Source organism: Bactrocera tryoni, chromosome 4, assembly GCF_016617805.1.
Source record: "Bactrocera tryoni isolate S06 chromosome 4, CSIRO_BtryS06_freeze2, whole genome shotgun sequence".
NCBI classification, from domain to species: domain Eukaryota; kingdom Metazoa; phylum Arthropoda; class Insecta; order Diptera; family Tephritidae; genus Bactrocera; species Bactrocera tryoni.
The window spans coordinates 4,941,398-5,083,061 of record NC_052502.1 but is presented as its reverse complement, the minus strand read 5'-3'; the positions used below and the strand labels follow the sequence as shown (position 1 = coordinate 5,083,061).

Sequence of the window (141,664 nt, the reverse complement as noted above, 5' to 3'; positions counted from 1 at the left end):
GTTTTGCACCTAATACACATTTCACTCAATTTCATATTATATGTTCGTAGACATGTTGATACATGCATATAAATGTAAGTGTGCCGCTCAATTCGCCACCGAATCCGAATTATACGTACATATGTATATAACAGTACTTCGTACTATATGGCTGTTATCCTTCGTGTTGGCTTATGAATTCGCAACCATATTCAAGCAATATGCATACACAAGCCTCTGCTTTCGGTTTTTACATGCACTCACTTAATTTTGATTATGCGTTTTACTTTGTTTTCGCGTTTCACTATTTTTGCGTTTAAGAATTCATACAACTTTCCATAGACTATAATTTTAGCAATATTTACAAGTACATATATTTAGTGTGTTTTTATTGCCATTGGCTTTTGTTGCGTTCGTGAAGCCAAGCCGAATCGTTCAACCATTTCGCTCGATTACCCGCAAACTACTGATTCCACGGCAGCGCATCTCGATTTGGCTCAAAAGCATACAGTCATCACTGCTGCCGTTTTTAATGCTCGTGCTGTTGTTGCTTTTGCTGCGGCTGTCGCTGTTCTGAGTTGGCCACGCACTTGGCCATGACATACACACACATGTTCATATGTAGGCAAGTACATATGAGTATATGCAAGCTTTATAAACGATAATAGTGGGGTTGGTCGTTGCGCGCCAGATGATTACACTTGCTTTCTGTGTTTGTGTGAGCGTGTGTACATATTTAGAGCGCCCATATGCTATCTATGCAAATATTTAAATAATTATCAATGTATATATGGAATTCGTGGGGTCGGGAGTCGAAGTTATCGTTATTAGAATATATAGACAGGTAAATAATGAAATCATCAAAGTATTTTATTATAACTCTTTAATTGGCATTTTTTAGTTTTCAGTTCTATCACTTGCAGTGAAACTGTAGACTCCCACAGAAACACACTGGCCTAATTCGATGTCAATCCCGAATATTTTTTAAATTGGATTTGTATTTAACCATGTATCTACTATATTACCGCTTATTGTAACTTAAAATACTACATATGTATATATTAATTGAATCCTAACACTCCTTTTACAGACGACAATCGTATCTACATTTTTAGGACTGTTTCCAATAGTTATATACAACAACCATACATCATTACTGTTTTAAGAAAACTGTTTAAGTCAAATAAAAATTATTGGATTAGCCTGTAATAAATTATACATTCTTTTCTAATTTTATAACTTTTTGTGAACATCAAAAAGTAACTACAATATGTGTACTTTTATTTATTTTGCATATAAACTTTAAAACATCATTTAAAAACGTCAAGTCTTACCAGAATTCGCTCCGTAATTACTCATTATTTTTAAAGCCGGTATTTGCCAGCACATCATTGTTTTGGATTTTGTGGGAGTTTGTCTCTTGTGCTGCTTTCATATGTATATATTTGTTAAGATTTGTTTACATATTTGACATTTCTTTTTATTCACTGTTTCTTGTTTCTTCTGTCGTGTGTAATTTTTATAATTTGTGTGTCCTCTCCTATTTTATAATTTAACTAAATTTCCTGTTTTATTTAATTGACAAATTTTTGCAACTATTCACGTGGAATACTGCAGAAATGATAAAGTGCCTAGTCCATTTGTTTTTGTTGATTGACATTGGGTGTCTTGTGCTACACGCTGTTGCTAAAACAGAGCAAGTTGCGTCGGATTCTGTAGAGCTGTTATTGGAGCCACAATGTTCACAACTAAAACGACAAGATATCGAGTCTCACCTATCTACGAAAACTCCTTATCGCGTTGTGGCAAACTTGGACGATAAACCCATCACGTATAGTGGTACGATGAATACAATATGGAAACTTAAAGCTACTATAATATAATTAATATTTAATTTCATCATCTTAAATAGAATGTCGACCAACTCGTATTTGGTCAGTGATAAGGCATGGTACGCGCAATCCCAGCAAAGAGCACATTGAGGGAGCAAAATCAAAGCTAGGTCGATTGAAGGAGGAGATTGTAACGAACCCTCAAACTAGGTTATGCCCTGAAGAATTGGCTCGATTACGTCGTTGGCGTTTTGATGTTAACAGCGAAGAAGAGAAATATCTTACCAGTGAAGGGGAGCAAGAGTTGGAGGAATTGGCAGAACGAATGCAAAAACGTTTTCCAAGCCTTTTAGTTGACGAGTATGATCCTAACCTATATTATTTTAAATATACGAAGACGCAGCGCACACTAAAGAGCGCAGAGAGTTTTACCTCTGGCCTTTTTGGAAGAGAAAACATTGCACCGATAGAATACCCAGAGGCTGTACATAAGGACCCAGTTTTAAGGGTGAGTGAATATATTTTCCTACCACCTAATCTTGTTGAATGTGATAAGTTTTATTTTGGAAAGTCTTAAATTCTATACCACATGTTAATTAATAGTAGTATGGAAATATTTCTTCGAGTAGTGTTAGGGTTAAAATTTGTATGCTGTGATAAACAACGGCAACTCTATCGGCTGAACTCAAATGTTATTGACGAAAGGGGCAAGCAAACACAAAAGACGCGAACTGCCAACTAAAGCAGAATAACCAATAAAACTTAATACAAACGTCAAATGCGGTAAGGAATTAAAAGAATGCTGCGTATTTTTCAGTCTAACGTGGTTTTCAATTAAAAGTAAAAAAATTGTGGTAATTAAAAGTTAGAAACGCATTAAAGTCGTTAAGTGCATACAAAATGCGCAAAAGTGATGTGTTATAAAGCGAATGTAACAAAAATTGTGCTTTGTTATTAGTCTCCATCGACAAATTGTATTGCTCTATGTATTGAACAGTTACGGGATATCGGGCTTAGGTGGGTCTGAGATATCCAAAAAGCGGCTTCAAAGTGTTGAGCATTATATACCGATCGACAAAAACTTTTGGACGCAGCTATATTTTTACATAGTGCAGAAGTTTTATAAGCAACTCAAATTTGGAAGTTCAGCCAGCTAATTGGGAAAATAAGTGTCACAGGCAAAGTCGGCCTAAAGTCGGTCAGGGTCATTTATAATCGACCTTTTGACAGACTGTTATTGATATTTGCAGTATATCAAAAGGAGTAAGCTGATCCCGAAATTTTGTATATAAATGGATAGTGTTCGCAATTATGGACGTCTTTCTACCTCAATGGTTAGCAGCAGGAAAACGTCGATGTCTGATAATCCACAAATGTTACCGATTCTGCAACAGTTGACAAATGGCTCCTTTGGTATTATAGTGCCTGACAAACATTGTCCACTCTGTTTTCAAGCTAAACGGCATCAAGAGAGAATAGAGGGCATAAAATGCAAAGCAGTGGCATGGCGCATACGAGAACGTATGAAAACCGCTAGTGTGGTGTTAGTGCTCTGCCTTAACATAGGCGTTGATCCACCGGACGTTGTTAAAATACAACCATGTGCACGCTTGGAGTGTTGGGTTGACCCGTCTTCTGTATCAGCACCAAAAGCTATGGAACTGATAGGTAATAATCTCCAAATGCAATATGAACGATGGCAGCCTCGTGCGCGTTATAAGAAATGTCATGATCCAACATCAGAAGATGTAAAGAAGTTGTGCACTTCATTGCGCCGCAATGCGAAAGGTGAGCGCATACTATTCCATTACAATGGGCATGGCGTGCCAAAGCCCACGGCAAATGGTGAAATTTGGGTGTTCAATAAAACGTTCACACAATACATACCTTTAAGCATATTTGAGTTACAAAGCTGGATGGGTGCACCATCAATTTACGTATACGATTGTTCAAACGCCGGCATAATTATAAATTCGTTCCAGCAATTTGCAGAACAACATGAAAGAGACTTAGAGAGATCTAGTCAACGCATTGGATCTGGGCAGGCATCTTCTCTGCTGACGCCATTTGTAAGCTATAAAAACTGCATACATTTGGCCGCCTGTTCGGTCAATGAGATATTGCCGATGAATGCCAATCTTCCTGCAGATCTCTTTACTTCCTGCCTAACGACGCCCATCAATATCGCATTAAAATGGTATACAATGCAGGAGAAATTCGAATTAGTACCGCTCATTCAAAGTGAGCAGGTCGATAAAATACCCGGAAAAGTAAATGATCGACGGACAATGATGGGCGAGTTGAATTGGATATTCACCGCAATAACCGACACCATTGCTTGGAACACGCTACCACGCGAACTATTTCAGCGCTTATTTAGGCAAGACTTGCTAGTTGCCAGTCTATTTCGCAACTTTCTACTTGCTGAAAGAATTTTACGTTCACATGATTGCACACCTGTTTCGCATCCAGCATTACCTCCCTGCTTTCGGCATCACATGTGGTCTGCTTGGGATTTAGTTGTCGATTACGCTTTACAGCAATTGCCTGAAATACTGGAGAAAGGTGCACCATATCGTCAATTACCATTTTTCGAACAACAACTAACGGCTTTCCAAGTTTGGCTCGATCGTGAATCCGAATCAAGATCTCCTCCAGAGCAGTTACCCATAGTTTTACAAGTTCTGCTGTCGCAAGTGCACCGTCTACGTGCACTAGAACTACTAGCACGCTTCCTCGACCTGGGTCCATGGGCGGTGAATTTAGCTCTGGGTGTAGGCATCTTCCCTTACGTACTTAAACTACTACAAAGCTCGGCGAAAGAGTTGCGTCCAGTACTGGTATTTATATGGGCCAAAATACTTGCAGTCGACCCAAATTGTCAGGTGGATTTGGTCAAGGAGCATAAATACTTTCTATCAGTACTACAAGATACATCAGTTTCCAAGGAACATCGCACGCTCTCCGCATTTGTGTTGGCTTGCATAGTTAATGACTTCTTGCTGGGCAAAACGAGTGCTTTGCAAGGTTCATTGGTGTCTATTTGTTTGGAACAACTGAACGACGAAAGTTGGCTGCTACGTCAATGGCTGGCCATATGCTTAGGTACGACAATGAAATGTATTTAGTTTTGTTAATGATTTGCTTCTATTCTGATGACTTGGAGTTTCCTTTTGATGTATAAAATTTTACGTCACATACTGTTTAACTAAGCTCATCAAAAGCTGTAGCAAATAAAATATACATACACTTACCAATTTCTCAACCATTTTTTTACTATTACACTCAGGAATGCTTTGGCAGAATTTTGAGAAAGCCCGATGGTCTGGTGTGCGCGACTTGGCGCACGAAAAACTGTATCCGCTACTTAAGGATCCCATACCGGAAGTACGTGCGGCTGCTGTCTTTGCGCTGGGCACTTTCATTAGTTCAGTCACGGATCGAGAGGAGCACGCCAATAATATTGATCGCATAATCGCCATTACTCTCCTGGATACAGTGGGTGAAGATATGTCACCTTTGGTGCGCTTAGAGTTGGCGGCAGCTCTACAATGGATGGTGCTGTTATTTGAGTCGCAGTTCGTCACTGTTTACATGCAAGAGCAAATGAGTAGTTCGAATCCCGCTTTGGCACTAACCACATCCGTGAGCGGTAGTGAGCGCAGCGCCAGCATAAGTCATGGCATGACAAATACACCCAGCCCATCTATTGTACACCACTCGACGCACAGTTTGGAACGCCATGTGTCTATGCGTCGAGGCGCTAGCTCCAGTTCCATATCAAACATGGTCTCCAGTGCCATACCATTTCAGTCGATATTTTTGCGTCTGTGGCAAGGTATTTACAATCTAGGTCATGATCCTTTTCCGGAGGTGGCGGAAACGGCGCAGAAAATCATTGCTTACGTTCGTGACAAGTCGGTTGATTTGATTACCGCCAAAGAAGCTACAAGTGACAAGTGCAATTCAAGTGTCAGTTTGCCACCGAGTCCGTCAACGCGTGGCAATTTTTTGAGTGGAGAGTCACCGCCAGTATGCGGCGGCGGTACACAAGTGGGACACCCAAATATCAGCAACTGGGCAAACAAGTTCCGCAATTCAAAGTTGCTACCTGCCAATGTAATAAACAGTGGCGAACGCAAGATGCGGACGACCTCGATGGGCGATGAAACGGACAGTTGCGCACAACTAAATGGTAGTCGCAGTACGGGCATGTTGGGCGTTGGCAATGCCGTCGGTGGAGTGGCTGGCTTAAGTATCAATGCAGTAGGCGGCAGTGGTAGCGGCGAGGGTTCACGTTCAGCACATAGTAGCACGAGCGAAAACAACTACGAACCGAAATTCGTGCTTAAGCCAATTCTGCAAACTGAGTTCATATCATGGGCCAATTCGTACTTCATGCGACCTGGAAAGAATCGCTATGCCTCCGCAGAAGGTACAGAAGGACAGCAGGTGTTCCCCGCCGACACGAATTCGCCTGAGTTACGCTCTCGCCACTTTCGTTTTCATCGTAACGAGCTGATACGTCGGCAAGCGAAAGAGCAACACATACGCGGAAGCCGCATTGATACCCAAATATGCATGCTGAAGACCCAGCACACGCCTGCCATTGTTAAATTACTGCCATACGAGCCGCAACTAGCTGTAGCCTATAAAGAAAAGGTGCTCGTTTACGATTGGGCTCGGAATTCGGTGCGATCCTATATACCACAGGCGGGCAGCAGTGCGGCGACGCGTAACCATGTGGGTGAATCCGGTGGAGCGTCCTCGTCGCCATCTGCACACTTGCAGCATCATCAGCAGCAATATTTACAACAACAACAGCAAAGCTTAACATCTCGCGTTAGTGCCATTGAATTCTTGAATGCCCAGGACATCGGTTTGATACTGGTCGGTCACGAGGACGGTGTGGTGCGAGTTTGGCAACCCGGCACAGACGATCATCCAGAGTCGCAGCTAATCACTGCCTTCGAGGGCATACCCGCAATGAACGCCGCCTACACTAGTTCCTATGGAAGTGGCGGCAGCGGCAGTGGCAGTGGCTCTGGTTCGTCCTCCCTGAAGCACCGTCGTGATATGATGCGCACGGGCATAGTCACTGCTTGGCAGCAATGTCGACAGCACTTGGTGGTGGGTGGTGGAATTTCGCGTTACCTACGGATTTGGGACGTTGAACGTGAGCTGAAGTACTGTGACATACCGATCGGCAGTGAGACGAGTGTACAAGTGCTGGCACCATTCTCATATAATCTAAACAGCAGCATTGTGGTGGCGGGTTGTGCTGATGGGAGTGTGCGCCTGTTCGATAAACGTCAGTCGCCGCAAGAGTCGCGGATTTGTGTCTTTCGGGAGCACACCGGTGCCATATTATCTGCTTGCATGAAGGAGAATCAACCAATGCTGGTCACCGGTTGTTCACAAGGTCGAATGCGTGTCTTCGATTTGCGGCAAGCAGCTGCAGTGCAGAGCTGGGAGGCGAACGTTGATGTGGCCGTGATTGCTAGTCATCCGTCAGCAGACCTCTTGGCGTGCGGCAGTGCCCAGGGCATTGCGCTGCATCAGGAGAACGGGCGAGCGCTCAACACATTGCGCGGCAATGAGGGCTTTATGGGCACGAAAATAGGCTATCCGACCTGCTTGTCGTTCCACTCGCACAAGGCCGCGCTGGCGGTGGGTTGTGTCGACAACACAGTCGTCGTTTACGAACCTGCTGCAGGTACATGAATCGGGAGAAATGATGATCTGTCAATTTGACAGTGGTTTTGAACAGACTTGTGAAAATAAAAGTTTCATAACAAAATGTTTTATTATGATTATGTTGTACTAGTTTGGTGTATGTATGCATGGATACCTTTCTTAGTTATTTGATTATGTTCCTATTTTTGTTGTTAATTTTTACTCTAATCTCTTTGTTTCCTTGCAGTTTTATAAACTTTGCAGCAAATGGAAAATCGATGTTGATAAAAATCCAAAGACATTTGACAATTCAGAGCGTTTCCTGCACGAACCCGAAATAATTGATGCCGTTAACTACATTCGTCGTCGCACACAAATTCAAAATATTACAGCCGAAGACGCAAAGCTCATGTATACGATATGCGGTTTTGAGACAGCTTGGTATCGGGGTCAAGAACCTTCTGTGTGGTGTAGTCTATTCAATCGGGACACAATTAAAGCTTTCGAATTTTTCGAAGATCTAGAGTATTTTTGGAATGACGGCTATGGTTATGAAATCACCCATCGCATGGCCTGTGCAGCGATTAAAAATATGTTTGAACATATTGAGTGAGTACTCGTAGTAGGAGTAATCTAGTGTAAGGCGAGGGAAAATATTTGAAATTAATTAATAATGCATTATATTTTCTTTATTTCGAATACATTCTCAAAACTTTCGACTCTTTTATTAGTTTGTTATAAACATTTTCTAACTAAATTTGCTAAAAATTCCTTTTGTAGTCACTTAAATAAATTTCTGTCCTCAGAATTTATATTTAAATAATTAATTTTTTGTTCGTTTTAGTCCGAATTCCAACAAATCGAATGCTACATTTTACTTTACTCACTCTGGCACTTTGTTGAAGGTTTTAGCTCATCTTGGTCTCTATAAAGATGCCGAGCCTTTGACATATCGTGATTTTGGGCGTGAACGCGCCTGGCGTACTAGCCTGATCGACGCATTCGCCACGAATTTAGCTTTTGTGCTGTATGAGTAAGTGAATCGAAACATTAAAATTTAATATTTGTCTGACACCCAATGATAATCCGCCCGCTTCTTAGGTGTAATAAAGAAAATGGTCCCATGGTATTAACGTTGCATCAAGAACGTCCGATTCGCTTGCCCGGCTGTCCACAAGATCAAGATCTCTGCAGCTTAAAAACGCTAAAAGAACAATATGAACAACATGTGTCAAGTTGTGATTTTGATGAGCTTTGTCATATTCATCAGCATGACGAGAACTAAGCAGTTTATTATAATGAATATAAAGAAACTCCAATGACAGAGGTTATCTATCTTAATATACCAGTAATTAAATTAAGTTGTTGTCCTTGATTAATCGGCTACGAATTGTGAATTAACTGTTACTTGTGTTGTGTGCTTGGAAACTGTCAAATGTCTTGGATTAACAAATGTGTAAAAACACAAATGAAAAAGGAACTAAAACAGCGACGCAACTAATTTAGCTTATACACATACACATAATAAATTGATAACGACGCTGAAATGCATATACACACAAATAAGTTTACAAACATATTTACATAGTTATATAGGAATGGTTTATATAAAAAAAGTAAGAAACACATGTATAACGAAAGAAAAAAAATTTAATATTAAGCTAACTAATGCATAAATATTTCGGCTCATATGTAAATATACGACGGCTAATGTACACCTACACACGTACATTTATGGAGTGCAATTAAGTTAAATAGTGATTGTAGTGATTATCTTATGCAAGAAAAAACGACAACAGCAGCTTTATTGTAACTTTATGTTTAAGTTACCGCAAAGTGAAACATTTATTTAATTAATATTTGATAATTTGTATATTAAAGTGCGTTATATATTCTTGAACACACAAAGCCACATCGAGTTTTTGTTTTTTTATACATATCACAAGAGTTTTTTCATATAATTTTTTTTATAAAAATTAGCCAGTATGAAGTCGGTTGCGGAAATTTAGCAAAACTAATCGCTACAGTGTTGAATAACAGTGATTTAATATATTTCTTGATAACTGTAATTCATGCTTCTCAAGGTGAGTGCAAGAACTCTCTTAGTTGCAAGTGTGTGGTAACTTAATAAAACAGCAGCCAAATTGAAAATATAACCTCAAAATTGCATACAGTGAAAAGCTTACAATTGGAGTTGTAAATTTTTATATAACAATTAGACATAATTTGCGCAAATAGCATAAAATATGGGACGTGAAATATAACTCTAAATTTAATATTTATGAACAATATATATTAATTGATAAAATGCCTATTGTCAGCCAAAAGTAGTAAGGCGCATTTTCGTTTAAGAGAAATTTGAAATTATATGCGTGAAGTGCGCATTTAAGCAACAATCGCCTGATTTAAAGAAGCAAAATATAATCATAAAAAATGACATAAAATTGCTGTCTAAGCCAACATACTCATAACTTAACGCACACAGAAACCATAAGGACAACAGTTGTGAGTGGACGTTGTGCAAAAGCAATAAAAAAAAAAAATAATTACAAATTTACTTGAAATGCATTGCTGAGGAATCCACTTAACTCGCATTAAATGTTATTGAGTATTTGTTGCGGTCGAGTGAGAGTCAAAATAAAATTTGTTGGTTATAATTTTTTCTTTTACCTATTTTCATCGATCTTACTGTTATTTTTCAGTTAAACTGAAACAAATCGAACAAAAGCATAATATACACAAACCGTTACATTATAAAGAATTAGTTTCCGCCGTCAGAGTTATACAAATATTTTATAACTGTTAACAGACGATTATTGTTTGCAATTCCCTTGTAAATTTGCCTGCCCATCAAACGCCCCTCTAAGCTTACCGCCTAAAGCATAAATAAAGTGTTCAATAATAAACCTGTAATAATTTAAATTCCGTGTAAAGTGCGCCTTTTATTGATTTATAAATACATATACACACATAAATATTAATAAGATAAATATTATTTACTTGTGGTAATTACTTGCAATGTATAAACTACTTAACTAACATTTTTGAAAAATAAATTAAGAAACAAATATGGAAGCAGATGTTTATATTTCTGTTAGATAAAACATGAAAAATGAAGGAAATGAGGTTATGGAGGCTTCTTAAGCACAACTCTAGGCTCGCAACTCATGTGGCCAAGCGCCTAAAATGCTTTATGAAAAATTGATGAAATCTTTAGTCGCATGCTGAGCCACCTCTGATGATGTTTTAGAAGCGGCGTAAGGTAGTGCGAACATATCTACAAACTATGTATGTATGTATACGCAGCCTTGTGGTAGGTTAGTCATTCAGCACTTTTGTCTGGCGCTGTTTTCCACTCGGCTAAGAAATCACAATATCTTTTATTATCAGCTTTCTCGGTTAGTTCCGCCTTTTCCTTTCACAATAAATAAACGTTTGTATTTTGTTATTGTTATTGTTGCTACAGTACAAGTCTCCCACGTGTTGCACGCTCTTTCGTCTCACTAATGCGCAGACGCTTACAAAGAGCAGAGAAAATGTCAAAATTTTCACAATAATAATCCTGAGGGCCCAACATTTTTTCGACCTCAAATTGCTTAGTAGTTATTTAGTTGTTGCCACGAAATGCTGCGCTTCAGAAATAAGTGAAAATCGTAGAGAATTTCTAGAATTAAATACTTAGTACTTATTATGCATATGCAGACCCCCAAATTGGTATTTAGTGGTGGTGAAATTGACGTCGACGAAAGTTTTTTGTTTGTCACATTTCGTTGTGTGCTTTTAGGCGTGTAAAGTGAGAAACTTTCTGCAAACAAGAAGTATGCAAAAGCGAGCAAGCACTTCCGCAAATTATTGTATACAAAGTTTTTCGGTCAATATATCAATTATTAGCACTCCTTAAAAGTGTATACACAAATGCATACATACGTAGGTATGTGAGTAGAAGAATTTCATTGTGTACACAAAATAAAGCAAGAACTATGGCAGTGTGATGCACAAAAACGGCAACAATTATTAAATTTGAATTCGTACAACTTCTACACTAACAATTTCACACACATATGCATAACATTGCTTGCAACATCACCTGACCTGTCGGGTGTGAATAAGGCTTCGAGGAATTGGCAGTGGCAACTAGCAGAAACAAGTAATATAGAGCAATTGTAGTAAACTGAGTGACTAAGTGTGCTTACACTTACTTACATATATACAGTTATGTTTACATAAGTGTGTGTTGTAAGTGTGCGCTCTTCCGCTTCCACTAAGCGTCAAGATGACACTGAAATGAAAAGGATCATGACCCACTTTTGATAAGCGCGAAAGAAAAGGCAAACAAATTGACAGTAAAGATAATAAAAAAACAAAAACAATCAAATGATATTTTGAAGTCTAAAGAATAAGAAAGTGGAAAATTCAAAATCCTGGTAAAGTGGCACAACAGTAGTGAAAAAAATAATTAAAATGTAGATTTCACTAACAGTAAATTAAACTTACACTTGTTAATCTCCCACCAAATGCCAAAAAGCAAAAACAAAAGAAATTATAAATGAAAATATTTTAGCAAATAATTATTTTAATTAATTGAAATTATACGGCAAAACTTACAGAAAGTACAAAACTCACTCGAAAAAACAAAAAAAAAAAACTAAATTAAACCTACACCGTCAGAGTCACCCTTTGGTGGAGCCGTGAATCCTTTTTGATTGTGCAACGAAGCCACTGCAATGCATAGAGTAATTACAGTTTCGAATCCATATTAGTGCAGCTAATTATACATAAGCCAACCGCAATTAAAAGTAACAACAATAACAACATAAAATGCTGTAGTGCAACTGCTCGCTTGTCACGCTAGCACATGGAAAGGCAGCCGATCAAATAAAATTTGTTGCTCCTTCGAGTTGGTTCCGGTGCCGGTTTTAGCACGCAAGTTCGGCTTATTTAAGCACACAAACATCCACTCATATATAAGTGCATATACATACATATATATAGTTATATTTTGGTGGTAAACTTATACGCTTCCGATTATGCTGCCTTGGTGGTGTTGCTTGCTGATTACTGGGCTGGTGCTCTATGCCCTCTTCGAACTTCATTACTTCCTGCGAATGTGCCTTTGTGTGATTCTGGCGCGCTTCGTCAAGCGAAAGTGCCATATTTTGGAGACGACCACAGTTGGCGGTGAGTTTTGCTGAAAAACACCAAATATTTATTGTAAAAATGTCAAGCAAGTTAGGGCTATGTTCGTGGTCAGCCGAATATTGATTATAAAAAGAATTTGGAAAGCCGTTCATTTACTTAATTTGCAAGTATATACCGAAAAGAGGAGCAGAACATAAGATAGTATAGTTATATATTACGACTAGGTGTTGACTAAGTTTTGGTCCGAGATTTTTACACCGGAAAATCTCCTCCACGGGGGTGCAGACTGGGCAATGGAATCGCTGCCATCACCGTTTCGGCTTGGCAACTGGTTTACTTCTTAGATCAGGTCTGGGCGATGAAGGCAGGCGGCGTCTAGCTAAAGCAGAGGTATATATCCATATATAACTTGGTCTTGCTAACGAGACTGGGGGAGTAGAATGTAATTTGGTACCTGGTGGTGGCGCTAAGGGTGCTGGTTCGGCATTGAAGACCAGACCCAGGGCAAAACCCAGCAAGGAGGAGTTGAACGCGAAAGCTATATATAAAGCGGCGGTCAATGTCAATGACAGACTAAACTGCAATACCAACCGGACGAAAGAAGAAAAAGCGAGGTTCGCTTCTGCTGCCGGAAAAAATGTAGGAAGACCGACCTTACTATCATAGTTCTCGTACAAGGATCCACGTACTGCACGATAGTGAGTTTATTCTAAACTTGGTCTAAGACTGGAAGTCGTGAGCTGCTTGAGCCATATGTATGGCCCAAGTGAATGGCGCTCAGAGAACCTTTCTCACTAGCGCGAACTTCTACACATAACTCTATCCCAAAAGGATCGACACACACCACCACTTCGTCGATTTCAAAGCAGCTTTTGACAATAAGAAAGGGAGCAGCCTTTATGCTGCTATGTCTGAATTTGGTATCCTGTGTAACTGGCGTTGAGCAATACCAAAAGGTTAGTCAAGATCGGGAAGGACCTTTCCGAACTGATCGATACCAAACGATGTTTTATACAAGGCGACTCCTTGTCGTGCGACTACTTCAATCTACTCTTCGAGGAAATAATTCGAGCTGTAGAGTTTAATCGAGCAGGTACAATCTTTTATAAAAGTGTACAGCTGCTGGCGTACGCTGTTAGTTTTGCTTTCTCTAGACTGGATAAGGAAGCGAAGCAAATGGGTCTGGTAGTGAACGAGGGCAATACGAAATATCTCCTGTTATCAAACAAACAGCCGTCGCATTCGCGACTTGGCTTCCACGTCACTACTGACAGTCATAACTTCTCGAAGCCGTAGAAAATTTCACCTATCTTGGAATCAGCATTAATTAACACCAAAAACAATGTCCGCCTCGAAATCCAACGCAAAATAACTCTTGCCAGCAGTTGCTATTCCTGACTGAGTAGGCAATTGAGAAGTAAATTCCTCTCTGAACGAACAAAGACCAAACTCTAAGTCAGTCTATTCTTATAAAGATTCTGCGGTAGATTTATGATGATTTATAAATACCGCAGTCGATGGAGCGATGAGCAGTACGAGATGTACAACGGCGGCAAAGTCATGTCGTCCGAAAGGATGAAAACACTCCAGCTCTGAGAGTATTCGATGCGGTACCCACTATGTAGGAAAGACTAGGCAGAGAAAGACCTGGTTACATTTGGAATCTCTCAAGTGGCGCCAAACAGTGAAAAGGAAGAATGACTGATCACGTAAGCGCGGTCTACGCCAATAAAGAATTCAATTGAAAAGTTGAAAATTATTATAAAACCTGTGGACCAGAACTGAAGTTTAAAGAAGTATATTAGTATCATGGAGACCTGAATTGGTCGGAAATCTTCTGATTCTTCGTTTGGAGTACGAAAATTTTGCTTTGAATATATGAGTATAAAGTATTACAAAAGCGTATTATTTAAAAGTTGGAATAATTGAAGATATGCCATAAATCTGACCTCGAACACCCTAGAACTTGTTATAAGATACTTTCATTGTTGCCGTTGAAATTCTTGACTTATTTGCGCTTTAACAGCGGAACAAACATACATATTTAACGATACATTTTTGTTCTCAAAACTAGTGGAATTAGCGTAGAAAACATGGAAATGAAAATGTTCTGATGGAAGCTATGCACTAGGCACATTTGTTGCAAAGTGCCGTTAAAGAATGTATACTAGAAACTTTCGGTATTTCAGCTGCGGTTGCCACATGTGATTGACACGTGCACTTGCGCTTACGTAAGCGCCATTACGAGCATTATTTGCCATTGTCTGCATTCTCAAAGGGGCCTATAGGGAAATTTTAATTTGGAAATATTATGCATGACTGTTACTGGTCTATAATATCTATAAAATTGCAAATAATAAATATTCTAGTGTTTAATATTATATTAGAAAATAACTGAGTATACAGATTAATGACTCTTGTAGTGAGTATCAACAGCCATTATATTTAGTAAATATTTCTAAAAAGCTTTTCAGCAGGGTGAGAATATCACATTCGTATGCGTTTCTTGCATGGCGCTATTCTCTACTCGATTTCCATTTGCGTTTGCTAAGCAATAGGAAAAACATTCTATACTTTCGGAGGTTTCACTTTTCATTTTCTATGTTTGTGTAATAAACGAAAGTGTTCGCCATTTCTCCATCAAAACCATATCTACATTAATCTATGTATGCTTTGTGCGTGTGTGTGTCTGTGTGCCTTGGAGTGAATATTTCTCAGCCACTTCGACGTTGACATTTATTATCGCAATAAGCTTTGGTGGCGAGCAGCGCACCGCGTGAGTCGTAACCCTGCGAATGAGGCATCCTATTACTCATTTAAGTGATTAGTTTAGCCAAGTTCAAGGTAATGCCGTTGAAGGAATGTAAATGTATGAATAAATGTTATTATTGACACCAATCGCGTTGCATTAGTATTCAAGTACAATACATTTGTATGCATGACTGTTACTTTTAAGAGCTAGGAAGGCATAGAAATTGTGCAAAAATGTCTGTAGGGACTTGGTGCTTACACTGCGTATACGTAACTCTTTACTTGCTGAAATGATGATTTGTTCGAGACTACTATGCGTATACGTAATATTAGGGATTCACTTAATATAATAATAGTTGAGAAACCGATCTGAAATCTTGCACATGTGCATTTCTCTCCAAAAATTTGTATTGTCTAAGGCAAAAATGCGATGTCCGAAGAAATTGTTTAGATCCGATCACTATATGTAGCATATTGCTGCCATACAAACTGAACAATCGGAATCAAGTCCTTGTGTGAAAATCTTTTTATTTGATGAGATATCTTTACCAAATTTTGCATATATTAATTTCGGAGACAACGCTATAATATATGAAGAAATTTTTTATATCAGACTACTATAGCATAGGAATGCCTTGGTTGGAAAACTTTTTTATTTGACAAGGTATTCTTATAAAATTTGGCAAATATGACTTTCTAAGACAACGCTACAATATCTGATATTTCACCTTTGGTGCTACCGAAGTTAACATTTTTTATTGTTTTTAATAAAATAACGGGGTTTTCAATAAGGACGCTACAAAAGTAGACAAAGAAGTACGCGTAGTGTCGAGAATATTGGTTCTTAAGCGTTGGGCATCTCTTTGACGTCGTTGTGGCGAATTTTGTGAAAAGATCTTGACCTACATCCTTATAAGATCAAGTTGACGCAAACACTGAAGCCGCTTGATCATCAGAATCGTTGTATGTTCGTGAATTGGACTGGGCAACAACTTGAAAATTTCATCTAAAAATCATCTTCAGCAATGATGCTCATTTCTGGCTTCGTCAATAAGCAAAATATGCGTTATTGGTCAGGCAACAATCCACATCTACTTCGATAGAATTACGGTTTGGGGCGGTTTATGGGCTGTCCGCGTCATTGTGCCGTACTTCTTCCGTGATGATCAAGACTGCCACGTTACTGTGAAGGGGAATCGCTACCGCTCAATGATAACCGATTATTGTTGGCTCGAATTGAATGATATGGACTTGGACAACATGTGGTTTCAACAGGACGGCGCTACAACCCACACAGCGAATGTCATAATCGAGCCAAGTTTGTTGAACGTATTATCTCACGAAATGGCACAGCCAATTGGCTGCCTGGGTCGTGCGATTTGGCACCTTTAGATTATTTCCTCTGGAGCTACGTCAAGTCTATGGTCTATGCCAAGAAGCGACTGATGAACTTCGTACGAATATCGAACCTCAAATTGCAACAATATCGGCTGATTTATGATTGAAAATCGTCGAAAATTGAGTTCCCGTGGTGGACATGCGAAAGAAATCGAGTTTCATATAGTATGGTATCGAATGTACTATTACAGGAATAAAGAGTTTCATTGATATTCCAAACCTTTTTTGTTTTATTTAAAACTCTTGTTATTGAAAACCCCTTTAGAAGAAATTGTGAGAAATAAAATTTAAGATAAAAAAGTTTAACATCTAAATTTTTAAAGTCTATAACTATTTTCGAAACACCGAGCCACTAAAATATTAACTTACGCATTTATTTTCACCATGTATTCGATAATATCTTATTAACAGAAAATAATTTTTAATTTTTACGTAGGTCTCTGCCTCACCAACGACATCGATTGGCTGCTCTATCACATGAACAATGCGCGCTATTTGCGCGAACTGGATTTTGCCCGCGTGGATTTCTACGAGCGCACAGATTTGTACCGCACCATAAAACGGAAGGGTGGCTCAGTTTTTCAGGGGGCAGCCACCATACGTTATCGGCGATTTATCAGACCCTATCACCGTTTTCACATACAATCGCGTGTGAGTACCACCTTAAAAAAAAAATACCCTAAAATTTCTACTTTTTTGTAACGCTGCTCATCCTCTCATTTCCTTTTTGCAGATCATCTACTGGGACGATCAGTCCGTTTACATGGAGCATCGTTTCGTGCGGCCCTCCGATCAATTTGTGCACGCCATTGCAATTTGCCGGCAACGCATTGTCGATTGCTCCGCGGAGGAGGTGATGAATGACCTGCTGGCACCCAAAAGTATGCAACTGCAAGCGTCGCACAACACGGTGAGCTCCACAGTGAGCCTGGACAATAGTGCGGTGACCACAACAAATCTGGATGTGGCTGAGAATGGGCAGACGCGCGTCAAGTTGAAACCCGATGTGCCGCCAGAGATACAGAAGTGGATTGAGTACAATGATTTGTCAAGCAAAAATTTACGCTCGAATTGCTGATAGTTGCGGTTGAACGAAATACCGAGCTCTTTGCTTATGATTATGAATGTCTAAATACTCGAGTAAAACCCCATACATACATATGTACATAGATGCATATGTAACTGCACTTATTATATAGCAAGAATATGCCTAGATGAAAGAATTATTTATTTTTTGAGCTCATTAAGAAAAATATTTAATTAAGTTTTAGTTAATTATTTTTTTATAGCCGAATTATATGTGAAGCGCTAAAGCGATGTAGCTGTGTATGCCAATCTCTAATATAATCTACCTTTACTACTTGTATGTGTAAATGTATGCAAAAAAATACAAGTAAATTTGTAGAACATAATGCGGAGCGTTTTATTTTGAAAGATAAAAATGGGTCCTTATTTACTTACTAAGGTTATAAATATGTGAGTTTGTTTGTTACGCTTTCATGTTGAAATCCCTTAACCTATCTACATCTACAATTTTTTTTCACATACTCATAATAGTAGGTATTAAAAAGAACATGGGACAGTCCGATTTCGCAAATTTTCGCATTGTAACATAAGAGTATGAAAATAATGCAACGTGCATTGTCGAAATCGCTCGGTCAAGTCCCAAGATATGGATTTCACCAAAAAGTGGGTGGTACCACACCCATCGTCCAATTTTTACATCGGCTCCCATAAAACCAACTCATACCATCTCAGAGGCAAAATGTATTGTCTCTGGTTAGTTATTGATTTATCGCGTTTTTAGAAGTTTTGTTGCATGGTGAGTGAGCGGGGTTATCTTCCGATTAAATCCATTTTCACACTGTCGATAGAAGTTCTAAAAATATTTATGTGTGGCGAATTTGGTTATTGTAGCTTTATTTGTTTACAGGTGATCCTTGCAACTGCGATCGCCTGTATCAAATAACAGTTTTGTATCTAAAAACAGTGCTTAGTTATGGCACTTTATATGTTTTCGGCTGATAGTGATTTGTGGGCGTGGCAGTGGTCCGATTATGCCCATCTGCGAACTCGTAATTCTTTTGTTTCATGAAGATATATCAATTTTTACTCAAGTTACAGCTTGCTGGGACGGACGGACAGACAGACAGTCAACCGGATTTCAACTTATATACAAGTATAACCCTATATCTATCTCGCTTAGTTTTAGGCGATACGTACAATCGCTAGGTGAACAAAACTATTATCATCTATCTTATCTGTAGCAACTGGTTGCAAGAGTATAAAAATATATCTTAGGCAATCTTTAATTTTAGCAAATACAAGCTTAGTGCTGTCTAGGTGAACATTGGCAAAAGAAAAAGCATCTTAAGACAAAACTCGTACATAGACAAATCCTCATCTAAATATATACTCTACTCATTTCATGGCACATAGTTCATATGTAACTGATTGAATATCGATTGAGCGCCTGCTTTCCTACAATTCCGTGGGTTTCTCCAGATTCTGACTAGGACATTTCGTATATTACAGACATTTTTGAACAGAAATAGTTCAACCTGCAACTGTTGAGTATATCTCTGAAACATGGAGACGCTTATTAAAACTTTTGTCGTCCTTTGGAGGCAGGTCAATACTGGTACGTTTTCCAATTTATAAGCTTATGACAGATAAAATAGTTGTAATATTATCTTATATTTTTAGCAACCTAACGGTGTAGAGAATCACTCACTCACTACATTTCTTCAGTTAGATCGAAGCCTACTTTTATATTTTAAGTATCTGCAATACTGATAGTAGGGTAGTCATCAACGTAGAGAATGGTAAAAAGTGCTCTTTCTCGCCATTCATACTCATCAAAAAGTTGAAGGGCTGATGAAGAAACCGGTTGCATCAAAAATGCTACAACAAAATAATCTTTACTAGCTCGTATTGTATGAGAGAAGACGAGTAAACCACATACATACATACTTGTACATATGGCAGCCGGCGGTTGGGCACACAGCTGATGAGCACACTCACTACATGCTCTCTGGACTTTTACTTTTCTTTTAGACTTACTTGGTGCTATATAGTGCTGTTGTTATAGACTTTCAGCGATTCACTTAGTTTTGGCGTGTTGTGGCAAGCGGACGTGTGAAGAAGCAAACAACGAACCATAAAAATCAGGTAATTCAGTATTCATGAGTTTAGAGACTGGCAGGTATAGGTGTTTATGTCTTTTTTTCAACGCGAACTAGACGTGTGTTGCAATCCATTCATTCGAGCTTTTTGAATTGAATTCGTATAAATTTCGAATATTAATTTAAATTTGGGGCATATGTCAAATCGATTAATTAAGTATTGCTGCAATCGGCATGTTTATGCAAACAGCTGAGTTGGGAGTTCAGACAGGTGATTACAACAAAGAGCAAGCATGTTGAGAGTAAAGTGCGGCGGAATATACACAATATTTTGGTTGTATTTTCCGCTGATTTTATTAAAAATAAACACAATTTTTATTTTTTCAAGTTACTATGTGAAAAGTAAGCAATTTTTTTGCGTTTCATAAGAGTTGTGACCACCATTTAAGGCGTGCATTATTTACGGTTATCTGTTGTTATGTATTGCGACATACTCCAACTGTTGTGTGCACACATAACACATCTATGTTTGTAGTTGTGTGTGTTCGCTTGCTCATAATTGCTGCATCCATTTTATCTCTCTTCAGCGAGATGTCTTTCCTAGTTATACTGCTCATACTCTACATCATCTGGGATGTTAACTACTTCATTCGCTGCGTTTTCACTGTGCTGGCCGGGCGCCTGTTCCAGAGTAAACGCAAGGTCACTGATACCACAACCATCTATGGTAAGTTCAAGTACACATATTTTTATTTCATATTCAATATTTTTCAAACTTGCAAAAATAGGCCTCTGCACCTCACAGGATGTGGACATCTTCATACGGCACATGAACAACGCGCGCTATCTGCGCGAGCTGGACTTTGCACGTTTCCACTTCTATGCGCTGACCGGGCTCTATGAGCAAGTGCGCGAGCGCAAAGGTGGCGCCGTCCAAGGCGCTTCGAGTGTGCGCTATCGCCGCACCATACCCATTTTCCATCCGTACAAGATTCAAACAAAGCTGATTTGGTGGGATGAGAAGGCTATTTACTTGGAGCAATCATTTGTCACGCTCTCGGATGGTTTTGTGCGCGCTGTGGCGTTATCCAAGCAGTGCATCACCAATTGCGACGTCACCGAAATAATGAAGACCTTCCCTGAAGCGGCAACACGTCCGGAAATGCCGGCGGAGCTGAAACTGTGGTTGGACTCGATTGAGCTGTCGAGTCAGAAGCTGCGCAAGGATAAATGAGCGTGAGGCGGAGAGTGTGCTCTCTTTCTTAGTTTTTTAAACTCACTATTTGGGTGTTTAGGCTTATTTTTGTACCTTTTTTAACGATCCATTACTTACAATATGGACAGTGATATCGAAATAAAGTTTTTAATTATAAAAACAATTTCCCTTATATTTTTAATGGCATGCAAAGTTCAGAGTCGGAGCTTATAAAGCTTTTAAGTTCCAAAATTTGTTAAGTACGGCTGAATTAACAAACACCTTTGACTTCGAGCAATTATGAGGAAATGTGCATGCGTCTTTACGGGTATTTACCATATATTATGTATGCGCATGCATTTTATACTATAAGTGTTTGTACAAATATGTAATTGGCGATATGTAAATAGCCCATTAATGCTTCAATTATTCTGTAATGAGGGACGAATATTCAAAAGGGCATTGCAAATGCAAGCACACACGACTATTACAAAGATCAGGAACTATTTGTAAATGGAAAGAACTAAAAATATGTGCTAAAGGACGTTTTAATTATAGAACATACATTTTTTGATAAATCTGCCGCTTATTCAATACTTGCTTGTTGTCTATTATAGCCTGGTATCTTTTATGAGAACTTGCATCTATATCTTCCGCTGCGTAAAACTCGGTAAATCTGCAACAGAGACGTTTGATATGATGAAGTAGGCATACCCAGATGTTGCTTTAGCAAGAAGTGGTGTGTTTCGGTGGTACCAAGCCTTTTTGGAGGGCCGGGAAGAAGTCCCTGTTGAAGACCGTGCTGGAAGGCCTGCGACTTCGTCAAACACCGACAATGTGATGCGTGTAGGCAAAGTTTTGAACTAAGACCGTCGACTAAGTATTCGTTTCATTGACCAGATGTTAAATTTATCAGCCCGGCTCACACCGCCTTTCTTGTGAACAGCTACCTAACTAAGGCCGGCATCCCAACGCTTCCGCAGCCCAGATGTAGCCCCCCCGGACTGTTTTTGTTTCCTTGTCTGAAAAGGCCGATGAAAGGCAAGCATTTTGAGACGATAGAGTGGATCCAAGCAGCATGCACCTCGGCTCTTAAGGCTATTCCGAAGAATGCCTTCCGTGACGCCTTCAAGGCTTGGAAATCACGATGTCAGCACTGCATCGACGCAGAAGGAACTTATTCTGAAATTTTTTAAGAATTGTAACGATTGATTAAATACATTGTTTAAAATCGACTCAGTCAAAGTAATAGACTTTCTACTTTTTGGTGAAATCCCATATCTCGGGACAACCGATTTGACAAAATTTAGTACTTTACATTCTTCTCATGTTCTTATGTCAGGGTACCAAAATAGACGAAATCGGACAACAACCAGGCCCACTTTTCATATAGCAAAATTTTAAGTTCCATTTGATTCGTTCAGTTTCCAGTACACAAATCAAAAAAAAAAAAATAATAATATAACGGGATAAAACATTACACGAACAATGTTTTTAGTGTTTGTCACTTTATGACCAAAAATTGTTTAAGTCCAAAGAAAACTGTTCAAACACCTAGATACCGAAAATTTGGACCCCGGTAGCTATAGTTGACTTTTGATCGAAAATTTCGGTCAATGTGTGATATATATAACTGAAATTAAGGGACCTTCTCTTATAATGGTATATCTGTATGTCAAGAAGGATCCGGTCCAATACTTCCCTTTGCCCACATATACTTAACATAAAGATTTTCGAACTTCCGGGTGACTTTGTACCGCATATATCGGCCAATATGTAAGTTAATCCAATGAAAATAAGAGAGCATGTTTTACTCATAACAGTGTATCTTTGTGCTTAAAATAGATAAATTTGAGCAAAAACTTGGCCTAGCCCCTATATAACTAATATCAGGATTTTCGAACATCTGGCTGACTTTACTCTATATGATTGGTTTTACACCTTAAAGTATTTCCCTGGCTTTGATTTCTTGTTGTAAGAGTATAAAATGTTCGATCCCGAACTTAGCCCTTCCTTACTTGTTGATAATAATTTTGATTTTTGAAGCTACTGTGAAGTGTAAAATTTTCCACTAAAAAGAAAAGTTGTCAACTTTTTGTCAAAAATCACAACTTCTGTCTATTTCTTCGACCATTACCTGTACTGGTTATAAGCATAAAATATATTTTTTTTTAGAAATATTTTAAGCAGAAAAATCTTTCTCAGCACCTTTGGACACTTTTTTGGAATTCCAATATTGTCAGTTATTAAGTTCTGTGAAATTATTTGGAGGAATTTAGTTTGTTTGCGCAGAAATTAGTTGTCTAATGCACTCTTAATATGGAAGAGTGGTCCATTTAATAAGAGTGTCTCCAACGGATCTGTAACTGATAGAGACCTTAAGAGATATATTATATTTCTTTCCTTTGTTTGGATTATTAACAATGTTTTGATTATTAGTTATCAGGCTTAAGCAGACTTACCAGTTTAAAATATTGCAAGGGATTTTTTCTTCTGAGACCTTAAAGATTTAAGTGATAAATTGTTACACTCTCACTGAAAAGAAAATTTCTTAGCAGTTGCTGGAAAGTCATGTTGTTGAAGCTATACTTTTATGCTACAGAAAAAATATTGTTTACTTAAAGCAAGTTCGATGGTTTGATCAAACATGTCTGATAAACACCAAAAACAACAAAACAACTAACGTTTAAAATGTTCGCTCCAGCAATTTTAGCGCGCTAACATTTGGGGCTTGATTTGGATGCGAGTCATCAACGCCAACGTCAACACTGTCAATCAAGCAGCAAAAGAAAAAGCAACAACTAAGCGGTACAAAAACAAATAACACGCTACAGACAACAATGCGAGCGCTCTGCCAATGCAAGTACCCACAATGTCAGCGTTATCAGAGGCAAAAGAGAGCAGCAAGCAAAACTGAAGTAACGCAGCAGTCGCAGTGGCGACTATAACAACAGCGCCAGCAGCAGTGATGCGCGTCCCCCTTTGGCGGTCTCACGGTGGGCATAATGCACACCTAGGCGTATAGCGGCTGCGGCGAGTGGAGTATCTCGCAAAACGAGTATCTATTTATCTGGTCGACCGTGCACGCTGGCCGCAGTTGACTTTTGACGCTATCAAAGAACATTTAATATATTCAGTTGTTGTTGAGCGCTCGAAGCGTATAGAACGGTTCGCGTGAAGCTGGAATATTTTGGCGGCGAGAGGCGCTAATTCTTAGATAATTGTGTGGATATATAAAAATCGGCAATTTATTGTTGTTTTACAGTGTTCGATCGCAGTGTTAATTGGCGAGTGTTGTAGGCGTGAGAGTTGGAGGAGTGATAAAGTGAACCGAGAGGTAGGGGAGTTTAAGCTAAGATTAAAGTTGTTTGTTGTTTTTGTATAAAAAATAATACTTTCAATAACATTCTTTGAATAAAATGAATTTTATGTGAATGTAGATCATATTAATATTAAAATTATTCTGTTAAGCAGAAATTCAGAAGAAAAAAAAAAACAAAAATTAGAACTATGAGCAATTTTCTACAGCTTTTGAAAAATATTTTGGTCTTAAATAAATAAGAACGGCATTTTTTAAACTGTTGCATAAGCCTGGCCTAGATCCCCCTCCTCCAAAATTAAATATGCGCCATAATTTTATGTAAAAAATGAAGGAACCCGTGTGTTTTAAGCCTAGTTCGAATGGATAAAAGACTTCATGCGAAACTTTCTATGACGAGAATACGCTCGAAGGTTTGCTTTAGCAACGGAAAGCATTGTTGGTCAGAACATGAATTAAACATGGGTCCTGCGTGCTAGTAATGATATTTAGAACAAGCTTTTTATGACAAAATAATTTTGAAAGGAATTTGGAATTCTTTTATCCCATAAAACCAAATAAAACAATTTAATGTTTTTATTGTTTGTTGCGCGCATTAAGAAGCTCAATGTGAACCCTGAAGCCTCAAATTCGTCAATGTAGTAAGGCCTTTGCTCCTCTGAGGACTTGTAATGCTCCGTTTGTGGATAGAAAAATTATTTTTATTTTTCATTTGCGTCATGCAAACATTACTAATCAGTTCTAATTTAGAAAAAATTAAAACAATTTTTTATTAGTTGTCTTTTCCTAGAATATTTTATTAAATATTGCATTTGACATCAGCACACACACGCACACATTCACACATGCAATAACCTTTTTTCTGCACAGCTTTTGTTTTTCTAAATTAACGGATGCACTAAAGCGGATGCATCCCATCACTGTGTGCTGCATGCTGCCGTTGTGGTTATTGTTGTTGTTCTGCTAATGTTTGTTGTTTATCTATAAATATTAGCTTACCGCAGTGGCAAATGTTCATGTCGCCGCATCTCACTTAAATCACTCACATGTGCAGCTAATGCAGTTATTCCACACACTTAATAACACTTAAAAAACAGCAACAAAAGCAAACAAATAAATAAATACGAGTATATAAATATTTTCCAGCCCGTGTGTTAAGCATACGCCCCGCTGTGCTCCCCACCGCACGCGTGCCTCCGTGCAATATCCATTACGAATCTTTGCATGCATGTGTGTGTGTGTTTGTGTGAATTGTCTTCGCTGATAAAAAATGAGCGAATCAGTACAAATGCCAAGATGCAATCAATTTATTAAGCGATGAGCGAACAGCCAAAGTGCAGTCACATCTTTTTTCCATGTCAAAGAAGCCATGCAAGTCGTTTGCTTTTAGTTTTGCTGCCTTTTTTGAGTTTTTCTCTCACATAGACGCTTTGTCAAATCGGCAACAGGTGCGGTTGATGGAGGAGACGCAATAAATAAGCGAAGTTATGTCTTAATAAAGGCGGTTCAAATTTAATCAACAACATTCAAGTAGAAAAAGGAAAAAATGTTGTCGATCTCATCAATTATCGAAAAAGAGGTCAGGAATTCTATTTTTAAAATACACTCTGCTGAAAATGTTTAAAATATTTGTAGAGTTCCCATCACCAAAAACAACTATTTGCATTTTCCTCTATAAATAAATGTGAAATTCCATCAACTTTCACCTTCTCAGCGTATTTTGGCATTTGCCGAATTTTGTATTTTCCTTGTTGTTGTTGGCGATCGATAAATTGCAAACAAGTCTGGTTCAATGCAAGCGTTTATTGCCGCCAAACCAGTTGCAGTGCGACACTGCTTTTCCGAAAGCAACAAAATACTTTGTATCGTACAAACAAAAGGCAAAAACAAAGCAAGAAAATTCAAAATAAAAGTAAAATGAAAAGAAAATTGCAATGCATTGGAAAGAGCGTAAGAGAGTTGAAAGAAAGTTGCTTACTAGAATTTGCGTAAGTCCACCATTGAGTACAGTTAATGAGGCCACTGCTTCTAGATCTAGAGAACACAGTCGGCACTATGAATGTCTATTAATAATATTAAAGTCAAAAGCGACTTTTGTAAAAAAAAATAATAAAATGTTATTTTTACTTTTTTTATTTCACGACATTTTTGGGAATGGTAATACAAAAGTTCTTTCTAGATTTTCCTTACTAATCTGCCAACTTTCAAATTTGCACTGATTTGAAGTTTAACATAATTTGTTGCTAGTCGTATTAGCTATTTTATTTAAAAGAATTTGTTTACCAAACACTTTCAATCTTATGTTCGAAATGATCTGGAATGTAACGATATAGGAAAGTAAGTTATTTAAAGAGATGACTTTCAAGATAACATATAAACTCAAAAGTTTACCTTGTCAGTAAAGAAATATGGTTGTAATATAACTTGTAGGAGTTACAAAGATCTTTTACAGTAGCTAAAAATAGAACCTCACAATGGGTAGTCGAAAAAGTCTTTTCGTATTTTGTTGATAGAAGACGTTGCAGTCGTATATCTCCAGTGCTACCAATCACATTGTGACATAACATTTAGTGTTGGAAAGATGAGACTTTAAGCTTAATTTAACAAAAAAAAATTGAATTCAGAGAAGTTGAAAAAAAATTCAGCTTTTCAATAATGAGTAAGTTACCAATGAAATTTGTGAAGTTTACGGAGACGATGCTGTATCAATTCCTGGAGCACAACAATGGTTCGCTCGCTTCCGTTTTGGAAATTTCGATGTGAGAAATGCATTTTGCTCTGGTCGACCTATTGTTGAATAAGTCGAAGAAATTAAGGAAAAGACTGACTAGGACCATCACATAAGCAGCCATGACATCGCTAAGGAACTTAAAATTCATCATCAAACGGTTTTGAACCACTTAAAAAAGGCTGGCTACATAAAGAAGTTCGATGTTTGAGTACCACATGAATTGTCTGTGAAAAATTTAATGGACCGAATTTATATCTGCGATTCTTTGCTGAAACGAAATAGAACCGAACCATTTCTGAAGCGAGTGGTAACAGAAGACGAAAAGTGGATCAAATACGACAAAGCCAGGATTGATGCCTCGAAAAGTTATGCTGAGTGTTTGGTGGGATTGGAAAGGAATCGTCTATCATGAGCTGCTCCAGCCTAGTCGAATGATTGATTTGACGTTTTACTGTCAACAACTGATGAGATTGAAGCAAGTAATCGAAAAGAAACGGGCAGAACTGATCAACAGAAAAGGCTTCGTCTTCCATCAGGTCAACGCTAGACCACACACATCATTCATGACTCGACAAAAACTGGGAGAGCTTGGTTTGGAAGTTTTCATGCATCCACCATCTAACCCTGACCTTGCACCATCGGACTACTATTTGTTTCGGTCAATGCAGAATTCCCTTAATCGAGTAAAATTGGCTTGAAGAGAAGCCTGTGAAAATTATTTGTCGCGGTTTTTCGCCGAGAAATCAGAAAAGTTTTAAAGTGATGGAATAATGTCTCTAGCGGAAAAATGACAAAAAGTGGTCGACCAAAATGGTACATATTTGGTTCATTAAAGTTCATTATAATTATAAAAAATTAATTAGAAATACGAAAAGACTTTTTCGTCTACCGAATATTTTATGGCAATTTAGCCATAATAGCTCTTAATTGAATAACAAACCAACATTAGCTTCTTTTTTTGGTGCTTGATCTAATCTCATTTCGCTTGAGGGCGACTCTGTGCATTGTATCCTAACCTAACTGTCAAGTTGTCTTTTACATCATTTGCCCAGGCCGACTCTATACAGTTGCGCATTTCGTACCCAACAGCTACAAGATATTGGTTGAATGAATAAAAAGGTGGAAACTAAGATCAGTTTTAGAAATCCGATCTAAAGAAAAGTACTTAATTGCAATTTCTACTGGGCGGTGAGATATTATAAGACAATAGCTCGATCAAAAGTGCTGACTTCAGCATTGGATGCTGACTGAACATTCGTTATGCCAAATTGAGCTGCAGCTTTTATCTGAGCACAAATAATATAATACTTAAGCGCAGAAAACTACCATGAAAATGTTATACATGACGTACAGACACGAGAACGCGCCAAAACAAACACTACACTCGACCTTATTTCTACATAATTAGCTAAGAATCAAAAATTTGTTGCATGCAACATTATAATATGATTAACCGCCATATTTGTGGTAGTTTCCAAGCCATTATGGTAAATATGTAGTAAAAACTGAGTACAACAATAATAAATGCAAGAACTGACCAACCAACAAGCGAATGACCTTTCAAGTGCATCAAACAATTATCTCTCTTTGTGTGGCAATAACGCACTTGCGCTTCAAGCCGCCTTATGAGTACGCTCTTCTGCGGTCACTTGAATGCACGCAGCGCAGAGACATTGTACGTAGTGTCGTGCCGCTGAAGACACTTGCATATTTGGACAACAAAAATGTGTTGTTGTCGTTGTTGCATATAACACTGCGGCAGCCACACATGCAGTTGCGCGTCCAAAGCGGCAGCTCCGTACATTGTCTATGATTGTGATAAGTTGACTTGACACTTGCAGTCTGAAACCGGTTGTGCCATTGAAGATGCCACCCGTTGCTCAACGGAGCAAAAGGAACTGGACGAACGGTGTGTGTGCTGTTGTACTTATGCTTAGCGGTCGTGGGCCATAATTGCTCAAAACAGTCGCCGCAAGTGTAAATACTCTCAATAATAATAACAACAACAATTACTTTTTGTTGATAATAAATTCTGCACACAACGATTACAATTAGAGTACGCCTCCAACTGAATGGAATTCCTTAACAGCACTTGTGCATAAAGTTAATTCACTCAGCGTTGAAGAGTTGAAGGATCTTCAACATTTTTGTGTGCGTACGAACTCAACATTATTTACCGTACTTGTTTGCCTTTGACTGAAACTGTGTGTACATTTGACGCTTGACCTATTTACGGCGGGTTACTGAAATTGCATGGAAAAGCGATATCTCCTACCACTATAGTAACTGTTTAACTACCGTTTATTTTTTACATTGCGGGTGAAATAGTTTTCGGCATTTAGCTTTACGAATATAAAAAAAGTAACAATAAGTTATGAATAGAGCTCAAGTTGAAGAATTAAAAAATTGAAATTAAATTTTTGGTATAAACTTCGCTGATCTTGTGAGATAGATAACAGACGGGTTAGAAAGATTCATTTCCACATTGGCCATACATTGACCATTCTTTGGCATTTCGTTTTTGAAGATTATCTCTTTCAAATGTTGGCCCCGGGTACGTCTCCGATAGTCCATTCGTTGAGTTCAACTTTCTATGACGAGTGAGAGCATTTCGACTGGTAATTGGCGAATGACACGCGTGATGTTTTGCTCCAAAGGCTGAACCGAAGCGGCATTGTCCGCATAGACTTTAGTCTTTACATAGCCCACATGAAATAGTCTAAGGGTGTGATATTACCGATCTTGGTGACCAATTGACCACCCCTATCTTCTCACCGAAGAGTTTCTCACTAAATCCATTGATTGATGGAAGTGGCGGCGTCTTGTTGAAACCGAATGTCGCTGAGATCTCAATTTCCATTTCAGGCATAAAATGGTCGGTTATCATGGCGCGATAACGATCGTCATAGACGGTTACGCCGGTATCATTTGAGAAAATATGGACCGATTATTCCCTTCGTTCACAAACCACACCAAACCGTTGTTTTTTCTGGATGAAATGGCAGCTCTTGAAACTCTTCAGGTTGCTCTTTGTCCCAAATGCGGTAGTTTTGCTTGTTTACACACCCATTGAGTCAGGAATGAGCCGCATCGCTGAACAAAATTTGGCTCGAAAACGTCTGATCTTCTTAGAACTTTTCAAGAGCCTATAGAGCGAGGCGATGTCGCTTGAGAAGGTCGAGAGGCTTCAGTTCTTGCTGCACAAACTGTATTTTGTATGCTTTTAATTTAAGATTTCGGCGTAAAATGCGCCAAGTCTTTCCATACGTCAGTCCGAGCTGTTTCGAGCGGCGCCGAATCAACTCTCCACGGTCTTCATGGACACTCGGTTGCTATATTTTCTTCACTGCGTTCTGGACGTGGTCTAGTTGATTGAATGTTATCCAATAAAGAATGATGTGTCTCATGATGTTTGATGGTGTTGCGAATAGTACGCCGATTATATTGACCATAAGTCGAGCGAAAAGCGCGAAACACTTTCTTTACAGAACGTGAATTTTCGTAATAAAGTTTACCAATTTGTTTAGACGTAAGGCTTTCCATAATGAAATGCCAAACAATACTGAACAAAAATAACGTGACAGCTTGACACCACTCACGCGTGATCTGCCAAAAACAAGAAGAAAGTACCTTTACTTCGATCCCCCCGTTATACAAAGGTGTATTTGAAGGTTACGTCAAACTACAAAACATGGAATAAGGGGTAAAAAAATGAAAAATATCGTGGTTGAGGTCACCTAACTTGAATTATTCGATTTACCTCACTGTAAGGATCTCTCTTAGGATGAGTTATTACTTAATGGACCACTAAAAAAATTAAATGCTTTGGTTACCTTCTTGAAAATGTAGGAAAGTATAAGGCATGACCTTATTTGGTATCTGCTATTAGCAAAATTGGTGCAGCACTCAACCTCTCTCAGTAACTAAAATAATCTACACATAGCTGTATACATATATAGATATACAAGTACATCTGCGCATTTCCATTGTTTATGGTGACCGTCAAAGGCAGCCGCATCAGCGCGGACTAAGTCATGGCCACTCAGCGTTGTTTGGAACGAGAAAATAACAGAAAAACACGACTGTTCTAGCTGCTATCTGCTCCCTTCAATGCGAATCGTAGTAGGAAAATGTTGTTGTTTTTCGCCAGCGACACTTCCCCGCCTTGGCTGGGCAAATTGCAATTTACAATGCTTAAAATGCTATTATTCCAAACTGTTATTGAGTTAAATTAGAAAATAAGCGAGTGAGCTCGGCAGCGATCAGCCGCACTGTCGTATGCGCTACGAGGGGCGGGCAACCGCACAAGCGCACAAGCGGCCGGGTGGAAGCGATTCAGCAGCTGGCGACAGTTGGCGACTTTCGCGCAATAATTCCAAACAAACAGACACACATATGTGCGACGCTGTAGAAATGCGATTTTTGTTTCTAAAAATTCACAATTTTCTTTACAATTAAGCGCCGCTGAGTGTGCTTACCAGCACTTATGCCAACATGTGCACACATACATACGTGTATGTGTGTTCAAGCGAGCATATAAATTACACCGTGCAACTGGACGGTTGAATGATCAACTGAATTTTCGACTCAGCGCCGACTATGGTAGAGATTTTTCTTTTGTGACCGACCACCGGCGAGCGAACACAGACAGTCGCTGTTGACCTCTGCTCCGTCTGTTTAATCCGCCGAAAGCCGTTGCAGTGAAGAGTTTGTGCGCACACGCGTCTTCGCTTCGCTTTATCATAATCAGCAGCCATCAGCCGGACAGTTGACTTGTGCTGTGGGCCGGGAGGGGTCTAACTGAGCCATCGCGTTGGACCATTAAATTTAATGCCGCGGATGAAAGTGATTTGCGCTGCTCGTTTACCAAGTGTACTATACTTTACGCGTTTGCTTGCGGCTCGTGCACAGAGCAGACCTCGGTTTGAATTGCATCCACAGTCTATAATTACCTATGTATGTGTGTGTGTTGATTCTGTTATTACTGTGTTGTAATTATTGTTATTTTTGCGTTACTTTGCTCAAGTTCATAAATTAAAGTTAAAGAAAGCAGATTTTGTAATAAGTGTTTGAGAAAAGAGACATTACTTAAATGCCTCATGGAAATATGCATATACTATACAATTATATATATGTACATATGTATGCAGATATGAATATTACGTCTTCTTATAGAAGTTATTTAGTGTTTATAACCGAAGAGAAATCTGAACGAAACAAAGTTTGCTGCATATGAGAAGAACTTAGTTGTCATCAAAGTGCTTTTGTGAACTAATTTTGTTTCTTTGAACACGCAAAAATCCCGTGATTCATTCAACTATAAACAAATGCTTTGAACTATGCATTATATAAACACTCAACTAGCAAAAGCAGTTAATAAATATTATTTCCTGCTTATAAATTAAAAATTTAAAAGTAGTTTTATGTTCTTGAATTTGAAATGCAAACACTTTCTGAAAAGTATTGGTTGTGCTCAAAAACTGGTTCGTTTTGCAAAGCGATTAAATTATTTCCAGAAACCAGAAAGATTTTGTCTGCCATAAGCAATTGCACTTTGTACTTAATTTTTGCTTTTTAAGAATGCTGTTCGCCTGTTGCCGGGTAAGCATCCGCTTTGCATTTTTCAAACGCGTGATAAAAATCCAGATAACCAAGATAAAAATTGTTTTTATTATTGCATGATGATAATAACCCCTATTTGAATTACATCATGCATATGCTGTGTAAGAGGTTGCTATTTTCATGATTGTTTTCCATTTGTTCGAGAAAATTTTCCTTAAAGTCTTCAAAGACAACTGTGTTGCCGTTGAAAGCCTAAATTTAAGCATCATTGAAGAAAACTGTTTTGGCACTTATCTGGTTTTCAATTTACCATTGGTGGTGTTAGTAATTGTCTTTCCTAAATCACATTGAATAAAAGTGTTGACATTTTGAAATGTTGTATTTGTATTTACTACATATTCTCTCTGATTTTTAAAAAAAATTAGATTCATATTGGCACAAATGTTCCTTACATTAACTTTGAATGAATACAAAGGGCTTGAATATTGCCTGTTTACACTCTAAAGTAGACATCAGTGCGACAAAAGTCTTACATCTGACAAAATATGTTGAATATACTGATGAATCTTTCTACGATTTCCAGCATTTCGATTCCAGTGAAAATGTGCACCTATTTCGAACTTGCAAGACAACACTTCAAACATTTGGGTGTCTTACAGTATGAAACTCTGGAAGAGGTGTCGAGAGACGGCTGAATCTATTGAAATTCAGGCCAAGCGCTGGCATCTTAAAGGATAACCACTTCTATTAAACTACGTAAGCCACTCTATAAGGACCATAACTGGTCTATGCGTGGCCCACAAGCCTACCAAATTAACTTAACCTAAACTTCTTCGTTTGTTGTCGATTTTTATTTAACACTGGCTCAACCAGAGTGTGATTTTGCTTGGCATTTATATCTATTTTCTAATCAATGGAGACGATAAACTTAACTTAATGGATATTTCGTTTTGTCACGTCACATTTTATGCTTCATCAGGAATCGAGCGTAATTGTTATAAACCATTCCACCAGAGCTGCTCGAAGTTGGTCCCTTTTGGTGCATTCGGTAATCTCGATTAATTCGAGAAACATTGTCAAAAGTTGTCAAAGTTACCTCCACTAAGGCCTCATCTTACTGGTACTTTAGTTTAGATACGTAAATGAGGATTGCACCGCGAGCTAGGATCTATTGTGCGTTTTCCTAACTCACAACGTCTCAACTAGCCCCAGAAAATTGATAAGTTCCTATAAACTGCTAGGCGCTATTGAGGCGGTGTGATCCCTATTTGGAAACATGCATCCAAGGCCTTGATCCTGCGCCTACAGACTACTGTGCAGTCCATTAGCACTTGTTCTGGTGTTTCAGACTCCAACTCGCAGAACCGGCAATTTGCAAAATAAGCTAGGCCCATGTTAAATATGTGCTTCTTGTGCTTACAGTGGCCAGTGTAGAAGGCGACAAGTAACCTGAATTTTTCCCTTGATTACATATAAAACTTTTATAGTGTGGAGATCAACCGCAATGAAAGGTTCCGGTCCTACCATGGTGGTGGATGCTGCAGAGCGGGCAAGTTCATCAGCCAGTTCATTCCTGGCTATACCTTTGTGACCTGGTACCCAAATAAGGTGCACTTCGTTACGTTCTGACAGACTGTTCAGTCGTTCTATACACTCCTGCACCAACAGCGATTTTATCTCGCATGCAGAGATCGCTTTGAGTGCCGCTTGGCTATCGCTTAGTTATAGTTTATAGCTATGAGAGTAAAATTTGGCAGCAAGTTGCATTCTACTTAATCAATTCACTTGATTGATGAGAATTTAAACTGTTCAACGGTTTTTCACTGGATCAAACATCGTTTATCTGGTAGAAAACTATACAAGTATTCCTGTACCAAGCACGATCTCACATCTGGGTGTAGTGAACTGAAAGCATTCCTGCCGTTGTTGTAATAAATATAATGCCTTCGGCCACTGTCGATATTTTTGTTCTTTTTTGAATGCGTATTGATAATTACTTTGCAAATAAATGAGGCTTAGGCTGACTATATGATACTGAATGAGAAGCCACTTGGATTTAGCAACGGCCTTAGAGATAACTGCTGCTTACTGCATATCTTATAAATATCACAGCGCTGACCTATTCAAAGTGATATGAGAGAGTAGTGATTTGTTAACGCACAGCAAGATAAAATATTATCTCAAATGCGGCTAATCCGCTAGTCTGCGCTGAAATAGTTAGCAGTCACGTAAGTGTAAAATCGCATATTATCAGCCTGAAGCGTTTGATTAGATCATGAGATAGCTAGTTCGCAAATATAAATGGAAATGTAGACATAAGCGTACTATCAGCATAATAGGCGAGCTAAGCTGAGGTAATCGTAAGCACATGAGCTCGCTATCTGCACTAAGCATGCCTCCGACAACACCAACACCGACAGAACGTTTTCGTGTCATACAGATTATGTAATAAAATATATAAAAAATGTATAAATTTAAATTCGCTATCATAGACAGAATGCAGTGCAGACCCCTAGTTTTCGCTGAACGGAAGTAATTTTTTACTATTATCATATTATCTATTGTGGCATACACTCTTAAACATATAGGGCGTAAGTACTCCTCAGTTTTAGGGTGTCATCTACGTAAGCTCTAAATTCTATAAATTCGCACATAAATTTGCATTTGTTTGCATGTAAGTGGCAGCTGCTGCATCGTAGCGGAATCGCAATTATGATTTGTTTATGTTTTATGGGTTAATTTATGGTAAGTTGACCTTATTCTGATTGCCTCAGCTCAGTGACGTGTGTGTGCCGTCAGCGTTAACAGCTGCGAGGAATTTATACTTCTGAGGACAGAATTTATGTAATAGATTTACTTAAAAGCTTTATTTTGTGAATATACGGAGCGAGACATATTATTTAATAGTGAATATGAGCGGATAAGTCTAATTCTTAATTTATTTAAAGCCTTATCTAAAATTGAACACAAACAAATTTTTTTCTCTTCAGCAGTTTATCATACTATAATACTTTACAATAAATTATCATCTGTTACTTTCAGCTATATAAACTGAACAGTTAAAACTACTTATTCAAAATGGGAAATGCAGGATACACATGCATTCGAAGGACGTTCTGTTGGCTAAATATAATTTTATGGGTAAGTTTACTGAAAAATTATGAAATTATCAAAGTTTAGAATCATCTAATTTTATTGTAATGATGAGTGATCTCTAAACGTTTCGGTACTTGGATTTTTTTTTGGGGTTTTTGGGGAAATTGTCAATAAGACGTTACGACATCTAACACGATTGAAAGATGTGCTTTTTCCGCCGTCTCAATTGATTTTTGCGTCAGCTTATTCGCAGAGTACCAATCTTCTCCATATTATTTTTGGCGCCGCAAATTCTCTTTCCTTACGGGTTCCAGTTAGAAAAATTGCGAGTTCATACCCTGTGTGGAGTCTTCCTCAGCGTCTTTTATGCTGGCTTGACTATGTTATTTAGATGCTATATTATATGTGTAGATTTGTATTTAATTGGTTTAATTTTCTTCTCTTCTTGGCTTTCCCTTGTCGAATAAAACTTAAGCACATCAACTTATGATTATGATTCACATCTGTAATATCCAAAACACAGTATAGTTCTTGAATACTATATGCAAAATAATATATACATACATTCAACCCCCACTGATAACAACGATTTCTCCAGTTCTCGAAATACTTTTCATAAGCACTCATCCCTTCGATCAACTAAAAACGGGTTCCACGCGGTGGAAATTTCAATTCGGGTGAATACGGTGGTTCATCGATGGTATTCATTGCGTTTTTGGCGTTAAATTCGATCACAATCGTGGCTTGAAGCAATGGTGCATTACACCGGTCAACAAAAAAAATATTTTTTTTGGGTTTCTTTTCTCATGCTTTGATTCTGATTCTAGACATTGAAAAACACTTAAATATTAATCTTTAGTTCTTTAAGTTTGCTTTTGGCTGATCTACATCTATAAGTATATTTGGGGTTTAAAACGAGAGAACTCATATGAGCATAACAGAAATACAAAAAATATGCACTTTTAGACAGTAATTTCTAGTTATTTTACATTTATATATTATTTTTTATCACACATCTTGAATAAAAACAACTCTTGTATCTAATAAAAAGTTTTCTAATTATAATCTATAGTGAAATTGTAGAAAAAATATAAAAATCAGTCATTTCTGCTTAAAAATCGAAAAATTGCTCTAATTTCTACGAAAGCAAACTTTAACCGGAAAAAAATTTTTTTCCTTATTTTTGTCATAGGAGAAACTAAAATTTAACATTTAGATGTCAGACCCAAAAATCGTGTTGACCTGTGTTATCATCGTGTAAAATCCATGAATTGTTCTTCCATAATTCCGGTCGTTTTCAACGGATGTTCTCACGCAAACGTCTCAATATGGGGAAATATAACTCCTTATTTGCCGTCTGAACCTCTGGAACCACCACACCAAACCGCGAAAATCGAAAATAACAGTAAGCATCACCTTGATTTTTGAGCGACTTTGACGTGGTTTGTTTTTTTGGTTTTAGCTCGTTTTTTTCTTCCATTACGATGATTGTTGAGTTGTTTGCATGTAGAACTCATAAACCCATGTTTCACCGATAGTTGTAATGCTCTCCCTGTATGTGGAATCAGAATTCGCACAACCAAAAGAAACTTGTCTTCGGTACTCTTTTTGAGAAAACTTCAGCTTTAGTATTTCATACACAAAATAAACATTAAAGCCATTCGAAGGGACTCGCGAGAGGTGTTGAGCTCTCTTGCCATCTATCTAACACTTGCTTATCGATTTTCAATCACCTTATCCTTCACTTTTGTAATATTTTGATCAGTTGAAGAGAACGAGGCATGTCTTCAACAATCTCTCGACTGTCTTTGAAGGCCTTGTACCTCTCGTAGGCTTGTGTTTTTGATAAAACTGAATTACCGTAAGCTTTTACCCACATTCGCTGGTTATAAATACAAAATTTGAGAAAAAATCTTTGTTCGATATTTTCATCCATTGCAAAAATTGCAACGCACCACTGAGGTGCAGCGGCTTAAGTAGCTGCTGTACACAGATCGCACTCTTATTTGCCATAGTAATTAAGGACAGTCCTACCAATACCATTTTTTAAATATGATTTACCCGGTAAATTTAATTACACACAATGTATATCTTAAAATTTCTCCCATAATTTAAATTCACTCTATATAGATTATAGTCGTTCGTCAGTCAATCAGACTCTGAATCTGATGTAGTCAGAACATCTATGCTGGTGGTTATTGTTGAAATTATTCCTAACATAATTTTGAAAATATGCCCGGTTGTCAGTCCTTGGCTGAATAAAAATCCAAATATGTTCGGGATACGTAGACCCGTTTGTGGTTGAAACGGTGGTAAGGGAAAGTGGTTTGTTACTTTTTAATCATATGGTTGCCAGGTTTAAAAAGGAGATCAAGAAACGTCCACATAAGCCAACAAAACAACCCATTTTGCTCCCAAATTAGCAGAAATTTTCAAGTTTTTATTACTTTCTAGCATCCCTGCAATAAGAAGGTTATTTTTATTTGCTTAGGTTCTGTGCATTATCAGTCTACCAATTTTACCCTGCTTGGACTATGGCGGTGAAATGTTGAATGAACAAAATATTAAAGTATCTTCTTCCGATCCGAATTCCCCTAAGTAAAAAGTTAAAGGACTCCTTTGCGTACACAGAGTCTACAGAACTTTGGATTTATCACAAGATAACTTTTATACGTTTTGTTCAGATCGACAACCCAATTTTTGAACAGTTCTTAGAAAATAGTAAATATGAGTATTTTAGTAATAATAAATTATTTAATAATCATTGTGGGAAAAATCTTAAGATTTTTGACAACAACAACTGCAAACAATAGTCAATACTAACACTGAGACAAAAGCGAGAAAACTGAATCATGTGTTCAATGCCAACTTAAAAATTCCCATCTATTGAATTATAATTTTTCTGAGTGATGGGAATTGTGCTGACGCTCTACAACAGCGAATTAAATGCCGATTCACTTGATTGCAGCTAGCGAGCTGAGGTGCTATTCACTTTTTGTGCGTGTGTGTGCTTGTGATTTGAGCTGTTGCTGTTCGTCTGCAGCGGAAATTGATGTGTTTTCCGATTTTCAAACTGTGGTATAACACAAAGCATGGCAATAACAACAATAGTGCACCAAATAAGTTAACGAAGCAGAGCGCATATGATAATGTGTTAAGTGTGCTGTGATATGTTATACAATAGTCGCAGAGCCGCCATCAGCATCATCGCTGTGGCATTGTAAAAACTTCGTAGACTGCGCTTTGTGATGCCTGTTGCTGTGAACAATAACTATTTCGGCCTGAGATAGTTGCATTGTTGCAATGACCGCCGTCGACGCATCGCCGCTAATGAGCGCCACACATGCGAAACTGCACTCCAAGCGTTTGTTTTATTTATTTTTGTATCGAATTTATTATTTCATTGCATTATTACTTCACGCAGAGCTTGAACTGCCGAATTTAGCAACAAGGCCGCATTATATCGGGCAGACGTGCCACTACATTGACCTTAACGACTTAAAATTGGACAAAGCTGCTTTGCATTTCAATTGCCTTTCCGCACTAATAAATTAAAATGTATTTTTTTAAGTAAAAATTATTTTTTCGCTTCATTCACCTATTGTTTATGCTTCCTTATCGTTTCAGCTTTGCAGCTGTGCTTTCTTGGGTGTCGGCGTGTGGCTGCGTCTGTCGTACGAGGGCTACGCCACGCTGCTGCCCGATCACCAGGTCTTGAGCGCAGACTCGATTTTCTTAGCGATCGGTGTGATCGGCTTTGTTGTATCATTCTTCGGCTGTTGCGGCGCTTGGGTGCAATCGCGTTGTCTCTTGGTGTTGGTAAGTTGGCGGAAGCGGAAATGTCCGAAATGGTTTCGTTTCAACTGATAAATTTTTGACGCTCTTTTCACAGTACTTCCTGCTGATTGTCATGCTTTTCTTGAGTGAATTCCTAATCGGTGCGATTGCTTTCCTGTTCCGCGGCGGTTTGGGACGCACCTTTGCCAACGAATTGCGTTTCGGTATCGAACGTCATTATAATGCATCTGATCGTGGCAGTTTGATTGCGCCATCTGTCGCCGCGATCTGGGATAGTGTGCAACAATCTGTAAATGTTGCGAATATTGCTTTTGTTAAACTTTGATTATTACACTTTGCTTCTCCAACAGTTCGAATGTTGCGGAGTGTCCTCTTATGAAGATTGGTATGATATTCAGTCGTGGAGCGGCAAACGTTGGGTGCCTGAATCGTGCTGCCGGCCCTCGGAGGCGCGTAGCTTGTTGACGGAGGGATCTGGAGATAGTTTTCTGCGAGTTGATTGTGGAAAGTGAGTATAACGTGTTGAAAAATACAAAAGCAATACTATTTTTATAGTTAATATTTTTTGAATATTAATATTCGAAAAATACATCGATTCGAGGTGATTTGATTTCTGTCAAGTCTTCTCCAAAAATATCTGATCGAAATTGAAATGAGTAGAATTTTTAAAGCTATGTTTAGTTATAATAGATGCTAATGGTAGCGGGTAGTCGAAAAAGATTTTTCGTATTTCTAATCAAACTTCAACTTATTTTTTTTTTGTATTCATAATGAACTTTATTGAACCAAATATCTACCATTTTAGTCGATAACTTTTTGCCATTATTTCTTCAGTGTAAAACTTTTCTGGTTTCTCGGCGAAGAACTGGGACAAGTAATTTTTACAGGCTTTTTTTGAAGCCAACTTTACTCCATTAAGGGAGTTCTGTATTGAACGAAACAAATGGTAGTCCGATGGTGCAAAGTCAGGGCTATATGGTGGATGCATCAAAACTTCTCAGCCAAGCTCTCCCAAGTTTTGCCGAGTCATCAAAGATGTGTGTGGTCTATTGTTGTCCTGATAGAAGTCGTTGATCTGTTGATCAGTTCTGACCGTTTTTTTCGATTGCTTGCTTCAATCTCATGAGCTGTTAATAGTAAAATGTAGAATTAATCGTTCAATCAGGCTGGATTCCTTTCCAATCCCACCAAATACTCAACATACCCTTTCGAGGCGTCAATCTTGGCTTTGGGACCATTTGTTGAACTTCACCACGCTTGGACCATGATCTTTTTTCGCACATTATTGTCGTATTTGAACCACTTTTAGTCTTCTGTTACCATTCGTTTCAGAAATGGTTCGATTTCATTTCGTTTCAGCAAAGAATTGCAGATGTTAATTGGGTTCATTGAATTTTTCACAGAAAATTCATGTGGTACCCAAACATCGAGTTTCTTTTTGTAGCCAGTCTTTTTTAAATGGTTCGAAATCATTTGATGATGAATTTTAAGTTCCTTAGCGGCCCTAGTTAGTATTTTCCATAAATTCATCGACTTTTTCAACGATAGGTCGACCAGAGCGAGGTGCATCTTTCGCAGCGAAAATTCCAGAGCGGAAGCTAGTGAACCATTGTTGTGCTACACGAACTAATGCAGCATCGTCTCTGTAAACTTCACAAACTTCTGACTGCTTGCGTGGTATTCTTTCCTTTTTTATACAAAAATTTCAAAATATAGCGAATTTCTTCATTCTTTTCACTCATTTTTGAACAGCTGTAATTTTTTTTCAACTTCCATTTAGATCCGAAAATCCCGCGCTTTGGTGGAGTAAAGGCTGCGCCCACTCCCTGCAAGCCTGGTTCCAGGGGCAGCTGAATATCGTCGGCGCTGTTGGTTTGGGCATTGCATTCGTTCAACTCTTCGGCTTAATTACATCGATGCTTCTGTTCTGCACCGTTAAACATAAACGTGAAACTGAGACATACAAATCCTATTCGCCATCGATTGATCCGCAGACCCGAACGAGTAGCTGGGAGGACTGAAGCCGACTTTAGCAGCGTGCTAAGAGCAACGATAGTATTCTTATCATATCTTATTGATTAAAGACATTTAATTAAGATATTTATATAACACGAATTTGATGCAATGAAAAACGAATAGCATAAGTAACTAAAATACTTGATAAATGTATTTAGTAGTAAACAAAAAAAAAAACAACAAGATATGTTTAGTCATACAATTTTTGCTAACTTGTATGCAAAGTGTGCCAAAAATATTTGTTAAGTGTCTTACCCTGTTTGGCGTAGGCAATTGTAGGCTATTTATTATAGGATACTCTTTAATGTGCGAGAGCAATACTCAATCTTTCTGGAAAAACAAGTGAACGGGCGACGAAATTTATTTAAATCAACTGCATAAACTGCCAGTTAAGATACGTAATAGATATTTGCAACAAAAGACGAGTATTATTAAAAATCTATGTTTAAACTCTTTATAGCGTTGATCTAGTGGGTTTCAAAAGTAAATTGAATTACTAGATTTATAAGTGTAGAATTGGACTTTAAAGTGCGTTTTAATATTAAGTAATATGCAAAGCACCAATTTGATATAAGTTGTCTTCAATTTGTTAAAACTTGGAAAGTGGCGAATCGAAAAAACAACTGTTATAATCAAATAGGAATAAGAAATAAGGAATATAAATAAGTTATATCAGTTAAATTAGATATCCGTATTCCTTCTTTGTTGTGCTTTCCCTTTAAATTTTTGAGAGGAGCGTAGATCACAATAGTAATGATCGTAGGCAAGCCGATTAGAGTTTGTTTTTAAATTTTATTTTCAAAAATACCATATAATATCCAGAACCTTTTGAACAAATACAAAAAAGATATATAATTTATTTAAGACTATCAGCATACATTTACAGCTCGAAGAAAAAATTACTTGCATTTGCTATAAAAAGTGAACACATTTCATATTGTTTTTCATTTGAATACAATTTTAGAATTATTATCGATTTGATAATAGTAAAACATTCCTATTTGATTTGCTTTGGCATTTTTGTTTCTAAAAATTTTTTATTATTCAAAACAAGTTGCTTAGTATAAATTAAAATTGCTTGTCTTATAGAATTTATCCACCTAAACCAAAAAAAACAACAATTATATGTTAAAACAACTAATAAATTATTTATTGAGAACTAAAAATACAATAAAAATAATACAAACAATCAACAACTAATTCTAACTTAAGTAAAATTTAAACTTTATAATAAAATCGGATATTTTCATAATCCAACAATTTTGCCACCAATAACATCCAGCTGTGCCGTAATGCCTTTCGAAATAGAACGAGCGATATCCTTCGGTTTCTACAAAGATATAGAATTGTTTGAAATTAATGTCAGCCATTGGTTTTTCATTTATTTTGTTGAGTATTAAGAATATACAACTACTTCGGTATTATATAATTGTTCGAAGCGGAGGGGACTATGTGGTGCAAACCTTTCTGAATAGTGCACTTGGTTTATATTTTTGATGGGAAGTGGTTAAACATGGGCAAAATTGAATCACAACCCCAAATTCCTGTTGAATGCGGTTTTGAGTCTCATTAGCTTCTCATGTCTTACAGTAGATAACTAGAGTATAGAAAAGAAGAAGTAACGAAGCATAATACCCTTCACAACTGCATTGTTTATGGTAAAAAAGGGTATACAATGACCTTTATTTTGATAGATAAGTTTGAATGGCTATTATATGCTGTAGTGAACCGATTTTAACCATTTGTTTGAAGATTATAGGGTTGCTTGGAACAACAATTTATGCCGAATTTGGTAACCTTGAGAAATAAAAAAGTTCCCATTCGACGACTTGAGTTTTATCGATCAGTTTGTACTGCAGCTTTATCTTATAGTAAGCGCATATCGACGATTTCGACAAATCTGTAGCTTCTTTTGAAGGTATTACCAACTACGCGGACAATTTAAGGGGTTACTTGGGTTAACGGGTTTCCAAAAATCGATTTTGTTTATTATCTTATTCTATTCTACATTAGCTTTAGAATATTGTCCTAAATCAGAGATACAGGCTTGAGAACTTGAGCGCTCGAGGCTAGCTGGGCAAAACCGTCCTTAAACGCGTTTTTCTCGAAACTGTGTTTTTAAAGTCGAATGACAAGATTTCTCGAGTACTACTCAACCGATCTTCATAAATCTTTACACAGGTCTTTGAGATACCATTCTTAAAGACTTGGACGAAGGATCTTTTTTTCGATTATAACAATTTAAAAAAAATAAATCGTAATGTTTTCACTGAAATTTTATTTTTTTTTTGAAAATATTTCAAAACCAAAAATCTAATTTTCAGTTATTTTCCTTCGTCTAAGTTCTAAGTTAAGGTTTTAACTAAAACACGTATTTTTTCACCTCAGATGATCCTGTACGGGTTTATACTGCCAACGCATATTATATATGTAAATATGTATATATAATTCAGATTGATTTTCTCCCTTTGACATGGAGAGTTGTTATCATCAACATTTTAGACCTATTTAATTATAATTTGTTTGCCTGAACTTTTACCGATATAAGCTCAGATGATATGAGCTTTTACTGCACTTATCAGTTAACTCAATAAATACTCACATATATGCATGAATAATTCAATGAGTCTTCTCGTACGTAGAGAGAATATTTGTGCATGTGTATAAGTTTATAAATATATACTTACTTGTTTCGTTATATTTGAAAATTGTCAAAATAAAAGCTTCACTCACCTGTATTAAAGCGTTGAGCAGATTCGAAAAAGCCTCGTAACCGTTCACAATTGAGCGCGCTATGCCATCAAACATATCACCGTTATTGCCATATTTCTCATGCTCACTAATGGTGTCCACAATAGGTTCCAGCTGCAGAAACCAAAAAAATTGCATGTATTTGTAATGTTACGTATGTATGTATGTATGTTCCCAAGCAGCAATTTAGCATTGACTTTAATAATTGGTTTCTATGCTATGTGTGTTTAAACACATACTCACATTGGTCAAATCGGCCACCTTCTTCTGGGTTTTGTCATATGTGCTAAGTACTTTTGACGGTATGCCTTCTTGTTCCAGATTTACCGACTCGGCAGTCTTTTCTTGCGACGGCAACAAAGAGATCTGTCACGATACAATGTGGAATTCTTAGAAAAGTCGATAAATGGCATGACGGCGCATGTAAGCGCATCAAGTTACCCTAAATCCACCAGAGCTGCTGCTACCGCCTTCCTCGGCTTGTGAATGCACCGTGTACTCCGCCAGCTGCGCTTCGTCGACGCGAAAGTTTGGACTACTGTCGCCAGCCGTCGCCGTGTCTTCTGCGATGGGCGTGTTTTGGACGGAGCCACCATTGACCTCAAACAAAAGCTTGGTATTGTCCACTGCGGTTTGCGCAAGCGCTGCATCATTGCTGTTGGTAATCGGATGCGCTTGTGTGTGCAGCACAAAGAGCAATAAGAAAATCTTCAGCTGTGTCACAATAGGCAACATATTAAGCCCTTCAAAATCAATTTGGCGTATTTAACTGAATTAAATTTATAAAAAAAATGAAGTATTTACTCTCTGCGATAACTGTTGCGATGTTACAGCGCATGCGCATGCGCACGTTCAAGCACGAAAATTCGACTGAGCCGCTGAAGGCAACGGTTTTATTGACTTGGCCCGCGACTTGGACATTGCCACACACAGTAAATATATTTCGGTAAATACATTGTGGTTCACATATGCCTGTGTGTATGTTAGTGACATGGTATTGCAGTTTCGAAAATGTAATGCTTTTTTGCCTTCTTTGTTGTTGTTATTAGGCTATTGTAAAGTTGGCTTTCAGCTGCTCGCTTAAACACGATCACATTACTTTACTATTTGCCCAAACAAACACACACACATATGTATGTATGCATGAAGTCGCTTGAGCGTGCGCTGTGTACCCACTGACCAAGCTTCGAAAAGTTTCGCATCCGTAACAAGCTGGAGTTTCAGGTTGCTGAAAGTAGTTGGAAATGAGGAAGGAAATGCAATGACTTGCAGTCGGCGGACAATTTTGATGGAAGTTTTAAACGAAATTTTAACCGCAGAAATACTGCTCCAGTGGCCCACTGGACTGGTGACTGCCATTATCAAGCAGTTTGACCAAAAGTGGTCATTCATGAGCACTATCTCTGCCTTAAACGAAGGTAAACGAAAACAGGTCATTCATGCGCCATCGTTGCCATTATCAACGTGATTACTTTACCGAGTGTGTGGCTTTTTACACTCATATGTTGGAGTTTATGTATATATACATCTACAGTTGTGATGAAATGCGGAATTCACACATGATTTCTGTTGTCAACAAGTTGCGTATGCTGCAAACTATCGTTACGCTCTCCAAAGCATCTTCTTTCTCTGCATTTCTTCTATGTAAATACGTTTCTGGAGTCTCATTCACTTACCTTATCACTCTTATATTTGTCCGATATATAATACACACCCAAATATATATATTTATGTAAATAAACGCTCACACACAGCTTTATTTTACTATGGAGTTTGCTGCTGTTGTTGTCACTGCATATGGTCATGCAAATTGTGATTGTGTAATCAGCTGGTTTGCCTCGGCGGCATCGTAAGCGTCGGAGCAAAGCGCGAAGCTTGAAGATCATGGCGCTCATGATCACTTACTTCATGACGATCGTGTTAATTGTGAACGTCGTGATCATCATGATGATCGCTTTGCATTTTCTCATGCTGATGAGTGTGTTTGTTTCGAGCATTTTGTTGCATTCATTCATTAGTTGAGCGCTTTTAAATGCTTAATTAAGGGACTGACATTTAATTGTTTTCTATTTAAAGGCAAGTGATGTAATAACATTTAAAATTAAAAACCGTTTCATATAAATCATTATATAATATTTCCACTGAATGCAAATTTTATTTAATGATGGTTATTCTTCAAGTGTCATTCTTGAAATATTTCTATTGCAGTCTTTTTTTTCAAATAACTCACATTTCTTAACAGGATTAGGTGCCTAGGCATGCAAACTGATGGACATTAATTTTTATTGCACTTTCAGACTTTATCTGTTGGTTTGAGTTCGTTAATGAGTGTGTGAGCTTAAAAGAGCACTTTTGTGAAGAAAGCTTGTTTTTGCGAGCTTTATAAATGAATGCTCTCTATTTACTCTATATACAGTGAACACACTTTTAACAGACAGCATCGGTGTGATAGAAACAGTACATTTTGTGAGACATCTCTAAAGTCTGATTAAAAAATATTTTTATGTATCATTTGAAGGGTTTCTTCTGTAAATAGAAAAGTCACACAGTTGCTTCCCAACTGCAAGTTTTTGCAAAGTTCTCTGACTGTGTGTGTTAATGAAAAACTTAAGGATGTACTCGGATAAAACTCGGAAAATGCGCAGAAGAATATTCACAGAACTGATATTTTGGCAAAGAATTATGGTAAAAGTATATGCATCTTCTGTGTACTTGATGATACTGAGCAAATTTCAAAGCTGTAATTAAGCGGGAGTACTTGCTCTGCTAAACCTTACTCTTCTTATACAAAAAAAAAAACAATTGTTGATAAATAAATTGGACAATTCTCTTTGAAGTTGTGAATTAATTCTAGTGATTTTTATTAGTCTTCTTCTTCTTTACTGGCGTAGACACCGCTTAGCCGGTTATAGTCGAGTTAATAACAGCGCGACAGTTGTTTCTCCTCGTTGCTATGTGCTGCCAAGTGGAGATTCCAGGAGAAGCCAGGTCCTTCTCCACCTGGTCTTTCTAACGAAGTGAAGGTCTTTATCTTTCTCTGTTTCCCCCGGTGGGTAATGCGTCGAAAACTCTCAGAGCTGGAGTGTTTTCGTCCGTTCGGAAGATATGACCTAGCCAGCATAGTGGTTGTCTTTTAATTCAGTGAAAATCATTAGACAATGTCGTCGTATATCTCATAAGGCTCATCGTTCCATCGAATGCGGTATTCGTCATGGCCAATCCGCAAAGGACTATAAATCTTTAGCAGAACTTTTCGTTCGAAAACTTGTAACGTCGACTTAATAGATGTTGTCATACATAGCAGGACGGGAATAATAATCACGCAAGTGAGAAAACTCCTCTCATAGCCGTTCTCTTGGGAGTGGTCAGAAACAATTCTTTTACATATGGCTCAAGCAGTTCACGACTTCCGGCCGTAGTATCCTCTGGGCAGCCAAAGAACTTCCGTTTGAAGTCGAGCTAAGTGAAGGCGAACCTCCTAAGGTTTGTGCGCTGGGATTGGGACCCACCACGCCAATGATAAATTACCAACAGCTTCGGAATGTTTATTAGTAAATCCAAAAGAAAGTATAAGGTGATATTTTTTACTTTTCAATAATTTTACATTTCTAATTTTTTATAATTTTCACATTTGTCTCTTTTTTATGAAATAACAGTTTATTCCCTAAAACCCAAAATCAATACCCTGTAGGCCTCATTAAAAACTATGAACTTCAATCAATATTGTATTTTGTTTGAACGAAAAACCCGAAAGCAAAACATAAACACAAAAAACTAGAAATGTTTCGTATACAAAAATTACTGCTCGAGGAATTTCGTGAAATTTACGAGCCTGTCATCGTGGAGAATCCATTCACACAAGTGACCGATAAAGGGCTGGGCATTAGACAATACCACATAGGTGGGTTCGCTCAAACAGTAGCAAATACAATATTTCAAAAGTTTTTTTTTTTTAACTACAAAGGTCTCACGCCTACGAAACTCGTATTCGGTTGCGACGACTTCGATCAGACCGATCTGGACGACGTCGGCTACCACAATATGGATCCGGAGATCGAAACCTTCCAATTGGTCAGTCTGCTGCCGCTGCAATTTCTGCAAGTGAAGTTCTTTCGCAAACAGGGACGCTGCATTATGCGGCTTTGCATTGTGGGCGACGAGGACAAGCCGATGTTCTTTGAGTTCGGCGGACACATGTACAAAAATGTGAGTAGCCTTTTGTGTGGAAGTAACATTATTTGTATGTACGTGTGCATATGCGTGTATCACTTTGCAGTTGTTCTGGAACACGTGGCGTGAGCGTATCGCCACCATACGCCTGGCGCAGCCCATACTCTTTCACATTTCCGGCTGCAGCCCGTTCTCAAGCACCGATGTGCTGCTCGAAGAGGAGGAGGTGCAGGCGCTGGTGCATTCGCCACCGCTTTCGATAGCCAGTAATTGCGTGAACTACAGTCAGCAATGATTATTGAAGAGAGTTCAATATGTGGACACAAAATACGATCATTTGAGTGTATGTATGTATGTATATGGTTTTATTACAAAGTTACAAATGTGATAACAATTGCTTGTGCTTAAGCTGCCTTTTGGAAATATATATTTTATATGTATTAAGGATACGAAATATTTAAATTTATATATTATATATTCTATATTATATACCATATGTACATAGACATATATTTTCTAAGCGAATTTGTGTGGAGCTCTAAGACTTCTTATTTATTTGTGGTTATTTACAGATATACTTCGTAAAATAGTGAAAGAGAAGACATGTACAATCGAAGTTTTGTGCATTTTTCGCATTTTTAAAGTTTGGAAAAGTAAATATTATTTACAATTGCAAGTTTATTTTACAGAAAGTAGCGTACGTCGTTAAAATAATCCTCTACAACTAAACTTAACACTAAGTAAAAGTTTTTCTGTGTACACAAACATTTTATATATATGGCTAGATAACTTAGCAAACAACGGACCGCAATTACTGCTTATATAATACAAATAATTCAAGTAAAATGTGGAACTGCTTAGTTCCCTTTACAGCTTTTATGCCTTCACCATTGAAACCAGAAAATTTCGCGCTTTACATGTGCCTCGAGCTTCAATTTCCGAAAGTGATGGTCTTATCCGAGTTCCTCGTCCCGCCACCTCCGCTGCCGCTATGGCGATTTCCGTTCTTCAGAATGCCATTAGTGCCACCATTTCCGGTACCGTTGCTCAAACGCATGGGTGGTGGCGCGGTGCTGGCCACCTCATTTATGCTCACACCGTGCAGCTTCCTGGCCACATTCTCATAATTCTCGTAACTGCTGCGCAGCGGACAGTTGCTCTGATGCTCCAGCAGCTCCGCCGATTTCTTGAGCTTGGAACGTGTCAAAGTGTGCTGTAGTTCCGTTTGCAGTTGGTCGGCGGTGGCTTCCAACGCAGTGCCGTTACTGCGTCTCGGCGTGCCAACGAAGTCGAATTTAGCCGGCTCACGCCGCTGTTGTGGCTGCTCGTATTCGCCGATTGTTATGGAGCCCGCGCGCAGTGTGCGTCTGTTATTGTTATTATTATTGTTGTTGTTGCTGTTGTCGTTGGATGCATCGCGTCCATTTGTGACTATATTCGTGCTGGCATAGCCGTACGACGGCCGTACACTACTGCTAATTGTTGTTGCTTTCGTACGTATTTCCACGTTGTCGTAATCGGGCACGGGGGTGGCTGGCGGCTTTGGCGGTTGTTCTGTGGGTGCTTTAAGCGTCGTTACGCCATTGTTGTAGCTGTTGCTGGTTTTCTGCGGCAATGGCTGTTGTTGCGCAGTGTACTTGTTGTTATTGTTATTTGTGTTATATTGTACCGGTTGATTTCGCGGCGGTGAGCTGGCAAACTGCGGCGGCTGTGGGGGAGTAGACAAGCGGAAACTCATTAAAATTGCTGATTATTTAAAATTTAAAAGCTGATTAATTAAGTAAATATGCATAAATATGCTATTGGTTGTATGTGTGTCTTGTTTTTAACGTAAAACTCTGTTGTATGGCCATTTATGCTGAACACCTCAAACTAAGCCAAAGAGGCGTGAGTGTCCAACAGGGCGTATGAGTGGTTTTTCTTCGTTTGTATTTTGCATAACATTTTAGCGTTTCAGTGTGTAAGTATGTCTGTGGATTCATTATCGGCGTTCGTGTTCAATGTCTAAATTTTTGTTATTACGAGTAAAAATATATTTTTATACTTTTGTGGAAGCGCTTGAGTAATCAGTTAAGTAAAACTTAAACATTAAAAAAGTGCATATTTAAATAAGTGTTTGTTTGTACTGGTGGGGGAACAGGTGTAATTATAAAAATAAATTGCATTGAAATGGCTTGTAGTTTTGCGCCACTTTGGAAATGTTTACTTTAATAAGTTTCTCTAAGGAAACGCTCCATTATTGCGAAAGTTTTTATAATTATGAGTATAGTTATGTATTTGTTGTAATAATAGAGGCTTTCAAAGCAATTAAGGAACCTCATATTTGCAGATACGTGATGTATTTTTATAGGGAGATAATTTTACGTTTGAAAAATATTTCGAGTTTATTTTCCAAAAATATATGTATATCATCACCTTAAATGCAAAACCACGTATCATCAAAAGCAAAAATCGAAAATCGCTCTTAGATATAATAACCAATATATTGGGTAGTCGAAAAAATCTTTTTCTAACTTCAACTTATTTTTTTTATATTTATACTAATAAATAAATAAACAAATATGTACCATTTTGGTCAACCAATTTTTGCCATTTTTCCGCTAGAGACATTATTACATCAGTGTAAATCGAAATTTCGAAATTTCCAGAACGGAAGCCAGGCTTTCGTGGCTTTCTACCTTTTTGTGTACAAGAATTTCAAAAAATGGCGAATTGCGGCTTTTTTTGAACAGCTGTAATTTTTTTTCAACTTCCTTGAATTTAATTTTTTTTGTTAAATGCAGCTTAAAATCTTATCAAATAAGAAAAGACTTTTCGACTACCCAATATAACAGTTTTATAACCAAAACTCAAATTTTGTTTCAATATTTTTCAATATAACTAAAACTCAATTTTTATGTTACGTTATTTCGCATTTTAGGTGACGATATATAAGAGGGAATCTGGGAATCGAAAAAATATTACGGATATTAAAAGCTCCGCAGGTGTAAAATTTTTGTAATCCATTTAATCGAACGCTGATAACAGCGAACGGGAAATTCCTCAATCGAAAGCATGCCCAACTGGCGTTTATGAAAGTGCGTATTGCTGCTATTTCTACTAGATGTGTTCAAAAAGCATCGCGAATTTTGTGTTTTTTTTTCAAACATTATTTATTTATTCATGAATATCTATTTTGTCCCCTTCAAAGTAATCCCCATGAGATATTATACACTTGTGCCAACGGTTTTTCCAATCTTCGAAGCACTTCAAAAAATCACTTTTTTATCTTCTTCAGCTCCTCCTTCGATGCCGTCTTTATCTCGTCAAGAGAAGCGTAACGTCGTCCTTTCATGGGCCTCTTCAGTTTAGGCAACAAGAAAAAGTCACGGGAGACCAGATCTGGGGAATACGGTGGCTGCGGCATCATAAGTGTGTTGTTTTTGGCCAAAAAGTCGTGCACAAGCAACGATGTGTGAGCAGGGGCGTTATCGTGGTGCAAAAGCCAATTTTTGTTCTTCCACAAATCCGGGCGTTTCTGGCGGATTGCTTCGCGCAAATCGCGCATAACTTGCCAATCGATATGTTTAGGTCCTCAGCAACTTCTCTAACGGTGATTCGACGATTGGCCAATACCATTTTCTCCACTTCATTAATTTTTTCGTCTGTTGTTGAAGTGCTCGGGCGTCCGGCACGCCCTTCGTCGTTCACATCTTCTCGGCCTTCTGAGAACATTTTGTACCACCGATAAACGTTGCTCCGGTCCAAGGTAGCTTCTCCGTATGCCACAGTCAACATTCGGAATACATCCGCGCACTTAATTTCGTTTTTCACACAAAATTTGATACCGGTTCTTTGATCAATTTTTTTGAATAGGTAAAAATCGAAGACGATCCAAAACACGTGCAAGCAAAGCAGCTGTCAACCATCACATGAACATTCAAAATGGCCGAGCTTGTCGGCATAAGTGAGAGACATGGGTACCAACATAACGCCACAAAAAATTCGAAATTCGAATATACGTAAACCGCGAAAATTCAAAATTCGCGATACTTTTTGAACACACCTCGTATATCTCAATCAATTACCCAATACATTACTAATTTTGTGAAATTTATGATATCAGCGGCAATTATACTGAGCTGAATGGTGTTGTTATTTGATGAAGCTCACACTTTTGCCGGAAATAGCACAATCTTTGACGATTTTCATTGTATTTGATGGGTAAACAATTGATAATTCGTGAGATATTACTCGCAAATTACTTGTGCTACAGTCCCAGTATGAAAAATGAGCATATAAATGCACGTACATTGTGTGGATAATGGCACCTTAGCTTATGAAGAAGTGTTACTAAGATCACTTTACATGAAACGACATGTTCTTTGGTACATATTTGCAATGGAAATGGAATTATAATGTTCTAGCAACCAACTGGGGTTATGAACCCGACAGCGGTACTTTAGAGGATATACATCTTTGCGTACGCTATTTGATACTTTTATCTCAGCGCCTTTATTGAACTACCTTCGTTTAAGATTTTGTATATTATAGGTGAACTATTACTACATGGCCTCACTTTAAGCTCATAATTAAGTTCAATATGGCTTACCGGCGGTGGTATCTGAAACTGCGTTCCATTTGCTATAGGACCATTGTCGTTGCGCAGCATGCGACTGGCGCGATGATTGACATCATCCTCCATCATGGTAGTTTTGCGCAGCGCCTCTTGCCGTTCCTGCAGTGGAGAGAATCAAAGTGGTGGTCAATAAAATTAATTTACAAGCTCATGCGATGCAAAATAAGGCGAGAAAGTGTAAAGGCAAGCAATTGTGAAGAGATAAATATTAATAAGCATACATGCTTTAATTACTCGCGCGAACTGTGTGGCCACATATGTTTAGAAATGCATACATATGTACGCCAACACATATTCGCCGCCTACTTTAAGTGGTTGTGCCGTTAGCTTACGTGCCTCGTAGGTGCTGAGTGTGACGAGACTGCGGCCGCCGCGTGCGGGACGCATTGTCGCGTAGAGCGACTTTTCCTCGTCTTGTTGCATGGCGGATACCGTACGCGCTTGATGTGTGCAGTTGTTGACAAAGCGTCAGCTACTAATTAACTGTTATTAAGTATTGCAATAGATATGCGAGAAGCGTTGCCGCTTAATGTTGAATTTGTCGACGCGTCGATCCGCGCGGCAGCAACTGATTGACTAACTAAGTGATTGGCGCACTGATGTTGACTAATTGCAAAAGTTTACACTTTTCTTCACGCTGATTGTGAAAGCACAAAACACAAAAACAAATACGAAAAGACAAGTAATGCTCGCTCGGTATGAGCTTATGACACCAGTGAATTTGTCAATTAATTTTTCACTTATTTAATAACAGCAAGAAACAATAAATTAGAATTTGATTATCGCGCACTTCTTGTTGTTGTTGGTAGTGTTAAACAACTGCTTGCGCTGGAGTGACTAATTACTCTGTTTGGCTTTGATGTTCTGCAGCGAATAGAACATGCGCAATGTTGGCAAGAGCGATGTTGGAAAACAACAAATACAACGGAACTGCAATTCTCAATTTGTCGACTAGATTTTTCGAAATTTTCCTGTATACAGTTTCACTCTTACTACAGCGGGCGATATTTGGTTGCGCGCGCGATAAGATAACGCGCACTGCGATACATACAAATATGGATATGTATGTGAACGCTCTTAGCGCACGAGCAAATAACAACACTAGTCAAATTATGATATACAACTTATATATGTGCTGCACTGCATACGTGCGCGCTTGCCGAGAAAATACCCTATATTTCCATTGTCTATGATTTTGGCCAATATATTCGCTATTCGCTGAAACTGTGCTTTGGCAGCGTCTGTTGCTGTTGTTGCCTCACCGCACGGCCGATTCAAACTGAAGGTGTGCTTGACTGCCAACAAGCGCGTTCGCCTACAACATTCCATCAGCTGGCCACACAGAATGATATCATTGTTTTTACTTAGTATATGAGCACTCGAATGCGCCGCGCCGTACACATGCGGAGTCTAGGCTTCTTCGCAAACAACTCGAGTTTAGCGCGAAGTAAATTTGAAAAAAATCACAGCACAAAGATAAAAACCAAAAAAAAGCGCAAGTACATATGAAAATAAATAAGCGAAATATTTATTTATAAATATTGCTGTGCAACCACAACAAACACCTGTTATATGCCGATGCACACTGACACTCAAACACATGTCAAATAGACGCTGCGCTCTAGGCAATCAGCGCTCGAAGCTTGTTGTTTGTTATTTTGTTTTTATTTGCTTGCTTTTATTTTTATTTTCATATTTATTTTGTGCATACAGCGATAGACCGACAATATAATATTTGTGTATACACGTAGTGGTACAAGAACAATGCGACTGAAAAAATCAGTTAACTGCACACGTCGTTTCGCTTTAGAATAATGCGCCAAAGTTAGTAGCAACTCGCTTGCAATTGTGCTTACAATGGGACGCGGTGCGGCTCGGCTCGGCTGTCGTGACTGTGTACCCCCAAGCCAAAACAACAGCAACTGATGCTCAGCGCTCAGCGTTAGCAGTACATCGTAGACCCTACGCCACTAGAAACAAACGGCGCATTTAAGTGCGCCACTGCTAAATGCTAAACGCCTCTGTGCGCACAACAGGCGTGTGGTAGCGGCGATGCATGCAGCTATGTGCTGCAGTTAACTTCTTGCTCCTTCATTCATTCACTCAGCAGCGCTTTTCGCTTGGCTTGTTCGTTACTCACATATCAAACTGCTGTTTACCGTTTACTGTCGGCTATGTGACGCTCACAGCCATTGTCTTCATAGGCGGGTACCTATGCGCCTAGCCAATTCCTTCAAGCTTGCAATGATTATTGTTAGACGGAATGGCGTTTGGTCAGGTGTTTTCGGGTACTTGTATTTACTAAGGTGTATGGAGTTAGCTTAGGATTGTAGCATACTCAGAACATTATTTAAATTAGATACTTATAAACTTATAAAATAACTGTGGTGTTTTAGCTACGCACAACATTCTAAACATCTATACGGTTGGGTCAAAAATAAACAATGGAGTTGGTGCGGGAATATACTGTTGAAAGTTAGGCATAAGGCAACCTTTTAAGTTGCCGGACCACTGCAGTATATGTATTTTAAGCAGAGGTCTTTGCTATTACGAAAGCCGCGAAGCTAGCCTATAATACACCTACAGGCAAATCCAGAGTCAACACCTACGTAGACAGCCAAGCAGCAATCAAGGCAGTAACCTCGTATCACATATCAGCCAAAGGTGTCTTTGGAAGCAAGGCAGCAGTGGAAAGTGTTGGCAGAAGTAAGCAACTTCACTTCTACTGGGTACCAGGCCACAAAGGCATCGAGTGCAATGAAATAGTGGACGAGATTGCCAAGAATTGTGTGCGGTTAACATCCGAAAACGTGATCAACATCGGGAAACCCATGCATTGTCTATACGACGATCTTGGTAAAAGCATGATAAAGAAAATCAAAACCCGATGGAACGAGCAACCTGTGTGCAAAACTGCAAAGCGATATATCGGAAGTGGCAAAAAATTCCTATTGGCAGTCGATGGAAGAGACTGTGGGAATACTAACTGGTCACTACCTGGTGGCGATACACGCTCGCAAGAAGGGGTTAATAGATCGAGAAGAGTGCAGGAACTGTCTAGAGGAGGGCACCAGGGAAACAATGAAGCATTTATTGTGCACTTGTCCCACATTGGCTTACGCTGTAATCATCTGGGATCTCCACAGCTCCACAGTGTGATACAATAGAGGAGGTATCGATAGTGAGGCCGCAGATTATGTCGAAATTCGCGCCAAGCGCAGGCATCCTAAACGATGACCACTTCCTTTGGATTTAGCAAGTGAACTTCATCTGATATCGGAATGAACCTAACTGGTCTATGCGTGGGTTATTGGCCTACCAGATTGCGGATGTCTCGAATCTCATTATAAAAGAATTTGAAGTTTTTAAGTTTTTGGTCCATCGCCTAATTTTATATGGAAAAATTATCTTGTTTTGAGATCTGCAAGAAAGATATTCGTGTAAAATCTTGAGCGTATTCAATTTCAGTAGTGAGTAGTAAAGTAATTGTCAACGTACGCGAGCGAGAGCTGGACTTTTAATAGTATAAAAAAGGCGCATATATCTCGTATAAATTGTTGAGGCTAATATTAAAGAATTTTTTAAATTAAATATTGAATATTAGCATATTTTTTCTAATTCTCAGTTTTGGGATGTCATAATGAGTCATCATTTAAAAACAGATAGAAATGCTATAAACTCATGATGAGTAGTTCATCGTGTTGTTCATTGTTAAACAGTTTGGGCAACTCGTTATCTGCCATTTAGCATGTGAATATTTGTACATTAAGATGTATCGAAAATATTTGTGACTTTTATTATTTATGTTTAATTATGGCACAGCTCTTTGAGAAGAAGTATCGTGTTCTAAGAATTTTGCAATTGATCCTTTAGGCTTGTTTGTAATATTAAATAAAACAAGAAAAAACGTTAACTTCGGCTGCACCGAAGCTAATATACCCTTCACAAGTGCATTTCTTTTAGTAACTATGTGTTCAGTTTATATGGAAGCTATATGCTATAGTAAACCGATCTAAACAATTTCTTCGGAGATTACATTGTTGCCCTAGAAAATAACCTGTGCCAACTTTTGTGAAGGTACATTGTGAAATGCAAAAGTTTTCCATAAAAGAACTTGATTCCGATCGTTCAGTTTGTATGGCAGTTATATGTTATAGTTATTTATCGGCAGTTTCGAGAAATGAGCAGCTTCTTGAAGAGAAAATGACTTTGGCAAAATTTCAAAACGATATCTTAAAAACTGAGGGACTAGTTCGTATATAAACAGACAGACGGTCAGACGGATAGACAGATAGACGGGCATGGCTAAATCGACTCAGCTCAAAATACTGATCATTTATATACTATATATATTTTATAGGGTCTCCGGCGCTTCCTTCTGGGTGTTACAAACTTCGTGACAAACTTAATATACACTGTTCAGGGTATAAATATATAATTAATTAGCAACCATAGACAGTCACAAATTTTAAACGTCAACCCTTTTTTGTTGCCCTTTTAATAATAATGAGTTAAAAAATTCAAAGTTCATAATTATTAGTTTGTCAAAAAAGTCTTGCGGTATTTTCGCTAGTTGGCGCTGAAAGCGCGTAGTTCTAGTTTTATTCGTCGCATCGGGTCATGATATACCTTTTTGGAAAGCTCATTTCACGCGCTAACACGTGTTTGATTGATTGTCGTTTCTTTTAAGTCTTTCGTGAGTTAAAGCGTCGCAAACATGGAGCAAAATAAAGAGAAAATACGGTATATTTTACAGTACTACTACGATAAAGGCAAAAATGCATTTCAAGCCGCCAATAAAATTTGTGCAGTTTATGGACCCGATACAGTTTCCATTTCCACCGCACAACGATGGTTTCAACGTTTTCGTTCTGGTGTAGAGGTGGTCGAAGATGCGCCACGCTCCGGAAGGCCTGTCGTCGAAAATTGCGATAAAATCGCTAAATTGGTCAAAAGAGACCGGCATAGTAGCAGCCGTAGCATCGGTCAAGAGCTGGGCATGAGTCATCAAAAATTCATTTCAATTTCAATAAAAATAAAAATACCGCAAGACTTTTTTGACAACCCATTATTTTACTCAAAGTTTCGTAACAGGTATCAACCCTCAAACATTTTTTCATAAACCATTCGAGTATTATACTCAATAATTCAAAAAAAAAATCGCCCCAGCTCCTCCTTTCTCTACTGTTTGTATACGATGAGCGTGATGGAATTTTATTACGGTCATTTCTAAAATTTCACTTAAAAAATCGCCCTACCCTAATGTACACATTATTTGTATAGATAAATAGCCCTACTCATTTGAAGGTATGCGGTTTACATTTTCTAAGCTAATGTAAATAGTATTGACAAATTGTTTCTTATTTCTATTTGCGGTTCGAACGCCAAACAGTACATAAATAATCATTAAAGTTGATAAATATTAACAAACTAACGAACTCGTTGGTACACACTTCATTGAATACACTTGTGCATAGGCATATGAGTATGCGAGAACTTATACCCTTCATTAAAGTTTTAAAAAATAAACAAAACTTTGTTCCACAGTCCAGCAGCTTGATATTTAAATGTCTTACTTAGATGGGCAAGGAAAAAACATAAATAAAAAACCTCTTCCGTACAAGAACTTGGTTTTGCTCGGGCAGCTACCTAGAGCCTACAGTGTTTCGATATTAGCTAGTCTGAAAAATGAGCACATTCTTGGGAAGAGCGCGTGAAAAATCTCGATATCGATATCTCAAAAAATGAATGACTGGTTCGTATATATCTAGACAGACGGGCGAACGGACATGGTTAAATCGACTCAGTTCGTCACGTTGAATGAATTATTATGGTCAAGCGTAAAAGAACTATTAAACTTAGTACCGGGTGGAAGGCTACAACCAACGATTTTCATTCATGAGAGCTTCTAACGAAACCAAGGTCAATTAGCTGAGCTCATCTGTCTCCATATCTAGAATTTTCCTACACAATGTATCAATATATTTCTTAGGCACAAGGTACGCCAAATTGAAAAGCGTCACAATTGTTGTGAACTGCGTAAAGAGGAGATGAAAATGAAAATTGTGACGCGCTTACAACACTTACCTTGCGTTCAGTCTCTTGGAACCCGTTTTTGAACATGCGCTGGTGGGCACGTTTAAACTCGTCCATCAGCGCGCTGTGCTGATCACCAGCGCCAACACCGACACCGACACCGGCAATAGCTGAGGTACCAACTGTCGGAATGTTTTGACTACTGCTGTTGTTGTGGCTGCTGTTGTGACTGTGATTGTTGCGCTCGCTGCCATTAACATTGTTGCTAGCAGCGCGAGCACTCAACGCGACTGTCGTAGCTGTGGAGGCCGACAAGGGCGCGGGCGCAGGCGCGGACGATGTCGTTGGGGATGTTGGCGGAGCAGACAATGAGAGCGACGATGAAGAGGGCGACAGTGGCGTGGTGTGATAGTGCGGTTGTTGTTGCTGTTGTGCCTTCAGTGCCAGCGGCTGATGGAGCGTGTTGTGATGATGAAGTTGCTGCTGCTGCTGCTGTTGTTGTGGCGGCAGTCTACACTGGCTGTAATGGTTCTGCTTGCCGTTGATGTTTATATAATTGCCTTGGTTGTGCGCGTTGATATTGTTGTTGTTGCTGGCATTGTTATTAGCAGTTGCCGCGTTGAGTCGCTGTTTCTGCGAGGCGATGCGAAAATTAAGCGTGCGGCGCGTTGCAAGTCGCGTTGCGTTGCGTGTAGATTGTTGAATTGAGAAATATCGAAAGTTGGTTTTTGTTATTTTTGTACATTATGGCTTTCGTAATTTACTTACACTCGCTGTTTCAGTTGCTAAATAATTCACTTACCTCTTTGCGTTTTTTCAGCTCCTCGGTTATGGCACTGGAGAGCGAGCTGCTGTCGGCTTGGCGCGTGTTGCGGTAATTCTGTATACTTTGCTGTTGTTGCGACTGTTGAAATAGCGTGGTTTGTTGTTGCGGTTGCTGTTGTAGCTGTGTGCTGTTGTTGCGTAGGCATTTGTGGAATTCCGGATGCTTCGTTGGCGTTGTGTGGCTGGGCAAAGAATGTGTTGGCTGCAGCGTGTTGTGGCTATAGTGACTGTTGAATTCAACGCGCTGTTGCTGCAACTGTTGAAATTGCTTTTGTTGCTGTTGCTGTCTTTTTGCCTCGTCCGCCTGTTGACGGTGCACTTCCACCGTCACCGTTCTGGTCTCCCGTTCCTCTCGCGTTACATACGAAGAGCCACTGGAGTTCATTGGGACCATTGGCGGTGGTATCGGTAGTGCTTCGTGTGAGCCGACGGTGTTCACTGATCTTGGTATGCCATACTCACTCGCTATTCGTGAGCCATTCGCTACCGGTTGTGTGCTACTAACGAATGTGTTGTTAATAGATGTGCCCTGCTCCGACAATTTAATAATAGTTTTATTGACTTGTTGCTGGCTTCCGATTGGTTTCTTTTCCGGTGCATCTCTATTATGATTGTTACAGCCGTCTTGGAGATCAGCGCGTCGCTGTTGCTCGGCGTAAGGTGCTGCTGCTCCTGGCGGCTCATTCCAAATCGGTGCGGTCGTCGTTTCCTCGCGCACCGCTGTCAAACGCTTTGACTTCGCATCCGCCCAGCAAGGGCTTTGATCACCTGTCACCGAACTGGCCGAACTGTTGTAGCCGCTTGACTCGCCCGGAAATAGATCGCATCCGGCTGCTTTGCGTACGGCCATCTCCAATTTGCTAGCACTTTTCATTACCGCCACCGCCTCGCTGAAGAGCACATCGGAGAAGTCTATGCTATTGACACTGAGTATTTGATCGCCCTGTCGTAGACCAGCTTCGCGTGCCACACTCTTTTCTTTGGTGAATTGCACAAAAATTCCTGGTTTCCATTCGGGCCCCTTGCAGATACCCAGTCCGAGTTTTGTACGTGGTGCTACGTCAAGCGTGATATTGACCTCTTTGTTGCGTGTTTCGCGTTCGGGCGCGACTTTGTAAGAGCTCTCAGAGGAGGCACTGCTGCCGTTTGTGAAAGTCTTTACAGCGTGCCAAGACAATTTGTCTGCGTCTTTGCTGTAAAATAGTTGTAACAGAAGTTAGATTTTAAATTCAATAAAAGCATAAACATAACAGCGCAAACCTAATCGATAAATATTTTTTCTTGGATGGGTAGAACCTTTTTTATGTTCGTGTGAAGTTTCATATCGATATGCCTATTAGACTGTGTTTATACCAACAACAAGCTTGCTTGAAATTTTATATTTCCTATCGAATCACTTCTGTGACAGAAGTCTTTTGGGGAGTTTTCTTTATCACCAACATAAGTAAATGAGTGCAAAGAAACACTCAGTGAAGGTCGTAAAATAATCGAAAACTTGTCCAATCGTCCATCCACGTCGGTTAATAACGATAAGATCAAAAAAAGGCATTAGAGAGATAGCAGAGGATCTCTACTCACTCAACTCCCTTGTGGATCAACTCACCACATTTTGTTTAGTCTTTATAAATTAGTAAGATTGATCAGGTGGGTAGTCAGTGTTTGAACAAAGCTTTTGCTGAGCCTTTGTATGACTCTTTGGGTACGGGAAACCTACATTAGCCACTTACATACTTTTATCCATAAATGGCGACTTTAATTGTTACAATATTTTTAAATGTTAAAATGTAGTCTTAGAAAGTCAATTGGTTTTCTAATTAAGGGGTTACATGGGTTTACAGGTTTCAAAAAAAAAATTATTATCGTTAATTCTACAACATCTCTACAATATTGTTCTCAATTTACAAGTTGATCAGAGTAATGGTTTCGGAAATACTGCCTTGAGAACTTGTGCGCTCGGGGCTAGCTAGGCTAAGTGCACCGTCTTTAAACGCGTTTTTCCCGAAACTGTTTAGCAAGATTTCTCCAGAACTACTCTACCGACGTTCATTAAATTTTACACAGATCTTTGAGCTACAATTCTTAAACACTTGGACGAAAGATTTTTTCTGATTACAATGAAAAAAAAATTAAAAAAAAATGCCGCGAAATTTTCAGTGAATTTTTTTTCCCCTTCGTCCAAGTGCTAAGTTAAGGTTTTAACTAAAATACCTATTTTTCTCTCTTTTCGCCGAGTTTAAAATATTTTTTTCCAAAAATCTTAGAACTTCTTTGTAATAAGTAAAAATTCTAATAAAATATTTAATTTTTTATACGAGAAAAAAATTGTTGAAAAAGGTCTGTTTTTTTATTCGAGGAAGAACATGTAACCTCTTAAGCAGTTTCTTGCAGGTTGAAAGGAAAGCGCATGAGCGCAGTACCGAAGGCAGTCGCACTTAGACTTAGGTTCATTCTGCTCTCCGGCTGTTTCTTCAGAGAAACAAATGTGACACAGTCCGACTAAGTCAGTTGAATCGAATGTGAGAATAGCGACGATATAACAGAATATCTAGTGTCACTATTCGAATGAAGCCACTTAGACTGTCAATAATTTAAAAGGCAATACCAACATATACTATACATATATTTTCTGGAGTTCTTAGTACAAAAATTTTTGAAAACTTTACAAACAGATAGATGCTTCCTTTATAGCCATTTGACATGTATTTTGGTTGCGATATATTGTGTGAAAATTCGTTCGACGTAGTGCGTGCTTTAAGCTATTATGTCAAATTCGTATCTTTTTTTATTTTTGGAAAAGTATCGAACGCTAATTACTATTAAACTAGGTTGACCGACATTGTACCATATCAATTAAAAATATTCGAAACTTATGGTGTAATAAACAGTTGTTTAATCGGTTCCGCAACTTACTCTTTGATCGGCAACATTCCCACACTCCTCACTTTCATGGTAATTCTATCCTGGTTGGTTATGAATTGTATGATCTCCTTGTGAACGGCGTCGTCTACGCGAAAGCCATTTATTCGCAGAATTTGGTCACCAATCTGCACAAAAAAATAAAAAGTGAAACATAAAATAGTAGTTAAAATGTTAACAAAAACATACGCCGGCGCATGCGTTGGTCAAATATGCGGGTATGAATGTGTTTACGGCAACGCGAAGTGCCGTTTGAAATGCGAGAAGCGTTAGCTTTTGTCTAGAATGTACGCAGCCGCACGTGTGCCACATAAATTTTCACAAACAAACGGCACAGAATGTTAACACACATTCGCACGAAATCAGTAAGCGCTTTTTACCGTACAAGCGATAGGCCCGACGTACGTGTCGGACGCACCCACGTAGCGACAGCTTGTCTTATTTCACTTTAACGACAGTGGCAAACTCACGTTTCTCACTTTTTCAGATATAAATTGCTATCGCTTTGCTTGTTTTTTGGCTTCTTAGGTGTAATTTAGTTGCAGCAATCGCTCGAAAGTGGAGCAACTTGAGGGGCGCTGCAACCCAAATTCGCATACTTACACGCATTCCCTTAAGTTCGGCCTCGCTGTTCCGCTCCACACTTGAAATGAAAAATCCGGTGCCAAACTCTTTGCCACCGCGTACGGTGAACCCGAACGACGGACTGGTGTCGGGCGTGACCAAAATGCGGCGCGCATGCGGCCGTACGAGGCGCAGTATGCGCAGGCGTGTGCTCGTCACGGCCGCGGCCGCCGCCGAGGAAGGTATGCTCATGGCGCACCAGGAAGAGGTAGTGGCCAGTGTCATAACGTCACTCGACGAGCTCGCCGTGGAGCCTTGAATGCTGCTACAATCGGTCAACATGTTATACGCTGCTATCTAGCCTTGTGCCTCAATAACTGTCTTCGTATGTGATGTTGTTGACGTTGGGGGAAAATACCCGCGGTATGTGATGCTGCTGAACGTGTGTTGTTTCGCCGATTAACTGCAAATGGAAATTCGAAATTTGTTATATGGAATTAATAAAATGTGCTGTGTGGCAGCTGCGACGGCAGCGGCGTCTGAAAGGCGTAAAAATGTTCGTGATAAAGAAAATTATAAATTGACTAAAGCGCATCTGCAGCTGTGCCATATTATTTTTGTTGTTGTAAGCGATAAGTTGTTGTCATGGCAGACTCGGCAGCCGACAATGAAATTTCTCCCGCACAATTGCATTTACAATTGCTGTTGTTGTTGAAATTATTGGCGCAGCACACAGTTGTGCGGTGATGCGTTTGGGCTGTTTGTGCAAGATGCACATCTGTGCACCAACATGAGCTCAGCGCCTGCGGCGGCGGTCTATGGCGCAGGGTACAAATTGGCAGCGCGGTCTCACAAGCCTCGTCACTAAATTTGCAGCTGCATTCAGGCGATTGTTGGCGGTCTTGTTGTCGTCTGTCAATGCCCGCAATGTTGTTGACACCCTCACCGCTATTAATGTCCGTCCACCAACATGACTTTTCGGCAATCGCGGTTGCATGCAGATGAATGCCCACATTAGCAACACCTTCAATGTATGCAACAACAACAGCAATGCAGCACACCCAGAAACTATAAAATTTAAGCTGCGGCAATGAGGGCGTAGGCTGACCAAGTAGGTTGTTCGCAAACCTCATTTTCATTAGCAATTAAAAATCAATATGCAGAGGATTAAACAATTGCTTACTAGTCTTCGGAGAATGTCCGCATTAGGTAATGTGCGAATTTTAGTAGATTAAGAGGTGAGTTGGTGGAAAACTATAAAATTTTGTTGATTCTGTAAGCGATAACTTTTGCATTTGAAGAATATAAATTTATTAAATAATTGTGTCGAAGACTATGTGGTAGAAAAGTTGATAAACCTTGTTTCATTTAATTTATCTTTAATGCAGTATTTTTCGAAGTAAAAATTCTTGAGTATAACTCTTGCCTAACGCTAAAAATAAAGATTAACTTAAGTGTACTTTACAGCTAAAATAATATTTCGCCTATTATATAAAAATAAAATCTGAAGTGTTTACCATATTCAACTAGTCCTATGCTAACTTAATCCTTCAAGGATAGCTTCAGATCTTTTCTATTTTATAAAAACTTGGTCGAGAAAATAAATACTTGGACTAAAACGAAGAGGCATTGCAAAAATTATATACATATATCCGAATAGGCTTGTATTAAGTAAAAATTTATGAAGAGTTATCAATAAAAATTTGTTTTGAGAAGATTTTTTCTTAGCTTGGCAAATTTTAATGAAATCTTTACTGTAGATATTGTCCTCGTATTAGTATTTTATTTAAATCGACTTTTAGAAACTGCTTTCAGTTCACATGCCTTAATTACTTTACTGCCACACAACATTTTTGAGACTTAAGTCCATTTATGTTACTTCAACATATACTACTACAGGTTAGGTGAGATTATATGAGTGACACTCAAAATATAATCGCACTTGGAAATTGCACTTGGTCTATTAATTACCAGTTTTTATGAAGCCAAAGTTTATTAGGATCTTATTATGCCATTTTTTGCTAATTGAACTCGATGGCTGACGGTGCAAGATATATGTAAGTTGTTTAAGGCTTGATTTCAAAATGGTGGAAGACTCCAGAAAAACATTAGAGCTAAAGATTCTACCACCCTCTTTTTCCGTACAAATCTTTCAATATGTTGGATATTTTTAATATAAGCGCCCGCACATCGATTGAATAATAATCAATTAAAAGCTTAGAACCAGTGTAAGGCAAACCTAGCTGAGTGTGAGGAGCTGACTTCACCTCTTGTAACTTGCTTTGAGCCAGAAATGCCTTTCAACTGTGTTTATTTGCAAGCTCAAAACTTTACGATTCTTTGTGCTGCCGTTTTGACCACTACCATACATACATATATTTATTTTGTTTTTGTTTTTACTATATATTTTCTATGCAATATTTCTGAAGACAATCATCAAATTTTATAAATACAGGAATCACAACAGGATTGATTGTGCTCCATTGAGACTTATCAATATATTTTTCAATAACATAATTTGTTAAAAATATTCTTCAAGTTTTCCATAACTGCATTGCATACGTCCATAGTGACTTAAGGATTGACTTGTAGATTCTAACTTTATTTTCGAGACTAAGTTGTGATCGCTGGCCTAAAAGTCAGTACATTTACTATTACATTTATTTTTGTATCAGATTGCCTACTTATATCTACAACTCTATTTTTCGGCTCGACCTCTACCTAATTCCCTGATTGAATGAAAATGTGCTGAGATAACATTGATTCCGAAACCCAATAAAACTGTCCTTCTTTCTTTATATCGTCGAATTAGTTTACTCGCGATCTTCTCTAAAGTATTTGAAAATATACTTTTAAAGAGAATGTCACATGTTTTAGAGGACGAAAATATATTGCTCTATATTTGGTTTGGAAGGAGACATGGAACACCTGAGTAATGCCATTGAATTATTAAAACTATTACGAGTGCTTTTGAATGCAAGCAATACTGCGCAGGGGTCTTTTCAAATGTTAAATAAGCATTTAATAAACTATGACATCCAGGTTGCTTCATAAAATAAAAAAATGGCCTCCAGCGCTTTACTATTTACTTATGAAGTCATTTTTCAGTGACCGTAAATTTTAGGCCCAAGAAAAGGTGCATTTTCTGAGTTGTATTCGATTAATGCTAGAGTTCCGCAAGGAAGCGTCTTGGGTCCCTTGTTATATACAATATTTACAGCTAACCCGCCGTTTATCAATGACTTAGGACAAACCTATGCTGATGATACGGCATTTATTACCACAAGTTTTAGCTATAATGACACCTCACATTATTTACAAGAACAGCCTTATATTGTCGAAAAAGGGCTAAAGAATTGGAAAGTGGAAGTAAATAAACAGAGGTCTGTTTAAATAACGTTTACACTAAGAACCGAAAAATATCCCTCCGTATCTGTAGTATATCGGACAGGTTGACCGACATTTTCAATAAAAAGTTGGCAATTAGACCTGAAGTCCACATATTCGGTATCTGGCAGCTTGAATAGTTTTCGTCCGACTTGAATAATTTTTGGCGGTAAGTTAGAACAGCTCAAAGGCACTATTTGTGCAAAGTTTTATTTGGAAACATTGATAGGCTCTCGATGTGTCTACTGGAAAGTGAAAGAATAAGATGGAATTTACAATTTTGTTATTAAGGAAGTAGGTGTGGTTATAGGCCGATTTTTCCCATTTTCACACTGCAGAAATGACAGGATAATATTGTTTACGAAATTTTGTTCGAATTGAAATCGGTCGTGTAGGTCTCGAGACATGACTTTTCAACTAAATATCTTAAAAACGTAGTGTAGACAAACATTCTAAGCACTAACCAGCAACAAAGATTTGAAATAATTGCTTGGCACGTACAAACTGAGATGACTACGACATCCGCAATTTCAATAAAAATTTGACTACTCTTCGACACTAGTTTCTTCACGTACTTAATGAACAGAATATTTATTCTTGAGTTCTTACTATTTGTGTATAAACCCTTTTTATAGCGGTGGTAATTGCAAATGTATGCTTCTGCCCAAATTTCAAATACTTTTGTGGGCTTGATTCTGTTTTTCGCAAAAAATGGGAATCAAAGCATTTGGTTCCTTTGTTCAACAACAGAAATCTTCGATCAAACGAAAAATTTATACACTTTTTCGTGGCATAAAACGTGAGGTCAGTATCTTTACTAGAATGCCATTAAAATATTTTCACAATTTATCTATCCTTTTTATGGTAATAATACTGCATTAAAAGTAATAAATTTTTGGAAACACATTGTCGAAACATATGTCGCATCGATGGACCCATAGAAAGTGTAAAAATATGATTAATTTTGCAAATGCACACCTGATATGGAAATAATCGTGTAAATGTTTATTTGCAAAAAAAGCCATTCTGCATATGATTGCATAGACAACTGCCTCCAACTCTAACCGCAACATGCAAATATTTCGATAAATGCGAAATAAAATTGCAAAGACGACGGCCGGACAACAAAAACGCCAGTGCGATAGGCTGTATCTCGTTACTGTCGCCTCCGTAGAAGCCAATAGTTGGCTGCCTGTGCCGCCTGCTGTCGTGTGTCGGTTGTCTATTGTCCATTAGTAAAAGTGAAAAAGTCACTTTCTCCGTGTCGCGCACATTTCTAACCTCGCCTGCTGTTCGTGTCATCTGCCGTGGCGCCGCACAGGCTAACCTCAATCAACAAGGAGCATCTGCTTTTCCACCATCCCCATTTTCCTTGCCAGTTGTGCGAATTATTTGCACAACAGCTGCTGCTGTTGGTGGCTGCCGTGGCGGCATCTTCGTTGCTGCGCCTGCGGTGGAAATCACTTTGTTGTTTGTTTAGATGAGGCGCAATAAAGTCACATTGTTGCGATGAAAAATGTTGGGGCAACACAAGGTGGCGGCGATAATGTTACGACATATCGGCAAAAACAAGCAACGCAACGCAGTGATGTATTTGCGACAGCAACAACGACAGTAATGGCGTGCAGTGTCGTCATCCGTTGCATGCGCGTACTGTCACAGCTACAATGGAAGCGTGAAGATAAGACGCTTACGAGCGTTTTATTTCGACGAAAAAGACATTTTCGATAATTTGACTCTTGGCGAAGCTTGGCAATGTGTGGGCAGTATAATGTAAATATTTTGATGTGAAAGTAACTGTTTTACGATTCGTGTTACGACTTGCATCTCATTGATTTCTAATAAAGAGAAGTCTAACATAGTCGCTCCGCTTAATGGTTTGCTGCAGATTTTTATTTAAGGAAATTTGCATTACACTAAACATTAGAAATGGATAGACATAAATCTCTTTCGAACGTTTAATGGACTCTGTGGGAACATTCGACAACTCCAACGGAATTCAAAAGAGGCTAAAACATCTTCTCTATGACTTTTAACACCGAAAAATAGACTCAAAGAGTCACGAGCTTTTCCCACGATAGACGGATCTAAGTATCCCGAACGGAACCGCATTTATATGCACTCAAGGAATGCTCACAAAAAAACGCCGCTACAATAACAACAATATCAGAGTAGTTCGTAGTTTAGGGACTTACGCGAATTACCGTGATAAAAGAATGGAAAGACTTTTCAACATCATCTAAGACTAGAGATTAGTGTTTCGCGCTCTTCGTTCAACTTATGGTCAACATAATCGGCCTACCGAGCGTTCTATTCATAACACCATCACCCATCTTGAAACCCTGCATTCATTACTGAATAATAATCGACCGAATAGACCACGTTCGCAGCAACTCGGAGATGACGTATGAAACGACTTGGCGCGTCTTACGTCGATATCTTAAATTGAAAGCGTTTGTGCAAGAATCACGCTTCTTTACCTTACCAAACGACATGGCTTCGTTCTATGGGCTGTTGAAAAGTGCCAACAAGATCGGATGTTTTTGAGCCAAATTTTGATCATCGATGAGACACATTTCTGCCTAAAAAAGTATAATTGCCAATATTTGGGTTGAAGAGTAATCTGAAAAGATAAAAGAGCTATCATTTCATCTAGAAAAACCAACGGTTTGATGTGGTTTGTGGAACAGTGGAATCATCGGTCCATATTACTTCAAAAATGATGCAGGTGAGAATATAATCATGACATGAGACTATTTGATGCCTGCAATTGAAGCTGGTGATCTCGACAATATTTGGTTTTAACATGACAGCGCCACTTCCTACACATCGCATCAATCTATTCTATCATATTTCACTCAACTTGTCTATTTGATTTATACCAGTTGTCACGCTCCATCTTGTCGAATCGAAGACGCTGATATTATCCAAAAAATAAATGGTAAAAAATCATCCTGCCACCAACCTTTACGACCATTCAACAAAACCCTATAAGTTTGCCATATTAACAAAATTACTTATTCTTTTCTTTTATATATTCGCACTTGTGATCAGATAGAGATTTACTACATAATAGCTGTTATTATGTTGTAATAATATTTTCCAAAATAAAAGCACAACAATACATCACGACATGCTAACGACGGTTGCGGTGAAGCGACTTTCAATAACAACCTACACTCCACTCCCCACCGCGCCGTTCGTCGTGAGCCAAAACGACATAACCACAACGTAACATTGAAATAGCAGAAAGCAATTGCTTATGAGCGTCACTGTCAGCGCACAGCGGTCGGAGCCTGCGCGGTGAGCCGTCACACTTATCAACTAAATGACTAAATGGCTGCCTGTGACGGCGGGTAAATGCAAATGTTACGACAATCAGCGCGGAGACAGCGCGCTTAGCGGCGCGAACGTAATTTCACCGATGAGCGAAAAGAAGAAGCCGAAACTCTGAAGCAATGCAAGCAGCGCGGCGCACATGATTCTGTCACGTTTGCTCGCGCGTTACGTGTTACATGGCTACATGTGGCATGCCGGTGGCCTGTCACCATGCCCAGAGGCTTTATTGTCTGACTGACAGCACAATCTTTTTAATGCGCACATCTGCTTTTGATGCGCCGCTGCCAGCACAGACGCGCGCTGCTTGCATGCAACTTGTGGCGTGTGTGGCAAGTGCTAACGGCGCACCGTCAGCCATAAATTTAACGCTGATCACTTGCGTTACGTTTCACATTTGAAGCGCGCATTGCTTCATAACATTATTTATTTCTATTTTCTACTCGTCTATGGTTTTCGGAAGTAAAAGTCTATGTGCAACTGAAATATTTACCGTTTTTTCGGAAGCGCGCTTGCACTTGCAGTGGCTATGGCTGTCGGTGCTACTTGCGCTGTCGTTGGCCTGATTTGCGCCGCTGTTGCAGGTGCAGAACGAATGTGAGCGCCATCATCTGACCACTTTGGTTGGAGACTAGTGTAGAAATAAACAGCCGAGCGCATACACACACACACACATGCAAGTACACGCGAGTGAGCATCATTTGACAGGCAGTAAAAGTTTTAAACGTTTAGTCTTCACTTTGACTGGCTTGGCTTTCTCAACTGAGCGTTCTTCTTATTTTTCTCTGTATTTTTTGGAAATTTCACTAGTTTTGCGCAATTGTCGAAAATCCCCCATAAAGCTGCCGACATTAATTCGAAAGACTTAAGCAACAAACTAAGCTGCTAACTGATGTATACAAGCGGCGACAGTTGGCAGCTGGCAGCTGATTGTTTTACCACAAGTCACTTCTGCCGCAATCTGCTCGTGTCTTGTTGTGAAATGCTGTTTAGAATGTCTAAAAATCCGAATTTAAATAAAAAGACGAATTGCCATTAAATCGTATTAAAAATTGTGAAATTTTGTAGAAACAACTGAGGAATGTCTTACAACTGCACGCACGTACCGCAATTTTCGCAATAAAAAATTCCACGTAAAAGCAATTAAAATACTTAAGTTATGTCTTCTCGTTACGATTTGTAAGCATAAATTGCCTATCTGTTTTTGTTTTTAGTGTTTTTTTTTGCCTTTTGGATGCTGAATTTGTGTAACTCCCAGCATCTTCCGGCTCTTACGCAGCCGCTCATAGCACTAACTCGGTCAGTGGTCAGCCATTCACCGAATTTTCAGCAGTTTTAGCATTACATACTTAATTGCCATGACCGAAAGCTACAATGAAAAAAGCAATACGAAAAGCAACAACAACAGCAACCGGCAACGGCCACACATTTCTAAATGCAAATTGAGATTAATTAGTTTTGGCTCACTTGGATGTTGATGATATTACATAATCGCCTTGGAAAACGCAAAAAAGTAGCGAAAATTCGAAATGAGTAAAACTCGACCAAACAACAAATACAATAACCAAAAAAAGAAAGGATTACGTACATTTTAAGCAAAATGAAACTGTTATGCAGCGCTTGTATGTTTCAGTGTATGTCTGTCTAGTGGCGGTTAGTATAAAAAGGCAGCCAGCAATAAAAATTAATGTTGGAAATGAGAAAATAAAATTGAATACACTTTCAAAGAAAGAAATACATATTAAAATGGGAGGAAAAAAAGCTTAACTAATGGATGGTAAGATGGCATGGACTTAAAGAGGGTCTATTGTGTGTCTGCACACCGGTTGTTATGCATTTAAGCAGTTACGCTTTTATTAAACGTTCCATTGAACCAATGATGGAGTTTTAAAATGCGGCGTTAATTGCCAAACGGCGCTGCACGAGCACCGCTTTTCATGAGCGCTTCTGCCAATGAGCCATTGTCCAGACAAAAGCGCGTACGATGCATTCATTAGCCACTTAAAATAAACCAATTCCCAGATGCTTGCTGTAGCAGCTGCCTCTTCAAAGTATTGCCAAATCATAAACATGAGTATTTTCATTTTATATAAATGTATATGCATATGTCTATCTATCTATATAATTAATTTTTTCTCTGAAATAATAATTTATTTATTGCTTGACACATACACATGTGTCTATATGTGATATTTCCTTATTACAAAAGCTCGTTTATCGTAGTATGTGTGTGTGTGATTTGGTAAGTACATGCAATTTACATATCAAATGTTGTTGTTTCGATCAGTAAATCAATGGTTCCTAGCTTCAAACAATTGACCTTTGTTGTATACTTATGGCTACATAAGCGTGTTTACGATTTCGCAAGAACTTGAATACTTTTAACTGATGATTGCAGCAATAAGTGACTTTGTATTAATTAACTGCAGTTGACTACTAATTATTTTTCATCATACCCTTCTTTATATGTACGTATACCAAGAAATTAATTCCCAAGTGATAATCTCAAGTTAATTGATTTTTTATCATTTACATACCTATAACATGTGTCAGTATAGTATATTACGTGATTTTATGATTTAATAAATAAGAATTTAATTTAATATATTATAATTAATTCAACATAATAGTAGAGGAAGGTATTTCTTGAATCTTGGTATTTATTGGTAATCGAAAATATTAAAGCTTACTTTTATTGAGACACTAACCTGTATATATGCAGTATAAAGTCAACCAAAGGGAAAAAGTTAATTAAATAGGTTATTATCGAGCTAGGGTAGGTCTGAACCGATTCAATCTTCCTTTTGAATTAAACTAAAACAGATTTGATAAAATATTTTCACCAAACATATTCCTTACAAAATCAATCATAATAACGGTCAATATGACATTGACCCGATTTTTCCATAAATATACCCAGGCCAAATTATTGTCAGCACAAGTTGCTCACATATTTCTTATTTTAAATAATTGATCGATATTTTCAGTATAAAGCCAACGTAGATCTCCGATGTTCCCATGTATCTGGGTAATTACAAGAGACATAGTCCAATCAACCATTTTCAGTTGAGAGTGGATATACATTAGAAACGTTATTTGCTAATTTTTATTCCGATAACTTCATAGAACTTTGAATATATCTGATGTAAGTTAGATAAATCTTAAAGCATTTAAAGTGACATTCAATGTAGAGAAGGCACAGTTGTGGTTAATATCCTATTTTCAAATCACACCAACTATTCGTCGATTTCAAATCTGCTTTCAACAATACAAAAAGGAGCTGTCTTTATTCCGCTATGTCTGAATTTGGTATCCCCGCAAACCCCACATACGCTTGTGTAAACTGACGTTGAGCAACACCAAAGGCTCCGTTAGGATCGGGAAGTACATCTCCAAGCCGTTTAACACCAAACGAGGTTCCAGAAAAAGCGACTCCCTATCGTGCGACTTCTTCAATCCACTGATGGAGAAAATAATTCGCGCTGCAGAACTAAACAGAGAAGGTACCATCTTCTATAAGAGTGTACAGTTGCTGGCGTAGGCCGATGATACTGATTTCATTGACCTCAACCTCAACATACGCTCAGTTAGTTTTGCTTTCTAAAGACTGGATAAGGAAGCGAAGCAAACGGCTCTGGTAGCGAACAAGGGCAAGACGAAATATCTCCTGTCATCAAACATACAGTCGTCGCACTGGCGACTTATCTCCCACGTCACTGTTGACAGTCATAATTTCGAAGTCGTAGATAATTTCGTCTATTTTGGAATCAGTATTAACACCAACAATAATGTCAGCCTCGAAATCGCAGTCGATGGAATGATGGGCTGTATGAGATATACGACGCCATTGACATAGTTCCGCGAATTCAGAGAAAGCGGCAACGGTGGCTAAGTTATGTCGTCCGAATGGATGAAAACACTCCAGCTCTGAGAGTATTCGACGCAGCAGCTGCCAGAGTAAGCAGACTAAGAAGAAGACCTCCACTCTGTTGGAAAGACCAGGTGGAGAAGGACCTGGATACACTTGAAATCTTCAATTGGTGTCAAACAGCGAAAATAGGAAGGGCTGGCGTGTTCTAGTAAAGTCGGCTATAACCGCGTAAGCGGTGTCTACACTGATAAAGAATAAGAAAAACATAAGCAAGTAATGCAAAGACTATTAACCGAATTTGATGAAAAAAGAGTGCGTTGCAATTCCCAATATCCAGTTTTTTGAACTGGCATACAATCAAACTCATGTTCAAGTCGATCTTTTTGGTAGACCCTATATGTAAATACTTTCTTGCTCAACTTCATATGGCTTTCGATAGTCTAAATAATGTTATCGTTTATGAGTTTGTAGGCGACTGATAAATATATTTTAAGTTCATCAAACCTATGTAATACACATACGCATACGTATGATTACTTATAAATATGTACATAGTATGTATACTAAGCGTACGGCATTTGTGTATCATACATACATATACATAAGTGATGCTTATATCTGGCTACATATTTGACCTAAATCCTTTTTTAATTATAGATTCGCTATAATCCAAGTATAATAAAAAGTTCTGCAAGTTTTAAGCCGCCGTACGGTTAATTAACTTTGAGAGAAGCTTCTTTGCGGGATAGACACAAGCAGTGCGTGCCCATTACCTGCTGAGCTATTAGCTATTAGCTATTTAGAAGTTACTTGAAAGCAAAATATTTTTATGAACGGACAATCATTTGGCACTTGCCACAGCGCAGCGCAGATCATGACTGATGATAAATCATTTTTATGAACATTTGTGGAGCTGAACTCTTTGTTGTCATAAAATAAATTTAATTCGTGGTACGTGAAACAGAGAAACCAGCACTTTAATTACGTTTACTATTTTTGTTTTTGCTTTTACTACAAAATAAGCGCTGACCACGAAGAAATTTTAGTGACACTTTCTACATTACTGTTGTTGTTGTTGCTGATTAATTACATTTTAGAAATTGTTGCTCGGCCACGCTGAGTTATCTTACAATTATTATGCCATTACCAAGCAGAAATTTTCTTTTATTGTTTCGTCTATTTTTAACATTTGAATGGCGGTCGCAAGACAAATTCCGTAAATAGACGAAAATTCACGTACTTCCGCAGAAAGTTGCAAGTGGGGTAAACAAATCAGTGACGCACAGGCATCGAAACGTGGGACAATATTTCTGGGTAGCTTGATACGTACCTATGTATGTATGTATATATAAATACAATATATAATACAATATGCAAGCACTGTGGACAGCCTCAGACCAGCCAAGCGCTGAAATCAAGATATCACGCTTAAAGCTTTAATGTAATGTAATTGTAGTTGTTGTTGTTGTTGTTGTGTTGCATTGAACTTTCACTTGATTTGCAAAAATGAATGAACGACCAAATGAAAACACGCTGTGACCGAGGAAACGAATTAAAAAGCGAAGGAATGCCATTTGCCCTGCACTTGAGTGTGTGGAGTGGTATGTGAAGCGAACGTTCAAGAAGAGAATAAAAATATTCAAAGCTTAAAAGGAGGAAAAAAGTACAGTAAAGTAACAGCCGGGTTGCAATGTCAACAGAAGGAGGTATGAGTAAAACGAAGCCAAGAAAGAGACAACGCGGCGAAAACTCGCTTGGCCCACAGGCTGTTTTGAATACAAGTGCTTCTTAATTGGCCAGTCGACGCGCAAGACTATATAAAAGTTACGCGACAGAACGATAAAATATATTACGTTTCAATAATAAAAACATTTGCTATTTATTGCGACTTTTACAAGGCTTGCAATGAGCGACTGGTTTCCAAACACAGCAAAAGCTATGCAAATTCCTAGACTGGTCGTGCTAACAATTGTTATACAATTTTTTCATAATTTGTGCTTAAGTAAATGCTGAAATCAGTCACTTAGGAATATTTAATTAGCAAGGAAAAGTAAACAACGAGTTCGCTGCTTGAGTCTTTCGTTTATGAGACCGCTAAGAGAGCATATGCATACATATAGCTACTTTCGTATGGTGGGACAGCCGTCTACAAAGCGATTTCCCTTTCTTGCTGCTGGCAAAGCTTTACATTCCATTTATTGCAGCATGATTATGTGGCTATTGTTATATTTGCCGCAATATTTCTCTTTAATATTAATAATTGTTTTATTACAAATTTAGTTAATTCATATAATTTCACGCCGGTTGCCAGTTGACGCTTGAAATTACGTGAAAAAGTGAAATTATGCGCCAAGGCGGCTAATCGACAATATTGAAATGCGAAAGAAACATGCTTTGGCCAAGCGAATGGCCGCCGCAGAACCAACGGTGTAGTGAGGCGTAACGGTGATAATAACGGTAGTGGCAGGAGTAATACGAATTGAAGTTGCAAATGAACAACAACAACAACAACAAAAATTGTTTTGCGCAGCTCAGCATCGCTGCTTGCTGAGTTTCTCTTCAGTTTGTCGCACTTATCTCTACATGTATGTGTGTGTGTGTGTATGCGTGGCTACTTGCTTGCAACTGATATTTATTTGTTTATTGTTTTATTTGCCTCATTTTATTTGAGTTGCATTTCGTTTCGCTTTTATGCGTGAAAGTCATAAAAATGCGTGCGACCTACATTCAAGTTCAAGTTTGCCGCTGCCCCCGTCGCTGCCGCTGTCGCCGCGCCGCTTTGATGACTACTGTTGCTGCAACTGCAGTGCAATCAATAACAACAAGTGCATTCGACGGCAAGTCTACCGTGACAATAATATGCAACAAAACAAAAACAAACAACAAAGTTAAATAATACCCGCTAATAATATGTTTGTGTGCATGTGTGTGTTTATACACGACTACTTAAGCCCATAATGACATTTGGCGTCGTCGCTCAGGTGTCGATCTTCATCGATGCGGCTGCAAATATATTTTATTTGTTGCCTTTCCGAATTTTTACTACTTCTCTTGCGCTTCCCCAAGCAATAAAGTCCGTGAATAATCGTAAATATATGCGAGCGAATACGAAAATATATATGTATATCATTGTTCATGGCCTTTATTTTTCGTTGCAACATACATGTGTACATGTGCTCATGGATTTTGTGTCCAAAAAGCGAAATCGTAATGAATGAAATTTGTGGAAATGCACAACCAAAACATAATAATGAGTTATGCGCCTGCGTCTTCAGCAATAAACTTGTTCTCTCATTCATGCGCAAGTGCATACATACATAAGTAAGTATAAACACGTATTAGGTCAGATCGATTTTGCATGCAAAATATGAATATTCGAGGAGACTTTAACTGTTCTTTTTACTACTTTCATTTACCTAGAAGATCGACATAGATCACTGCAAGTATTATAAGAAAGTAAGTACGTGCATGAAATAATGAATATTATTGAAAATTAATGATTGATGATTTGTATTCATTCGATAGTGTACTTGTGGCTAATTGACGAAAAATTAATATTTATTTGGTGTTATTAAGTCGAAATTTAGAAGAACTTTGGTGGATATGAAATCGGCAATTGGAGCTGTCTTCTATTCGCCGAACGCAAGAGTATAGCAAATCGAGCAAGTTAACGGGGGTTTCAAAAAGAATGCTAGAAAAGTAGGCCGATAGGGGCAGCAAACGACGCCATATATTTCCCCGCTCTTTTGACATTTCTCTACAGTAAGGTTTGCAATTTAATCATGGAAAGATATACGATCCTACAGCAAGTCGAAATTATTAAAATTTACTACCGTAATTCGGAGTCAGTGGTCTCAACTTTAAGAGCGGGGTTTTCAATAAGGGTGCTACAAAATATTTTTTTTTTTTAATTATAAAACAAAGACAGTTTGAGATGTCATTGAAATTCTTTATTCCTCTTAAAGTACATCCGTCCGTACTCCATAAGTCGCCATTGCATCTCGAAAAAATTACGGTTTGGTGGGGCTTATGGGCCGGCGGCGTCATTGTGCCGTACTTCTTCCGTCATGATGAAGACCGGCACGTTACTGTGAATGGGAATCGCTACCGCTCAATGATAACCGAATATTTTTGGCCCGAATTGGATGATATGCACTTGGACAATATGTGGTTCCAACAGGACGGCGCCACAAGTCACACAGCGAATGTCACATTCGATTTATTGAAAGCCAAGATTATCTCACGAAAGGGCCCAGTCAATTGTCCGCCTGGGTCGTGCGATTTGACGCCGTTAGACTATTTCTTGTCTACGGTCTGTGCCAACAAGACAGCGACGATTGTTGAACTTCGTACGAATAGCGAACGTGAAATTGCAGCAGTATCGGCCGAATTATGCTTAAAAAACGATGTAAATTGGGTTCAGCGGATGGACTTCTGCAAGCGTGCCCGTGGTGGCCATGCATAAAACAATCGAGTTCCATACATAATGGCATGCAATGTACTTTCAAAGGAATAATTTTATTGATATCCCAGTTATATCAATTGCTAAAACAGAAACAGCCTTGCACTTCTACACTCGTGGCCACGCAAACCTTACCACTATTCTTTCTTAAATTTTTTTAGCTTTTCTGTTCTTCTGTTATTCAAAAGCTGCTGATTTTATTGTTTTGAAAGCGATACACCTACTAAACTTCCGTGTTTCAATTAAAAAGAAATTAAATAAAAAATATAATTTTTTCATCGCATATCAGTCTCTTACATTTCGAGCTCATTTTGTAAAGCTCACTATCATTCATACGATTTATCTATAGCTGAATGTGTTTTGTTATTAATTTTTAATATTATTGATTAATAACATGTCATTAACTTATTTCTAAATAAAATATTTCTAAACCGCAAAAAGTATCGCTATAAAATGTAGTCAAATATGCACAATTGTTGAAAATTTTGAGTGGTAAGGTTTGCGTGGCCACGAGTGTATCTTAGTTCTTAGGAACCCGTCATGGTTTAAAAACAAAAAAAAATATTTTAAATTTTGTCACTAATTTGTAAAATATATTATATTGCATATGCTATATCTAACATATAAATATTTTAAAATATTGTCCGACTGGTTGAAGTTGTTCCGGCAAATATTTTCGAAGATACAAGAATATTTGTAAGAACTATTTAAATGAAAGTATGCCGATTACTTTACCAAAACTTTAAACGCATTTTTCTCGAAACGCCATATGATCGAAGGAATACGGCTTTTGTTAATAATGTTGATTTTTTAAGCCACTTCGAAAAGTAAATTTTTTCATAAAATCCGATTTTGTTTGAATAGCTTCCATTTTGCAGAAATCATAATTTTGTTTGCTCTTCGATCATTAGCTGTATACCTTTATTACCACAATATATTTTGTTGGTTTTTGAATAGCTTAATTTTAAGCAGAAAAATCTTCCTCACCACCAGATGCCTTTTTTGGAAGATCCTCCTAGAGATCGGCCACGTCTAATACAAATTTTTTCTAAATCAATCGCAGATTATAAATCTACATTAAACTTTGTATATTAAAATTATTTTGAATTATTCGCATTCATCCAACTTTGAATTCATCCTTTGAAATCATTATAAATCAGAATTGGGATGCAAGGTGGCACTCATGTTAATGACGCTCTCTCCTTTAGCAATTTTTGTGGATTTCCGAACACGTTTTCGAAAGCTTCTAATTAACACAATTACTATTTTTAAAAGAGTCTTGCTAATCAAGCGGTGCAAATATTCGATAATTTTCAGCTGACCTCTTTATTATACTTGCTCAACCGGAAGTTTTGAAAATTTTCCGGAACAATAATGTTAGTAAAGCTCTTATTATTGTCTGCCTAGTAATAGCTCTCAAATGTCTTCAGTAATGATATAGCGTAGAATTATTTCAATTTTTTTTGTTTTTGATTTTAGAACTATAACTATTTCTTGATTCTTCATTATTACTATTCGCTGCGTAACCTGACCGAAGAAAAATCAAAACCAAGAACAAAAACTTATTAAAGTAAAAGCTCATCTAAGTGAATTATCATTTTCTCCCGGCATTTTTGTATCCACATCCAAAAATTTTAAGATTATTTTAAAGTTAATTCTCGTACATCCGCACTAATTTGTGCCCAACGCTTTTGCCCTTATTCACTATATGTACTTTTCGCCGGGTCATTCCAGTTTGACTTCGGGCCGACACATCGCACGGAAACACGTGAAAAGTCACGCACTCACACGCAATAATTACCGTAGATTCTGGGGCTGACCGAACAGCGGCGAGAACAATAACCAAAACAGCAATTGTGACTACTAACACCACATAACAACAACAACAACAACAAGCCATTCGCACCAAATTAAATTTATGTTAAACAATTCATTTGCGTTGTTTTAGGTCGTTTACCTCTCGGCTTTTCCGCGGCTTATTTAAATTAATTTTTGTAGTTTTATTATTTTGTTTTATTTTGTTTTTTTCTTTCATATTAATTTTCTGTATTTTCCATTGTTTTAGTGTGCGCACTTCGTTCGTTTTTTCAAATAGCTCATCTCTGTGTTGCGTTTTCCTCACTGTGACTCTGTTATGATGGTTTATTGCCTCCTGTTGTTGTTATTGTTAGGGCTGGTCGCCGTGGTTTCTGGTGTTGTCATCGCAATGGTTGTCGTTGTTGGCCTCAGTAGCTACAAAAGTGTTGGTTGCCGCTGGTGTTGTTGTGGTTGTTGGTGGTGGTTATCGTGACCGCGTTCGTTTCAGCGGTTGCTAATTGTTGATTATACATTTGTTCGTTTGCTTGTTTGATGATTCGCTGAGTTTGTTTTGGTTTCGCACATTGCGTGGTGGTTGCTTGCTGGCGGTCATCGCTGACTATGCTTATTTGTTCGTTTTGTTTTTGTGGTGGCAGTGAAATTACAATGCAAGTATTTGAGCATGACGGACTTTAACTGCGTGTATAAGCATGTAAAGGCATTGATGGTGGCCATAAGTTTTGGCGGTTTTATAAATACTTTGCATTCCAAATCACCGCAATGTACTTGAAACATAATTCCATGGCACGCCTCCAATAATGTTTGGGAAAAGCACGGGGTCATTAGCATGAATGCTGCACCATTGGAATAAGCAGCTTTATTCTTAGTGATTTTACAAAGAACTTTTAACTGAAATGACCACCCCAGCAACCTTCTGAGTATTCAGAAAATTCACATAAGCACTCCGAGGACACCGTTTTGACTCTATTGAGGATATTAAAGATGAATCGAAGTAGGCTCTGATGGCCAACACAACGGAGGATTTTTCCAAGTGCTATAATGACTGGAAAAATCGTTGGCATAAGTGTATTGCAGTGGGAGGGGATTACTTTTAATGAGATGAAATGGACAAAATTCACCTTTCAATTTGATCATAGTAGTATATGGCATATATTTTGTAGGGTCTCTGACGTTTCCTTCCTGGTGTTGTATAAGGTATAAAATGCCTACTGAATTTTCTATAGATCGAGTGGTTGAGTTTAATACTTCTTATATGCATGAAATATATTTATAATATTCCTAACTAAATTTCTTTAGGCATTTGCTGCTGGATTACACGCTGAAAAATAAGTTAAATTAGTTCGACCATAAAATAAAAAAGCTGTTCTCTGAGCACGACATCTCGAAATAGACGTTCAAGATATAGGCAACGTTTCAAGTATATTAAATGCAACGCTTAGTATCCACGTTCACATTAAGATATTGATGTGAATCTGCCAATATTAAAAACGACAACCGATTATCCACAGCGATGCGGAAATATTCCCAACGCATAGCTCAAAATATAAGTATTTGCCATGTACGAGACACTAAACAGGAGTTTAATTTCATTAGCCGCATAACAACTGTAAAAGTCATTTAATCATTAGCTTATAAACAAAAACAATGGGAATGAAGCACAATGCTATGACGTTGCAAAAGCAGAATAATACAGACAACAACAAAAAACAGCTAAACAAAAACCGCCGATTATGTAGAAATATTAGTGGAGCTATGCATATCATTTGCTAGCCGAGAGCTGTACTAACACGCTGCGCCTCAATTTCGTCGCATAGTGTAAAAAACAACAACAAATACACACGAGTAAGCGAAAACATTAAGAATATCTGCAAGAAACGCCTGAGTTGGCCGTCATTAGTTGCCGGCATACAAATAAATAAACACGGCAAACACTTGCCACGAGAAACGACAACAACAAAAACAATGGTGCAGCTACTGCTGCTGATGCGGCTGGGAACTTGAGCCGAGCTTTGCTTACATCTGCCAACAGCAGTGCCAGCAATAGTCGCGCCACGCCGCTTGGTAGCCAGCCAAGCAAGTATGTGAGTTTCTAGTCCGCAAGCAACAAAAGCTCAGGTGTGGGAATATTTTCGCGGCAGCCGCCACAATGACTCGCTGTCTCGGCGACCAAGCAGATTCGCTCTGGCTCTTTCTGCTGTGTGTACTTAGCTAGTCGCCAAGCACGGGGTTTTGTCGTTGCTTGGAGCTATCGCCATTGTTGTTGTTTGCTTGCTATAATTATAAGTGTTGTTGTTGTTTGGTGTTTTTGCCATTGTTTGTTAGAAATAATAATAAAAGTTCAATAACACTGCTGCATGCAACACATGTCATGCCGCATTGAGTGGCACGCTGCACTCTATTGTAGTAGTTGTTGTTGTAGGGTAGTTGATAGTGTTTGATTTGTGTGAGTGGAGTTGTTATTGCAGGTGTTGTTGCGGCACTCTGCACGTACTTCATGCATGAGCGAGCGCTTTGGCGGGGGAAATTTGAATTTACTAAGTGACAGAAAAAATGCGCTCAGGTGAATTACATAGCCGTTACTATATTTATTGCTTACCTATCTGCTGTGGATGCGACTTAGGTGCATACCAATTCTAAATGAGAACTTCCTGGCGATTTATGCTCTTCTTCGTGCTTTTATTGCTAAATGTATTTTAGTTTTATTGTATGCTTATCACAATAACTGTTTTGTTTCTGTGGCGTGTGGGTGATAAATTTGTTACTTTAATTGCTTTATTATATCCCTTATATGTACATATGTATATAGGGTAGTCGAAAAAAACTTTTCGTATTTCTAATAAAACTTCAACTTATTTTTTTATATTTATAATAATAAATAAATAATCAAATATGTGCCATTTTGGTCGACCACTTTTTGCCATTTTTCCGCTGGAGACATTATTCCATCAGTGTAAATCGAAATTTCGAAATTTCCAGAGCGGAAGCGAGCGAGCCAATGTTGTGCTACACGAACTGATCGTCTCCATAAACTTCACAAATTTCATTGATGGCTTGCGTGGAATTCTTCCCTTTTCAAATTTCAAAATATAGCGAATCTCTTCATTATTTTCACTCGTTTTTGAACAGCTGTAACTTTTTTTGAACTTCCCCGAATTAAATTTTTTTAAGTTAAATGAAGCTTAAAATCTCACCTTTCCGACACTATATGATAGAATGTGATAAGTAGCACTGGAGATATACAACTGCAACCACATCTATTGATAAAATACGAAAATACTTTTTCGACTACCAATATATCTTATTTACAGACCAAAATGTGAGTTGGAATATGCAACATAAGTGTATATTCAATCAAACCGAGGACTTGATTACGATTGACTACTTTGTATGGCAATAGTGATATAGTGCTCTGATCTGAATAATTTCAAGTTTCTACCATTGTTGAAAAGTGAGCAGCTTCTTGCAGAGAACGTCTGCAAAATCGAAATTTAAGGTAACTAGTTCGCATATACACAAAATAGAGAGACGCACATAGTTAAATTCAGCTTGCCTCAATCATTAACACATATATTTGATAGGGTATTCCATGTTTCTCCCTTCCTTCTGGATGTAACAAACTTCCAGACAAAATGTATGCACCCTGCATAAAAACGGAGAAGATGAAGAAATTGTAAGACCCCATAGGCTTCATACTCAAAATCAAAGAGAAAGGATAGAAATTCGCCCATAAAGTAAAAAAGATGTGTCACTCTGTAAATTGTCGTCTAATAGTCTTCTCATAAGCATAGGATATGGGAAGTTATGGTTATCAGAATTGTCAGGTCTTTTAACTACAAATTGAAACACCAAAGTCAAGATGTTTTACTTTTCATCTTTTGACCTATCCAGAGCATAAAACATGAAATCAGAATAATACATCATCAACATCACATAAGATGAGATTTGTTGAAACAGTGCAAAGGTTATGCTCAACAGCTAGCTCTTTTGGGCAAGCGCCACTTTAGTGTGCCTTTCCAACTACTTGTAAAACCACGAAAAACTTGAAAGCTCCATGGATGGCAGGGAAAACAAAAACAGTGCGAGTGGTGATTACTTGCCAACTGAAAAGAGGTTATGACAAAAAAGAGATGGAGCCCACGGCAAGAAGCGAATGCCTCAATATTGCGGCAGCTTAAAATTTTTCACTTACATAATGAGCGGGGAATGCACATTCACTAGACCACCAGACGGCCACAGACGCAAGCACACAGACACACACATAAATACCACGTACAATCGATGTTGCACAAGCGCATAGTGCAACAGCCACACCGCAGCTGGCCGTCGGAGAGGGTGGCACACGAAACAGTTAGGCAGCAAACTTTAAGTGACAAACAAGCGTTTCATTGCACCTCAGCCAGCGCTGGCGATTGTGAGAGGGCGCAAATGAAGCGAACTGATTGCCGACTGCTGCGGCAATAAAGTAATTGACGTCAATTTGCAACAAACTCAATAAGTACGTGTGTTCAGACGGCGGCATGTGGGACACAAGGCGTGAAATTGCCACACAATCAGCAGCTGCAGTGGCGGCGCTTGTTGATGCTGTGCCTACGATAATTTTTATAGGTGTCCAACGCAGTTCGCCGACGACTGTTGGTTGTTGAAGGGAATCAGCTGCGGTTTGTGGCAAGTAAAGTCAGCTGGGCGCAGCTATGCAACACGCTCAATTTTACGGATTTAGCAAATGGGTGGCGAAGACAGCAAAAGTTGCAATAACCAACGTGAAGCACTAATCGCAGTTGTTTAGTAAGAAGGTACAATCTAAAATATTGGAGTGAAGAGAATTCAGAGAGCGAAATTCGACGCTCATATAACAAATAAAATTTGCTCTGCACTCGCCCCAAAAACCAAATAGAATACTGGATGTTGGCGGCTAGCAGCCGGTTTGCGAAAAAATTTGCATGCAGCAGCACTAGTTGCTCCCCAGCTGCACAGCTGCAGCAAATGTCGCACCAAGCCACAGGCAAGCCGCCAGCTAACCAAACTGGGAACTAGGAATACGCGCATGCCCAACGCGGCTCCCAACACCCCACCGCTTAGCTGCCTGGTTGCTGCGGTCGCACGAAATAAACTGGCGAACGAGCGCATTCCTGGACACAGCCACGCCAAAACTTGATTTCGCGCATAATTTTTCATTTCATGGCGTACGAACGGCAGCAGTGCATCCAGTCTTAGAATAAGAAGCAGCAGGGGCTGTGGCGAGAATACATTAAAAATAAATGCTAGACCATCTGCAGCTGCGCGCAAGAGAAGGTCATTTGCCCAGCGAAACTATGCAGTAGCTGCAGAAATCTAAATATACAGACATAAATATTTGTATTTATGTGTATGCTACATACGACTATTGGAAGAGAGCAATGCGCATAAATTGAAAACTTTCCGTAGATTTAGCATTTCGCGGCAAAGCGAAAAGCATTCGGCCAGCAAGCAACCCGAGCCCCGAGATGGAAATGTGCTTGCGGTATACGTAGCCGCTTAAGGGTCGATGTTTGACCGAAGTGTTGGGAGAATGTGAGGATATAAAAAGGGTAGAACCAAAAAATTTGCTTACTGGGATCTCTTGGGGTTCATAATCATATCAGCAAATGCTTGCTCAACTTTTCAGAAATCATTTTGATATGAGAAACTAAATCGCTGATTGCAGTTGCTGAAAAAAGTTTGCGTTATTAGTGTGCAAATAACAACTATAACTAACTCTCAGCAAGTAAATCACAATAGACACGTGTTCAATTTTTCTATGCAGAAGCTTATATTCAAAACAACAGTGGCAGCTGCCAGGAAAAATAGTTAATAATCCAAAATATATGCCACATATTAGAATATCTACATCAAAATTGTACAAGCATAGTTCACAGCTGCGCTTTACAACTAGTTGGTCCTGTAGTTATTATCTTTGCAGCTGTCTATTCTATATATTAAAAAATTATGGATTTGATTCTGGGGCTGATTGGGCTTGCTGTGAGCGAAGCATGCTCTGATCATAGAGACTATGTCGTCGGAAGAAACTTACACCACGCCACACTTTTAGACTTCTACTGATTTGATTAATTTTGACTGTTTCCGAATAACAATCACTTTGTAGTCAAAAATTAAGGCTTTGTTGATCGTTTTTCTACTCTTGTTCCCTGAAATTTTCAACAGCTACGTTATGAAAACTACGTTCGAAGGGATGGAAAGGTCGGAACAGTTCTCTCAATGAGAAACTCGACATAGGATGTTTGCTCCAACCAGTACAATGACAATACTTTCAGCTAAACTTGATGTTAAGGTCTCTGTCACTATGTAAGCGCGAATGTCCTTAGCAGGGGCGAGGAGCTGGTAGAACCCTAAGTTGTACCTTCAAGTGGTCGACCAAATGGTACATATTTGTTTATTTATTTATTAGTATAAATATAAAAAAATAAGTTGAAGTTTGATTAGAAATACGAAGAGACTGTTTCGACTATCCAATACAAATATTTCTTACTGGGTCGGCTGGACCCGCCTAAACTCGGCATTATCTGCGCACATAGTATGCGCTGCATTTTGGCTGCGATTCTTAGGCGGCATTTATAGATTTTAAAACGCGGCTGGCAATTTAATATACTCGTAGTAGTTGCACTTCTACTTGCTAAGACCACAGCTGCGCCTGCGTTCGGGTCTACAACTGCACACTCGTGTGTTGTACATATTTCTGCCTTTAATAGCTGTTGATGCGGCGGGCCTCACGGGTTGGTAGGCCAATGTGTTTAATGTGTGTTTTCGTCTCGTTGTGCAGATATTCGACAATCGCCGGCCAGCTATGCGGTTACTGGGCTTACTGGTTTTCCGAGTTGGCGCAGCAATTGTTCGCACGATTTTCGTTTTGCCCACTTTGCTATTTATGCATTTCAGTATTTATATCTGTGGGGTTTTCTTTGCAGCCTCTATTTTATTTTTATTTTTCTTCAACAAGCTAGTCACAACAGCATAAGAGTACGTGTGTGCGCGCGTCAGACGGAGTTGGTCAGCGCTTGGCCGGTGGACTAGTCGGCTGCTTGGATGCTTGTCTGTTGGCTGTTCGATTGCCGGTCTGGCGTGCGTTACAGCGAAAGGGGGAAGCCAAATGCAACGAATTATTAACCCATCAAGATTTATCTATTCCATATGATTGATTCGACTGTTCGGTGGCGATTTATAAGCGATTGCGGCTATAACAAATTTACTCATTCAGCGATCAATATAGCTGCTCACTTATCAATCGGGTGATTATTGATTGCTCGATAATTGAAATGGAAAATGCGAGTGAATATGTAGCTGTTAGTAGAAGTGCAGGAGACGTGTGAATATGTGGGGTAAGATAATTTTTGTTTTGGCTGACTTTAATATTTAATGGATCAGACTATGCTGAAGAGCTTATTATGAAATTATGTATAATTTATATTGATTCAATATTCCTTAAGTATTGGTTTCATGTAAGTACATTTTCTCTATAATGCAAAATATTTGTAGAATAAATTTTAACCTGCAAAACAAGAATAATGGTCGAGGAAGACTAACGGTTTAGATATAATTTTTAAGATTCCCTAATATTTGGTAATCGAAAAAGTCTTTTCGTACTTTGTCAATAGATGTCGTTGCAGTCGTATATCTCCAGTGCTACCAATCACATCGAGTCATACCATATAGTGCTGGAAAGTTTCATTTAACCAAATTAAAATTTAATTCAGGAAAGTTGAAAAATAGTTACAGCTGTTCAAAAATGAGTTAAAATAATGAAGAAATTCGCTATATTTTGAAATTTTTGTATAAAAAAGGGAAGAATGCAACACAAGCCACCAATGAAATGAAGTTTACGGAGACGATGCTGTATCAGTTGGTTCGCTCGCTTCCGTTCTGGAAATTTCGATGTGTAAGATGCACCTCGCTCGCTGGTCGACCTATCGTTAAAAAAGTCGATGAAATTATGGAAAGCAGCCATGGCATCACTGAAGAACTTAACATTCAACATCAAACGGTTTTGAACCACTTAAGGCTGGCTACAAAAAGAAATTCGATGTTTGTGTACCACATGAATTGTCTACGAAAAATTTAATGGACAGAAATAGCATCTGCGATTCTTTGCTGAAATGAAATGAAATCGAACCATTTCTGAAGCGAATGGTAACAGGAGACGAGAAGTGGATCAAACATAACAATAATGCGCGTAAAAGATCATGGACCAAGCGTGGTGAAGCTCAAAAAATGGTCGCAAAGCCAGGATTGACGCCTCAAAAGGTTACGTTGAGTATTTGGTGGGATAGGAAAGAAATCATCCACTAAGCTGTTCCAACCTGGACTTGTGATTGATTCTACATTTTACTGTCAACAACTGATGAGATTGAAACTAGCAATCGAAAAAAATGGCGAGAAATGATCAACAGAGAGGGCTTCGATTTCCATCAGGACAACGCTAGACCACACACATTTTTTCTGACTCGGCAAAAACTGGGAGAGCTTGGCTGGGAAGTTTTGATGCATCCAACATAAGTATAGCCTTGACCGTGCACCATCGGACTACCATTTGTTTCGGTCAATGCATAACTCCCTCTATGGAGTAAAGTTGGCTTCAAGTGAAGCCTGTGAAAATTACTTGTCGTAGTTTTTCGACGAGAAACCGGAAAAGTTTTACGCTGATGGAATAATGTCTCTAGCAGAAAAAGAGCAAAAAGTGGTCGACCAAAATGATATATATTTTGTTCATTAAAGTTCATTATAAATGTAAAAAAATAAGTTGAAGTTTGATTAGAAATACGAAAATACTTTTTCGACTACCCAATATATCAGAGTGATCAACATGGCAAGCCGAGTTAAATTCAGGTTATCTATTTATGCGTCTATCTGTTCACACAAACGACGTGTATAACGTGTTTCTTGGCCCCCTAAGGAGGCTGGTATTGCGAAAATCAAAATCCGTAAACTACCGTTAATAGAAAAATATGAACATATGCTAAAGCTGAGGCACAAGTGAAGCCACAAATTTCAACTTTGGTACAGAGTTTCACAGGGGTGAGGGGATTCTTTGCTTAATTCAGTTTTGTAAAGTGAGCAAGTTACCGCCATTTAATAGATTCAAAATAACAAAAAACTAATAAATCAATTTTAACCAAAATAATATATCTTTTTGGCATTTCATGATTCATTGTGAAAATTGGTGAATGGGATTAATACCCACACCGGCTTTAAGTAATTAAGATTTTTGTAAATTTGTTTTTCTCCGAAATATGTTCATAAACATTTCCGTCATTCGATTTTAATTAAGCTAATTTGAAAATTTTCGCACAGTCAGTTTTGGTCAAGCTTGGCTTGATTGCTTTTTTACTGACAAATTCTTCGGGCGATGTGCCACATTAGTTGCACATTTACCTCAAACGCAAAGAGATAAAACGTTGCAAAATAGGAAGACAATATCGCTTATTATACATATATACATATGTATGTACATGTGTGTATGTGTGCGTGTTCGATTTTGCACTAGCAGTCAAGCAGCAGGTCATCAATGACTAAGGCATTTCGCAGCTGACGCCTATGAGCTATCGCCGTTTAGTAATCTTTATGCGCCGCTCGGCAGCCATTGCAACCGCCAGTTTGGAGTCACTCGGTCTGTCATTAAATAAGCGGGGTAATTAAAATGTAACTAAGATGAAGCGGCAGTGTGCGGCAATATTGCAACGCTAGAGGCTCTGAGCCTCACCGAATGTGCGTAGACTTTTGCAACCGACTGTGCGTTAACAACAACGCACACACAATTCCACATACAAATGCACGGTGTCCTCATTAACAGTTGCACTTTTGACGACCGCTGCGCAAGATTTCATTTTGACTTTTCACGCAGCTTACTTTGACGTCCACGCGTCGCCTCGCTTTGCTTAAAACTCCAGCTACAGCTATAAATGCAAACATACAGACATACTAAACACATAAGGCGGAAAATCACACATCTGCTGGCACACTGGCATGCAAATGTAAACACTTGCGCGATTCGTTTTGCTTGCCTCATTTATAGACGCATTCATGGAACGGGCAAAAAGTGGTAAAACGCATTTGAAAAGTGCAGCAAAAGACAACAAAAACGCCAACAAGATACACATACACTGTGCTGCAGCAAATGTTCGTTCGGCTGTATGGGTGTGTGTTGACTTGTTGGTGGTGAAACCCTCCTCTTCGCAACTGGTGGTTAGCTGTCTTTATGACAGCTTTGCGCTGCGGGTCTTCATGCACTTTTCCATAAATATTTTCTGCTTACTTTTATTTAATGATTTCCCATTTTAATTATGCATTTTTACTGTTCTTTATTAGCATATTTTCTTTTATGTAATTGCTTCTAATGGCAGTGAAAAACTGGAATTTGAAAAAGTAATGCTTTTCCATAGAATCGTGTGTAGTTAAAGGCGAATGCTGAGCGCAGAAGCTATTAATTAAAAATCTTATTAAGAACCACTGCAGGAGAGTCTTTTAAATTCTAAAAATTTTCCAGTATTTTAATCAAGAATTGCGGTTGGTGGCTTACGTATTCTTTATTTGGGCAGAAAAGTTTACAATTTTTATGCTTCTTTTACACTTTTACTTTGTGTTCTTTTTATCACTACTTGAGGAGTTACAACGGTTTCCTCGGGTAAAAAAGCGAATTTTTTCAAAAAATTTTTTCTCATATAAAAAGTTAATATTTTATTAGAAGTTTTTTTTGTAACAAGGAAATTCTGAAAATTTTGGAAAAAGATACTTTAAGCTCGGCATTGCAACGCCATTTCCGGTGACCCCTCTGAAAGAAGATGCTCCCGCTTTGGCAGCATAACTCCTTACGGGATCTTCTAAATTGAAAAATACGTGTTTTAGTTAAATTTAACTTAGAACTTGGAAGAAGAAAAAAAAACTGGAAATTGGATTTTTAGCAAACATTTTTACAAAAAATTAAAATTTCAGTGAAAAAATAGTTGTAATCGAAAAAAAAATCCTTCGACCAAGTCTTTAAGAATTTTACCTCAAAGACTTCTGAAAAATTTCATGAAGATCGGTTGAATAGTTCTCGTGAAATCTTGCCATCCGACTTCAAAAACACAGGTTCGAGAAAAACGCGTTTAAAGACGGCGCATTTAGTCTAGCTAGCCTCGAGTACTCAAGGCTGTATATTCGAAACTATTACTCAACTTGAAAATTTAGGACAATTTTTTAGATGTGATAATTCGACTTTTTGAAACCCATAAGCCCATGTAACCCCTTAAAATAAAATGTTTCAAATTACATTTTTTTAATAAAAATAAGAAAAGCCGTCAGGTTTCATCGTAGAACATATTTTACCTTGAAAAAAATCAATATTATTGACACAATAGTCTATGGAGTTAATTTGTATTTAATTTTCCATTTTATGCTATTTCTTTGACTTCCCCAATTTCTGCTCAACGATCACCATTAGTGTCAATAAAAATATAACATATTATAGTTGTTGCAATTTTCATTTGGGAGTTGCACAAGATCAGTTTGTTGCCCTTATTTTACAATAGTTTAACATTTGTGTATGAGCTATACACACATACATACATACATACATTCACTCACTGTAAGCAATTATCTAATTTGTTGTGTATTTTATTGTACGCTAAAACGATTAGCGATTTTCTCAACTTGTGGCGAGTGTGTTGTGAAAATAAAGTTAAAAGTTATTAAATTCACTTTTCATACACGGTCGTAAATATATATGAGTTTATGTAACTGCAATTGGAAAAAGCAATAATTCGTGTTTTGACCTCGTTTAAATGAAACACTGGTAGAAAGTCAGATTAGTGGGAAAATGAACAAACTCGCTGAAACTTTGTAGGTTTGAAATTTTTTAGAATAATAAATAAAGTATAATTTATATATAAATATTAACAAAATAATGGAGGAAATTAGCAACCAAAATTACGATTCTGAAAAAAAAAAATCTCGATCAATTCAGATTTTGAGCCCAATATTCATATATAAAAATTGAACAGTATTGGTTTTTCGCTTATAGAAATGATATGGAGTATCTTGAAACTGCTTCTAATCAATAATACAAACAATCTTTCAATGTCCAGACATGCTTATCTCTGATCTGGAGAATTGTGCAGATATATTGGATCGTCCGCTAAGTAATTTCGTTCGAAGGCAACAGCTGATCTTATTGCATTCTTTCGAAGCCAACTTCACACATAACCGCTTTAACAGTATAACTTGGAACAGCTGATATATTACCGCTTATTTGTGAACAATTTTCCTAAATTTTTTTGAATAGTTTTTGCTTGGTGCCCTATCGAAGATTGAAGTTCGAAAACCGCATTTGAATAAAAATGCCCTCAAACAAGCATAAAATTATGCAATGTGTAGGAAGAAGTTGTGTTGACCGAACGTCAAAGCCAAAATTTATTTCCAAAATTTCGATCTTAAGGATGCACCAAGTCCTGTAAGGGCTCTTGAAGCCAATGTGTATAAAAAAGTCCTTGATCGATGCAAATCGCCGAATAACAAATGGAGAGCTTAAATTTGTCTAATGCGGCCGTTCACAAGCACATGGAACGTTTTGGATTATTTTCGAAGCTTGACATATGAGTTTCTCATGTTCTTAAAAAACGAAATTTGCATGCAAGTTCAAGAGATCATGATCTAAAAAGAACGAACCAACTCAAATCACTTCCAAGGCCGATAGTCAACAAAAAATATTATGTTGTCTGTTTGGGTGAGATTTCAAAGGCATCGTAAATATTGAGCTCTTGCGCGACAATTCTACGATTATTTCTGAGGTGTATTGTGATCAGTTGGATAAATTGAGTATTGTACTCAAACAGAAGAGACCAGAATTGATCAATAGGAAAGGTGCATTGTCCCACAAGGATAATGCGAGACCTCATAAAAACTTGATGAAGACTTTTGCAGCTTGAATTCCAAAATATTCTCCAGGCTTGGCACCTTTGGATTATTACTTATTTCCGTCTCTGCAAAATTTGTTGGATGAGTGAACGTCCACCTCAAGTCAGGACGTCAAAAATCACTTGGACCAGTTTTTTGCCTGCAAGTATTAAATATTTTATGAGTGCCTGAAAGATGGCGAAAGGTACTGATTAAAAATGGAGAATAAAAAACGAAATTATTTAGTGAAAGACCCAATAAATCACTTCCAAATCACTAGTCGATTTTGAGGTGAAAGTACTTCGTGTTAGTACCTGATATATACGCGCTAAAGTTCTGGTATCAGTACCCGATAGTCAAATAATTCCACAAACTCTGCTTGCTGACCTCAATGCACTCACAACGATTATGCTTCGTCGGCACAAATATTGATAAATTTTAATAAATTTAGCTTATGCGCTGTAACTTTATAAGAAAAATTGGAAAGACGGAAATGCAATCGCAATTAAACCATGACTGTGAGATTATTATTTTCCAATAAAATAATTTGTTGTTGCTTGGGTAATTAATCACAGACAAAGTTAGTTAAGTCTTATGTTGTGGTGCCTGCCAGTTATTTTACTCTAAACGTTATCACCTTTTGTGGGCATTAGTGTGGCAATGTACATAGGCGAGCATTATGCGGTACAACTAAATCAAATAAAGCTGCTTGTAATGAGCATTTTGGGGCTGGATGTCAGTATGTGAGAAACAACATCAACAAAAACACCAATTTGTTGGCACACGACCTCGGTCTGGCCGCAAATGCCTCCAAACGCGGACGACCTCGATTTTGTATTATTTCACACGCACACATAAATAAGTTTGTAAGTATGTACATATGTGTGTATATATGCTGCTGCATATGAATTTATGAGATGATGACTGCTTTTTGCACTTTTGAGTACACATGCATATTTATATGTAAAAAGTAAATACAAGTATGTACATATATGTATATACATATATGTAGATGTTGACATATCGCCTTTAAAAGTGAGACTATTTGCGAAAAAGTGTACAAATTGGAGCGCATAAACTTACGATCTTCTATTTATTTTTCCTAATAAGTTGCAAAAGATCTGAATTTGTTTTTAAAGTCACTAAATGTAATTAAACTTAAGAATTTTTCTAGAAAATATATGTTTTGAGTTGCTTTGCTCTAGTCAAGGGAAAAATTTTATATTAAGAATTGAGTCTATTGTTTGTTCACTCCAATATCTGGTCCACCATTCTACATTCAAGCTTATGAGTGATAATTTTTGGATCCTACTTGAGCAGATTCGATAGGTGGCGCTGTTATGTAGGTATGATTTTATCGATTTTTGAGAAATTCTATTTGACATTAAGGGTACACCTTGGGAAAGAAAATAAAAAAAAATTATTTTTTCATATTTCATCGAGATTATACGTTTCTTAAATTTAAAATCAATATCCCAAACACTTTTTGAGTTACGGTCTTCTAAAATGTAAACGCTCAGTTCAAGCAGCATAATCAGTTTATCTTTCAACGGTAACTATCAATTTCTTTTTGCATGTTCTATAGTAATCCACACAAAGACTTTCCCTTGACCGGATTAAAAGGATCATTAAATGGATAATAACTTCTAGTTTGACGAGAATTTTATTTGAGTTTTATACACGGAGAAGGCCTTGATCACTACACTAGTGGAGAATCCTACCTGACGCCATCTGCAGAAGCTGTATGGAAGATGAGGTGGAAACAACTCAACACTTTCTTCTTAACTGTCCTGCGTGTGTGAGATCAAGACTTAAACGCTTGGGAGCGCATACCTTCAGGCATCCCATCGAGCTGGTGGGAACGGAAATTAAACGCCTGTGCAAATTTGTATTGGCTACTAAGCGTTTTGCTGATTTATAATTTCGAACACAGAAGTTCTTCTTTTCTATATGCGATCTTTGATCAGCCATCTAACCTGACCTAACTGTAAAATACTTGTATTTAGCTTTCTTTATAAGCCAAAAATCTCCTTGTTTAGGCTATCCCACTAGATTTAGCCCTTAAATTCTTAAATTACGTGGCGGTCCAAAAGGCGGCGCTACTATCGACATATTTTTGAATTAACAGTTCTTACATAAATTTTCGAAACCGTGTTGATCTGATATTATTTTATTCCCGCTTGTGGATTAGGATACTTTTAGCGTTACTACAGGGTGGGCCAAAAGAAACTAAGGGGAGTAAAAGTTTAATAACTTTTTCGTTTATTAATTTTTCTTATTGAAATTAAATGGAGAGCGGTATCGGTTTATGATAGAAAATTTTTTACGTCCTGCTCTTGAAAACTGACCTCGTATGTGGTTTCAGCAGGACGGAGCTACTGCCCATACTGCCCGAGACACAATGGCACTTTTAAGTCAAATTTTTGGAGGGCGATAAATTTCCAGAAATTCGGAAATTATTTGGCCAGCGCGATCGCCAGATTTGACAGCACCTACTATTTTCTTTGGGGTTATTTGAAGGAGCGAGTGTATGTGCACAAGTCAGAGACAATCCTTGAACTCAAGGCAAACATTGGTGCACAAAATCGAACGCTACAGCCACAAGTTTTGAAAGATGTTATGGAAAATGCTCTAAAAAGAGACATCATTTTTCATACTTAGTGTAAAGAAATTTCTCTTTTGTATATTATATAATTTGAAATAAAAAATAAAAAAAAATAATAAACGAAAAAAACTTTTACACCCCTTGGTTTCTTTTGGCCCACCCAATAGCAGTTGGTCTAGCCAGGTCTACAACACTCGAATTAATTTTTAGGGTGCCGCTTTTGAATCTGCGTTTTTATTAGGTCGCCCACTAAAATCTTATTCTAAATTTCATATGGAATATTAATTTTCTCAGGGAAAAAAGTATTACCTATTTGCTATTATCACTTCTTTTGACTATTATCTGACTTGAAAAATTAAGTTAAAGAGATTACTGACTATCTTTAAAAGAAAGAAATGCATTGCGGATACTTATGAGTTTAGAAAACAAGTAGTTTTCAAAGTCTAGGGCCGTTTTCTAAATGTCTGGTTGGCATCCATCTGTCAGTTAAGTTCTAGTAAAAGAGGTTCTTTACCGAAATGAGGAGTCTTGGTTAAGCTTATTAGAAGTTAAATGAAAGATGGTTGCTAACCAGATATTGAAAAATGGGCCTTACAGTTTTGAAATATTTGCTATAGAGTTGAAATAATTGTAAATATGTCACTTCTTAAAATATTTGCAAAAATGGCACTCTCCTTTCCCGCTTCGGTTTGTACTCATCCATGGTATATTCGAACCCAACTAACACTTAAGTTTATAAATTGAAATTGGCGCGCGGCATCATTATATAATAAATTGTAATACATTGTTTTCAGCAAAACCCCACGCTGATGCAAGTGCAGTGTAATTTGAGTCGAGAGTCAAACTTACCACATTTGTCAAAGCTGTCACATGTTTGTTTGGAATTTGCACAAATTCACATTGACGCCAACTGGAATAATATTGCACAGCTTATTGTTGTTTTTGTTATTTTTATTACCGTTAAATGTGAGTCTAATTGGGTATTTCGCTGTTAATTCAGGCAAACGAGGTTTTTGCTTTTGTTCTAAAGACATAAAATTTTTGACAGTGAAACTGAACACCACTTAAATTACTAAATTAACGGTTTTTGCAGTATTTTTTTTTAACACTAATTTGACTTGCAACACTTTGGTTATCGTTGCCCGAATTCCAAGCATTGGCTGCAGTCCACTTTCAAGTTTTCGATGTGCAGTCGCCAGTCTTTTATTGCACTCTTCGATGAGGCGCGCCGCGCCGCTGACCCCTTTGTTGCAGCTTTTATTGGCTGTGGCAGAGCAGCAAGTTAGCATTTGCAAATCGCTTTTGGTTTTTCGACGTTGCAATTAGTTTTGCTACGTTTGCTGCAATTCGTTACTCTTGAACTCGCCATCACACACTCGGTTGCACAAACTGCACCAACAGATTTTTAAGCACACAAACATTCTTTGAAATTCGATGATGTTTCGCTTCTAATTAATTACGCGATATACATACATACATATGTACGTATGTTTGCATGTATTTACCACAAATTAAACTCTGTTGTTTATGCTCGTTTTTGCATGTAACCCAATTTCGCAATGAAAAAATGTTACTATTTTTTTGTTGTTGGTTATTTCTTCTACCACTTTTGTTATTTTAATTATTTCCGCAATATAGTCCAAATATTTGTTGAAACTTGTGTACACATGCGCTTCCGATACGCATCGGTAACGTTAAAATCCACCACGGCGGCTTTGTTTGGAGTTTAATGTTTGGTACTTGAACGCTTGCTGCCGCAGAATAGACCCATCAAAGTCGGCTTGCTACTTGGCTACTATTATTATTGTTGTTTTTGTGTTTCTCATGTTCCACTACAAGTGCTGTAGTGTTTTCCGTCAACTGAATTTCCACCTGCGAATGCGTTGAAATGTAACCGTCAACTGAATGCTGAGTCAGAAAGTCGAAAGAGCTCAACTCGCGCTTGGCCAGCGCCAATTTCAGTATGGGCGCCGAGCGCGCTGTTGAAGCTGAGTTCGGTTTACAATTGGCGGCACGACGGGCTTCGCTGTTTGTCGCCAAACAACATACCATCGAGTCTTTGGCGTGGTTGGTATCGCCGAAATCTTGTAAATGACTCGCTTGACCACTAGTTCTTCTCTTCGTTCTGCATTTTCCACTACTACTGCTGACTGTTTCTCAATAAACCTTTTTCTTCTTGTTCTTGAGCCGGCATAAGAAATTATCTTTGGCTTCTTCAGTACGGTGTGTGAGCTCCCAGTTAACAAGGGAACTGTATTGACGTCTGGTTCATATTCCTTGTTTCTATTAATTTTAGAAACTTTTCTTAGTTTATTATGCTCATGTATTCAATATTTTATGACAAATAAAATGAAAAGTGATAAACCAATCGTGTTTCAACAGAGAACTTCTGGGCTTGCGATAATTTTCATTTGAACAGAAACTATGTATGTAAGATAATATTAGTTTCTGGCTGTCGATCGTTGAAGTTCAGTTATGGTCTGACAATTTATTCTGTGAGTAACGAAAAATCTCATGATTATCTCCGAGTATCATACTCGATTAAAGTTTTGGGTGATGAGCTGACTGACCTGAACACTTCGACCCAAGTGGCGGACGCGGTATTCGCTCCTCTCGTTGTAGCAAGAGTTGTTTTGGATTGCTATCAATATCTCTGCTCCGAGAGAGTTTCTCAGCAGGCCAACCTTGGAGATGCCATCCTGGAAGAGGTTGTTATGGGGCTTTCGCCTCCTTTTCTGGTCGTAATGGTAGTCGCCTGGTGGGTCTCGCTGCATGAGAGCATATCACCGTATCCCACTTGCTACTCATGCAGCGCGAATTTTTCGGGTGAAAGGACCTCCATGAAACTAAGCTATCGGAAGATTCCTGGGCTGCTCTTATGGAAATGCTGCGGTCGATTTGTTGTTGGTTTTGATGGTTGTTTTTTATTTCATCTGTTCCGTACGATATTCGGCTCATTTTCAAGACTTTGGTTATAAATTGGAATAGAAAGCTTCTTCGCGTCAGAGCCCCATGACGCGGTAAGACCAACTTACTTAGACTAATGCCAAAATTAACTTTTGGCTTCAAACCATCCAATGGGTGCGTCAATCTCTAGTTTATAAGATTTCTATGTAATAACTTTGTGTTGACATTATTGATTTGATTCAAAAATATTAGTAAAAATTAAACCACCGTTCAATTATTTCTACAGTAACTGTAAACACCCTTATTTTGCATTAATAAATTAATTTATTATATCTCGATTAATTTCAAAATAAATGTTTTATCGATTAAAGAGTTCGTTTTCATCCAATAAGTGTATCGATATTTATTCTGCATCTCTAATTCATGTGCTGTTTAGCATTAAACCATTTTCAACATTTTAATTCATATAACAACATCTAACAAAAATTAGCAATGAATCAATTTGAGAAAAAAGAAGTTATTCAAGCGGTTCTTATTGCCGACAATAATGTGGAGCAGTTGCGACCATTTTCGGATAAAAATTCCACCGTATGAGATATTGTGCTGAAAACCAGGTAGCCACGTCGTTAACAAATTTTCTTCTCCTATTTTCAGGCACTGTTACCTTTAGTCAATGTGTGTCTTCTAGACTACGCGTTGGATGCCCTCAATCGCAGTGGTATAGAAGAAGTGTTCGTCTATTCTAGTTTGTACTTGCAAAGCGTCCGTGAGCATATTAAGTAATGTATTTATATTTTACAATCTTTCCCTTATCGCAACTTATCTATTCAATGTTTCAATTTCAGGGAAGGCATTGCATCACTCAGTTCGTGGTCGGTGAATATGACAGTACATGTGATTGGCGGTGAAGGCTGCCGTTGTTTCGGTGATGCTATGCGCGATTTAGACGCTAAAGCGCTTATACGTGGTAATTTCATACTTCTCGGCGCGGATGCAGTAACCAATGCAGATTTGCGACCAATATTCGATCAACACAAGTGAGCTATAAGAAACACTAAAATATAAATGTATATAAAAGGAACTCTTTACAATTCATTGCAGGAAAACTGTTAAATATGACAAAGGTGCAGCGGCTACTTTGATTTTTAAAGAGGCTGCAACCTGCAACGTGCGCACTGGCAATGAGGTTATGATTGCAGTCGACCGTCAAAATAATCGTCTTCATCATCACCAGCGTTTACGCTTACATGGCAAAGAATCGCATTTTGAGGTCCCCCTGGAAGTATTTCTACACAATTCAGAGGTGTCATTGCTTCATAACCTGATCGATCCACAAATTGCTATTGGCTCCCCATCAATGCTATCCTTGTTCAGTGATAATTTCGACTTTGAAACTCGTGACGATTTCGTTCGTGGCATTCTTATTAATGAAGAGATTCTCGATAGCCGCATCTATGTATCATTGCTGCCGCGAGGGCAGTATGCACGCAAAGTGAATAATTGGCTGACATACTGCATGGTCAGCCAAGACGTGATGAATCGTTGGGCGTACCCATTGGTCCCAGATATGGGTATAAATTGTTTTGCTCAGCAATATGTTTATTTAAAAAACAACATTTATAAGAGTCGAAAGTCGACTGTCATAAAAGCGGCGTTAAGAGAAAATGTCGCCGTACAGGCCGGTAGTAACGTGGAAGCTGGTACTTCCGTGAGTTGCAGCGTTATTGGGAAGAACTGTAAAATTGGGAAGAATTGCGTGCTGGTTAATGCTTTTCTCATGGATGGTGTGCACGTTGCCGATGGCTGTAAATTGGATTGTTGTGTAATAGGGTTTGGTGCTAAAGTCGGTGCTGGATCTGCTCTCACAGAAGGTACCGTTGTGGATGCGAAAAGTGTCATACCCTCTGGAAAGGTGCTCAAAAACGTCATAATAAAGTGTGCGTTAAGCGAGGACGGTATGTACATATTTTTATTTATTAATTATTTTTAAGCAATATTTTTTTATTTTGAAAGACGATTTAGTAGAAAAACTAGGTGAACAAGCGTTTATCATAGACGATAAACAGGATACACAATCGACATATGCCTCCGATTCCGAAGATGATGTACCACCCACCACAGCAACTGGTATACCGAAAGTGGCTAAATTGCCACCAATCTGTGATGAGAGCGACTACACATCGAGCAGCGACGAGGATGAGTCACGTGCAGTCACACCACTTGTCGACGACACAAATAGTAAACGTTTTCGTTTTCTTAAATTTCTTCTCAAACTAATACCTCCTCTTGCTCTTGCCATTGCTATCCACTTTGCTTTGCTGCAGTCTTTTTGGCGGAAGTGATGGACTCACTGGCACGCGGATTCCAGGAAAAATCAAACCCAGACTTCCTTATTTTAGAAATAAACTCCTCTCGTTACGCGTACAACATGTCCCTAAAGGAGGTGAATTTCTATGTGGTGAAAGCTATATTCAGTCTTGAGGATATTAAGGAGCCCGCGAATCAAAACGTTCTTGTAGCCATAAACAACGTATTAAAACAATTGGGACCTGTTATGTCAAACTATATAAAGACTGAAGATGCTATGTTGGATTGTCTGCGTGCATTGGAAGTAAGTCTCTTAAGTAAATGTTAAAAAAAAAACAAACTAACACACATTTCATGTTATCAAGCAGGACATCTGTGAAGAAAATGAATATGTACGCGCCAAAATCTCGAAAGTAGTACATTACTTGTATGACAAAGATTTCGTGAGTGAAGATGCTATAATATCTTGGTACGCACAACTCGATGCGGACGAACACCGTACTTTGCGTCAGAGCCTGAAGGAACTTATCGAATGGCTCAACCAATCCAGTGAAGAGGAGGAAGACGAAGACGACGAAAGTGATTAAAACACATCTGAACTGCTACGAAATCTAATTAAGTTTATTTTTAGTATAAATACATAGAATTCAATAGACAAGAAAAAAAGGCCGACAAAACAAAGAACAAAAATTGATTTTTAAAAGCAAAAATTAAAGATTGTCTAATAGTAATTGTTAGAATATTACTGTTAAATTAAATTAATTCATTATTTTTTTTTTATTGAATCGTTAAGTCATTAACGATTGCTAGAAGCCCAAAGCATTTATCTGTCAATGGGACCACCTCCGGCAGCCGATATGGCTGAATTGCTCATCATTACGCTATTGTTGGCGGCGAGCATGCGCACATGATGCAAATGTATTTGCACATTTTTCTGGAACGTTTCAACATTCACTCCACTCAAACTGGAACGCACTTCTTCGATGCAGCCCTCGAGCACCTTCGAAACTTCCGCTGAATTGCCATCATTGCCCAAATGTGAGGCGACTAGTAACACGGTTGCTAGATTCTTTATGAGTGCCAGCACACCCTTGTTCTGCACGGTGCCCTGATTGTTACGCTGCACAGCATCCTCTGCGGCTTCGCGGCATTTTTCCCGCAAGTATGATGGTGCCAGCATAGCTTGTACTTGCGGATCGCGTGTTAGGTCACCAGCGAATGCCTGCACATCATTTAGATAATCCTGCATGTCGCGATTCATCTTCTCCATTGAAATGACGATCGAGGCATAACGCCTTTGAAATTCTTCGCTTAGTTGTGGCACCGTCTCATTTGTGTTTTGCGATTCGTCTGATGATGAGTTGGAATTATTGTGTGCGGCTGCCAGTTGTTGCGATGCCTTTAATTCTGCCTCGTTATTCATTTCGCTTAGACGCTGCAACTTTGAGCGTTTGGAGGCCAGAGCTCGTTTCAAACGCACTAAAGTCTCCAGCAGTTTGGCCGGATAGCCGTTGATGTTGTCTCTTCCGAGCACCGGATCCTTGAATGGACTCTCGATGACCTCCTGTGCCAAGACCGGATCACTCTTATTCAAATTCATATTCAAAGCCGACCGGACATTGCGCATGCTACGCATGGGCGATGAGCTCACGCCGTTGAAGACGCTCATCAGATTAGGCCTGTTGTCCCTGGTGATGCTTTGGAGTGGAAGCATTTCGTGGAAATTTTCCGAAACTATTTCGAAATCTGGAATTGAGTGCGTGCCAAGGCCGTTCCGGTCGAATGTGATACGGTAATTGGATGTCATGGAATCGTACGCGTCAACGGTGCCGCTAAAAATACCATCCTGTGGCACGCGCAACCGTGCTGTCACTTTGGTGCCGATGGGCAGTGGTAACGGGATCTTGTCTGGCAGATCGCGTATAAAATTCAAATCTTTCACGTCACCCGATTTGCGACTCTGCATATAACGTATCTTCTGTCGCCGACGCTCCAGTTCACGTCGTTCCTCGTCGAAAAATGCTTGCGAACAACGTCGAGGCTTACCCATTAAAGAGCGTATTTTACGCCATTCGGCGCGCGTCAGATGACGAGTACAAAGATTTGGAAAAGATTCAGACAGACAAACTTGAAAGTCATTCTCACCCTCGAACAGTGCTTTGTCAAGGAACGAATAGAACCACTCAAATATGACCCAACGATGCGCTTTGGGTAGTTTCAATAAATTGCGCAAACGCAAGCCGATGCTCTGACCAATTTTTTTATCAGCCGGAATAATGTGTGTCAATGTAGTGGTACTCGTTGCTGGTCCAATCGAAATGCCACTATGGCGTGTGCTTGATTTTGGTGTGGTATTTGTCGATGAACCGGCGGCACTTGAATGTCGGTCACGTGTCGGTGTGGTGATTTCAGCACTCTTTTTCTTCTCATCCGAGCGCATGTAGCGCGAGACGACACCTTTGCGTTTTTTTAAAACCTTAGTGGGTGTTTTGTGGGGTGATGCGTTTGCTTTCATTGGCATTTTTCGTGGTGAGAGACTCATGCGGAGCGGTTTGTCATCGTTAATAATGTCGTCATCGAAAAATAACCGATTACGTTTACGTATGCGTGCCGGCATACCGCGGGCATTTAACATTTGTATGGGTTGTTGTGGCTGCGGCTTCGGTGGAGGTGCCGTGCCAACGCGACGCAATCCGAGTGTAGCCAAACTGAACTCAGGGGGTTCGATGTACTCGTCTTCCGAAATTGTGGGACTCGAAGCCTTGCGAGACTTCTTTGACATCGTTTCCGAATCGTCTGACATATTGAGCTCGATGTTATTCTAAAAAAAAAGAAAAGTTATTGAACACAATTAATAAATTTTATAGTTAAAAGAGGTGTGCTCAGTGTTTCGCATTGAGTGAATTTCATAAGAGATGTTTTAAGACCCTCGCTATTTTTTATTGTACCTTAAGCAAACAGATTTACAAGGCATTAACTATGTCCACAATACCTTCAACTCAGCAGCAATACTCAGCATTATGAGAGGATTTCATAGCCCTGGTTTTAGTTCTATATATGTATATTCCCCTTAAAATTTGATGGTATTATTGTTGTAGCTGCAGAAAACATCTCCCTAAGAGTTTTAATGTGTGTTTAAGATTGAGCATCAGCGGAACTAAGTTTACTGCATTCTCACAAAAAATTAAAAATCTCTAATGATTTGTTTATAATATTTTCCCTTTGTTTATTTCTGTCGATTTTGCTGGTCCTTCAAACCAAGCTGTCGCCAAGTAAAGACACGATGTTCGTTTTTTTCGGTATAATTAATTAATACTTTTATTCAGGGACATTTAAAAGTAAGCACAATACAATTTCATTAAATTTAATTTAATTTCTTTAATACATAGTTTTCTTTCATAAATTTTTTCGATAGTAGTAAGTAATGTAATTTTCAATTATGGATATGGAGGAGGCAATCGATTGGATATATACAATCGGCTGGTTCATACGATGCCTACATAACTCCAAAAAAACACGCGGAGATAGGGGATACAATCCATTAAAACATTTAATTTAAATTTATATATGTATAGTATATATAAATATAAGTAAGTATATATGCACACGTATGCATTATAATTATTTTAATTGCAAGTGTAGTAGTTTTACAGTTTATTGTTTTAGTCTCTAACGTGTTTTCGTTATATGCCACCACATAAAATTCCTCACATATATGTATGTATGTATGTTTGCAGGTATATGTATATATTTATATATATTCCCTTATTTTTGCAAAATTAACACAGTAAATTCATAGAAATTAATTTTACAAAAGAGCAAAATAAACTTCATTACTATGTATGTACGTTTGTAAATATAATATAATAACAGTTTAACAAATATTAATAACAGCATTTACATATTTATTGTAGTTCATTCTTTTTTCTTTTTACTAATATCGTATTTTTTTTTTAAATTTCGTTTATGTATGTATGCAGTTTAGTTTTTTTTTTATAATTTTCATAAATTTTGTTTATTGTGTTTTAAATACATTTCGCATTTGCACTTGTGTAGTTTCGTGTATATTATAGTTAATATTGATCAGCTGTTTAGTTTAGCAACCAACACGGGTGTAGGTATGCATGTGTGGACATACATTGCAAATGTGCGTACCACCGTTAGCACTCTCTATTACTTGCATAAATACACCTAAAAATGTATGCAACACAAACGTTATATACCCTCCACGCATGGGCGAACAGTGTCCCTCGGATGGGAGTTGAATACAGAGAAACAACAATGACGACGAAATTCGCAACATAAAATCAAAACGTCAAATTTAATGTGAAAATTGATTTCAGAACCAAAAATAAATAAAAACTTACAAAAGCACTTCCAAAGTGCTCTTATTGTATTAAAAAAAAAAGTAAACAGTAACAATTAAAATCACTTTTGTAAACAATACACTGTTTTTCTTTTGGAAATCATTACAACTAAATACACTTTATAAGCGCTTTCAGTTTTGCTTGCAGCAAATGTAGGAACCGTTAAGCGTATTAACTTAGACTTTGCCGTATAGTTAGATTAACAAAAAACAAAACCTGATGCTTGAAAATACTGGTCTCTACCCACTGCCTCACGACAAACTGTTCGCCCGTCCGCCCAGCCGTTCGTTCGCATATTAAAAGCCTTTAAATCAAAATCCCTAAATGTTAACTGCCTAGATGCTCGTACAGCTTTGACTGCATCGCTACCGTCCTTATGTTTTCTATTCCGTCCCAAACCACGCCGCACAACCTACACGTTGAATCGCGTCTCCGAGCCGTCGGCCAACATTAGCGTGACTGTGCGATTGTTGATCCACACCAACTTGGCTAGGCGCATCGGATTTAAGCGTGATACATCGGGTATGGGTGCTGTCGAGTAGCCTTTGGTGCAACGTGTTTGCGAATTGCCTAAGCCGAACATGCCGGTACTCGTCTGCCAGAAGGATAGCCTGTTTTCACTGCATGAATAAGAAACAAGGAATTTGCCGTCCGGTGAAAAAGCCAACGAAGTTATGGGGTGTGTGTGCGCTGGTATCATCTGACACTTGTTTTGACGCAGTTCATAGATTGCCAGATGACCGTTGTGAGCGCCAACGGCAATACGTCGCGTTTGCCCACAATGTGATATTTGATTGAATTTACATATCGAGGGACATACCTCGGCTAGGCCGCGCCCTTTCAACTCATTATTGTCCACACAGTGCAGGGTAATGTCCATCACCTCTACAAGCAGGCTGGCGATTTCTGCTTGCATTTTATCAATGAGCATTTCAACGCACAATAGTATTTCCGCCTTGGCTTTATAAAGCACTGACTGGGTGAGTGGTTGGTTAATGGACTGTGCATTCTGTTGCATAGTGTTGTAGCGTGCCACCTCGCGCGCCATGGTCGTTATGAAGGCGGCAGGCCTTGCGGTCGCAATCAGACGAAGGGCATGTCGCGCGGTACGACACGCATCCGCCTGTGGTGTCAATGGTAGTTTGTAGTTTAGATTAGGTACCGATTTGCCGGCACAAGCGATTTCCAACAAACCGAGCAGCACTTTGCTTACATCTAAATATGGTTCCCATACTGTGAAGCCGCGTCCAAGCAAATCAATTGCTGCACGTCGAAGTGGCGTGTACTTTGGTAGTTTTTGTGAAGGTGGTGCGTAAAGCAAATGGGCTAAAGCCATAGACGTTAATCGGGCCAAGTTATTGGCTATGCCAAAACCTTCGGCCACCGATGATTTTCGTCTTTCCGCAGTTGCACGCTGTGGTGAATCTTGCGAAATGTCCTGCCCGAATTCGGCGCCGATTACCCCCAACAGTATGACCGCCGTTGTTTGCTTGCGTTTCAATTCAGACAAACTGGACGGCTTGCGTATGATTTCCTCTTCCTCCTCCTCGTAGTCCTCGTCCTGATTGTCCACTGTGCCGGTATGCCCATTCGTACCATTGCCACTGTTGCCCTGTACCGCCGCCAGCACCTGTGGCTGTGCGATAGGTTCGGTGTGCGTGTAGAGCGGTAAGTACTGTGCCCAACTATCCACCAGCTGCTTTCGCCCCTTCTTACCCATGCGCGTCAATTCGCCAAGTAGAATCTGTTGGGCTGCCTCGCGTATTTCAATGCAATGATGCTGCCAACGTTTGGCCATCGCCTCAACTTGTGGCCGCTTGAATTTTCGTGGTTCTAATGCCTCGATCTTGTCGGGCAATAGGAAGCAATGGTGTGTGGACAATAAACTCCAGCCCTGTTTGATTTGCGATGTGTGATGTGCTATGAGCTCTTCACGCTCCTCTTCGTTACTCAGCGTAGATTCGGTACGTTGGGCCAATCGCTGCAATTTCTTGCTCTTTTCGCTATCGGGAAGAAAAGATGCAGCGTTCATCGACATCAAAGTATTGGACATTGCCACGAGTGCCAATATGTGGTTTGACGTCAACGTCGTGCTCAACTCCCAATGTAAACGTGATGTAAAGACAGCAGTTAACTGCTCTTGGCGTAGTAATTCAGGCGGAATATCGCGTTTCTTCGAGCTACTAGGCGTGGGTGGTATATTGTCGGGTATTTGGTAATTGTTCTGCCATGTGGGCAACAGCAGCGACATGTAACCAGCCTTGGAGAGTACGCCAAATGAAACTGGCACAATCGGACGTAGCAGACCCAACTGTGATTCACACACTTTATCCAAATGTGGATCGAGCCCCCACGAGTGTAAAAGTGATAGCAATAACTGCGCCACCTCCATCACGTGTGTCACCTCCATTTTCGAAGCTATTTTGCTACGCAAGTCATCAGGCTGATCTTGAGTCTCCACGACTTTTTGAAAACTTTCGACTTTCGCTTGCACCTTCTTTTCCATTGCCTCCGTCTTCTCTTTGAACTTCTGCACTAGACCGTGTTTATCCTTATCTTTCAATATTTTCTCCATATCGCCAGCTTTGTTTTTCACCTTTCCAAAGAAATCGCTAATTTTTTTGGATGCATCTAGATGCACCGCCTTATCTTTCGGATTGCTTAGTACCACACCAAGCGCCTCTAGGGCAGCGGGTGTCATTTGTGCATATTCTTCGCTATGCAATTCAAATATTAGTCCTTCTATGTCGAAGAATAGTATATGACTTTCTGCATCTTTAGGATTGGTGCGTAAACCTTGAATCACAAGCGGATTGCTGCGGTGCTTCATTAGGAAATCGAAGTTACCTTGGTTGTGGCCTTGTAGTTGCTGCAACTGATGTATGCCGCGTTGAGTTGCATGTCGTATGGCGTTCATGTTTCGGGACTTTATGCCACGGAAAAAGTGTACCGCCGGATTGGCCATTCCCATCTCTGAAGTGGCCGCGGCTGCACCACTGTGTCCACCACTACCATCTTCGGCAGACTGTTCGTCGCACGCCAATAGCACCTCTTCAGCCAGCATACCATGTAGCACGCGATCCAAGTGTCCTGTTTCCATTTGCCACACATACACAGAACCGTCGGAGCAACCAACGATGAGAAAATCGTCCTGTGGACGCCATTTTATGGATATTACTGGAAACAGATGACGACTCGCAAGTGTAACACATTTGCGTTCCTGTAAGCTTAATAGCGTCACCGAGTGATCTGATGCAACCGAGCAAATGCATTTCAGTATGCGGTTACTACAAGTCTCTGGAGGCACCAGCAGCTGTGTGATCTCGCCAGCATGCACGCAGAAGCGATGCAACAAACTGCCACTATACAAGTCCCACAAACAAACGGCGAAATCGACTCCACCAGATAGTAAATGAGACTTCTCGTAGCGTGGATGCACCAGTGAAGGGCACAATAAGCAGTTGACACGCCCGCGATGGCCATAAAGAATTTGATGCGACGGCCAATCGCTGAAGTTTTGCTTGATGCCTATTAACAGCTGCATCATAACAGTTTGGGTTGCAGGCACGATAACAATGGTGCCATCTTCACGTCCAATTACCAACCGACTTTGCTGCGGTAGGTAAATGCTTGAGGTTAGTTTGACGGGCGTTTCGGTGATACGCGACAGTTGATCGAGTATACCAACGGGCGGTGGATCCATGATAGACCAGGCCTCTACTAGCGAAGTACAGACAGTGGGTTTAAGCACTCTTGGTGGCATTTGTTTTGCTTGCAAAATGCAGATGTTATCCAGTGGCACCTCCGGAACTGTCCATACGGAGATATAGCCTTCGGAATCTCCACGTAACAGATAGTGTTGCATCTTGCCCTCCTCGCGTTGATACCGCAGCAACTTCATTGCGGGTGGACACGAAAGCACTTTATCGCCTGGTTGCTGCAATACATAATACAAATAGGGTGCATCACGAACCACTGATTTGGCATGGAACTCCTTGTTGTCTGGTATACAATTGGCAGGCAGCTTGTAAATATAGCCTTTGCCCTCGTCAGTCCACAGTATGACGCGATCGGAAGTGATGAAATCACCACCTTGCCAACGTTCGCGAGTCGGTGCGATCACCGAACAGAGTACTGTAAAATCTCCCGCATCATAGATTTGCCAGTATTTGGTGCAAACGATTAGCACTGTGCGTTGATTTTGTGCACAACAATTCATGGTTATGGCATTCAGGCAACGAATTTCCTTCGATTCATTTTCATAGATTGGTTCAGCGTGTTTATTCTCGTTACCAATTAACGTCCAAACTTTCACGGTACCTGTAGTAGTGATTGCCAAAACGACATCGTCCTTGCGTTTCATGGGGCGCAAAACGTGTAGCGCCGAAATCCAGTCCGGCTTTACTTTCGAACTGAGCTGATAAATGATTTCCAAACTAAATGGGTCCATTACGATTATCTCTGGGTAATAGCCAATGCAAAAGAGGCGCACGTCTTCGCTGTTGGCTGGATGATAGCTTTGAATTTGTGTGTGTACCTGTGGCAACTTCACCGATTCCATACATTTGCCATCGATTAGATCCCATGTGCACATTTCTCCATTTTCCGAAGAGCTGACGAGAAAATTGTTTTCAGGCAGTATGGAAGCGCGTACTAGGCACAAAACTGGTGCCGAGTGTCCAACCAGCAGACAGCGGGGTGACATTTTCATAGTCAACGGGTCCACTTGCCACAAACAGATCTGACCATCGTAGCAACCAGTGACGAGTGTTGATTGATCATCGGATAGAAATACGCTGGACACGCAGTGGGTTGGTGCCGAAGGGCCCCAAAGAACCACAGGCACCACCAAATTTGTGCTAACCATGTTGTAGTAGCGATAATACTGTGGAAAAAGCGAAACATTATAGCAATGTTTGAAATTAACCTAACGTAATGTTCTGGCATGGACGACGATAGATGCAGTTGCAAGTGCTTTCTTTTTTTAGTTTTTTAGGTATTGTAAAAAGTAATTAAATATTTGAAAATTTTTTTTCTCCCGATATTTTTTACCGACTAACCGAATTGGGTTTATCATCCATTAATTGAAAGAAATATTGATATCCAAGCTTTCTTAGAGTATGATTTGCTATATAGGCAACGCAAGCTTTAATTTTTTCAGCACTTCAAGTAGCTTGTCTTATTTTTAGCATCGATTACTACCTCTTTACTCGTGATGCGTCAGTGAATGTGTTGGTACGAGTAAGTACAATTCGCACTCCGCACACCACACACCACAAATCACATTTACCTTCGTCTTAACCATTACATTTTTTTTTTTCAATTTATCTTTTTTGAAGGTACAATTAAATTTCCAGCACGACGCAAACACATTTCGCTGGGTTTCTAGTTATTCTGATAAGTGATAAGAACTCCAAAGCTGCCACCGTACACATTCGCAATTGATAAGCAAATGCCGATAAAAAGTGTAAACATACATATGAGTTGCTGGGTTCTTCTACGTGCACGAAAGGTATTATCATCTACCATGTGCAAGCGATTGGTCATTGGTATGACCATTGGCTATATACGTTTGAAGTGAATGGATGGTAAGGAAAACTTTCACTTTACAATAAATTGTTTACAAATCTCATATTAATATAGACTAATTGGAGAAGATCGGGGAAAAATGAGATTGATTGACATATTTAAGCCTATCCAAATACTGTAAATAAAACATAATTAATGAGTGATTAGTTTGGCACACTAGAAATGATTAGATAGGAGCTTTGTTTTAGATCTAGAAATAAGAACAGTAATATGTTCTTTGATAGAAGTAACAAATGTATAGAAAGTTTCCTAAGGGGCTTATATTTTGAATAAGATATACAAACAGTTTTTCGCCAATAATTTAAGAGTTACATAACTGCAGAGTAAGTAAACTTATACCAGTAACTTGTTGGATTTTTGAAATGTCAAGCGTATTGTACACAGTTGAAAAGTAAACTGCGGTCGTATATGAAAACTAAACGATAAAACAATGGCTTGAATGTTAAGAATTTTTAGGAAGCATTTAGTAAATCGCCACTTATGAAGGTGAAATACTTGTCTACTTTTCGTTAATAGCGAAAATGTGTTACATGCCACTTTCAAATTATTGCAGAATCTTTAGAGCAAGTAAGTTGTTAAAACTAATAATTTTATGCAGAAATGTGGGTTCAATGCAAATTTTGTTTTAAACGTACTGCCATTTTAAATAATTTGTTTATTTAATTGAATAACGTCAAATTACTAGCCTTAAACGAATATGTTCACGTACGTCATGCATTCAACATATGCGAAAGCACGAGTTACATTAATTAAACTTGCCGCGGGAGTAAGTAAACGCGGCAGTGGCGCCCGGAGTTGAAACCATCTTTTAGCTCTCTTCATTGCCAGATGTTTTCCCCATTGTACACTAGTTTACCTACTATATGTACAAAGTGAACACACAAATTTACGGTTATGTGGCGAAATGTGTTTGATCGTAATGGTTGCACACTCCCAAAGTAAATTAATTTCTTGTGCTAACATCGCAATTGTCCGCTTCTACTACTATGCCTCCTTTCGTCGCCTCCGCGGCTGTGCGTGTCTCCCAATGTCTATCACCCTCTTCCTTGTGCTCCCTCGTCGCTCCTCCTCGTCTAGACACACAAACAGCAGCGCAGCGACAGCGCCAGTTGCAGCAGTTATGGAACTTCAATGTCGCGCAGTATGCTCCGCTCCTCCTTCTCCACGTTCAGCGTTTGTTTGCTTTCATGCACTCCTCAACTTCCTTTATTGCTTAATACACTCATTTACGTTCTTTATTATCACGACCTCACGCAATTAAACTAATTATTTTTGCAAAATATTCCGAAAAATTCCTTTTCTATCACTTTTTTATTGTCTCTTGACTCGAGAAAGAAATGAAAATATCGACCGAGCAGAAAAATTATCGATTGACTTCTGTGCAAAATGTCAAAACTGACAACGAATATAAAGCAAAGCATAAATTGTTACGTTTTACTTACAACGTAAGTGGCCAAGCTTTGTTTAATAAGCTAATAACGTATCTGCTAAAGAAAGTTTTTATATTATAAAACATTTTCAATTTAAGCAACTCAAACTCGCGTTTTCAGTTAGAAAAATGGTCTATATGATATCAAACTTCAATAAGTCGTTAAACAACCCCAAATATACTAGTATATATGTAAAAGGACGCAGTGGACTGTGCCATTAAACAAACATCAATATTCAAAATAATGTACATACATATCTACCTCTATAAAACATTTTATTACTTTGTTAAAGTTTTGTAATTTATATATATATATATATATATATATATATTACACGTATCACACAACTATATTATATATAAAAATCCGAAGTAAATACATTGACAATTAATTGCCAAAATATTACTTAATACAGACGCAATAAACATAGATTTCACCTTTCCTCATGGTATGAAACTTGGCGGTTGGGGATAGTACAGTTATAATTTTGCTCTACAACAACATTAATATATATTTTGGGTATAATCACTTTATACCACCGCTTCTTTCTTTCTGAGACTGACCTCTTAAGTTCGTTCTTCTTTGTTTTAATGATGTTAAATGGGATGAAAGTAAAAGCTTGTTCTGAGTTCCCAGTGATCATTACCTAATACAAATTGTTCATGATAATATATCTTCAATGATGATACACATATATGAGTTGAGCTAAGAATATATCAATTGCAAATTTTGGGATTAAGACTGTGGTAGATAGACTAGGATGTTATTTCGGTAACAACATAAAAGATGTAAGGCTGAAGTGACCGCCGTCGAACTTCAGAAATATGAGTCCGATTATTATACATAAGACCGACTGTGTTTGGAACGTTCAGATTCGTATCCAGCAAAATGCAGTACGTGTGCACCAAAAATATAAATTTGTATTCATATGCGGATCTTATAAAAGGCCAGTTCTGAGTGCATCACGTCAAAACAAAGTATATGCGTGTTATACATAAGTCGAAATAGTTAGTAGTTCCAATGAAACGAAGAATGAATTCCAGGTTACGAAAATGTATTAAGCGATTTATTTCAATATAAAGCATACCACTGCATTGAGTTTATATTGAAGTTAAATTTATGAACCATTGATACTGTGTCTGCACATTACACGTACGACTGTAGGTTCAGTCTGGAGAATGTTTCAATCGAACATTGCTCCACAATATTTAAACGCATAGCTATTATTGCTGTTTTTCTAAACATCCTTATAAATCCTTAAAATTACCGAGTTTCCTTATCTCTATTGATGGTAATTCGAAAATCCAAACGTTCCCCATGCTTTTATAACATCTATCTTAAGAAGGCGTTAAACAAGTTTTTAAAATAAATAAGAACTCACTTACCTTTTATTCGCAATTGATTTATAATTATTTATCTTAAACTTGTTGCTTTGCACGAAACTTTAAACAAAATCCAAATAATCTTACTATTTTATTGAATTTCATAGTTTGAAAAAGAATTAATCGCCATCATTGACATTTCTATTTTTCATTTGGGTACGTTCAATGCGTACCTACAGATATGCATTTAAATAAAAATTTTTGGTACAGTTTATATAATGATTAGTTTGCATATAAATGATATAATTGTAAATTTATACATATATGTATTTTGTAATTTTATGTGAACCTGCCTTAAGAAACGACACTATTTTACCAATAAACATATATACAGATATTGCAAAATTGTGAAAGAATATGTAATTACGAGTAGCAAATAAATCAACCCTGTTCGTCATCCAGTGAACATACCCGACTGGCTATCAGATGTTCCGTTTGTTTACATCTAGGTTGTCATATTTGCGGTTTTGCGGTGTGGCAATTTTCTTTATTTACAAAAACATTAATTAGATTAGTGTAGGTAATTCAAAAAAATACATTTATAAACCGTAAGATGTTTAAAAAAATATGTTACTGGAAGATAGGAGTAATATTTGTATATCTTATAATCACACATGGAACTCTAGAAACTCAAGGTGTTAGGTTTTATTCAAAGGAACGCATATTGGAGCTAAGGTTGTTTCTAAAGATTGACTAAAGCATAAAAAAATTAAAATCATATTTTTTTCTCTTAGAGAAAAAGTACGTGGAATGTTCCAACATGCTTATGATGGTTATTTACAGTACGCTTCTGACTACGATGAGCTACGACCGTTAACTTGCGACGGCATTGACACTTGGGGTAGCTACTCATTAACACTTATCGATGCATTGGATACACTCGCAACAATGGGCAATTATACAGAGTTCCGACGAGTTGTTAAAATTCTAGAAACTGTAGATTTTGACAAAGACCTAAATGTTTCAGTTTTTGAAACAAACATACGAATTGTGGGCGGATTGCTTTCAGCGCATATATTATCAAAACGTGCTGGTGTGCCTTTGGAAGAAGGTTGGCCCTGCCAAGGTCCATTACTACGAATGGCAGAGGACGTGGCGCGTCGACTGTTGCCCGCATTCGATACTGCTACCGGCATGCCATACGGCACTGTGAATTTGCGTTACGGCGTGCCGAAAGGAGAGACTTCAGTTACATGTACAGCTGGTGTAGGTACACTTCTAGTTGAATTCGGAGCACTAAGCCGGCTTACAGGCAATTCAATATATGAAGATGTCGCCCTCAATGCAATCCACTCATTGTGGGAAAGACGCTCAGCGATTGGACTTTTTGGTAACCACATTGACGTGCAAACAGGACGATGGACAGCACTTGACTCAGGAATAGGTGCGGGAGTAGACTCTTTCTTTGAGTACTTAGTAAAGGGTGCCATTATGCTTAATAGACCCGAGTTGATGGAAATGTTTCACGAAGCACGGGAGCACATAGACAAGTATCTTAAAAAAGAAGACTGGTATGTTTGGGCCAATATGAATAAAGGCCAAATTACTTTACCTGTTTTTCAATCACTTGAAGCTTTCTGGCCAGGCATCTTAAGCATGTTCGGCGATATAGGACCAGCAATGCGCACACTAGTAAAATATAGCACAGTGTGGCGCAAATACGGATTTTTACCGGAATTCTATAACATTCCATTGGGAGAGGCTTCGCCAAATAGAGAGGTTTATCCTCTGAGACCGGAATTGATAGAGTCAGTGATGTATTTATATCGTGCAACGAAAAATCAATTTCTTTTGGAACTGGGTGACGACATAATACAGACAATTGAGTTCAGCGCCAAAACACGTTGTGGATACGCCACGGTAAGTATGCTTCACATATATGACATATATGGAGTAAAATATGTTGTAAATGAATGTATTATTTGTCCTAAAATATAGATTCGAAATGTCGTTACACACGAAAAAGAGAATAGAATGGAATCGTTCTACCTCGCAGAAACCACAAAATACCTCTATCTTCTTTTCGATGAGGATAATTTTCTTCACAACGACGGTGCTATGGGTGATCGCCTGCAAACTCCATATGGAGACTGTACTGTAAATGCAGGTTCCTATATATTTAACACTGAAGCTCATCCCATCGACATGTCTGCGTTGTACTGCTGCCATGACGTACACGATGACATTTTCGACAATCTAGATCATCGTGTATTTAGTGATGCAAATATGCTAAAAGTTGAGCGTGAGCGAATAGTAGCGGAGCGAGAGATTAATGAGGCATTCACTTGTGGGGAACAGACGTCATTCATAAACGAAATTAAACAACAAATCGCAAACACACCCACAACAGAAGGCAAAATGAATACAGTATCCACCGCACCGGTGGATATAGATGTGTTCGATGAATTTGATAACCCTGCTGGTGAGAGGTTGGTGGAGAATTTCGAGCGTATCAAAAATGCACGTAAAGTAAAACAGGAGCCCGTCGGCACGGCTGAAGTAGTTGAAGAAGATCAACCTGTATCAGTCAATCATCTGACTGTAACAGATTTGAACGAATTCTTCGCCATGAGTCGCGAAGATTTCTTACATCCCGAACTCGTGCTGCACTATGTGCACGGCTTTATGCGGAACTTTACATTGGACGCACGTTTTATATCGGGGCTTCAGCTCTTGCACAAGAATGTAACGGCTGTGTTGGGTGCAGTGGTGCAAAAAGAGTATGAGAGTCGAACCCGTACACTGTGGGAACTCTACGACTTGCAACAACAATATTTAGCAAACATCGATTTAATCGCACGACTGGATATACTCGCCTTCCGTGATACCGATTTTGAGCTGCTTGATCGCGTGCTTACTGCGCTGAATCACAGCGCCAGTGATGAACTAGAACTAACCGATGATAGCGAAACTGCTTCGTTGCATGTAATGCTACGCCAAATGTCCCTACTGCATGCCGACTATCAACAAGCATTGGTCAATACGACTGCCATGCAAGAGTTCCTATTGAAAATACTGATTAATGGCACCGCCGATAAGAAACGCACCTTCACGCCTTTGCTGAATATAACCGAGATACTCGCGTTATTCGAAGAAGACGACGCCAAGCCAAGCTACGCACCACAACCACTCTTTGCACACGTGCGCAGAATAGTCGAGTTCAAGAAGCGTATAATGGAAACTTTTGACCGCTTACAAGCTCTAATGGTTGAAGATGGTCTTACCAAGAAGCCAAAAGCCGTCCTCACCGATAAAGCGAACTCTACCGAAAAACCGCCCAAGGAGGGTCAAAACCCTGGTGCAACAAAGGAACAAAACAATGTTGTTAAACAAAGTGAACAGAACACCGGCGGCGGCGAATCTGTGTGGTCGCAGTTGGTGCACACGATTTTGCGTAAAACCACCAACCAGCGCCACCAATTCAACGAGGCGCTGCTGCACGAGAAGGTGCTTACCTCGCTGCAAAGCTACCCAAAACTGAAAAGGCTAAACGCAACGGCAATGGCGAAAACGCGGCGCGGCTATGAAGTTTTCACCTGCGACAGCCCAAATTTTGTGGATAAGTTCGCCTATCGCGAACACTATCCATAGCACTGTTGGGGCGCCAGCATTGTTATCAGCTTAACGATGAATTTTGTATTATAGTAGTTATACTTGTATAGCCTGAAGACTTGCAACGAACTTTAAGCTAATCTGTATGAAGGTTCTGCAACACCTAAATGTAACGCTTGCTTTAAGATTCATTGTGGCACTCGCTCCTCAATGTGTAATATTGTAGTTCAAGAGTAGTTATTGGCTTACCGTTATTCCTAAAGTAATGTATTTGTATTTACTTTCTTTTTTATTAAATCAGGTTTAGAATAACTTCTGCAATAAAGTGGTTTCAAATATTGAAATTCTAAACAAATACTCGCACTCTGGCCCAAAACTGTGTTAAAAACTTTAGAATATATGCATTTTTTTTGCTTTTGTTTAATTTGGCCTTCAATCGGTTTTTGGTATTTAGATTTTTTATGCCGTTATTATAAGCTTCAATTTCATTGTGAGTAATTTAAGGACAATCACAAAAGAACTTCTCTCATGTATGAATGTATGTATGTTTGGGACTAATAATGTGTCGTTATCTACACTGTTAGTTGCATGTACAATTGTGAACAGGGATTAATAAATAAATAAATAGAATTTTAAAACTTAAAATTGTATATGGATGAAAAATTTATTTTGGTGCTTGAGTTAATTTCCTCTGCCGGCTAAAATGCTTCTTTGATTTTACCATATAATAATGGGTAGTCGAAAAAGTCTTTTCGTATTTCTAATCAAACTTCAACTTATTTTTTTTATATTTATAATGAACTTTAATGAACCATTTTGGTCGACCACTTTTTGCCATTTTTCCGCTAGAGACATTATTCCATCAGTGTAAAACTTTTCTGGTTTGTCGACGAAAAACTACGACAAGTAATTTTCACAGGCTTCTCTTCTGCAGTAAAGCCAACTTTACTCCATTAAGGGAGTTCTGCATTGACCGAAACAAATGGGAGTCCGATGGTGTAAGGTCAAGGCTATGTGGTGGATGCATCAAAACTTCCCAGGCCTCCCAGTTTTTGCCAAGTCATCAAAGATGTGTGTGATCTAGCATTGTCCTGATGGAAGACGAAGCCCTTTCTGTTCTCAGTTCTGGCCGTTTTATCTCGATTGCTTGCTTCAATCTCACCAGTTGTTGACAGTAAAATGTAGAATCAATCGTTCGACCAGACTGGAGCAACTCCTTTCCAATCCTACCAAACACTCAGCATAACCTTTCGAGGCGTCAATTCTGGCTTTGCGATCATTTGTTGAGCTTCGCCATGCTTGGACCATGATCGTTTTCGCACATTATTGTCGTATTTGATTCACTTTTCGTTTCCTGTTACCATTCGCTTCAGAAATGGTTCGATTTCATTTCGTTTCAGCAAAGAATCGCAGATGCTAATTCGGCCCATTAAATGTTTCATAGACAATTCATGTGGTACCCTAACATCAAGCCTATGTTTGTAGGCAGCCTTCTTTAAATGGCTCAAAACCGTTTAATGATGAATGTTAAGTTCCTAAGCGATGTCTTGGCTGCTTATGTGACGGTCTTGGTCAATCTTTCCCATAATTTCATCGACTTTTTCCACGATAGGTCGACCCTCTGGTGAGGTGCATCTTTCACATCGAAACTTCTAGAACGGAAGCGATCGAACCATTGTTGTGCTACACGAACTATTGCAGCATCGTCTCCGCAAACTTCACACATTTCATTGGTGGCTTGCGTGGTATTCTTCCTTTTTTTATACAAAAAATTCCAAATATAGCGAAATTTTTTCTTCAACTTCCCCGAATTAAATTTTTTTTGGGTTAAATGGAGCTTAAAATCCCACCTTTCCAACACCATATGCTACAGTGTGATTGGTAGCACTGGAAATATACGACTGAAACGACATCTACTGACAAAATACGAAAATACTTTTTCGACTACTAATATCACCTCACTTCGGCATTTAAATGTTGCCTCCTAACAAATTTTCCGGTTTCTTAGACCCGACAGTTGTAGGAATGTTGTTACCAGTCGATGTTGTTGTTGTTGTTGTTCACCATTCACTGAGAGGGAGTCGGTGAAGCTGTTTATTGCTCTACTGTGAATGGTTAATGGCGGTCTGTGCATGTCCGAAGTTAGTTGCGTCCGAAGTTTGGTCGGCTTATTGTTTTATGTGGCGGACGTAGTTGAGGAAGATCCTCTTTATGCTTCTAGGAGGCGGTTCCGCTCCAAGCAGGTGATTGCAGGGATGGTTTCTGTGAAAGCACCCCAGCAGAAACTGCTTGGAGAAGAGTTCATTATCCTCCTTAACAGGCAGCATACGGGCCTCACTTTGTAGATTTTCGATGGGAGACATCAAGAGTCAGCCCTCTGTTGTCTGGAGGGCAGTATTTTGATATGTCAGTAGTTTCGTAGTCTGCGTTTCACTGCTTCCAGTCGAGCACATTGCTGCAGTGCAGTTAAGGACCGGCCGGCCGAATGCCTTGTATGTTGGCAACAACGTTTCTTTGGCTTTTCCCCATGTGCTGTCGGCTAGCGACTTGAGGATTTTGTTGCGGCTCTGTACGTTCGTAATACTCGCGGTCGTGTGAGGAGTGAAGGAGCACAAGCCCAAAATCTTAAGGTTATTAACAGTCGGAATCTTAACGCCATCGGATGCAATATTAAGGTCAAGTCTGTACTCCTTCGTCTAGTTTGTGAATATGGTCGCTGTGGATTTAGTGCAGCGAGTACGTGCCATCGAATCCATTGCCCGACGTCTTCATCGTGCCATCATCAGTGTACGAGTTACCAGTCGATTTCTGACGGCGCTTAAAAAAAGGTCTACTGCACTGATTGCAAGAAAAAATGTTAATTTCAGTTTGTATGGCAGTCACATGCCATAGTGGTTTCGAACAACGAACAGCTTCTTTGGAAGTGTCAAAATCAGATCGGTATCTCAGAAGTTTTCAGCTATAACTGAAACGAATTATACAATTTAACTCATATAAATCTATTAAAAGTCTTTGTTGATAGTTATAGTTAAGGGTTAATGCATTTGTTGCTCAGAGGAGCATAGTGCTTCCGATGGAGAGGTCTATAAACTTTCAATTTCATTTTATTACTATCAAAAATTTTGTGCTGTCGTGAGCATGCACGCACTCAACATTCCAACGAACCATAAACGGCATTTAATTTACAATTCCTTCCTGCATACAAATGCGCTTCTCTCCACCTTCTCTTCCCCATGACCTCTTGTCATGAAACAAAGTCAATTTCATTGTAATTTGTGGCATGCGAAAAGTTCGCTAATAATAAATGGGGCACACATAACGGGGAAAACTGAAAATTTCGCCAGTCAGTTTGTTGCCGAACGCGCGGGAAAGCACCACGCACCGAGGACGAGCTCTGCTTCGTTGATATTTGTTGTATAGCAGCATGAGCGTTCGCATAACTCCACCGATTGAGACTAAAAATGGCGACGGGGAAGAGGAGGAGGCGCCGCCTAAAGCCGAATTGCCGTACAATTTCGAAAAGGAGCTTATAGAAAACCAAAATCGCCACTTTTGCGGACATTACACATTCGTGCCATGCACATTAGGTGCGTTATAAACGCTCACTCAGGCACAAACTCTTGCTTATTTGCTTAATTTGAAACTCTTGTGCTTTTGCAGTCGAACCGCTGACAACGAAGTTCTACGCGAGACACGATCAAAACACTTTGGATGACGAAAAGTATGCGAAGTTCGTTAAGCAGTGTGGCAGAAGGCGTGCTCGGGGCATATTGCCGCATCTATCTGGCGAAGTGTATGGTTGGCTGCCGGCAGCTCTGGGGGACAGTGTGAAGGAACTCAACTTCATTTGTGCACCGAAAATTCGCACCAATATGACAATACATGGCGAGCGTGTAGTCAGTGAGCGCGTGACGGAGCGACCGGCCTTCAATGGACTGCGTTTTATCGTTTGAAATTTTATTTTGTACCAAAAATAAATAAAATCGCAGCAAATTTATTAAATTTCTTTTATGGACCTACCTCACTCCTTTCCTTTCAACTCTTTATATGTAAGCACACATGTTTGAATGTACATATGTGTGTATGTATATCTGCTGAATTCGACAATGTTCGTGATTGTTTCTGACATGCAAACGCGAGAAGCCACAGCAACCGCATTTATTATTATTATTGGGTAGTCCCTCTAAACCAACGAAAAGTTTTGTCTTCTTTTTTATGGTTATGAGTATTAACATACCTGTGTCTAAAGGCGTGCACACATATGAACAAACAAGTGAGTCAGCTCTAAATGTCTGAAATCGCTATGTGAAGAATAAAATGTTTGTTTAATTTGCCTTTTATGTTTTGGTTCAGAGGAGATTGAGTGCGGTTTCTGGCGCTTTACGAATGTTGCGTATACGACGGGGCCTCCGCTGATCCACATTTGAGATTTCCCTAATAATTTAAATGACTGTAATTCATTTATTTTGGATCGGAAATAGATAAACAACGGGGTTTTTCAAAACGACGCCATAAAAGTAGACCGATAGGGACAGCAAACGACGCCATTTTTTCCTCGCTCTTTTGGCATTTCTCTTCACTAAGGTTTGCCTTTTCATCATGGAAAGATATACGATCAATACGATACGATCGAACAACGAGTCGAAATTATTAAAATTTACTACCGAAATTCGGAGTCAGTAGCCTCAACTTTAAGAGCGTTAAGTCCAATTTATGGTCGTCGTTTGACAACCAGAATGGTCGTATGTTCGTGAATTGGGCTGAGCACCAATTTGAAAATGATCCGAATTTTCAACAAAAAATCATCTTCAGCGATGAGGCTCATTTTAGGCTGAATGGCTTTGTCAATAAGAAAAAAATATGCCTTATTGGCCAAGCAGCAATCCACACTTACTCCATGACCCACCATTGCATCCTAAAAAAATAACGGTTAGGTGTGGTTTATGGGTCGCACTCCTTCAGTGATAATCAAGACCGGCACATTACTGTGAATGAGTATGGCTGCCTCTCAATGATAACCAAACATTTTTGGCCCGAATTGGATGATATGGGCTTAGACAACTGGACGGCACCACCAGCCACACAGCGAACGTTGCAATCGATTTATTGAAAACCAAGTTTGTTGAACGTGTTATCTCACGAAATGGCCCAATCAATTGGTTGCTTCGGTGGTGCAAATTGACACCGTTGAACTATTTCCTTTAGAGCTGCGTCAAGTCTATGGTCTATGCCAAGAAGCCAGCGATGACTGAGGAATTTCGTATAAATATCTACGTGAAATTGCAGCAGTAACGGCCGATTTATGCTTGAAAACCGTCGAAAATTGGGTTCAGCGTCTGGACTTCTGCAAGCGTTCCCGTGGTAGCCATGCAAAAAAAAATCGAGTTCCATGTACTTTCACAGAAATAAATAATTTCATTGATGTTCCAAGTTGTTTTTGTTTTATTTGAAATGTTTGTAGCGCTCTTATTGAAAAACCCGTTATGTTTACTTAAGGAAAAATAAGGAAATCTAAATTTATAGCACAGCTATCCAAATAACATTTTTAAATTTTTGTTGTAATAGCAAGGAGAGCAGAGAAGTGAAAGGGTTCTACCTTAAAAATGAATTTTTTTTGGGAAAAAGTGTGGTCCTTACAATCAGTGCCACTTCGTTTTAAAACTGTCCTAGAAATTTCGCTTTAACAATGTTTCGATATTATTTAACGGGAAGCACTTTTGTTTATCCGCATGCTGTTGTAGTAGTTGCAAAAAGCTTTCCTCACATAATTTAGAATGCTGCTGAATTGAAAGGCCTTGGCAGGATGAACATTTACGTCCTATCCATCACATTGTTTCAAGGTTTCAGCACACAGAATTAGCAATACACTAATACAACTAAACTAATAACATAATTCGCTTTCTCCTAAATTTAGTAACACAATACATATCAGAACAAAAACAAACTCAATTTAGCATATAGACCAAAAACGTTCAGCTAAAATTCCAAAACATTGCCTCACTAAATGTAGGAGCAAATTATTAGAATGCCTTCTGGGCGGCATTTACAACACAAACAAACAAATACAATACGCTTTTAAGCGTATTCGCTATTTTTGCCATTTTATACCCAGCGCCAACATTCAGGCGCGTATAAAAGCGGTTAGAAAGCGATATTGCCTTTCAGTTAGTGTGTTATTTTCCATCCGGCAACACCTTGGTTGACTCGCGATCAAAGCCTTCCTCAATTTGTTGTGTCTTCAAGCGCAAATATTCAAATTAAAAGCAGCTTCTGCGAAACACACCGTTGAACAATAGAAACAATAAAAATTTAAGCACGCGCGCACATGCGTTGTTAAGGTGTCCGTAAACGGTCAGGAGGTGATTAAAGGCGACGGCGTTGTTTGCCTACAAAGTGCAGCTAATTAGGCGAAATCAAAACAAACTTTGACCGTAACTCCTTACTCAGCCCACGAACGGTGTGTGATGTTGCAAGTGTCGCTATTGGCTTTGTTGTTGCTGATCTGTATGGTTATTTGGTGGCAACGCAATGCGTGGTTGCTGGTGTGGCGCCTCAACGGTTGGCGTGGCCTGCTGCAGCAGCCATACTTGTGGTTCATCCTCATCTTTTATCTGGAGCCAAAGAGTTAAGTTCACAAAAAAACATAACATACGAGGGTTGTCTTTTATATTTCGGGATTAGAGAACATAAAAAAATATTCTTCTTCTTCTTTACTGGCGTAGACAACGCTTACGCGATTATAGCCGAGCTAACAACAGCGCGCCAGTCGTTCCTTCTTTTCGCTACGTGGCGCCAATTGGATATTCCAAGCGAAGCCAGGTCCTTCTCCACTTGGTCCTTCCAACGGAGTGGAGGTCTTCCTCTTCCTTTGCTTCCCCCGGCGGGTATTGCGTCGAATACCTTCAGAGCTGGAGTGTTTTCTTCCAATCGGACAACATGATCTAGCCAGCATAGCCGCTGTCTTTTAATTCTCTGAACTATGTCAATGGCGTCGTATATCTCGTACAGCTCATCGTTCCATCGAATGCGATATTCGCCGTGGCCAATGCGCAAAGGACCATCGTAGTACTTATTTCGTTTGCCATGGTCATCATCAAAAGGGAGGTTTTTCTTCCGAGGCTGTCTTTTAGTTTTCATTGGTAGAGTTTTTTTACGTGGCGGGTCCCAAACCCCGGAACGGATGTTCTTAGGCACCCAGAGGATACTTGGTCAAAGACCGGAAGTCGTGAGCTGCTTGAGTCATGTGTTAAAGAATCGTTTCTGGCCATTCCCAAGTGAATGGCGATCAGAGAACTTTCCTCACTTGCGTGAACTTCTACACATGACTCCATCCTCCAATTTTTAATTTACCGGAATAAAAAGAAGTCATTCCGTGCCAAGTTAGGACTATACGGCGGTTGATTTATCAAATCGGTGATCCGTCTTCGGTGTTGGTTTTTCTGATTTCCTGAGAGACAACTGGCAAACAAATGGTAGAGTATGTCTCAGAATTTAATAATTTGTTTTGTTTGCGACAGGCCAATTTTTTTTAAAACGCAGGCAACCATTTGGTTGGAAGGGCTTCGTGCGTGAACAACTTTTGTTGGATTCAGTTCATCTTGTAACACCCATGTGACTGTTTGACCGAGATGAATGCTAAGTTTGTATCGCAGGCTGTATTATCAGGAAAGTTGGTATATTTTTTTTAGTTTGTTTGCCAAACGGTTTAATTACAACTTGCTTCCGAGCCTGTTGTTTCTTTTTATTGGGATTGGTTTCTACGTGGCGGATTTCAGACCCAGCGGCTTGGGCGCGCTGTTATTAACTCGTTTATAAGCGCGTAAGCGGTGTCTACGCCAGTGAAGAGGAAGAAGAAGAACCAACTTGCTTCAAAGTTGTTTTTACGGAAAGAATATTATTAATTGGATCTGTTGGAATTGCTGCATAAGAAATTTAATAATCAAATTATGACACAAAAAACATTTAAGTGGTACAACCCGTTAAAGACGAACTGGACGACGCTCTGGACGATCGTCAACCACTAATATTGAAGGTTTTGAATATTTGGTGCTTGAAATCGTCGATTGACCATTACGGACCTCACTGTTAGAATATAATTCGGCTCAGCCTAAACCATTTCGAAGAAAGTTTTGTGTCCCAAACGCGTCAAGTCTCGATTGATGCCAGAATCGCTCAAATATGGTGTAATACTTCACTGGTTGTTTTCAACTTTTTTTGCCAAAAACTGGACTCATCTCGCTCCGCAACCATCGTTGCCTGACTTGGCTCCGTGCGACTTCAGGATATTCAGCAAACTCGAAAGGACAATGCGGAGACGCCTTTTGGACACGAGGATATAGAAACTGAATCGAAGAAGGTCCTGTAGGCTATTCTGGAAAAATACTATTCCGACTTAGATTACTTCGAAGAGAGCGAAATATTTACTCATGAATAAATAAACACTTTCTTAAGAAATCCAAAATTCGAGATACTTTTTGAATAAACCTCGTATTTCAAATTGCCGTGGACAACACATATAGCGTTTATTTGTCAAAACGATCCGAGTGTGTATATAAAACTTTAGAATAAAGTTGCGTGTTTGAAGATTGCAACACTAGAGTTGCCTAATCCAGAAATGTAAGAGACAGCCTACGTATTCGAGTAACCAGGATTGTTTAATATTTTGATGTAATAAATCTTCCAAATGTTTAATTTAACATAAACAACACTAAACTCTTAAAAAAAAACTTTATGAAAATTGGGCAGGGTCCACCCTCTTATATAACATCAAATATATGCTATAAACTGATTGAGATACTTATACAACCAAACTTGGTAAAAACATTTCGATGTGGTGTTTGTTGATACATTTAGAAATAGGTGAATTCAGATATTAACCACGTTTACCTAAAAAAGACTATATTCAAATCCGTTTAATGAAACATTAAATTTGTGAACAAGTATAATACGGAAATCTTTCTTGGAAATTGGATTACTTCAGTGAATACTCAATCGATCAATCCCCTATATTGCTATTTTAAAATGTAACTAAATCGGTTCACGCCTACTTCCCGTATGTCACTAGTTTTTTCAACTAGATTATTTCATTTCACAATGTCCATCAAAAATAATGAAGTGAAAAACTTAATTAGTAAAAAAAAGTTTATATTTGTATTTTAAAATCCTATTTAATATTTTTTAGAACTTCTCCAAGTCGTGTCTCACATACGTCCCTACTTTCAACGGCCACTGGGCATCGTCTTTGGCAATAAAAGTGTTATCTATGTCGATGATCCCATAACCATGGAACAGTTCTTCAATGCCCCCGAATGCATTGACAAATCGTTTTTCCAAGATGGTTTTTGCTTGAAACGTGGACTTTTACATGCTAGGGGTAATATGAGAGGACATTCATTTTGATATTTAATATTGGTTTTTTATAATATATCTTCATTGGATACCTTTTGCATGGGGTACGTTTGTAACCTTCGTCATAAATTCTTTACAATTTAGGGGCCGCTTGGAAATCGCGTCGCAGACAGCTGGATCCTGCTTTCGGTTCTAAGGTCTTACTCAGCTTTATCGACACCTTCAACACCGTAGGAAATCAGCTGGTGCACAAATTTGAAACGGAACTTTTGGGCGATAATATTGAATTTGAAACACTTGACGAAATGTTTAGCAGAGCAGTGCTCGAGGTTTCGTGCCGTAAGTCAACTGAGCTCTAAAAAAGTGTGAATAAAATTAATTACTATACTTTCAATTGTGTTATATCACCCGTTAGAAACCACAATGGGCACGGAGACCAATTTCACGGCTGCAGACACACAAGGCATTGCAAAGACTTATAGCGAGTAAGTAAAACCATATTTAGTTAAAATGCTTCAGCTCCGCTAATATGGGATATGTGGGTTTTGATTAGACTCATGGGCATATCAGCACTGAGAGGTACAAAGCCCTGGTTGCAGGTTGACTTTCTGTTTCGTTGGCTGGATGCGCCAAATTACAAACGTTGCCAGGAACTCATGAAGCACTTGGAGGACTTCGTAAGAGTTGTAAGTATTTTGAATATATTCAAACATAACCTGATGTCACATTGACGTTGCTGTAAAGTTTCTACTAAAATGTGCAATATTATCTTTTAACATCCATTAAACTTACCGTTCTGCAGATCGTGCAGAAGAAGCACGCCGAATGGAGGGCGAGCGGTGAATGCCATATTGGACACATTGGCAACGATAGTGGAGGCGCAAATGCTGATGGTGCCGAAGATGTAAGAAATATACGCAATATATCTTCGGAGAATACATCACGAAAACGTATTTTTATTGAGCAAATATTTCATATGGTTGATTCTGGGGAACTGCGTATGGAGGATGTTATGGACGAGGCGTTATCCATGCTCATGGTGGTGAGTATGAGTGGCGAGTTTGAAACTCACTTCAAATCAACACTTAATGTATGACTGTCATATACTTATTCTATGATTATTCACTATTAGTCGTTCGAGACGATTTCCACAAGCGTTCTGGTCATCATGCTGCTTTTGGCTATGCACAAGGATCACCAGCGCAAATTACGTGAGGAAATCGTCGCAACCTTTCCCCAAGCGCAACATATCACCAATATCGACCCTGTGCAGTTATTACAAATGAAATACCTTGATGCCATTGTATACGAGTCATTGCGTCTACTGACCACAGTGCCGTTTAATATGCGTGCTGTGAGTCGAGATTTCTTTATAGAGGTCTCGGCGCCCAGTGGTTCGAAGTGGCGCGCCAAAATACCCAAAGATACTGCAATCGTATTTGATGCGTTCAATATGCAACGGGATCCAACGTATTGGGGGTCACATGCACAAGAATTCTACCCAGAACATTTCATCGTCGGAAACTCGAGCGCAGCGGGACGACATCCGTACGCATTTGTGCCATTCGCCAAAGGTCTACGTTACTGCATCGGTGAGCTCAAAGTTTCAAGTGTCTGCTGGCTTTGCTAATTTTGCTTAACCATTTTTTCAGGAAATCGCTATTCAATGTATTTGGCCAAAATATTTATAGTGAAGTTGATCCATCACTTTGAATTTGGCACCTCAACGAAGCTGAGCGACTTGCATTTCGTCAATGGCATTTCGCTGAAGTTTGGCAATAGCGAAATCATTAACTTTCATATAAAAAAGACTGAGCGGACTGGTGATTAAGTTATCTATCGGGCCAAAAACTCAAAGAACTGAAAATTCTGTATTCGGGGGATTTCATAACGGCTTTATCCCTTCACTTAGAAGATCATAAGATATTGCGTTTCGCAATTTGAAGTTGGCAAAGCCGTGAACTCAAAGCTGCTTGGTTTTTTATTAATCAAAAGAGACTCTTTTATTAATACAACGTATTTACAGTAATAATTAGAGGCAATATATAAAATATGCGGTATTAATAGCTACTTCGGACTCTTTATTTGCTTATCAGTACTTGAAAATTAAAAGTTTGTAATAATTTCGTAGATATTTTGGCAATACAAGTTTGTATTATTTTCTCTCCTTTCTTTAAAAACTTTCAAAATAGGCCCCATCTGCATCGATGCAGTGCTGCCCGCGCGATTTCCAAGCTTTAAAGGCGTCACAGAAGGCATTCTTTGGAATAGCCTTGAGAGCTAAGATGCATGCTGCTTGGATCCCCTCTGTCGTCTCAAAATGCTTGCCTTTCTTCCGATTTTTCTGGCAAGGAAACAAAAAAAGTCCGGGAGGGGGCCACATCTGGGCTGTAGGGCGGCTGCGGAAGCGTTGGTTTGCCGGCTTTGGTTAAGTAGCTGTTCACAAGGAAGACGGTGTCGTGGTGTAACTTCCAATCGGCTGCGATGTTTTGTAGGGCCCGATTGACCCTTCGTTTGAGTCTCTTGAGGACTTCCACGTAAAACTTGTCGTTGACGTTTTGTATAGGAAGAACAACGTCATAGTGAACGATACTTTTGATGTCAAAAAGACAATGAGCATCGTTTTCACTTTGAATTTGGTCATTCTTGCCTTTTTTGTGCGAGAAGACGCCGGCGTGTGCCACTCGGAAGATTGCCTCTTGCTCTCTGGATAAAATTCAAAGATTCATGACTCCTCACCTGTGATTACGTTATTCAAACGTCTCTGTCGCAGATTTACCTGCTCTGACATTGCATTTTCGGCTTCCACTATTCACAGAAACACGTCGCACGAAAATGATAATGGACCAGCCGCTCGTTCGTTAGCTAGTAAAGCCCTCTATCGAATCCAGTTGCACACACTCCGAAGTACAGTCGTGGCGGAAGAAAATTAGTCCTATTACTTTCCGGATAAACCCTATATATGTACATCCTGATCCAATTCGTCTACGAAGATTTTCACTCCGATTATTAACAGAGAACTCATTAAAACAGTTAGATCTTTAATTTCATTTTATTTCTTAACTTCTTCTTTTTTATAAGGTACAGCTTAAAATAAGTGAGTCTTGGTATCGCACAAAGTTTTTCTTAAATATGATATAAAATGGGATTGATTACAAATATGGTTCTAAGATTAAGCTAACATTCATTAACACTTTTGTTAGTCTTTTTACTTGAAGTACCGAATATGCTGAGTAAAACGGGCAGTAAAATAAGACCATGCGCTGCTCCGATCAGTACAATGCCGAGATACATGCGGAAGTAGAAGACTTGGAACACTTGTGACTTGGAGAAACCCAAAACGATGATGCCGGCAAACTTCGTCAGCGTAATACCCGAGAGAACGCTGCTGCCTGTTACTATGAGCGCTTGCTTTGCGCGTTCTTGTGTGCTACCGATGCCATTTTTATACGAACGAATGATATGAGCCACGAACTCCACACCGATGCCAATGCACACGACTAAATTAACCAATGAAATTGCGTTGAGCGTAATATTCCACGCCCACATCATGCCGAGCATATTGATTAGGATTATTAGCACCATCGCAGTGACCATCAGTGCTGATGGCAGATCCAAACCGGTGATGATAAGTGTTACCAGGAATATGGTGGCCAGTGTTATGCCGAGCGAGAATAATGCATCATCCCAGATGGTCAGATACTGTTCATAGTAGATGAAGAAAATACAATAGGGGAAAACGGTGACGTCAAGTTCTTTCTCAGAAAACATTTCGTTTATGCTGTTTGCGATGCGTCGCGCCTCACGAAGTGCCGAATAAAATTGTATGGAAGTGGTGGACGTGGTGGTGTACTGCATCATGTAAGTATCCAAAATAGTTGAAGCGCCTTGTTCATCGAGTGTGTAGATGATAGCCTGAGGAAAATGAAATGTGAAGCGTTTATTTCGTATTGGTTAAATATCACAGTGGAGAAAAAGAAAGAGTAAGTCAGTTTTGGAATATTAGTATACTCACATCCGCATATGAAGCACGTCCGGCCTTTGCGCATTCGCTGTCTGGCAAATCTGATACGAAGAAGGGTATGTACTCTTGGAACGTTTCTGGCGTAGGACGTAATCCATCTTCAGAAAACTCACGGGTACAAGACACGCAATCGTCTTCTTTCGAGTCTGCAAAAGTAGGACCGCGATTGAAGCTAACCTTACTAAATCGTAGTCATGAATACTTACTGCTCGGACAGAAGGTACCATCCGTAGCGTTGACCTTGCAACAATCGTCTATACCAAGCCAATCAATATAATCATCTATCCAAGAGGAAGCTGAACGAGCAAGGTAAGTGCTGTAAAGTGTTCGGATATAAACAACATGAATAAAAGGGGTTGGTAAACAAGCGAGTTCTTACATGTCGGGATAAAGTGATTGCTGATAAAGTTGCACTGATACGGAGTCATTATTGCACTGCACACCGCCACAAATAACATTCTGGTGATCTCGCAGCGTATAATTCAGACCAGGCTTCAGCACCCAATACACAGGCGCACCCATTGACAAAAGTTCGTTCATGTATTGGAAATATTTAACGACGTGTGAATCGGTTGGCATTGACATTTCTTGATCCAAGCCAATCTCGATCGAAGGAGCCGCCATCAGCGACAAGCAGGTGATTACCGTAAAGACAACTAAAACAGTAATTTTAACCGGTCTACGAAATACGGAATAAACCGTAAATTTAAATTCTTCTTTCATTTGTAAGAAACATTAGCAGATTGACTTACTTGGAAAGCAGGAAAGGTGCGTAGAAACTTTTGAAGACCTTCTCCAAAATGCCCACATTCTGTTCATCACTAAGTTCTTTTTTGTTTGAAGCCTTCACGCAACAGAAGAGGTCAAAGCGCCCCGATTCGGAACGACGTTCATCCAAGGCCATGAATGCGACAAAAGCGGTGATTTGAAAGAAGAAATTTATCAGAATGGCGGCGGCCGCATACATTGCAAAGGTCTTTACAGCAGGCATGTTGGAAATAGCGCCTGTAAATGTAAATATATTTATATATAGTTGGTCGGTTTCAATTCTGCCAGAATGTTTTGCACTTACCTATGGCAAAGCAGGCAAACTCTGAGCCGGCAGTTTGTAAAATCGATGGACCAACTTGACCCATTGCAACGCCTATCGCCTCTGCTACATCCTTATAGTCTCTTCTGTCCAAACGATGATAGGCGTGCACCATAATGAAAATATTATCTACACCAACGGCCAACACAAGAAAAGGTATGACCTCAATTGCCAACATGGTGGTGGTTACGTCCAGATAACTCCAGAAGCCCAAACTGCAAACAACTGAAGCAATTACAACAATAATCCCCGATATAGCGAGAACTATCTTCGAATCGCGGAAGAAGTGTTGAAAACTGCGAATTTTTCCCAACGCTATGGTGACATAGACAAACATCACGACATAGCTGATAACGACAGTAGAAACTTCACCCTCGGAAAGCTCAACAATTGCATCTTGTATGGACCTCTCGGCGGAGAATGCAATTTCCATTTGATCACTTGTATAGTTCTTGAGAAAGTTGATAAAAGCTTCCTCCCACTCCATGTTGGGTTCGAGTTGAGTTGTAGAAAGTTTGTTTTTGCCTAGAAAAGTGAGCAACAAGCCAGTGGCAAGTTGAAAGTCAGGGTTCTCGTCCGCCGATACTTTGGGCATGCCACCCACTGCGATAGCAGGTTCGATTGGACCACCATAGGGACCGAAACATGCCTCCAACATGGGCACGCTGTTGAAGAGTTTGAATAATAACAAAAACCACTAAAGTACTTTATAGAACTCACCGCAAGCAATCTTCCAATTGGTTGAGATATGTGTTTGTGTAGCCGTTACTATCCACGTATTCTCTTTCGAATTCTTCCATATCATTTTGATAGTATCCATAGATGGATTGCACTAAGCAATTATCAATGGTTACCTTCTCTCCAGTATACACCATAGGGGCATAACAGACATCTGCCAAAGTTACACCATTCTCTGTAGTCAAATTTTGGATTTGTTCTTGGAGAAGAAAGACCTCTTTGAGGAAGTTCTTTTCGAACGCTGGACCAAATGTTTCTATTCCCGCCGAGGTATTGTGTGTAAACTGTAATAAAAGATTTTTGATTACCGATTTTGTTATTTTTGTACGTATAGCCACAACTTACCATAGTTTGATTCAATGGTTTGATAAATATCTGATTGGTACGATAAAAGGGCCCGAAGTGTTCATCAAAATATTCCTTTTCCAGACGTGTTTGGCTCTCTTTTCCAGCCCAAAGCTCAATGGGGTCCGTGGTCACACTCAAGTAGATTAAGCCATAAGCGAGTCCACCAATTATCCAAGAACAAATAGCCAAAATCAGCACTGGATGTTTAGCACAAAAATGACCCCAATTGAGGAATAGTTTTGAAAGTAAGGTATTTACCCCGTCGAAACCCGCACAACACGAAGAAATACTTATTTTCGGTTTGAAGATGTTCAGTGAACCGCAAAGTATGAAAACCATCACAATCGCACCAAAAACCAGTGATACTATGAAGGTTATGCCATAAAGTCCAGCAATCATAAAACCTTCCTCTTCACCAGTTGGCGGATCCATGTATGGACACGAAGCGCTGCAATCCACACACGAGCAGGCATATGAGCCCTCCAACGCTTCCGAACAGTTTTTAGCTGGCATAATTAATCGCACCTCTTCGCTGGACTCATTCAAAAACTGGTAGTTAATAGGAAAGGGTACGTAATCACTCAAAGTGGGGTCACCCATGAAATTGAACCATTTACGATGATCGCAGGTTTTCGCATTGTATGCGCCGCAGGCCAAATCCATGGACGGACGACCCGTCTGTGTGTGCTGAATGCCGGCGCAGCTGTCGTAGACGGCTTTCACTGAATCGTCATCAATTCTGAAATCGACCTCTGCGACATATTCCTGTTCCTCGTACCAGTCAGTGTGGGCCACCATGAAGAGACTCTGATTCTGGGCGCAGGTCATACCGCAAATCGACAGGGCCATGTTGTAAGTGCAAATCGGACAGCGAGCAAATATGCCGTCGGCTTGAAGCATACTCGTTCCCATCGTTTGAATTTGAGCAGCATCACAGCACAGCTTGAGTGGTCCTAAACGTTATGAGTAGCGATAACTAAACTTATAGAATCGTTATTTGTAAACTAAGTTTTACCTTCCGGGTCGGCCGCTTTGTACTCAGCATACCAATTCGAGCAGCGTTGTTTAAAGACGGCTTCAGCGCTCTCATCATTCAGTGGTTGTGCTTCAATATCCGCTGCTTTGTTCAACCAATGGGCACCAACCATATGGCTCTGACCATACCAAATGCAACGGGGTTCTTGCTCTTCTTGTGCCAAGCTAACTCTCAATTGGCTGGTTGCAGCAATTAGCAGACAAAGTGTCGTAAATATCACAGTATTGCCTGTAAAGTTCAAATAATGTTGCCATAAATACCATATACAGACACAAACAAAAAATTATAGCATATCCGTTTGTGGTTTTTGATAACGATAAGCATCGAGTTTTCGAAGTTAGCTACCTTAATTTGGTCTTATCGTTTGCTCCTATCCAATTTATTATGTTAATAAAAATTAGAGTACACACATAGTGACGCATTGCTAATATATTGGGATATTAATCGTGGTTGAGGTTCGATTGCAATCTGAATTCCGGAAATTCTGGGATTCCTTTAAGGTTACTACGAGCTGTGTTTAAACTCTGACTATATGTACATGGAGGAGGTATGCAAAAGGAACTAAAGGTTTTAGAGGATAATAATCCTTTTGTAAAAGGAGCTGCTTGATTAAAATTTGAAATCAAGTAATTTCGGGTCGCTTGTGAACATTCCAAAATAGAGTTGTTAGAAATGTTGTATACATTTTATTTTTATAATCTTAATGGGGTCTACATGTATACTAAGATTCCCACGAAGTTTGTTAACCCTATAAAATGTTTACATTGGGTAGTCGAAAAAGTCTTAATGTATTTTCAATCAAATTTCAATTTATTTTTTTATATTTATAATGAACTTAAATGAACCAAAAACAACTTTTTTTGTAAAACTTTTCTGGTTTCTCGGCGAAAAACTGCGGCAAGTAATTTTCATAGGCTTCTCTTGAAGCCAACTTTACTCCATTAGGGGAGTGCTGCATTGAACGAAACAAATGACAATCCGATGGTGTAGCGTCGTGGTTATATGGTGGATGCATCAAAACTTCCCAGTCAAACGCTCTCAGTTTCTGCCGAGTCATCAAAGATATATGCGGTCGACCGTTGTCCTGATGGAAGACGAAGCCCTTTCTGTTGATCAATTCTGGTCGTTGTTTTCGATTGCTTGTTTCAATCTCATCAGTTGTTGAGAGTGAAATGTGGAATCAATCGTTCGACCAGGCTAGAGCAGCTCATAGCGGATGATTCCTTTCCAATCCCAGCAAACACTCAGCATAACCTTTCGAGGCGTCATTCCTGGCTTTGCGACCATTTTTTGAACTTCACCATGCTTGGACAATGATCATTTTTCGCACATTATTGTCTTTTTTGATCCACTTTTCTTTTCCTGTTACCATTCACTTCAGAAATGGTTCGATTTCGTTTCGTCTGTTTTTTTAATTTTCACTGACAATTCCTGTGGTACCCAAACATCAAGCTTCTGTTTGTAGGCAGCCTTCTTTAAATGGCTCAGAACCGTTTGATGATTAATGTTAAGTTCCTTAGCGATGTCATGGCTGCTTATGTGACGCTCCTGGTCAATCCTTTCTATAATTTCATTGACTTTTTCAACGATAGGTCGACCAGAGCGAGGTGCATCTTTCATATCGCAATTTCCAAAACGGAAGCGAGCAAACCATTGTTGTGTCTCACGAACTGATACAGCATCGTCTCCGTTAACTTCACTAATTTCTTTGGTGGCTTGCGTGGTATTTTTCCTTTTTTATACAAACTTTTCAAAATATAGCGGATTTCTTCATTATTTTCACACAGTTTTGAACAGCTGCAACTTTTTTTCAACTGCCCTGAATTTAATTTTTTTTATTAAATGAAGCTTAAAATCTCACCCTTCCAACACTATATGGTATGCCACAATGTGATTGGTAGCACTGGAGATATGCGACTGCGACGACACCTATTGACAACATACGAAAATACTTTTTCGACTATCCAATATAAATGTGAGTTGATTTAACCGTGTCTGTTTGTTTATACGCAGCAGGTCCCTCGATTTTCGATATATCGATCTGAAAATTTGCACTCGCCCTTTTCTTCCAATGTTCATTTGATACCCCACCGATATTGAACCACTACAGTATATAGCTGCTTTACAACTGATCGATTGAGATCAATTTCTTGTGGAAAAAACTTTTTATTTGACGATTCCGAAGCAACGAAGCAATATCCGAACATATTGTTCACATCGGACTATATACCGACCGTTAACCGGTTATGCTTTCAGATTTAGTTATACCTAGATATAGTTAGGGCGTTCCATTTTGAGATAAAGTGATGTTTTGATGATCTGCAGTTTAAATGAGCAGTTTCTTATCACTACAGTTCGCAGTTCAAATCATTTTCATATTTGAAATATAGTCTTGTGCTCTGATAAAGATATACAGCTAAAATATATTTTTTTTTTATTTTTTTTTTTTTAATTGAAAGGATCACATATTTCAACAAGTTAACACAAATAATTCACAAATATGATTTGGACATTGGATAAAAATATCGAATAAAAAGTTTTTCTCAAATTTTGTATTTCCAACCAAATTTCGTGCGCGAAATCGCTGCAAATTTTGGAAAGGGTTCACGGCGATTCAGTTTTATCTAAAGCACATGCCTACGAGTCGTACAAAGCCTTCCAAGATGCTCAAGAGATCGTTGAAGACATGCCTCATTCTGGACGACCTTCGATCTCGTCGACTGATGAAAACATTAAAAAAGTGAAAGTGTTAGATGGATGGCAAGAGCGCTCGACAACTCTCGCGAGTCTGTTCGAATGATTGTGGTGGTTATTTTGTGTATGAAATGCGTTCTTGCTAGACTCGTCCCGACAAAGCTGAATTTTTTTTTTTAAAAAGAAACAGGTCTCTTTGGACATGCTTCATCGTGTGAATTCTGATTCTAAATTAATGGAGAGCATTACAACTAATGATGAGATATGGGTTTATGAGTTTGACATCCAAACAAGTCAACTAAGTGTTATAGGAGTTGAGGAAAAAGTCAAAGCTGCTCATTGATTTTTTCGATATTCGTGGTTTGGTGCATCATGAATTTGTTTCGGAGGCACGGACGGTCAATACGGAATTCTATTTGGCCGCGTTGAGGCATTTGCGCGACAACATACGTCGAAAATGGTCGGAATTGTGAAAGAACAATTCATGGATTTTACACGATGATAATGCACAATCGCACCGAGCCACGATTCTGACCGAATTTAAAACTAAAAACGCAATGAATAGCACCTATCAACCATTGAAATCATCAGATTTGGCTCCGTATGATTTTTTTTTGCTCGCCAAACTGAAATTGCCGCGCTGTGAAACCCGTTTTTAGTCGATCAAGGAGAGAAAACAAAATTTGCTGGACGAGCTGAAGGCCATCCCAAAAAGTGCTTATAAAAGTGTTTCGAGGACTGGAAAAATTGTTGGCATAAGTGTATTACATCGGGTGCGGATCACTTCGAAGTTGGCAAAATAAATATTGTTGTCACAAATAAATAATAATAATAAAATGTATTACAATATTACTCAGTTTACAGAGGATATAAGTATGTATGCACGTTTATATATGTGATTTTTCTAATAACTTTATTTTTCACCAAATACTTTATTACATGCCGTTCACTAATACTAAAGCACTTAAACGCTGTTATGTTATCAACATACTTCTCATTTTGCTGATATTAAAAGTATGATTTAAATAATTTAATGTTTGGATTAATAAAGAAAACAGGATATCGCAATAATCTGCGATTATCCTCCGCGGCACCGAAATTGAAGCTCAATTATAACTGTAACACATTCCCAAATTGATCGAAAGAACACGACTGGCTTAATACCCATCCAGATGCAGACTGATTCGATTAACATACACATTACATTTATTTAGGGGTATTATCAGGCACATTCAATTTCATTGCCTCTAGTGGACGATAAGATTTTACTAATTGCCGTCTTAACACCTGCAACTGAGTTTTGGATTGTGACTAATAAACCGATGTGCGATAATATTAGCATATATATTTACCTAATCCAATTCCGATTGGCGGTAAAAAAGGAGCTTTAGCAACCAACTTTCATTACATATGAGAAAAGTGTGTTAAATAAAATTAAATAAATAAAATACGATATTATATTTTCCTTAAATATGCATTTCACTTTAAATCCTACTTCCCATATATGCCCACTTATTTAATTTGGAGGAATTCCAATAATTAATTGTTACAGTTTGCAGGTGTTTTAAAGCCTTGCGACTCATTTTATGGCTACGTATACATATGTATATTTGTTTATAAGAAGTTGGTATGTTGTTGTACAAACACACAAATAAACGAATATTGAACTAAAAACCAGCTGCTTATCAGGTAAAAACCAGGTGTTTAATAGAAAAACCTTTAATGAACAATACAATTACCGAAAAAGTGTAGATGTATGTGTTAAAAGTGAGCTGATTACATGGGCATTTATTGCTTCACTTACGGCACTCTTATAGTGGATGAAGTTCATAAATAAGTTAGCAATGAGAGACACAAACTTTTCTGAAGTAATTAATTACAACTGGCAGGCTATAATCTGCATTGACACCCAAATTGATATATACTTATCAGAGAAATTTGCTCTAAAAACTGTGTTTCTTTTCACCATGACCGTGCCATATTGCTCTAATATATTACCAATTTAGGTGTCTTTGCGGGCGATAGAGATTAGAGTCATCCTCCAACTTTTCCATATCACTATTGTAACACGATTTTCGAAATAGGTCTCAGTCTCGGCGATTTCTTTCCAACGGCCATTGCTTTGAGGTTTGGGACCTGTTGCGGAGAAAACGGTGGATGTGCAACAAATTCGAGTCCAGATTCATGGATAGTACTTCCAGATTGGGAGGTGTCTATCGAAAACTTTGTGTTCAATATTCTATATATCTTTAATTTGCATTAGCAGACTTCAAACCAAGCTGCGGTTTGTTATGTTGCCGATACATATTTCACATTTACTACTCTTACATTCTTTTTTGCCATGCATGTAGCTTTTGTCGCGATTCGACTTGCGAAGTCTTATATCCTATAGATACAGGATTTGTCCGGATAGTAATAGGACTAGAAAGGAAAATTATTGGACCAATCGTTACAATTCTTTAAAAACTTTCAAAATAGGCTCCTTCTGCGTCGATGCAGCGCGATTGAGAGCCGAGGTGCATGCTGGATTCCCGTTCATCGGCCTGTTTAGGCAAGGAAACAAAAGAAGTCCTGGGGGCCACATCTGGCTGGAGGAACAAATTCATGGTGAACAACACCGTTGATGTTAAGAAAGACACACACGAGTCACATTATCGGTATTTGCCGAACTCTGCTTGATTGTATCAAACGTCTCTGTCGCAGATTTATCGAGTTTCACACAGAATTTAATCACGTACCTCTCCTCTAACGAACGCTGCATTTTCGGCTTGCACAACTCAGAGAAACACGACGCGCGAAAATGTTTGTCGTGACTCTCCAGGTGCTCGGAGACTACTGACCAGCTGCTCGTGCGTTAGCTAGGAACGCCCTCTACCGAATCCAGTCGGTCGAAAGAAAATCAATCCTATTACTTTCCGGACATACCCTGTATTCATCTACAATATGCTTATGATAAATATTAGATTAGCCAGTCAAACTGTCTTTTTATTCTGAAAGGAAATATGGTCTATGGACAACTATTGTGGAGGGGCGGCTCTTGGGCCTTATGAGGGTCAGATTTTCGAAGGGTTTATTAATTTTGAAGGACTTGGAGTAGTACCCTCAACCTCTTCTTTCCGCATACGTTTCAAGCCACTTTTTGAACTCGATTCTTGTACTTATGAGAGATATTTGATAACTTCACAGTTAGACAGTAGTTTTTTCGGACCGAAATATGGTTTCTATAGAATAAATTTAGAAAAAGAATTATTTCATTGTTCAAATAAATGTATAAAATTATTATTTCCCTATAACATAATTGCAAATGCTTTAATGTAAAAGAGGGAAGAGACATTTTTTAAATTTTATTTCTCTCTTTCGGCACATAACTGTACCTAGATTGGTTTGAGTGTTTGGGACAACTTAAAAACAGAGCTTTTTCAACGCGCCTAGAATTATGCAACGTATTCTCAATTCTATTAAACTAATAAATACTTATGCAAATATGTCTACATACGTCTGGACAAACGTACATATACATACATATGTATGTACCAAAGAACATAAAACATTTGTTTATACATTCTCTGGTTACTACACTTGGAATTTCAAATTGGCGCCAAACAGCGAAAAGAAAGAACGACTGGCTGGCTGTTGTACACTCGGTTATAACGTAAGCGGTGTTTACGCCATTTAAGAAGAAAAGAAACAAACAAAAATTTATATCTATTTAATATTTCAACGACCTTCGGAAATTCTCGTCGCACTAAATTCTAATTTGGCATAAAATTTCCGATTTTAGCGATTACAGGTCTCATTATTTTGGGTAGTCGGAAAAGTCTTTTCGTATTTTGTCAATAGATGTCGTTGCAGTCGTATATCTCTAGTGCTAACAATCGTATTGTGTCATACCATATAGTGTTGGAAGGGTGAGGTTTTTAGTTTCATTTAACCAAATTAAAATTTAATTCGGAGAATTTGAAAAAAAGTTACAGCTGTTCAAACTGAGTGAAAATAATGAAGAAATTCGCTATATTTTGAAATTTTTGTATAAAAAAAGGTAGAATGCCACGTTAGCCACCAATGAAATGAAGTTTACGGAGACGATGCTGTATCAGTTCGTGTAGCACAACAATGGCTCGCTCTCTTCCGTTCTGGAAATTTCGATGAAATTATGGAAAAGATTGACCAGGACTGTCACATGAGCAGCCATGACATCGCTAAGGAACTTAACATTCATCATCAAATGGTTTTGAACTATTTAAAAAAGCCTGGCTACAAAAACAAGGTCGATGTTTGGGTACCACATGAATTGTCTGAGAAAAATTTAATGGACCTAATTAACACTGCGATTCTTTGCTGAAACGAAATGAAATCGAACCATTTCTGAAGCGAACGGTAACAGGAGACGAAAAATGGATCAAATATGACATTAATGTGCGAAAAAGATCATGGTCCAAGCATGGTGAAGCTCAACAAATGATCGCAAAGCCAGGATTGACGCCCCGAAAGATTATGCTGAGTGTTTGGTGGGATTGGAAAGGAATCATACACAAGGAATGCTCCAGCTTGGTCGAACGATTGATTTTACATTTTACTGTCAACAACTGATGCCAACAGAAAGGGATTCGTCTTCCATCAGGACAACGCTTGATCACACACATCTTTGATGACTTGGCAAAAACTGGGAGAGCTTGGTTGTGAAGTTTTGATGCATCCAACATATAGCCTTGACCTTACACCATTGGACTACCATTTGTTTCGGTCAATGCATAACTGCCTTTATGGAGTAAAGTTGGCTTCACTTGAAACTTCTGTGAAAATTACTTGTCGTAGTGTTTCGACGAAAAACCGGAAAAGTTTTACACTGATGGGATAATGTCTCTAGTGGAAAAATAGCAAAAAGTGGTCGACCAAAATGATATACATATATTTGGTTCATTAAAGTTCATTATTATTATTATAAATATAAAAAAATTAAGTTGAAGTTTGATTAA

The 141,664-nt window shown here is 38.7% G+C and overlaps 15 protein-coding genes across 19 annotated transcripts in view; 9 read left to right on the top strand and 6 right to left on the bottom strand.

Annotated features, from left to right (window-relative positions):
* Window positions 1-429, bottom strand: part of LOC120773487 (neprilysin-1) — a 33,112-nt gene extending 32,683 nt beyond the window's left edge. Inside the window, exon 1 of one of the 3 annotated variants that reach the window (XM_040102424.1) lies at window positions 120-429. The gene's annotated coding sequence lies outside the window, so the exon portion shown is untranslated. The remainder of the gene's footprint in view (window positions 1-119) is intronic. The other 2 variants (XM_040102425.1, XM_040102429.1) reach the window with 2 other exon arrangements.
* A 1,048-nt stretch (window positions 430-1,477) lies between these two features.
* LOC120775943 (regulatory-associated protein of mTOR-like) lies at window positions 1,478-8,968 on the top strand. 2 transcript variants are annotated; one of them, XM_040106353.1, is made up of 5 exons: window positions 1,478-1,818; window positions 1,892-2,319; window positions 7,735-8,096; window positions 8,332-8,520; window positions 8,589-8,968. In XM_040106353.1, exons 1-5 carry the CDS (start codon window positions 1,599-1,601, stop codon window positions 8,770-8,772), a joined length of 1,383 nt encoding a protein of 460 aa, XP_039962287.1. In that variant the 5' UTR covers window positions 1,478-1,598; the 3' UTR covers window positions 8,773-8,968. The 2 variants fall into 2 exon arrangements, with proteins under 2 accessions (XP_039962287.1, XP_039962286.1); XM_040106352.1 differs by lacking the exons at window positions 1,478-1,818; window positions 1,892-2,319; window positions 8,332-8,520; window positions 8,589-8,968 and adding exons at window positions 2,345-4,916; window positions 5,101-7,527 and having other exon boundaries at window positions 7,735-7,828.
* Window positions 8,969-11,081: 2,113 nt separating this feature from the next.
* LOC120775944 (protein THEM6) lies at window positions 11,082-18,187 on the top strand. The gene is made up of 3 exons (XM_040106354.1): window positions 11,082-12,665; window positions 17,212-17,426; window positions 17,509-18,187. Exons 1-3 carry the CDS (start codon window positions 12,515-12,517, stop codon window positions 17,851-17,853), a joined length of 711 nt encoding a protein of 236 aa, XP_039962288.1. The 5' UTR covers window positions 11,082-12,514; the 3' UTR covers window positions 17,854-18,187.
* Window positions 18,188-19,857: 1,670 nt separating this feature from the next.
* LOC120774451 (protein THEM6) lies at window positions 19,858-21,279 on the top strand. Its single transcript, XM_040104099.1, has 3 exons — window positions 19,858-19,946; window positions 20,488-20,627; window positions 20,689-21,279. The coding sequence occupies exons 2-3, from the start codon at window positions 20,492-20,494 to the stop codon at window positions 21,132-21,134; spliced, it is 582 nt and encodes a 193-aa protein (XP_039960033.1). The 5' UTR covers window positions 19,858-19,946; window positions 20,488-20,491; the 3' UTR covers window positions 21,135-21,279.
* Window positions 21,280-24,201: 2,922 nt separating this feature from the next.
* Window positions 24,202-42,303, top strand: LOC120775307 (tetraspanin-9). 2 transcript variants are annotated; one of them, XM_040105440.1, is made up of 6 exons: window positions 24,202-24,432; window positions 35,750-35,848; window positions 39,431-39,622; window positions 39,696-39,890; window positions 39,952-40,109; window positions 41,382-42,303. In XM_040105440.1, the coding sequence occupies exons 2-6, from the start codon at window positions 35,786-35,788 to the stop codon at window positions 41,620-41,622; spliced, it is 849 nt and encodes a 282-aa protein (XP_039961374.1). In that variant the 5' UTR covers window positions 24,202-24,432; window positions 35,750-35,785; the 3' UTR covers window positions 41,623-42,303. The 2 variants fall into 2 exon arrangements, with proteins under 2 accessions (XP_039961374.1, XP_039961375.1); XM_040105441.1 differs by lacking the exon at window positions 24,202-24,432 and adding an exon at window positions 31,772-32,101.
* A 209-nt stretch (window positions 42,304-42,512) lies between these two features.
* On the bottom strand, window positions 42,513-45,103 carry LOC120775308. The gene is made up of 4 exons (XM_040105443.1): window positions 44,810-45,103; window positions 44,612-44,734; window positions 44,351-44,482; window positions 42,513-42,947 (listed from the first exon to the last, which is right to left on the bottom strand). Exons 1-4 carry the CDS (start codon window positions 45,101-45,103, stop codon window positions 42,864-42,866), a joined length of 633 nt encoding a protein of 210 aa, XP_039961377.1. The 3' UTR covers window positions 42,513-42,863.
* Window positions 45,104-48,129: 3,026 nt separating this feature from the next.
* LOC120775955 lies at window positions 48,130-48,833 on the top strand. Its single transcript, XM_040106367.1, has 3 exons — window positions 48,130-48,269; window positions 48,333-48,574; window positions 48,645-48,833. The coding sequence occupies exons 1-3, from the start codon at window positions 48,149-48,151 to the stop codon at window positions 48,831-48,833; spliced, it is 552 nt and encodes a 183-aa protein (XP_039962301.1). The 5' UTR covers window positions 48,130-48,148.
* Window positions 48,834-48,892: 59 nt separating this feature from the next.
* LOC120775330 (putative uncharacterized protein DDB_G0282129) lies at window positions 48,893-97,766 on the bottom strand. The gene is made up of 7 exons (XM_040105472.1): window positions 96,726-97,766; window positions 63,537-63,960; window positions 62,928-63,061; window positions 59,995-61,210; window positions 59,244-59,825; window positions 53,130-53,255; window positions 48,893-50,246 (listed from the first exon to the last, which is right to left on the bottom strand). The coding sequence occupies exons 2-7, from the start codon at window positions 63,837-63,839 to the stop codon at window positions 49,470-49,472; spliced, it is 3,138 nt and encodes a 1,045-aa protein (XP_039961406.1). The 5' UTR covers window positions 63,840-63,960; window positions 96,726-97,766; the 3' UTR covers window positions 48,893-49,469.
* Window positions 97,767-99,221: 1,455 nt separating this feature from the next.
* Window positions 99,222-101,852, top strand: LOC120775224 (translation initiation factor eIF-2B subunit epsilon). The gene is made up of 7 exons (XM_040105291.1): window positions 99,222-99,371; window positions 99,438-99,562; window positions 99,629-99,820; window positions 99,885-100,738; window positions 100,797-101,021; window positions 101,108-101,394; window positions 101,459-101,852. Exons 1-7 carry the CDS (start codon window positions 99,276-99,278, stop codon window positions 101,675-101,677), a joined length of 1,998 nt encoding a protein of 665 aa, XP_039961225.1. The 5' UTR covers window positions 99,222-99,275; the 3' UTR covers window positions 101,678-101,852.
* LOC120775225 (protein lin-9 homolog) lies at window positions 101,691-113,979 on the bottom strand. Its single transcript, XM_040105292.1, has 2 exons — window positions 113,862-113,979; window positions 101,691-103,911 (listed from the first exon to the last, which is right to left on the bottom strand). The coding sequence occupies exon 2, from the start codon at window positions 103,891-103,893 to the stop codon at window positions 101,914-101,916; it is 1,980 nt and encodes a 659-aa protein (XP_039961226.1). The 5' UTR covers window positions 103,894-103,911; window positions 113,862-113,979; the 3' UTR covers window positions 101,691-101,913.
* On the bottom strand, window positions 105,049-112,422 carry LOC120775223 (WD repeat-containing protein 7). Its single transcript, XM_040105290.1, has 2 exons — window positions 112,008-112,422; window positions 105,049-110,342 (listed from the first exon to the last, which is right to left on the bottom strand). Exon 2 carries the CDS (start codon window positions 110,322-110,324, stop codon window positions 105,870-105,872), a length of 4,455 nt encoding a protein of 1,484 aa, XP_039961224.1. The 5' UTR covers window positions 110,325-110,342; window positions 112,008-112,422; the 3' UTR covers window positions 105,049-105,869.
* A 407-nt stretch (window positions 113,980-114,386) lies between the features above and the next one.
* On the top strand, window positions 114,387-118,055 carry LOC120775115 (ER degradation-enhancing alpha-mannosidase-like protein 2). Its single transcript, XM_040105133.1, has 3 exons — window positions 114,387-114,533; window positions 114,593-115,718; window positions 115,797-118,055. Exons 1-3 carry the CDS (start codon window positions 114,412-114,414, stop codon window positions 117,447-117,449), a joined length of 2,901 nt encoding a protein of 966 aa, XP_039961067.1. The 5' UTR covers window positions 114,387-114,411; the 3' UTR covers window positions 117,450-118,055.
* A 2,717-nt stretch (window positions 118,056-120,772) lies between these two features.
* On the top strand, window positions 120,773-121,407 carry LOC120775352. Its single transcript, XM_040105510.1, has 2 exons — window positions 120,773-120,997; window positions 121,071-121,407. Exons 1-2 carry the CDS (start codon window positions 120,835-120,837, stop codon window positions 121,361-121,363), a joined length of 456 nt encoding a protein of 151 aa, XP_039961444.1. The 5' UTR covers window positions 120,773-120,834; the 3' UTR covers window positions 121,364-121,407.
* Window positions 121,408-123,636: 2,229 nt separating this feature from the next.
* LOC120775134 (probable cytochrome P450 318a1) lies at window positions 123,637-128,783 on the top strand. Its single transcript, XM_040105164.1, has 8 exons — window positions 123,637-124,034; window positions 126,592-126,783; window positions 126,903-127,097; window positions 127,174-127,243; window positions 127,312-127,444; window positions 127,561-127,800; window positions 127,891-128,350; window positions 128,411-128,783. The coding sequence occupies exons 1-8, from the start codon at window positions 123,875-123,877 to the stop codon at window positions 128,587-128,589; spliced, it is 1,629 nt and encodes a 542-aa protein (XP_039961098.1). The 5' UTR covers window positions 123,637-123,874; the 3' UTR covers window positions 128,590-128,783.
* Window positions 128,784-129,791: 1,008 nt separating this feature from the next.
* LOC120775640 (NPC intracellular cholesterol transporter 1 homolog 1b) lies at window positions 129,792-137,870 on the bottom strand. Its single transcript, XM_040105895.1, has 10 exons — window positions 137,680-137,870; window positions 133,974-134,222; window positions 132,956-133,911; window positions 132,593-132,894; window positions 131,855-132,537; window positions 131,535-131,787; window positions 131,162-131,461; window positions 130,989-131,098; window positions 130,774-130,928; window positions 129,792-130,673 (listed from the first exon to the last, which is right to left on the bottom strand). The coding sequence occupies exons 1-10, from the start codon at window positions 137,684-137,686 to the stop codon at window positions 129,936-129,938; spliced, it is 3,753 nt and encodes a 1,250-aa protein (XP_039961829.1). The 5' UTR covers window positions 137,687-137,870; the 3' UTR covers window positions 129,792-129,935.
* Window positions 137,871-141,664: the final 3,794 nt, after the last annotated feature.

Excerpts from the sequence above, each read along its gene's own strand:
- LOC120775943 (XM_040106352.1), top strand. The coding sequence starts at position 3,104 with ATGGATAGTGTTCGCAATTATGGACGTCTTTCTACCTCAATGGTTAGC. Across the intron at positions 4,917-5,100 it reads ATGGCTGGCCATATGCTTAG|GAATGCTTTGGCAGAATTTT; the intron begins GTACGACAATGA and ends TATTACACTCAG.
- LOC120775944 (XM_040106354.1), top strand. The coding sequence starts at position 12,515 with ATGCTGCCTTGGTGGTGTTGCTTGCTGATTACTGGGCTGGTGCTCTAT. Across the intron at positions 12,666-17,211 it reads GGAGACGACCACAGTTGGCG|GTCTCTGCCTCACCAACGAC; the intron begins GTGAGTTTTGCT and ends ATTTTTACGTAG. Across the intron at positions 17,427-17,508 it reads GTTTTCACATACAATCGCGT|ATCATCTACTGGGACGATCA; the intron begins GTGAGTACCACC and ends TCCTTTTTGCAG.
- LOC120774451 (XM_040104099.1), top strand. The coding sequence starts at position 20,492 with ATGTCTTTCCTAGTTATACTGCTCATACTCTACATCATCTGGGATGTT. Across the intron at positions 20,628-20,688 it reads TGATACCACAACCATCTATG|GCCTCTGCACCTCACAGGAT; the intron begins GTAAGTTCAAGT and ends TTGCAAAAATAG.
- LOC120775307 (XM_040105440.1), top strand. The coding sequence starts at position 35,786 with ATGGGAAATGCAGGATACACATGCATTCGAAGGACGTTCTGTTGGCTA. Across the intron at positions 39,623-39,695 it reads CGCGTTGTCTCTTGGTGTTG|TACTTCCTGCTGATTGTCAT; the intron begins GTAAGTTGGCGG and ends CTCTTTTCACAG. Across the intron at positions 40,110-41,381 it reads CTGCGAGTTGATTGTGGAAA|ATCCGAAAATCCCGCGCTTT; the intron begins GTGAGTATAACG and ends ACTTCCATTTAG.
- LOC120775308 (XM_040105443.1), bottom strand. The coding sequence starts at position 45,103 with ATGTTGCCTATTGTGACACAGCTGAAGATTTTCTTATTGCTCTTTGTG. Across the intron at positions 44,735-44,809 it reads GCAGCTCTGGTGGATTTAGG|ATCTCTTTGTTGCCGTCGCA; the intron begins GTAACTTGATGC and ends GTATCGTGACAG. Across the intron at positions 42,948-44,350 it reads TGCTCAACGCTTTAATACAG|AAACCGAAGGATATCGCTCG; the intron begins GTGAGTGAAGCT and ends ATATCTTTGTAG.
- LOC120775955 (XM_040106367.1), top strand. The coding sequence starts at position 48,149 with ATGTTTCGTATACAAAAATTACTGCTCGAGGAATTTCGTGAAATTTAC. Across the intron at positions 48,270-48,332 it reads CATTAGACAATACCACATAG|GTCTCACGCCTACGAAACTC; the intron begins GTGGGTTCGCTC and ends TTAACTACAAAG. Across the intron at positions 48,575-48,644 it reads GCGGACACATGTACAAAAAT|TTGTTCTGGAACACGTGGCG; the intron begins GTGAGTAGCCTT and ends ATCACTTTGCAG.
- LOC120775330 (XM_040105472.1), bottom strand. The coding sequence starts at position 63,839 with ATGTTGACCGATTGTAGCAGCATTCAAGGCTCCACGGCGAGCTCGTCG. Across the intron at positions 63,062-63,536 it reads CCGAACTTAAGGGAATGCGT|ATTGGTGACCAAATTCTGCG; the intron begins GTAAGTATGCGA and ends TTTTTTGTGCAG. Across the intron at positions 61,211-62,927 it reads GGAATGTTGCCGATCAAAGA|CAAAGACGCAGACAAATTGT; the intron begins GTAAGTTGCGGA and ends ACTATTTTACAG.
- LOC120775224 (XM_040105291.1), top strand. The coding sequence starts at position 99,276 with ATGAATCAATTTGAGAAAAAAGAAGTTATTCAAGCGGTTCTTATTGCC. Across the intron at positions 99,372-99,437 it reads TTTCGGATAAAAATTCCACC|GCACTGTTACCTTTAGTCAA; the intron begins GTATGAGATATT and ends TCCTATTTTCAG. Across the intron at positions 100,739-100,796 it reads GTGTGCGTTAAGCGAGGACG|ACGATTTAGTAGAAAAACTA; the intron begins GTATGTACATAT and ends TTATTTTGAAAG.
- LOC120775225 (XM_040105292.1), bottom strand. The coding sequence starts at position 103,893 with ATGTCAGACGATTCGGAAACGATGTCAAAGAAGTCTCGCAAGGCTTCG.
- LOC120775223 (XM_040105290.1), bottom strand. The coding sequence starts at position 110,324 with ATGGTTAGCACAAATTTGGTGGTGCCTGTGGTTCTTTGGGGCCCTTCG.
- LOC120775115 (XM_040105133.1), top strand. The coding sequence starts at position 114,412 with ATGTTTAAAAAAATATGTTACTGGAAGATAGGAGTAATATTTGTATAT. Across the intron at positions 114,534-114,592 it reads GAACGCATATTGGAGCTAAG|AGAAAAAGTACGTGGAATGT; the intron begins GTTGTTTCTAAA and ends TTTTTCTCTTAG. Across the intron at positions 115,719-115,796 it reads CACGTTGTGGATACGCCACG|ATTCGAAATGTCGTTACACA; the intron begins GTAAGTATGCTT and ends CCTAAAATATAG.
- LOC120775352 (XM_040105510.1), top strand. The coding sequence starts at position 120,835 with ATGAGCGTTCGCATAACTCCACCGATTGAGACTAAAAATGGCGACGGG. Across the intron at positions 120,998-121,070 it reads ATTCGTGCCATGCACATTAG|TCGAACCGCTGACAACGAAG; the intron begins GTGCGTTATAAA and ends GTGCTTTTGCAG.
- LOC120775134 (XM_040105164.1), top strand. The coding sequence starts at position 123,875 with ATGTTGCAAGTGTCGCTATTGGCTTTGTTGTTGCTGATCTGTATGGTT. Across the intron at positions 127,244-127,311 it reads ATTGCAAAGACTTATAGCGA|ACTCATGGGCATATCAGCAC; the intron begins GTAAGTAAAACC and ends GGTTTTGATTAG. Across the intron at positions 127,445-127,560 it reads TGGAGGACTTCGTAAGAGTT|ATCGTGCAGAAGAAGCACGC; the intron begins GTAAGTATTTTG and ends ACCGTTCTGCAG.
- LOC120775640 (XM_040105895.1), bottom strand. Across the intron at positions 133,912-133,973 it reads CAAAGCGGCCGACCCGGAAG|GACCACTCAAGCTGTGCTGT; the intron begins GTAAAACTTAGT and ends CATAACGTTTAG. Across the intron at positions 132,538-132,592 it reads CAATTGGAAGATTGCTTGCG|CGTGCCCATGTTGGAGGCAT; the intron begins GTGAGTTCTATA and ends ACTCTTCAACAG.